This window comes from Protomyctophum bolini, assembly GCF_963924005.1.
Source record: "Protomyctophum bolini genome assembly, chromosome: 22".
Classification (NCBI taxonomy): Eukaryota; Metazoa; Chordata; class Actinopteri; order Myctophiformes; family Myctophidae; genus Protomyctophum; species Protomyctophum bolini.
In genome coordinates this window covers 8,791,815-8,935,993 of record NC_137883.1, presented here as the reverse complement: position 1 = coordinate 8,935,993, position 144,179 = coordinate 8,791,815, and the positions used below count along the sequence as shown (strand labels likewise).

At 41.9% G+C, this 144,179-nt stretch overlaps 6 protein-coding genes across 6 annotated transcripts; 4 read left to right on the top strand and 2 right to left on the bottom strand.

Moving 5' to 3' along the window:
- Positions 1-23,768: 23,768 nt before the first annotated feature.
- Positions 23,769-42,387, top strand: phf24 (PHD finger protein 24; the record flags this gene model as incomplete). Its single annotated transcript, XM_080755802.1, has 8 exons — positions 23,769-24,185; positions 27,196-27,381; positions 31,609-31,687; positions 33,042-33,244; positions 35,029-35,195; positions 40,244-40,276; positions 41,071-41,145; positions 42,260-42,387. 8 exons carry the CDS (start codon positions 23,769-23,771, stop codon positions 42,354-42,356), a joined length of 1,257 nt encoding a protein of 418 aa, XP_080611928.1. The 3' UTR covers positions 42,357-42,387.
- Positions 42,388-50,383: 7,996 nt separating this feature from the next.
- Positions 50,384-63,510, top strand: prkab1a (protein kinase, AMP-activated, beta 1 non-catalytic subunit, a). Its single transcript, XM_080756271.1, has 8 exons — positions 50,384-50,455; positions 52,051-52,242; positions 52,881-53,050; positions 54,378-54,471; positions 54,872-54,986; positions 55,207-55,340; positions 56,049-56,117; positions 59,884-63,510. The coding sequence occupies exons 2-8, from the start codon at positions 52,102-52,104 to the stop codon at positions 59,959-59,961; spliced, it is 801 nt and encodes a 266-aa protein (XP_080612397.1). The 5' UTR covers positions 50,384-50,455; positions 52,051-52,101; the 3' UTR covers positions 59,962-63,510.
- Positions 63,511-64,553: 1,043 nt separating this feature from the next.
- On the bottom strand, positions 64,554-64,937 carry LOC308310319 (NADH dehydrogenase [ubiquinone] 1 beta subcomplex subunit 4-like; the record flags this gene model as incomplete). Its single annotated transcript, XM_080756620.1, has 1 exon — positions 64,554-64,937. One exon carries the CDS (start codon positions 64,935-64,937, stop codon positions 64,554-64,556), a length of 384 nt encoding a protein of 127 aa, XP_080612746.1.
- Positions 64,938-72,754: 7,817 nt separating this feature from the next.
- On the top strand, positions 72,755-75,634 carry LOC308309506 (phospholipase A2, minor isoenzyme-like; the record flags this gene model as incomplete). The annotated part of the gene is made up of 3 exons (XM_080755383.1): positions 72,755-72,882; positions 73,982-74,130; positions 75,516-75,634. The coding sequence occupies exons 1-3, from the start codon at positions 72,776-72,778 to the stop codon at positions 75,632-75,634; spliced, it is 375 nt and encodes a 124-aa protein (XP_080611509.1). The 5' UTR covers positions 72,755-72,775.
- Positions 75,635-80,996: 5,362 nt separating this feature from the next.
- On the bottom strand, positions 80,997-83,403 carry LOC308309510 (protein phosphatase 1 regulatory subunit 3C-B-like). The gene is made up of 3 exons (XM_080755387.1): positions 83,313-83,403; positions 83,019-83,093; positions 80,997-82,520 (listed from the first exon to the last, which is right to left on the bottom strand). The coding sequence occupies exons 2-3, from the start codon at positions 83,030-83,032 to the stop codon at positions 81,497-81,499; spliced, it is 1,038 nt and encodes a 345-aa protein (XP_080611513.1). The 5' UTR covers positions 83,033-83,093; positions 83,313-83,403; the 3' UTR covers positions 80,997-81,496.
- Positions 83,404-95,134: 11,731 nt separating this feature from the next.
- LOC308309581 (ependymin-1-like) lies at positions 95,135-98,649 on the top strand. The gene is made up of 6 exons (XM_080755493.1): positions 95,135-95,267; positions 96,218-96,249; positions 96,408-96,545; positions 96,844-97,033; positions 97,202-97,283; positions 97,867-98,649. The coding sequence occupies exons 1-6, from the start codon at positions 95,195-95,197 to the stop codon at positions 97,991-97,993; spliced, it is 642 nt and encodes a 213-aa protein (XP_080611619.1). The 5' UTR covers positions 95,135-95,194; the 3' UTR covers positions 97,994-98,649.
- Positions 98,650-144,179: the final 45,530 nt, after the last annotated feature.

Genomic DNA, 144,179 nt, shown 5'->3' with positions numbered 1-144,179 from the left:
GGGGAAAAGGCATGTCCCACGGTGCAAGATGGTGCTCTTGGCCATGGGCCACATCGGCATATTAGCAGCATATTGTCTGGGACTTTGCAGAAATTGCCAGCAGCCCCTACACTGCTTAACATACAAAGGGCAGTTGTTCCATCGGGACAAGCATTCCAGCAGCTGCAGAAAGCACACACTTTCCTGCCATATACCTATAGAACCAGGGTTAGTTTGTCGTGTACTGTACACTGACGTCAGTGACAAAGGGCCTATACTATACTAGCACAGTGCTGTCGCAAGAGGACATCACAGTTGTCCTCCATTCTCCATCAGAAAGAGAATGAGAGCCCAAAAGGTGTTGTGGCCCTTAAGAGGATCCGGACCTGGGTCGAGGCCAACCACAGCACAAAATGGTCTGTAATATGGGCCCTGGATAAAGAGAGCAAAACGTGGATCATGTAAGGGCTGACGTCCTGCGTCTCCATCAGCAAACATATGGAAATCACTACATCCTCAAAGCGATAGTCTATATTTCACACCAAGTGGCAACACTGTTTGGCAGGATTCAGGATTTTATCGATTCTGATACTCATTACAATTGTTCTCATCGGTTCTGGTTCTTATCGATTCTCTGTTTTGGTTCATAAAGGTTAAAACAAAAAGAAGAAAAACTAAAATTGTTTGGTTTTGTTTACCTGATTTACGTTTATTTAGGTTCTGCTCTATGTTTAGAATGTTCTGTGTCTGGATTAGATCTGTTTGGCTGTTCTTCCCCAGGTGTTTCTTGTGTGTATCTTATTTTGTAGTATTGTTCCTGTGCTCCCCGTTTGACAGTTTTCTGCACCTTTTCTTTTTAATAATGTTTTTTTTTGCGGCTTTCGCCTTTATTTTATATTTTTTTATAGAGGGACCCGCGGCACACTGCCAGACTTTGGCTACCGGCCATGGTGCCTGGACCGCTGAGCCACGGCCCAGGCCTTCGCTCTCTACTTTTAGACCACAACGGAGGGGCGCCGTCTCAAATTAACTTGAGCCACGAGAGACACCACCGAGCAAGCAAAAGCGAGCGAGTTGCCGTGTCAACTCAGCCCAGTTCGAGTTGCGACCCGATAGTAGAAAACCGGGAACTGCTCATAGATCCGAAGTTCCGTTTGTCCGAACATGCATTAAGGTTGATAGGGATAGTAATTTCGGAACAATTAACGTTCTGACTAATGACACGGCACCGCCTAACCACCCTGATTATTATTGTTATGCCTTGTCACCTGTGTCTTGTTTGTGTTCTAATCTAGCCTAGATCCCAGGCTTTGTTGAATGTCAGTTGATTCAGCTGGCTTCTGTCCACAGTAGTCCATGTGTCTATTTCAGTTGATCTGTTGTCTTGCATAATTGGTTCCAACTCCTCACTCACTATGAATTTAAATTAACCAAACCCTGTAACCTAAATTTACGACTTAAAAAATGTAATGAATAGTAACTGCTTATGTTTATTCCATACAACACAACACAATGCAGGTTTACATTTATAAGAAAATTACTGGATCATTACATTATTTTAGTCCTTCATTTGTATGCCACCTAAGCTACCAATTTGAATTTGATTCCTACTTTGATACCAACCCTAAGTTTAACTCTCCAGTCTCCCCGGTCAGAAGAAATAAAATCCAAAAACATAATTTTAGGGAGATATGTGATGCCGTTCTTGTAATGTCAAGATATACAAACGTAGCTGACGTACCAGAATTAAATTCCTAAAGGCTTCAAACATCCTCTCCATGCAATATAATTCTGAGGTTGTTGATTGGATTATGGATGGATCGATAGGCTTCCACAATAATACTGTATACAGTAGTGTACTGACCTAGAAGGACAGACACAAATACAGTTGCACATGTGAATGGACAGACAGCAGCAAAGTCATGTAATATGGTAGAATAGAGCAAAGTGGAAAGAAATGGAATACGGTCTAGGCCTAATAGCGACGTGGCTTCCTTGTAAAAATGTGAATCTCTGATGACACTTTCTTGCACACACACACACACACACACACACACACACACACACACACACACACACACACACACACACACACACACACACACACACACACACACACACACACACACACACACACACACACACACACACACACACACACACACACACACACACACACACACACACACACACACAGCAGTCACCAATACAAACAAGAGCATACAGTACATATCAATTCAACGCCTCCAGGTCTTTAGTTTACTCAAGTTAACTAATAAGACCTGGTACTTAAGACACGCAAAATACAGCCCTAAATCTCTTCCAGGTATAGGTTACCAAGTCTAAAACCCACATTATTAACTTTGGAGAGTTGAACGGACTGGAGCTAATTCTGATCAGCCAGTGAGCAAATCTGTTGCCTGGCAACAATCTTGGCATCAACAGATGTTTGCAGCATATAGCCTATCAGTCATGCTAAGGATGCTACATTATACATGTTGAAGTACTTACATATTTTGCATAAACCTTAAGTACTGTAGACAAAACAGGATTTAGCCCTCGGTGTGTACAATACCTAGCTGCTATACATACTCATACTGTACATGTTATGAAAGAGACACCATGCAGCCACTGAAACTATGACCAATGGAAATGTGAAATTCAACAAGCCTCTAATCAAGCACTAATGGTGCCAGCACTAGGTAAGATAACCATTCAAGGAGGACTGCCCCGTGGTCCGACCTCCCGTTAGTTCAACCATGAATTAAGGTTGGCGAATATGCATTAAGGTTGGCGAACATGCATGCATTAAGGTTGGCGAACATGCATTATGGTTGGCGAACATGCATTAAGGTTGGCGAACATGCATTAAGGTTGGCGAACATGCATGCATTAAGGTTGGCGAACATGCATTAAGGTTGGCGAACATGCATTAAGGTTGGCGAACATGCATTAAGGTTGACGAACATGCACGCATTAAGGTTGGCAAACATGCATTAAGGTTTTGGCGAACATGCTTGCATTAAGGTTGGCGAACATGCATTAAGGTTTTGGCGAACATGCTTGCATTAAGGTTGGCGAACATGCATGCATTAAGGTTGGCGAACATGCATTAAGGTTGACGAACATGCATTAAGGTTGACGAACATGCATGCATTAAGGTTGGCGAACATGCATTATGGTTGGCGAACATGCATTATGGTTGGCGAACATGCATTATGGTTAGCGAACATGCATGCATTAAGGTTGGCGAACATGCATTAAGGTTGACGAACATGCATGCATTAAGGTTGGCGAACATGCATTAAGGTTGACGAACATGCATGCATTAAGGTTGGCAAACATGCATTAAGGTTTTGGCGAACATGCATGCATTAAGGTTGGTGAACATGCATTAAGGTTGGCGAACATGCGCTGCTCCCGTGCTTGCAGTTATGTTTAGGTTAGGGTTAGAGATAGCATTCAACATAGATCACATCTCCATTTATACTGTACTGTATTTACACAGTACTTTGTCACGGTCCGTGAGTCGTGACTTGTTCTGTGTCCCTTTTGTATTTTTCATGTGTTCCTTGGTTTTTAGTTAGTGTTTTAATTTACTGTTTGATTTCCTGTGATTTTGAAGTACTGTATTTCCTTGTTTCTTAGTTACAGTTAAGAGTTTACTTTACACCTGTGTACTCTTATTTTGTTTTCTGTTTCCTGTCTGCCTTGTTTGCTGTCCCCTGCCTTGTCTCACCTCTATGCAACGGTGGAATCTGTTCTTCTATATGGCAGCGAATGCCCTGCAGAAGTCTCTAGACGGGTGCTACACCAGAATGCTGCGTGCAGTACTTAACATCAGCAAGAGCGTACATGTTACCAATACCCCATGTATGAGGGAATACCAAGGGTGAGCCAGAAAGTAGCAGCCAGGAGAATGAGAGTAGCAGGACACTGCCAAAGACATCAAGGACAGCCAGCCAGCAAAGTAGTGCTGTGGGAACCAACACATCGATCAAGAGGACGTCCCACATTAACATCTGTGGATGTAGCCTACCCAAGAAAGACGCAGGAGCGCAAAGCACCAACGAGCTGGCCAGACGTATGGAAAACGGGATGACTGGAAGCGACGATGGAGCTCGGGCTCGTCTGAAGACGACCTAGAGAGATACCTCCCTGTATTAGTGTAACCCTAGTCACCTGTGTTCTCTTTGCCCGTTAGCCTATGATTGTCTGTTTCACTTCACCTGTGTCTAGTTAGTCTTTGTCTATATACCCCAGTGTGTTCAGAACTTCAGTCCCTTGTCAGTGCCTTGTGTGTATTCCTAGTTATTCCTATAGTTATTTCCAAATATTGTTCCTTGTGATTTCTTTGAGATAAAACCACTTGAATATTCATCCTCTGCCTGTGACTGGTTGCTCAGCATCTGGGTCCAACACCTCCATGTCCACACCGTGACATACTTCACATCTTTAAGATTGACGTTCACAACCTCAAGCCCTCTGCAGTTATTTTAATCATCATGCAACATCACATGTATATAAAGCTTTCATTTATATAGCCTTCACAGTTGGCTAATCATAGTTAAGATCTACAGAACAAAATAAAGCATTTTAGATAGCCAGGCTTACAGAATATCTAAACATGGCCTCCAGGCAATTAAGCGTAATTTGTTTTGGCTGTTTCAAATCAATTATAGGGCATGTTTGAACCCGTTTGGATTTGGTGAGATGAATGAATCAACAAATCAATTACTTGATGATGCAAGACAATAACAAGTCATTCAACAAAACGTTGTAAATGAATAAACATTCACATAATGTAGCTTTCCACTTTCATAATAACGACTAACGACAATATGTGACAGTAAGTTATTCATCATTTTGTCTCCAGTGAAATGTGTCAGCATCATTTATTTGCATTGAGAAATAAACCAGCTTTACACAGAGCTGTCAGCATATCCAAACATACTGTAGTAATAATTCTAATATAGGAACCTACCATTAACCACACAATCTGCACCGGCGTTGATTGTGTTGATTCCTCCTCATTCTAACTTTGCTGTCTGGCTAAATAATGCAAAACTGCCTAATTGGAATATAGACTACTCTCAGTATTGGGAAATGCTATAGCATTTTCATGCACCAGACCTATAGGACATCATTATTCATACTTGAGTTTGCAGAGTCATATCTGGATACTAATATCCATGTAAGCCAGGACTAGGATATGATTTGCTAGGGGCTCCATCCATGGCTCTGCAGATTTCCCCCCCTTTATCTCAGAATGGAATGAACATAAATACAGAAGGTCTCCACTTTATCTTTTCTATGCCATTTGTCTTGTCTATTGCCCTTGATATATTATTGTAAGACATATTGCTTGTGCTAGCTACTACATCTATTCCAAGATTGTCCAAGTCCATGTTTTGTATTGGTGCATGTGCTTTGACCTTGCTACACAACAAACGACAAATATTCAGTCTCCTGTGAAAACAGAGAAACCATACAGTCCTTTTGCCAAACGGATAATGAACAGTGTGTATGTACTGTAAACATGCAAGCAGCCAAGCACCACATTGAGCACAAAAGGTTGCATATTGTGTCATGCTGAGGATGAGGATGTCCATGAGACTAATGGACAGTTTCCTCAAAGCAACATAAGGACACACAATGCACACACAAATAATTCATTCTCCTTGTAGCATGAAGGTGCACAGCAAATTCCATGGCAATCTAGTCAGTAGCTTTCAACATAGACGGATGGACATTATCGAGATTTTGTGCATTTATAGTACGTTATAATGAAGAATTATTGAAATAGCTGGGAAGTGTCTTATCATTTTGATCTGACTGGCTGATTGATTTTGGACGTACCTGAGATGTAAGGCAGGCAAGGCAAGGCATTATTATTATTTATTTTTATAGCACATTTCACCAGTAAGGCAATAATGCTAACAATGACATTTAGGATGCATAAATCCAAAGAAGTAAATATTACAGTGCAGAAGAGAAATAAAATTTAAAAATTTAAGTAACTCAATCAAATTAAGGCAGCGGCAACTATAAAGGTCCTTTTACTGTAGAAAGAAATACGAGTGGCAACAGAGCTGCAGTTTTCTGGGAGTTTGTTCCAGATATGTGAAGCATAAACTCTATAAGGCCCAAAACCATTCAAAGCTTTATAGACCAACAGTATGTTTTAATTCTTTACCATTAGTAAGGACTTGAGCAGCAGCGTTCTGACTCAACTGCAGTCGTCTGATTGATTTTTTTGCAGTATTCTTACAGTATAGTCAAGTCTGTAGGCCTCATGTTATACTACAGATATACAGTATGATAAATGACACTGGTGGCAGTAGTCCAGTGAGCCGTCTGTGGAAATTCCTTTGTCATTGCAACATCCCAAGTGATACAGTATAATGACACTGATCACACAGGCAGGCAGATCAGAAACATAGAGAAATATGAATTTGGCAATCAAGAACAACAAAACAAACGGTTAGTACACATCAGCCACAGTATGACTCCACTTTTATCGCCAAAGCCTCCTGATGCTTCAGAATTAAAATGCAGAAAAGACAAAATAAACAGAATCTGAAGAAACACTGAATATCCAGGTAATGGATCCGTGCAAGGAATTTGCTTTCACACAAGGTGCCGTAAAAAGCTGAAGTAAAAGCATTATGCTATTAATGCCAGACTATACTGACAGCAGACAGAAAACACTCAGAGCTCGGATGAAGAATGCTAATAGGAATGCAGCTGGACTGTATAGACTTTACGATTTGACTTTGTGCTGGCCTCAAAGCACACTAAGTATGATTATTATGAGACGATTCATTGAAGCGGACAGGCTCTTATGAGGGCTCGTCCAGTAGATTTTCCGATTGTTTAAAAAAACATACTGAACAGTCTCATTTGATTTATTTTACTTCTTCCCCCAACCCCCAAGGTCCAGTGACCACCTTCCATCACAACCCAGGAATGCATACTGTAGAAATCTATACTGTAGCTTATTCACGTACAAATGGATGAAGGGGACTTCAGGGGACAGAATGACATGGTGGCGGGTTATGCCGGGGTTGGGTTTCCATGCATCGTAATGTAGAATGCAACTGGCAATTATGCTTAATAATTTATACCTGGTTGCACAATGGTGCGGCGTGCCAGAAATAGCCGGTCGACAAGCTCATAACAAGTGTTGTGAGCTTGTACAACGGTTATTCTCTGTGTGCCACACACCGTCGTACAGCGAAGTATGAATCAGGTTTCACTTCGTCTTCAGCAGAGAAGAGAGGCCGATGCACCCAGAGACCCATGGGTCATTGTGCATTTACCTCTTCATCAATAATGCACAGCCTTCCATTTGAACCAGCAGGCTTTGAATTAACCACATACTGTAGCCATGAATCCATGATGTGTATGGTACAGTATATGTATTTACCATGCAGAGTGTTGATTTAACTCTAAGAACATGGTCAAATGGACCCATTTGTTAACCCCTATCAGACATAAAATAGTATGACAAAACATGATTGGCAATTTCTGCTTGTTACAGACTGTTTTAGTATTTTTTAAATACATTTTGTTAATATTTTTTATACATTTGAGATTTTGCATTTTTTGATTTAAGATTTTAAAAGCTTTTGGTACCAAAAGTAGTTTACAGTTTGGGCAATCTGCTCCAAAATAGTGTTAGTCAGTCAGAACAATATCAAAGGGAACAGGTAAGAGACACGTGAAGGCTAACATTCAAGATCAATCAATGGTTCGAGTGGACGAACCCAGATAAATGACAAATACCGAGAAGTATACTTCACAAAAGCAAAATAAATATAAATATCAAAAAGAATAGAATGAAGGGTCAACATGCAGTTCAGTTCACACATGGGGAATCTGATTGCTAAGTCCTTGCTCACTTTTACAGGAAGGCAGATAACTCATAGTCCTCATTTAGTCCATGCCGAGGGTGTAGGTCCAATATGCCTCCCTTCTTAGGAGGAGGTTATGGATATCTCCACCTCTCCAGGGTAGCTGCACCCTCTCTATGCCCACATATCGGATGCCACGGCATGGCCCATTTTATTTAAGTGTTGGGCTACTGGGCTTTTGGGATTGGTGTTTCTGATGTTGGATCTATGTTCACTAATACGTGTTTTTAGGGCTCTACTGGTTTGTCCCACATATGCCACACGGGCACGTCAACATGTATATAACGTTTGTAGTTGAGCACGTGATTGTTCCTCTGATTTTGATGGCCTTGCCTGTGTGTGGATGGTTAAATGTGTCACATCTGGTGGTGAAGTTACACTGTGCACAGGATCCACATTTGAAATTGCCTGTAAGGACATTTTTGTCCAGGAAGGTACGAGGTGTTTGGGGGTTATAAAGGATTATAAAGGATTTAGAACAGAAGTTGTAATAGACATTAGTTAGTAGCCATACTTGCTCGCTCTGCTTGCGCACAAGAAGGCCATGTATGGCCTACTTATGTATGGCCTACTTGTGTGCAAGACACCTCGACAGAGTGCATTTCTAGTTATCATTATTACATATATTTTTTGATCTGCCCCAAGGAACACCAGGGATAACGCAGTTAAATTAACAATTAAATTAAATTAAATTAAATTAAATTAACACTTCCAATCAGGATCTCAGGGTTGAACTAGATATTTTACTCTCAAACTTGCACCCTACTTATGAGACATTTCACTACAGAAACAGCGAAACCCTTCAATGTAAAAACAAACCTTGTGCCATTTTCATGCTCTCAGTTTCACTAGCGCTCTGAACTTTTCGGTTATTTTATTTGGTTTATTATTCATGTTGGCTCTCCATGTATCTGTCTCCAGAGGTGGGAAGTGACTGTCTCCAATGAATAACTGCCAGCATTCCGTGGCCTCGCTGTGTGACGCTTTGCTAGCCTTAGGTCATGCACTTTGTGCAACACTTCTCTCCTCTGCTTAAAGGTTATGCACCCCAAGGAGAGAAGTGTTGAATTGTGATAATATATTTGATGGACATTTTTTATTTCTTGTTTGTTTCTTACTGTATGCTTCTAGAGAAAGCTATATAAGTATGTGTGCTGGATCACTAGATGGTTGATTTCATAGGCTGGTAGTGTAATTGCAGTCACACACTTACGGTCAGCACTGCAGCTCTCTCCCTCTCTCTCTCTCTCTCTCTCTCTCTCTGAGTGATAGTAGCCTACCCAATCGTGGTGGTGTTTAGCCTTTATATCAACTTTCTGGGGTAAGCACCCCAGCATTCACTCAGTGACCAGCTGGGCTTATTTGGAGTTCAGCTTAATTTGTTGTTGTTCCAATCCAATATTAGAAATCACTTATCATCGTACATCATCCTCGCATAATGCAGTTGAGAGTTGAAAGCCCCCTATCAATGTTTGTGTTTACACTATGGGTAAAATTTTCCATTCATTGTCGATGGGAATTGAATGCTTGTGTAGGACAAAGTTTGTGGACACACACTAAAAGCTGGACATAAAAAAATCACACTCGTGTGAAGTGAGGGGCGCAGCGAGGGCAGCATTTATATCAGCCAAATATTCTACAAATATATAAACTCTCTTTTAAAATAAAGATTTATGGAGCCATGGCTCTCTATTAAGCCGTTTATGAGTTGCAGTATCTCATAATCTTTCCCATAACAGTCACATCACAACACATTTTAATAGAAGAAGAAAAAACGTCTACCCTCTGGGCTCTGGCAGCGTACTAGCCCATCGACGCCCAGGATTCACTGCTGTGACGCGCGCGCACACACACACACACACGCACACGCACACGCACGCACGCGACGGGACAGGCGCTTCCAACATCGATGTATGACGTTTTACATTTCAACGTAAAGTTATTGGTTGTGGAAGAAGTATGTCTGTAAACGTCATTTTTTCCAGAACTGGGCTCTGGCCAATGAAGAGTCAGACGCGACCGTCCAAGATTGAGTAGCGTCTATAGTCGAGCTCACAATTTATTAACCCCAAATGATCACGACTGACTCACGGGGTCTTGCGGGAGGGGGATGTAATTACGGTGATGCCTTCCGTGATCCAAAGTTGTGGTTTGGTCATCTGCAAAGTGTGCGTCAAGGTCCAAGGACGCTAGGCTGTAACTCTAAAACAATACGACGAGCTCTCTCTCCTCAAGGAGAGTGGACGAGAACGGGGGAAAGATTTCAGCACCGGAGCTGTCCAGACCTCTGATTCTAGGAAAGAAACACTATCCGCAGGTTGTAATATTCGTGCAGAACTGTCAGAACTCAGCTAGGGCAAGCGCTTTGAAATAAATATCTGTAGCCTATAGGCCTACCGGTCATCTCCTCGGGGACATCGACACGCGTCGCTACTATAAGGAACCTCTACTTCATTCATTCAAGCAGTCTTGCAATGCTGTACGACCGGGCGTGAAGCGAATAAGAAAAAAAAGGAAAGTCCCAACTCGCTGTTTGTAGACCTGTCTTGGGTAAGTAGGCTATGCCTATAATATGATTTCTAATATCTGAAAGACAATTTGCATGAAACTGTCAAGTAGGGAGGCTAATTGTTCCTTTGATATGTTCAATGGATATGGCAATGGATATGGCAATCATGAGCAGCAGCCCAACCTTAGCCTACCGATGATTAATGGGAATAATGTCACGAAAAATATAGGTCAGTGCATTCGCATCGTTTGTCATTGAAACTAGGAGTTGCATGTGGTTTCTTCTATATGTGCATGCCTCAGCCTGCGTTTAAAAAAGATCAAGTTATTTAACCAAATGGCTATAAGGAAAAAAATATGATCGCTATTAAGTGGAAACATTAGGCTACTTTATTCTCATTTATTAATAATTAGCCTATGTATTGAAGGTTGAAGCTTATAGGAGCTTGTACTGCAAGCATGTGGTCTTCTAAGTTTTGGTTTTGACATAATGGGCTAGTCTATATTAGGATATTCATCCAGTCGCACCTGTCTGGAATCAGTGGAATGACTCGTGCAGTGACAGTGTCATACATGTAAGGTCTCCCCAGCGGGATAGCTAGGCTACACTGAGTTTGCTTTGAGTGTGCTTCACATTTCAGTATTCATTTGCATACAGGTATGCTCAGATCTGTCTATGTCCTATAGCTCCTACCCAAACAGTAACATGTGGTTCTCAATGTGGGGTTTGGGGCCCCCCAGGGGTCGTTGAGTGTATTCCAGGGGGTCACCGGCTAAATTATGCATAGGGTTACCAGGGTAGTTATAATCTTCAGATCTCCACACAGTAGGCCTATATTAGGCCTATCTACCTACTGGTAAATACATATTGTATAGGGCTATATATTGCGCCCTTATCCCTAAACTGGCATCTTTTACTACTTTGAAAAACGTTTTAAAATAGTTCAAATAGCCGATCTACAAGCTCACAACATGCCAATGTAGATCATCTAGTTGGGTGGCGCAAGATATAGGCCCCCTAGACTAGTAGGCCTAGAGAATGCACAATATTAGTTATTTCTTATAAAGGCTTTCACTGTTATCCTACAGTACAATACATTAATTATTTACCAAATTACAGACCATGGAACTAAACTATAAAACAAATCTCATCAGATGGGGGACTATATAGTGCCCAAATCCACAATTGGGGTCGGTAAAAAGGTTGAGAATCACTGGTGTTCTTGTAACAGACAGCACCATCTTTTTTTCCCTTTTTCATCTGTCACGTTTTACAAACCCCAGTGCACTCACTGTAGCCTACCTTCTTACACCCCAATTAGACCACCCACCGGCTGGCCTGGTTTTTGGCTCAGTACTGTCAACCTTGGACTGTGACCGATCCCTGGAGCCCGTGTTGCTTCCCTGCTGCTCGCACACTACTTATTGTCAGTCAGTCCCTCGTGGAGTATTGCCTGGCACAGGCGCTCTCCTTGCAGTGGGCTCAGTGCCAACAACGTGTTTTTCTGTTCTGTTCTGTTCTGTTCTCTCGACGCAAAAAAGATGCATTTAGATTCCATGTTCAGTTTCTGTCACGACAGGCTATACTGTACTTGGTCTTTTGGTATGGAATCTATATACCCTATGCGGTTGTCAGAGTTGGTTTAGGGCAGGCACATGCTGTCAAGAGAAAAAATGTTGAATAGTGTTGTATAGTGACAGCACACCTCACGCAGAAAAAAGAATAATCGATTTTTCACTAGGTCTTTACTTTACTGATGAAATCTGTAATGTGTTTGTACGTGTGTACGCACGCACACACGCACGCACACACACACACACGCGCGCGTGCAGGGTGGCCTATGTTTGCACGTACATCTGTGTTTTGAATGTTTGTTAATGATTCTACTGCTCAACATGGGGCTCTGGGTGAACTCGTTAGTGTAATTAGTTCCAGGTCTTTGCCTCACTGGTCGTGGATGAGAACTTTGGCTAAAAGGGGATTCATTCTCATGAAAAGGAATGCTTTGTAGAGCTCCCATTCATAGTGGGAGCTGTCCCAGTGCCCCCCATCCCCACAATCCCCCCATTCCCAAACCCGCCCCCTGAAATGAGGAATGAAAGAGAGGATTGGTTAGGATTCTATTCACCACATACCATTGACCCATACACAGTCACAGCAAGATTCACTTACTGGTTTTCAACTTTTTGTACACAGCAAAGGGCACACCTGAAGTCCTGACGTCAAACCAATGCTCCCACAGAACAGTTTTTCCCATTTAAAATCACATAAGACATTTTTATCACATTATATAAGAACTGTATTCCAAAAAACACATTACAAAAAGTCTAGCGATTCTGCCAGGGAGGTGGCTTTGTGTTTATGATATTTCGTTAGTTATTATTTGATACCGTCTGTGTTTGGAGAAAATCGAATTCTGCGGTGGTACCCGGGAGTAGCGTTCTATGCAGTAGGTGGGGAATCGAATGATTCACTGTTGTCCACATCGAAGCACGTCATGCGCTCGGTCAAAAATAGGATGCCAGTTTGAAAGTGTTTTTTAGGGTATAGAATTTGCCTTGGGAAATGTGTGCACAAAATTGATAGTGTCAGAATTCATAACCTTTTTGTATAGGTGTTTTAAAAATATGGACAGGAGTGTGCCATTATCATTGTTAAGCCATCATTATCCTCATGGCATGGTGGCAGACTTTCTAGACTTTCTCTGAAAGGATAAAAAGCTGTTGCATGAGTTCCTCTGGGTCCTGATAAAAGTTCTCACAGGGACTTCTGGGCGGCGAGAGACAGAATACTAATATTGAGTCCCATTCACTGCTGTCCATGGCAGCAAATGGATTCTAATTCAAACCAAACATTCATTTCCTGTTTTAGCATACATTATGCTCGGTCCCTGCCAAGACAAAAATAGATCCACCAACATCCAGGGGACTTATGATGTCTCTCTCCTCTCTCTGTCAATTAATTTCTAACCCATTTCTTCTCCATTGTTCCCTCTCTGTAAGAATTAAGCATCACATCTTTAATTAACAAAACCGATGTACAGTCAAATGGAATTGCTCTTTTTCACCAAGGTAAACAAAACAGAGTGGTTGTGTTTCTTGCGCTAACATTCAGGCAGCACTAGACAGTTCTGGTACAAAACCCAAGAGTGGTTTACGCTATTGTGCTCAGTCACGTTCGGGCAGCACAAGACAGTTCTGGGTTTACTTTATTGTGCTCAGTCACGTTCAAGCAGCAGGAGAAAAATCACAGGGCTTTGAGTTGAGCTGGAGATTGCTTCATTCAACCAAATTCTTTTCTCAAGTTGTTTCACTCCAAAAGTTTCAGGTACAATTAAAAAAAATAAGAAGAAAATAGCAAAAATAAAGCTATCGTTGTGGGGTTATAGATATTTTTGGAATAAATAAATAAATACACAAATAAAAATAATTTGGAATCATTGAGTAGAAACTTTTTGTATTTTATATATTTTTAAATTAAATTGTAAATTGATGATGTAAGATATCAAAACATATCCCAACAGTCAACATTTCACAAAAGGAAATGCATGTATTTAATTCAGTCTGACCAGAACCAGGATAACGCGAGCCCCCATGGCGATACAAATGACTGAACAGAGGGGGGGCATCTATAGCAGAGGCATAGATACCCCCACCCCTCCCACCAGCAAATCAAACCCTGTAGCAATGAAGTCTGACGTCAATATCGGTAGAGGGCACAAGTACACAGGTTCATGTACTTTTTATTTGCATTGTAATCCCCATAGGGGGATTTTAGATCGCCTCATATAAGAACTGTGTTTGAAAAATAAACATGTCACCCCGGCCATTTCACTCATATGGATATGAAGAATCAACTGACTGAGAGAAAACGCTAATGTTACTGCTGCTGAATTAGTTACATTTTCGCTAGAAACAGACTGTATCAAATATAAGTGACTGACTGTCATAAACGATACAGAGGCACCTCCCTCCCCAATGCTTATATGAGACGATTTCAAGATGACCCCATATTATTCTCCATAGAGAAATTACTTCCGTGAACAAGGCAGAACCAGGGGATGAGCGAGTGACGACAGGACTTCGGCGCGCTATAGCAGGGGTGCCCAAGTAGATCACATAACATGCCCCTGAAAATATAGAGTTAGAAAAATTGAAAATGGAAAAAATCTTTCAAAAATAGCAGAGCTCGTTTAAATAGCTAAAGCATAACATAATGCTTAAAACACCAAAAGGGGTTCCCGTTCAGAATGGGTTAAGGTGACTTGATTGATTGATTGACATCAAAAAGGGCCTGTCATCTCAAACCTATAATGCATACATTTGAGTGCTGTACACAAATGTATTACAAGGGTACTGTATATACCCCCCCAAAAAAGCCCCTACCAATTCCATTCCCCCTCTATTTTCTCTTTCCAAGTGCGTTTGTCCTATATGTGACACCCTGTCAGGTACATTTTTTATAATAATTTTCAGCAATGTGATATTCTTTTTGGTGGGTATAGATCTTGTTGAGCTAGTCATTTTGAAAGTAGCTCTCAAGGCAAAAACGGATAATTTAATTAAGAGATCTAAATCCAAAAGTATTCACATCTCTAAATTATTCGCAGTGTTTACACTAGCTGGCAGTCCGTTTGAAATGGATGGAGGGATGGCAGATTTATGACTTGCGATGGGCCTTGGTTTAGACGGAATCTAAAGCCACATAAAAGTGCCTGAAATGCATTGTTGAATGGTGCTCTGTCGCACTGCAGCTTTGATATAGTACAATATTCTCTGCCATACATGTCAGGTTCTGCCCCAAGGACTCAAGGAGTGCCCATGTTTTCCATCATCTATTTATTATTTAATCCTGGGGCATTTAAATCATTCAAAAGGGGTCTGGGCTGCAACGTAGAGTGGTAGAGGTAGCTGGCGCTGCTCCAGCAGGGGCCTATACCGAACACTAAGCCTTAGAAAGACGTAACCCGCTAATAAGAACGACGACACATAGGGAGGACTCCGTGGACCTCGCTTCCATTTTTACCTTAAGAATTAATAGATTCCATAGCTCTTGCTGTTAGGTAATACGTGATAAGCGAAGGTTAATACGGTTCAGTGTTCATTCAATATAGCCTATAAGTTCTCTACAGTGTGTAACCAGCAGAGTCCCAGTGTGTCATTAAAGCAAGGTACCAGTCTGAACATGCATAAGAGTACAGGTATATTAAGCTGCACAAATGTGTCTGTCAGTCATGATGAAGTAAGAAGATTCAATAAAATGACAAAGTCAAACACAACCTTGAGCATTTTCATAAGCTGCTCAAGGGGAAAAAATATCTTTAAGAATCTCCGATTTAAGAGACAACAGGGAACAGGCAGACAGGTTACTCCGTTCTCTCTAATAAGCCGAGGTATATCAAAGCAAGGCACTGACCTATTTGTGTCAGATTCATCATGCTTGCCTGCAGAGAGCAAAGAGCAAAGAGCTAAGGATGGGAGGGGGACACAGCCTAATTTAACATTCAGAAGTTAGCATCAAAATGACACGGTCCTCTCCGTGCACGCTTTTCCCTCAACAGCGGGAGGCCTGTTCAATCCCATTCTTTGGAGGATTGTAAGTGCTGAGACGTGTGGATTCTCCAGGAAACATGCCCTTTCAGCCTGTCCTTTTCCTCACGGTGTACTCCCTCTATGAAGAGGGGGACCAAAACATCTATGACCATTTCAACCAATGCATTTGTCGCAGTGTATGACCATGTATGAAACGCTAGAAGCGTGGATCAAATTAAACAGAGTTACGTTCGTAAATTTAAACAAAAATATTGTCCGAAAAATGGTTGCGCTCATGAGCCCGTGATCTGACTCTCCTACTCTCACTATGTTAGTTAACTCTGTAATCAAACTTAAAGGCCTCCCCCTCATGTTGTCAATGTTTTAACTAATGAGAGGACAATATACTTATGGACCCCAAGAGACAGAGTGACAGAGAGAGGGGTGCATGACATGAGCTCCAGCATTTAAGCATTGGCTAGATGCATTTTAATTTTAAATAATACATCCAGGATTCTGTGACAGTTGGCAGCTCAGTCTGGGCAGCTTGTTGGTAGTAACCTGCACATGCCATTTCATCTGGTCTATGGAAACTCCAAAATACTGCTAAAACATAATGTCTACATCCATAATCCCTTCAGTTATGGATGTCCCCATCCACCCCTGTCGTAATATACTATATATGCTGCTTATTACAACTAGGCCTACTTAAAACTAAATTAATAATTCAACGTCAAATATTGATTTTAAATGTATTTTATCATTAGCTTGCAATCTACAAACAGTGGTCTGTTATGTAGAAATAACAGATAATATTATATGACATATGACATAAAACACACACACACACACACACACACACACACACACACACACACACACACACACACACACACACACACACGTCGTAACACTCTACGACCTACGGTTCAAGTGTTAAAACGTGAAGGGCCTGTTATAGCAGTTTCCAAAGAGGAATACATTAGGGAGTAATAGAACATTCTTTTTATCTACTTCCAGATATAAGCACCTCACTATACAACCCTTGGTGCAGGGCATTACATTTTTCATTATAGCCTGGCTTGTCTCACTGGTCAGAAACAGGCTGAGGCACTGATTCACATCTTGTATATAAAAAAGAAAAAAACTCAAACAGTTGCCTGTTATTTTGTGTAGAGTAAAGACTGCACTACAAACCGGGTACGAGATGCAGTTGGGTCAAATCATGATTACCTAGGTCTCTCTCTCTCTCTCTCTGCAGATCTTCTGCTATTTCATCCCATTTCGACACAACAAGGCAATGTATTTGAATTGGTCGAATGTGTCAAATCACACACAGCCTAACCTAGGGACTGCAAGATGGATGACCCAACTCCGCGCTCTCCTGGAACTTGGGCAATCATGACATCCCCAATGTAGTGTACGTAGTAATGAGAGCACCAAGGGATCAGCAGCCTACGTATAAGTACATATATGGTCCCAGAGGCTTTTAGAGTGAGGTGGGAGGCAGAGAGAGGGGGGATGACTCCCATTTCACTCCAGATAAATGTGATTGAATTTCACGCGACCACTTACGTGGAGCTTGGATGGACAGACAAGATTACATTTCAAAGCAAGACACATGTCCCATAAGTACCATGTAATCAACTTGAATCCACAGCAGTGCCTTGTGTTCAGAATTCAAGGCTGTTTCATTCATGTAGAAATGACAACAAACAGAGTTGTTATATCTTGTGTGTAATCTTTAGTGTTTTACTGTCCTTTTCATTTCCATGAGTTTATCTATTTATATTGAGATGACAAGGTCCCACTGTTAAAAAGGCTTGTGATTTTTTTCATCGCATATTGGCTCTGATTTTAAGTGTCTTTTCAAAATAAAATAAAATACATTGATCTGAAAGGGAAGTCAGTTGAGTGCAAGCTCTCTTTTCCAATAACGCCCTGATTACAGTACACATGTATATTTATACAATAAAAACACAAATACATTACAGGATAAGAAACAATTCAGAGTGAACAAGTACAGCTAGATCTCAAATAGATCCTTACAAGTCTTTTAAAACTTTCAAGTGAAATCAAGTTGTTCAGTTTTAAGATGTCGTAACACTCTACGACCTACGGTTCAAGTGTTAAAACGTGAAGGGCCTGTTATAGCAGTTTCCAAAGAGGAATACATTAGGGAGTACATTCTTTTATCTACTTCCAGATATAAGCACCTCACTATACAACCCTTGGTGCAGGGCATTTTTCATTATAGCCTGGCTTGTCTCACTGGTCAGAAACAGGCTGAGGCACTGATTCACATCTTATAAATAAAAACTCAAACAGTTGGCTTTTATTTTGTGTAGAGTAAAAACTGCACTACAAAGCGGGTACACAGTCGCGGGGTCGAGATGCAGTTGGGTCAAATGACTACCTAGGTCATGATTACCTAGGTCTCTCCCGGTCGCTGCCCGCACAGAATACAAAACCCTGATGCTGGCATTCAAAGCAACCAAAGGTATGGCTCCCCCATATCTTGCAAGTATGATCGAACCCTACAAACCCTCCCGCTCACTCAGATCAGCCAACGCAGGGAAGCTGGAAGTACCCTCACTAAAAACGCCGGGACAACGCTCCACACGTCCCAAACTCTTCTCCCTTCTGGCTCCAAAACTGTGGAATGCACTTCCCATTGCAGTCAGAACTGCAGCATCACTCCCAATCTTCCGCCGTAGTCTGAAAACCCACCTTTTCAGACTCCATCATGGCCCATAGCACTTACCCCACCCCCTTAGATAGCAATTCTAGTAGTCATAGCACGTCATAGTACATATGTGTAGCATAGTAGTATAGATGTATAGCTTATATGTATAGTTTCATTATAGATATTCCACTGTTACTTTCTTAGCTACGCATGTTTCATGATAAATGTCTTTATGTGATGTATTCCCATGCTTTTGTTCTTGCTTAATGTAAGTCGCTCTGGATTAAGAGCGTCTGCTAAATGCCTAAATTGTAAATTGTAAATTGTCTCTCTCTCTCTGCAGATTCTCTGCTATTTCATCCCATTTCGACACAAGGTCGAATGTGTCAAATCACACAGAGCCTAAACTAGGGACTGCGTGATTAATGACCCGACTCCGCGTTCTCCTGGATTGATTGTTGATCTCCCAGGGGTCTACAGTATATATGTCACCTCCTTTATTCCCTCTTCAGCTTATATCTTTGCAAAAAATAGCCGATCTACAAACTTACAGCGTGTCACGTTGTGGCTTTGATCTATGTTTTTGCCAAATGATCACCTATTGCAACTTGCAAGATGCCCAGAAAAGGGATGCAAGTTACTTTGTTTAACTTTTTCTCTGCTAACTACAATTATAATCGTAGCCGTATAGGCTAAGGCACTAAACGTGCTAACTACGTACATGTTCGCAGACAACCGTATACTCCATAATTATATGAAAGCGGCGACCGTCAAGTTACCTTTTAGCATTGCTATGGAGAGTCTCTGTCCTCACCAACTATGGGATTTTTAAATCCAGCTCCATTGAGCCTCCATGATAACAGGATTTTCAAAGCCTTGTATCTCTAAAGCTTCGAGCGCTGTCCATGGTGAGCTGCCGCACATCCCGACAATCGTAAATCATTTGTTTCATTTGTGAACATCGCTGCGCACATGTAACTGCTTCTAACGAAAGCTAAGCGGTATGAGTTTACGGCTAACGATCAATGTCCTCAACAACAGCCCCCACCTCACTGAATAACCCGGAAATGAAACAAGGATCGTAGAGTGAGAGCGGACGGGTGCCATGCTTATGCTACCACCTAGCGGGCAATCATGGAGCTCTTATTGACACAAACCCAAGATGCCACAGGGACATATGTGATGTTTACTCCCTTGCACACAACAATGGGATTATCACCTTCCCATTATTATTATCACCAGCTGTTTAGAATATAGTTCAATTTGTAAGTCCGAGACATCAAAGACTCTATCTGCTCAAAGACGATGTTTACAAGTTTCACACCAGAGTGAAATCCAAGCAGGTTACTATCGCTCCGTTTGTTGCTATATTTACGAAAATGTATACCATCCTTATAAGCAATGTTTCCTCCTCTGCTACTTGGGGAGATTGTACATGTGTGGAAAGGGATACAAGAACTCTGATTTGAGACTCCTAGTTAGATGGTGTGTATAGTGTAGCTACTCTGCATTGTAATTAGAATACACAATTGTTTGAGTAAGACAACAAGAACATGTCCACGGGGAAGGCCTGTCATTATCATGTGTCAATTAGTGTTGTACTGTGGGGGGATTTTCTGCCCTCCAGTTTTTTCAGTATAGTAAATTGATTGATTTCAAGTCACTGTTTGTGGAAACTATAGACTAGGCCTATATATAGAGTATACTTTATCGTATTGCACCAGCTTGCCATCCTTTAATTTCTCAAAGTTGCATACATAATTATTTTGAGTTTAGACACACTGACTATGGAACATGCTAGTTTACAGATATTGGCAGCAATCTGACATGTAGAAAATATTTCATGTTGTTTATAGCTGGTGTAATAATACATGCTCTGTACGCTGTAAATCGATGGGTATCTTTATCTTATATACTGCACTCTCCATGTAGCTATTCTTCTATGCAGTTGGTGCAGTAAAAGGTCGCCTTTTCCCAAAATGTGAGCAAAGCACACATAAATGCCTTGTTTAAGCTTCAAAACCAGACCATTCAAATCAATTAACAATGTTGTGACATCCACGTTTACATACTGTACTGTACAGTCAATGTTTCACACAAATGCAACTGCCTGGATATGTATGTACTCACATGATTGCGTCCTGGCACACTTATGAACAACAACATGCAGATGGACACGCATGTGTAGCAGAGCGGCTCAGAGCCTGCATGTGCCTGATGACCAAAAGTCAAATATCTCCTCCGGTTAAGGGGGAATTCCCTTTAAGGTTAGGTTTAGGTTATCTATTGACAGATTATTAATTTATTATAAATGTATTCACACACACACACACACACACACACACACACACACACACACACACACACACACACACACACACACACACACACACACACACACACACACACACACACACACACACACACACACACACACACACACACACACACACACACACACACACAATAACATAACATGTGGAAAAAGTAGCCAACATAATACTAATAATAGTGCTTAGTATAACTATAGCTTATATGAACATAGGTGAAGTAAGGGTTACATGAAAGAGTGCTAGAGTGAGGTGAGTTTTCAGACTGCAACGGACAATGTGGAGTAGAGTGAGCAATCCAGACTACGAGGGGGAGTTTATTCAACAGCCAGGGAGCTAAGAGGGAGAAGAGTTTATGTGTGGAGCGTTGGCCAGGGTGTTTTAGAGAAGGGTCTATGTGAGGAGTGTTGGTTTTAGAGAAGGGAGAAGAGTCTGTGTGTGGCTGTGGAGCGTTGGCCAGGGTGTTTTAGAGAAGGGTCTATGTGTGGAGTGTTGGCCAAGGTTTGTTTTAGAGAATGGAGAAGAGTCTGTGTGTGGCTGTGGAGCGTTGGCCAGGGCGTTTTAGAGCAGGGTCAAACATACATCCTGTGTTAGCTGATCTAAGTGAGTGGTAAGGGGCGTGGGGATGTCCTGGGGATGTACCATATGACCTTGATTGCCTTGAAGGCACCAGTAATTTCGTAGTGGGTGCGGAACCGCAGACGCCACTGAAAGGAATGCAAATGGAGGAGATGACATTGACATGACAACATTCAGAATCAGAATCAGTGATATTGTCTCATTGGCGGGTTTAGAGGTGTAGTTGAAGTGGGTTGAAATTATTTTTCATACAAGCTCCATCGTTTCTCGCTTGTAGTTTTCCAGGAAAAGTGACTGATGCTGATGCCGGAAGGAACACGGCAGAGATACCACCTGCCAGACTCCTAGCCTGGAAGGTGATATCTTTGCCGTGTCCCCCCAGGCAGCCTCCTCTCTCTGATAGAGAGAGAGGAATAGTCCAGACATTTTTGCTACAGTTTGCTGCAGGTAGAGCCATCATTGAAAGTGAGGTTCTGTGTCACTATTACAGGTCAACTACATTTTGCACAGAGAAGGGTAGCAGCTCTCATTGGCACAACCACAGTACAACAAAAATAAAAATAAAAACATGTTTTTTAAAACATAAAGTGTGAAGTAGTCTCATTTGTTTGGTGAAGAACAAAAATATATGTTTGTGTTCATATCACTAACAACTACAATGTTAAAGTAACAACTCCATTATTTTATTTGCAAATATTTAAATATAACAAAGGAATGATAAATGATTACACTGCATCCTTTCACAGTCTCCTCCACATTTTCCTTCAGGCCCACTCAATACATTAGAGGAGGTGTAATCAGATTTTCAGAAATGTAATTATATCCCATATCTACTGAGGTACTAGATTGATAACTGTTCCTGCAACTGGAGATTGTGGAGAAAGCTCTCTGAAGGCTAGATCTTTTCTTTTATGACCCTGGATGCTAGCCAATGCTAGTAGGCTATGTGCTTATTTCGTAAGGGCATGTGGGTGAGGAAAGATGCATGAACAGAGAAACTGCTTTTTAATATTGTTAGGGAGAAGGAATTTGTCCTCATTTAACCAGTTAAACTCATGTTGTCCGGGTCGCCCAGGGGTCTATACATGGTCAACTCCTTTTCCCTGTACACAAAATCTCCTTAGTTGAAATGAACAGATTTGCAATCCCACAATGCATTGAGTTGTAATTTGTGATGCATTGTGAGCTTGTTCCAAATGCTTGCCTATCTTTGCACAACGTTAGTTCACCTATTAGGACAGCTAAGCCCAGCCAGTATAGGGCTGTTGCGGTTCCTATGGTTAATTGCTTGTGGTTGCTAGGAGGAATGGGACAAATAGGGACTGCGCACGTTGGCCTAATGAAAAGTAAAAAGAGTTTCTGATGATTTGTGAAAGCAGCTGACAGGAATTAGGAACCTCTGGATTCTGACCTCGAGTGTACTACACTCAGATGTTGGTCCAGATTCCGTTTCTGGCGGTGGAGAGGAAATAGTGGAGCTTGAGAATGGATGGCATATGATATCGGATGAGATAGATTGGAGGGATCTGGCTGGCTGACCTGGCCTGGAAAGTGAAAGTAATGTGGAAATTGTAATGTAGAGGTGGGACTCTGTCTGGACGCTTGTAAGAAAAGGTCGGACTGAAAAGAGAGGGTTGGAAAATCCAGTTCGTGTAAAATGGCTGTAATCTCTGTAGGTCAGTCAATCTAAGGTTTGACCCAAAAGAAATTGGAATAGTAATCGTTCAAGGTTTTTATCCATAACAAATGAAAAATGAAAGGAAATGAAATAATTAGTGGATTTAGTAGAATACAGGCATAGCCGTCATCACAAATGCGATGAGGTCATTTTATTGCCAAGCATTAATTTTTGCCTATAGCTGTCGCTGTCGGTGCCTTAGCGAGATTTGCGTGCCTTTTCAGTGTGGAGGACATAAGTAGTATTGTGAAGTAGATCTACAGGATGATACTGATGAGTGTGCATCTTTTGAATATAAAGTAGTGTTGATGACAATAGGAGGAGAAGAGTGTGATTCTAGCCATTATGTAGCCTACTATAATGGCTAGAATAGAAAGAGTGCTGTGTGCGGCAGAACGCAGAACTCTGTACTATCTGGAACGCATATTTCTAATCTAGTGTGAGACGAACTTGTACGTGAGGTCACATGATCAGCTTGTGACCTTGACTGTTAAAGTGATGTTGTCTAATCCCCGGTCCTCTCCCTCTGTCTGCCTCTTTCTTCCATGTCTCCTGCAGCCATGGGAGTGCTTATGTCGAAGAAGCAACAGGTGGAGAAGGTGCAGAAATGCAGCGCAGTAGTGTCTGCCTTCCAGCAGACTGTGAAGGAACGTGCCACGGTGGAGGGAACTGCAGAGGAAGGGGAGGGACCTGCGGACGGTTCCACCAATCATCCCAACCAGAAGAACGGCGAGGAGGCGGCGCATAATGAGACAGAAGACGGCGCTGTGCCTTCAACCTCCCAGCAGGCCCCAGCACAAACTACGGAAGAATATAAGGCCAACCAGGAGGCGTGGTCAAGATTAAGGGATGGGAAAGGAGTGGAGCCCGAAGATTTGGAGAAAAGCCATCAACTCACACCCCCTGCCTTTGTGCGTCCTAAGAGGGATGCAGATGACGACCAGCCTGTCGAGGTCGATTTGGGAAAGAGAGAGCAGGTATGGAAAGCAGAGAGGACTCAGGGGCTGCATGGTGCTACTTGTGCAGCCATGGTTGAGTACACATCTCAGACACTTGGTTTCAGTCAGCCTGGAAATCTATTAAACTGGCACAACCAGGCTGCTGAGCCAGCCTGACGGTGTGCCGTGGGCTTGACTCCCGATCCCGACGGCCTTTGCCGCGTGTCTTTGCCCCCCCCATCTCTCTCCCCATTTTCCTGTCAGTCTACTTTCAACCTATCAATAAAGGCAGAAAAAGGCAAAAAAATATATCTTAAAAAAAATGGGGGTAACTTGAAACCCTGATCGTCACTACTGATTAAGTAAAATTGGTAGCTGTCCGACCGTGTGTTGCCGCTGCCAGTAGCCAGCATTTAAAATGAAAAGCTCTCCAACTTTTTATACATGGTCCAGCCATAATTATACTTAGATATTAATACTGAGATTTTGTATTTTACAGTCACGCGGGTGCCTGTTTTGGGCCGAACAAATAACTAGAAAGAAGAAAAAAACATCAGGTTACAACACTTTTTTTTTTGTTGTTTTTCTTTTTTGTAATTATTTGTTTGGTCCAAAATATTGTGTTTGTTGTGATGATTTGTCACGACTCGAGTTGGCTTCGTTTAAAAGGTCTTTAAATAAATACTTTTTGAAATGTCAATGGGGAAAATGCATTGGGAATTATTTCCTGTAGGGCCTGGTGTCGTTATGAAAGAGGGCGGGACTGTGACGCTCTATTTCTTACAGGAATAGCTCAGGGTTGATTTCACCCAACACCATTTTACAGGGACTCATATTAAACAGTCTTGGTGGAGGTGAGGTGGTGAGGTGAGGTGAATTGTTTCCTTTAAAGCCAGGTATTTTTCCACACATAATAAGTAGCAAGTCCTTTTGAGAGTAAGCATTTTGTGGGTGGACTAGTAAAGTTTTTTCATAGAGACGGTCATGTCCAGGTTCACAATGACTAATGGATGAGGTTTCATACTGTAAAGTGGACAGATTTGATGTTAGTCAGTGTGTGGGCTAAAGAGCTCATTCCAATGACATCTTGCTGTCCATCTGTTGATGCATATTAGGCATTTATATAAGTGTTTGCTGTTTGGGACGTGTGAAATCTACGATCTACTGCTCACAATAAGTAGAGCTGTGGACTGGAGTTACATCCTCCCTTTTTCTAAATTCCTTAATGCCACTGGAAACGATAACATCTCGTCATCATTACTTCTTCTATTACATTTCAGTTGTCTTCAATTTATTTTAATCATTTGTTTATGTCTGAGAGAGTTGGTTACAGCAGAGAGGGCATGCAGATATTTAGTTTAATTGGCATACTTACATGGTACCTGCATATCATTCATAATTTAACCATGATAACAAATAACATTGCCCGCAGGCAGAGTCGGACTTACCATTGGGCTAGGGTGGGCTACACCCCGGGCCCCCCCCCCCGACAGGGGGGAAGCCAAGTATCCTCTAGAAAAGTATTGCAATCCAATTCAAGTGAGATTTATGTTTAGTTATTGTACATTTAGTATTATGGATAAAACATTGAGAGCTTCTGCTCAGACAGTGACACTGTGTTGTGGGGTAGCTGTGGAAAACCCTGCCAATGTCGCTGCGCATGGCAGCCTGCATTCAGCGACTAGTCTGTCTGTCTGTCTGCCTGCCTGCCTCTTTTGGGGGGGCTGGGTACCCCGAAATTAGAACAAAATACGGCAACTTTTTTCCGGCCGCGTGGCTTTGCCCCAGGGGGCCCCTGAAATGTTGTCTAGCCCGGGGGCCCTGCCTGCAGGTGTATGAAGGATTATTTAACAATATGAATGTTCTTCCATATACTTCCATAACCAGGCTTATACTATATTTAAATGGCGGAGTTATACGATGATTGATGGAAAAAGCAGCACTAAGCCCAAACTAATAAGAATATACATTATGTAAAACATATATGTTCCAACACCAATTCACAACAATAACTAGTGCCGTTTCTGTATTGTGTGCTACTGCATACCAGATTGTAATGTTTCCATTTTGTACTGCTTTCAAAACTCAATTGAAGAGAGACGACTTCACATAAACAATTATAAGTTAGGGTGGAAATTGATAAGAACACTAATTATTAACATTGTTTTTGCCTGGACTGCAAGACTGGTGCAGACCCTAATAACACGAATGTCTCCGACTGAGTGAGGAAGTTACACCATTGGTCTGCTAATTGGCCTAACAATAAACTAGCTAATTGCAGAGCATCCCTCCAGGGCGGCTGTATTGTATAGTCTACACTCTACAGATTTTTGTTAAATCATTTGCAGGACTCTACATTGAAAATATTTAATTCACATCTGCCCCTAAAAATAGGAATAATGTACACTGTGCTTTAATTTACATTAGTTTATGAGCACAGTGTGGGAGTAAACATTACAACGTATGCACCATAACCTTTATACAGTTATCCGAAGTAAGTATTTGAGTATTTTGTTCTGGGTTTGTAATCAGAATGCTATTATATCCACCCTAATGTATTTTCCTAATTGCAAGCAATCCCACAAAAATAATTCAATTGTTGTTATCAGTTTGGATAGTTGTAATTGCACAGTGCCTCTGGACAGCGTGTTCAGAGAGAGAGAAAGATAGTGCGTGCACACGCGCGTGCATGCGTGTGTGTGCGAGTGAGAGAGAGAGAGAGAAGGGAGAGAGAGATTCAATGCCTTTCCCCTGAGAGGCATTTTGACATTTGCCAGGCCATCGTTGCATGCAAACATTTTGACATGGCTGGCTAAACACAGGTTAAAGAAATTGATTTGGTTATTTTCTTTGCAGATTGACTAGACGTTGTTGTAAAACACTTGGGCTACAGCAGCGTAACTTGTTCACATATGAGATCATACGTTTTGCAAACCATTCTTCATCTCGTGCCGATACGTTCTTTGCAACAAATCGAGCGTCACGTCCAGACTTCTAATGTCACGCCGTGTCCTGTCATGTCTTTCTTATCACACCTCCCCCCATGCAGCCACCCAAAGACGAGATGTGTGAAGTGTGTGAAGTGTGGACGGCCGATGACCTGTACCCCTGCAGGATCTGCACGCGCATGTTCCACGATGGCTGCCTCAGCGAGCTCGGCTACCTTCGGGCTGAAGCACTGCAGGAGATGAGAGACACGGCCCACACCGTTACAGGCTGGAGCTGCTACTACTGTGTGAGTCTCTGCGCTAACCACTGCCAACTGTCCTGTAATGTCCTGTCCTGTCCTACAGTGGTTCTCAAAGTGGGGTCCCAAAGGGTCCTCGAGGGAGGGGGGGTTCCAGGAGTTCCCCAACAAAATGAGGGAACAGTTTAACCACCTCAACCAGTAAAACATTTCAGACATCTTTTTGAATGTCTGGCATATCTCCCTAGTACTGTGATGTACTGTACATTACTGCAGTGATGTTTAACCTTTTTCATTTCGAGGAGCCACAGTTTGATATGCCATTAGGCCACGGACCTCCAAAATGGAACCAATTTGGTCCACAGACCAGGTCTACTGTACTGTACTGTACGCTTGTACAATGACTCACTACAGTATACCGTGTACCCAACTCTACCCCCCCACCCCCCCACCCCCACACATACACCCTCAGCAGCACCTTATTGGAGAGCCATGTGCAAATACATGCCAGAAATATACCTAGTATTGTGCTGCACAATTGCTGTTCACTAATCAAAATACACTATTTCAATCGAGTGCGTTTCGAACCACTGCCAATTCTCTATTTTGTAAAACTACGGCCTGGGTTTTGGAGTCTCACCAGGGATTTGGAGGCTATAATTTAAATGTCAAAATCAATGACTCTTTGCTGATTACATGCTTTGTGCAATCTATTTCATTTCAAGCGTAAACAGCCAAAGAGGGCTCTATGCTGAATAACCCTGGATTGGAGTATGGCTTCTCTCTCGCTCAGCTGTGAGGGTCAGAATAATTTGCCAAGCTCGAGTACATGAGAGGAAGGTTTTTCCACACAGTTTGAGGAGCGTCCCTAAAATGTCTCTCTTTTCACTGTGCTTCTGGCAATATGTTATGGGGAATGAGGTGGAAGGCAAATACACACACACACACACACCCACACCCACACCCACACCCCCACACCCCCACACACACACACACACACACACACACACACACACACACACACACACACACACACACACACACACACACACACACACACACACACACACACACACACACACACACACACACACACACGCACACACACAGTTAGTGAGACTTCATGTAAGGAAATTGAAGGTTTGAAAAGGAAAAGAATACCCTTTGCTCCGTCATTGTGAGTCAATCAGGATAGGGAGAGCTATACAGTATACAGCAAAATCCTCAGTTCCAGGTTTAAAGTAACAGAACCTTTTGCTAATATATATTCTTGTTATATATATATATATAATATATATATTATAGAACTGACGTATCCTCCTATATGATTTAAATTATAGCACCATCATAAAGTACACACACACACACACACACACACACACACACACACACACACACACACACACACACACACACACACACACACACACACACACACACACACACACACACACACACACACACACACACACACACACACACACACACACACTAAAGTTCAGTCAAGCAAGGAACATCTATATATGCTGTTGATCTGCTGTCAAGGCTGATCTGCTGTGAAAAGAATCTGGTCGTAAAGGTTTGACTGCTGGTTAGTGAGACTGCATGTAAGGAAATTGAAAGGTTTGAAATGGAAAAGAGTACCCTTTGCTCTGTCATTGTGAGTCAATCAGGATAGGGAAGAGCCATACAGTACACGGCAAAATCCTCAGTTCCAGGTTTAAATTAACACAACCTATTGCTATTCTTGCTGAAATATAGAACCGACGTATATCCTCCTGTGATTTAAATTATAGCCCCATCATAAAGTATATACGCACGCACGCACAATCCGCCTACTAGCTTCTGTTTTCTGCACAAAGAACCATGAAAAGTGAAAACATTTACAAATTGCATAATTTGGCGTATATTTCCATGACGGATCTTCATCACCTACAGAGGAACTTTTTTCCAACTGACTTGACGTGCAGTGAATAAATCCTTTCCATATTATGGTCACACAGATGATGTGAAATTATGTGGAAAATTATGTAAAGTTTGTTATTATTTAATTTAATTAATGTTCCATGGACCGTGCAGATTGCTTTGCTTAACTTCTCACAGATTTCAAGTTACAGAAGTTGTTCTGGATAGAATAAAGTTTCCTTTTCAGTGATTGATGGTGACGGTTAATCATGGATCTACTTCAACACTCAGCACCTTTCTCCAAGAACATAAAACCAAGGCTTGCATTTTGAAGATAAATTCAGCAGGGTTCTGGTTGACCAACGTAATGATCAAAATTGATGCGGCGCACTCATGCACGCACACACACACTAGCCTATAAGCAGATAAGGCTAAGCTCGCAAACCCCGAATCCAATGCTATCCAGAACTGAATAATAGCATTTCCTATATGGTTCATGCTCATGTTTAATGCAGCTGTTGACAAAAGGCTGATTTAGAACAAGTTTGAATGGAAAGTTATTCATATCCAATCAGATTCTGTAGCCTGTTGGGTACGTGCCACATTTATTTTGATAGAGCAGGAATTGGCAGACAGTAGGGGTGAGCTGGCTTATATTTTTTATGGAAGACAGCGTGTTATAATGCATATTTCCTCTTCTTTCAAATACTAACATCCCATGCCTGACGTTGTTGATGAAGCAACAGTATACTGCAAAGCAGCCTGACCTTGTAGTATTTTGTGAATCTACAGGGCAACCAACTAAGTCAAATTCATTATGTTAAAACATTCTTGGCCAAGAAATGTGGCTATACACATTACACAGCGAGGAGACCCCGGGGCAGACCAAGGCGCAGTTGGAGGAAACATCGACTCACTGGCCTTGGAACGTCCCGGGATCCCCCAGCAGGAGGTCACTAATGTTGCTCTGGAGAGGGGCGTCTGGAACACTCTGGTGGAGCTGTTGCCCCCGCGACCCGACTACGGATAAGCGGTTGAAGATGGATGGATGGATGGATTCTGCTATAGATAATAATACAGGCCTGAAGAAAATGCCAGTCATTATGAGTTATGAACAAACATGAATGAGAATGGTATGGTATCCTGATTGCTGATGGAAATAGTTTTACCTTCTATATGAGCTTATGGCTATATTGCACTTGTAACTCTGAAGTCTGAAGCTCACTCCACATAATTAGAACACTCAATTATTGAACAGTCTGTTATGCACCATCATCCTCTTGGCCTTGAGAGTCCTCTATGGACTACAGGAGAGATTGTGAAAGCCTCCCGTACCTCCCTCTTAACCATTATTGTTGCTGTCGGGAGGAAACCACCTAACTCGGTTTTCGATTTTTGTTGTTGTTGTTATTGCATAAATCAGTGCTATTGAACACCCTTTACATCTGTGTGTTGGTTAAAAAAACGAAACAATGAAAACTTCGGACAAAACCTCTTAACTCCATTTGACCCTCAAACTGTCTGCTAAAGCAGCTAAGTCCATCCCCTTTCATGCAAGTAATTGAGAACCGTTCGCCCCACCGACTTCAAATTCAACACACGCGTTCCACACCCCCACAGGTAGTGCAGTGCCCAGTGTCGAGTCGGTCGGACCCACGGTTGTCCAAAACCGCCACAAAGGGCCCCTGCCCAGGCTCCATACTGTATATGGAGCTGGCCTGTTCTGACATCACAACACTCCATAATTGGGCATGCCTGCATGACACAGAACTCTATATATAGGAATAAAGGGACACAGAGAGACGGATACGGAAATTCCATATATGGGCATAAAAGGGCCACAGACAGATGGCCCGGGTACAACGGGTATTGCATAGCCGGGTGGGGCATGGATCTTCAACTTCCATCGTTACTGACTTGGTGTACAGCCGGGCAGAAATGACAGAGTTACCGTATGGGGGTCCCCAGGGGGCTGTACGGTACTGTCACTCCCAAAATCACGTGACATAATGGCTGCTAAAAACTTCATCATGCACCTGTGCACAGTGAGAAGCTCAACAGTGCCACTTTGTCACCCTAAACAGACATAGGGACACACAGTGGAATGTCTATATATTCTATAGAGTGCTATGTCTACATAAAATGTTCTAGTTACTTTTTAGATTTGGATTATTATTACAAAACACACATTAACCACGTCAAGCCCTATATACATTTCGGCCATTTGAAAATAGCCGACAAGTTCGCGATGCGACGCATTGTGAGCTTGTAGATCTGTTATTTTCAAAAGATTTGTAGACATTTGAAAACTTGAAATGGGACAATACGTTTCCCACCACTGATCCTCATTAATCCTCTGCCTCTCCGCAGGATAATGTGAATCTGCTACTGACGGACGAAGAGATGTACAGCCTAATGGAGACGTTCAAGCAGTGTAAGATCATACCAGGTAAGACTGCTTCACAGCAGCTCTTCAACTTGGAAAAAATACTCAAATGTTTTACTTAAAGATGGATTGCTGTGATTCCCCCCCTAAAACATGATCATCAGGTACTATGATTATACTAGGTTTTTTTCTTAAAAAGAAAGTGTACAGAAAGTGTTCAAATTATGTTTTTATGTGACCACACCCACCAGTTCATTAAGTATACGTGGTTTTCACATTTTCACCGTAGCGCCACACACCTGAACTTAAGCCTCGCTCCCAGGTATGTGTTGTATGATAATAGGGGAGGGGTTAGGGTTATGATGTCACAAAAATAGTGTGTTTTCGATTGGTCCTTTTGACTCAAAGCTTTCAGCTTTCAGGAAGAAACCAATAGTGTACTTGGAAAAAATCTTTGAGAAATGACAGAAATGAGTTACCGTGTGGGGGTGACGGGGGTCCCCGGAATATACACAGGGAAGACATTTAATATTATTACCACATCTGGCGGTCTATTAGAGTAATGGACACATACGTACATGTGTATGTGTCCACAGACAGACGCATACAAAACCGACATCCATCTTTAAGTAAAGGCATAAATACTGCAATGAGTATAAATACTGCAATGAAAGTCTAGCAGGCCTAACCAAAATGTACTTTCCTCGGTTTTCTTAAAATTACTTGAGCAGAAATATGGAAATCAAATCTCCTGAAGTTATGAATCATTGTGACCTGCTGATCAGGGGCAGGAGATGGAAGTTGCTACATTCACATCTCAAATTCAGTTCTTATGCATATAATATATTCTCTCCACCTCTGAGGAATTTTTAGACTTTAGATTGCCGCTGAGTGCATCAATTCACGGCCTAAGTTTTCTATTATCCACAAGGCATCGCAAAGATGCGTGTAGATCTGCAATCTTCTCTACGTGGTTACTTTTTTGCCACCTTATGAATTTTGATTCCTGAAAATGACGCATCTGCTGATGCTACTACTTGGCCTGTGCCACACTAATAGCTATTTTTGCATGCATGGCATTTAGCAGCAAACTGAGGCTGAGCCACTTTGTGACAAATATGCCGATCAGATATTAATCGACCTCCCAGAAAATCTTCCGCAGACCCCCATTACAAGGGTTATAAAGAGGCTTTCTTTTTTATTTTGTGGGCTCTTTCAGTCGAGGCTAATCCATCATTTGGCCCGGCTCGGCATGCTTCTTATGTGCGTTATGATTTTGCTGTGGTTCAGAGGGAAGGCAATCAATGGGGAAATGCTACTGGTTTTGTAAGAAACAACCTCTAAGCTAATTATATCTGGAGAGCTGGCTGGTGGCTAATTATGCCCCAACATGATGAATTGCTGCTTGCCACTCCAGAGTCATGCCTGGTGTCAGATGAGCTGCTGCAGTACCGACACTTTGTGTCCAAGCAGCTGTTTGAGAAGGATCTGACGGACGAGCAGGAGGAGGAGGTACTGGCCCAGTTCGCGGCGCTTGATCCCGAGAAGAAGGGTCAGATCGAGTGGTCCGACTTCCTCTACTTTGAGTCCCTGGCGGTGCTGAAGAAGTTACGCACAGAGGTACTTTACACTAACACACATGACTGTGTTCCCCGCTTACCAAACCCTATAACTCTACTCTAACCTAATAAACCCTAAGGGTGTGATTAGTCCAATGTCCCAATAATCTGACTTTACTAACTAACTCTAACCCTAACCATAACCGCACGAGGAAGCCACGGGTGAGTGTTATAACCTAGCCTCGCATAGCCAGCCTTCATCTGCCTTTGCAATGCATATTGCCCCACTCTAAGTCTGACCCCTCTCAATAGTGGGAGGACTTCACGGCCGAAGTGGTGACGAGCCAACCAGATTCGTCTGGAACCAGGCTATACCAACCAGGGCCCAGTATGCAAATATGGGGAGGGACATTTCAGAAAAATCTAATACTGAGAGGGACAAGACTAACATCCCTATATCACTATAGTGATATTAGTATCGCTAAGCGAGGCTATTCTTAACCGGCCACGTATGTTGAACTAACGGAGACGCCGGACTAACGCGTGACCCCCCAGGTCCTAAAGCTAAGTTAAGTGGGGAACCATCCGAACCCAGGGAACATAGAAGCTTCTGAACATATAGGGATGACTCTGCAGAGCGGGGACATAAAAAAAAATCCTACAAGGTCCAACGTAATAGCCAACTAATACATGGAAGAGTCCTTGCACCTTGAACTTTGCACAACTAAATTAATTGATGGTTATAATCAGATTTAGGTCCAAATTCAACCTCTGAGTATATACCTAATTTAATTTCCGCAAGTTGTCTTTGAGGGCATCCAGAGGCCAGGCAAAATTCCGTCATTCATACAACTGGAGGGCTGGACTATCCAAAACATAGCTTAAGTTAATTCATATGCAAACAATGGCCCAAACTAGTACATCAAGTAGATAATAGTTTAATTGAATGACCATGCAGGCAAATCTCACTTAAACTCCAAACGTGCATCCAGTTAATATTTTAACTTTTGTGAACTTTTTCATATTCACTGGGTAATCACATTATGGTTGTGATTTACCTGCTTTAGGTTTCTGGCTTAAGTGCCCCTTGTGGAGTCAGTTTGATTATACAGGCACTAGCTGCCACTGACGCCACTATTGGATTTGCAATTTATGGACTGTACTGTGGGATAGTTAAGCTACCAACCAATGGGACAACAGCTGTGCTTGCAGATTATGTCGATTTACTGCTGCAACTGCAGAGAATGTTCCAAGCTGAATAAAGGATACAGATGAGCCACAATCCTTATAGCTAAATCATTTGAAATCACAGACATCCATGCTCCATTAAAATATGAATTAAGTAAAACAGTGCTAGCTGTTAAACAGTTCAGTTCAGTTCAGTTCTATTTTCGGAATGGTGGACATACAGTTCATGCATAGCACACATTTTTTCTTCTACTTCTTTGGAGTGTTTTGAGTGTTTGTGTCCTGTCCAAATATCCGAAAAAGGGCAGCCATAGGCTTCTCCCTAGCCCAACTTGCATGCACACATAACATTCTTGTGGAAACATTATTTTGCACACATAGTCGCTGCGTACTGTTCCTCAAGACCTTTTTGTGTAGTGACACTCAAATGTGTCAAATGTCACATGGATCAGATGTCAGATATATTTTAACCCAATATAATTATTTCTGAATTCCACATTTCTTGTTTATTTTGTTTGTCATTGTGGTTTTCTTGAGCAGTTTTCTAAGCAAAACGCTGTAGTCGGACAAAAGGGGGTACTTGAATTCTGAATGAAGAAAAGGACGTTCCAGAGTTCCAGAACCACTTGCTCAGTGAGTCGACCCTTGTGCTTTCAGAACTCATTGGTGCATCTTCTGACTGCCAAGGAGAGAGACACTGCACGGTCAGTCTTCCAGGGCCTGGACCTGGACAAAGATGGCCAAATCACAGGAGCGGAGAGCCGTCTGGCCCAGCAGTCCTGGTTCCACAAGCTTAGCAAAGAGACCCAGTCCTGCAATGTGAGGTGAGTGCAACACTCGGAACAGTGGATCCAATTTCCCAAAGAGTTGGAAAATCGTACCAGACCAGCAAAGGTCAAATGCGTGACTTAGCTTTAGTTTTTATTTAACTTTGGTGCCAGAGGGACGTACCATAGTTTAGATAGTTTAGAAGTATATTGACAGTCACAGTACCCTATAAGTAAATAGAGAAGTCAACCTTAATGAGATGGTTAGTATTATAAATATAATTGGGCCCGAGCCGGGCTAACGGTCCAGGCACCTAGGCTGCTAATCTGTGCATAAGTGTGGTGCAAGTCAGAGAATGCCAATTGGCAGAGAATGTTGTATGGAGAGGAGAGGCCTGTTCTATCAGAGGATGGTCGCAATCTAAACTATTTGATCAAATATTGTGTACGGCTCACTAAACCTAACCAAAGTTGGTAACGGACCAGTTGCTGGTCTGTTTTGTGTTTTAGTTATTTGAATTGTTGTTATGTTTACTTGCCAAACAGAAAAGGATGTGTTTAGCCTGAAGTACGGATGGGGAAAGGTATCCTATACTCAATGCAGGGTATCTGCATTGGCAATCAATGACCAATATCGATTTCTATTTTGTAGGCCATCTTGCTGTGATTCTCTAAGTTGTGGAAAGGGAAGATAAGGAAGCAGGAAATGTATTTTATTATGGAAACTGTCCAAGGCCACTCAGTATAGCCTTTCCCAGTCTGTAAGCCCACAGGATGGACGATGATGATCAGTTAGTTACTACAGTAATAATAATAATGATACAGAGTCATCATGCTGCCTGCTCCCTCCATCTGCTTCGATCCCATTATAAAGCAATCTATAGCCAGAACAGCTGGCCTTCCCTGGTGATTTAAAAACAAAGTGATTGAGTGAGGTCAATCAGGACTGGAGTTATCTATTCTTTTTTATTCATACAATGTTTATGCATGCAAAAAACATGCAATCACAAATCCTATTTCATCTCATCCCATTCATTGTGTGATTTAAGTGTGCAAATACAGTACAGTAGATTTGAAATAAGATAGAAAGGACAGTGCAATGGCAACTGATTCAAGATTCATTAAGTTTTGTTCGTCACATGCAGCAGTATTTTAGTGAAATGCAATGCTTTATATTTTAAAGATCATCAAAACAGAGACCAGGCTTTCCTCCGAGGTGGTGGAAATCCTGGTGAGGCGAGGTTACATGCTGGATAGTCTGCCGCGAGGTTTTCTTTTTGCAGATAAGTAAGCATGGGATGGGACCGAGGACAGGCAAGACGGGCAGTGTCGGTAGGCCAATCAGAGGCAGGCGGGGCGTTACCATGTCTATGCTCGGACGTAGAAAGAAATCACGCGTTTCCAGTGGCTTTGAGACTGCGAAAACGCTTTCCATGCGGCAGCATCTCAAACAGTCTGCGGTTGGGTTGGCTTGGGTCTTTCATAATTCCACGAGCTTTGCTGAGACAACGATCGTCATACAGGGCTTCGATGGGGGGAGATCACATCCGCTGATGCGTTCGCACAACCCTCTGCATTGCTATGCGGTTCAGGTCGGTGCAGCTGCCATACCAGGCCGTGAAGCAGCCAGTCAGAAACTCAGAATGCTCTCTGTGGTGCCACTGTAGAAAGCTTTTAGGACTTTGGGGCCCATGCCAGCTTTCTTGAGTCTGTGCTTTCTTCACCACCCGCTCCGTCTGTACCTCACCTGGGCAAGGTGAGGTCTTCAGTAATGTATACGCCCAAGAATTTGAACTCTGACCCTTTCCACTGCAGCACCCCCGATCTGGATGGGAGAGTGGTGTCTGGAAGGTCTGCTGTAGTCGAAGATCAGCTCTTTTGCCTTGTCGCCGTTGAGAGCCTGGTTGTTCAACTGGCACCATTGTGCCAGGTTCTCCACTTCTCTCAAGTTTGGGTGGCAATTTGTTGTTCATCATTCCTCTGTCGAGTTTCTCAAAGCATTTGCTCACTATGGGTGTATTAAGTGCTACGGGCCTAGAGGCCGTTTAATCCAGTTACTTTGGCCTTTTTTGGGACTGGAACAATGGTTGCTGTTTTGAAGCATGGTGGGACTTTGCACTCACGGAGAGATTGATTGTCTCTGCTCCTCAAATCTGTAGTAGAATCTGTTTAATTCGTCAGGAAGTGAGGGGGATAAATCATTGTCTTTGGTGGAGGGAGTAGGTTTAAACTAAGTCAGTGAGGGTTCTCAAACCCAGCTCCCATAGGTTTTTGCTGCTGTTGGTGATGAAATGGGCTTTAACACCTTTGGTTATATAATGATAGTACTGAATCATTCTAATGTTGCCCAGATCGAAGTATCAAAGGAGCACATACACATTCCAATAATTCAACCTCGCGTCCTGCACTCGTGCCTTAGCCCTTCCCCCCGAGCGAGGATTAGATGTGAGGACAGAGGAATCAATCCGGTTCGACTGAATTGCCAAATCCCAATACTCAACTCAAATTTCGGTCTGAAGCCTCGATCGCCTCCTCTGTGCCATGTTGTATGCTGTATACTTCTCTAATATGCTTAGGAATTCACCACTTGTTAGCCATCTGATTGGTCCCTGACTGACTAACCAGCAGGCTCTTTCTGCCTTGTTCCGCCCTGGTTCCGCCTTGTTTATGTTGAATTTGCTAAAATATCTGTTTTGGAAAAAACTAAAAACTAATGATATGCCCAGTCACCATGCTGCACCTACACCCACAACAAACTGCAGGATTGATTGTGTGAATTAAGATCATGAAACAATTATTGATTCATTTAATTTGTACACTGTAAGTGCATATCACATTCTCAAATGTTATGAAAAAGAACATAGTTAGAGATATGGATCGAGTACAAACAAACTACAAACCAATAATAGTCTGTAGGACAGACACTTACAACTGACTCCAATCAAAATGAATTGCTTCCGAGAGTAATTGGCCTATCTCTTCCAGTTTGATCAAATGTCAACTTAACTCTCAGACTACACACACACACACACACACACACACACACACACACACACACACACACACACACACACACACACACACACACACACACACACACACACACACACACACACACACGTGTTATCATTAGGATTCAAGCACATCAAACGTTTCATCTGCTCTAAATCATCCTTTTGAAGTTCGCACTAAACTAAAGCATGTCTTTTGGATCCAATAGCCTGAGGAGGCGGTCCGCTCTCTCCACTGCATAACAAAACAGATCACTTAACACGTCCACGAAGGAACCATGAAAGTCGCTGAAGGACACACTTGATATCCTCGCTGATCATCCCTCCAATCTCTCCTCCAAAAGAAAAAATATAATTAGACAAAACGATATCCAGGTCAAACTGGAGGACAGAGTGTGGAGGAGGCGATCGAGGAGGCAGAAATTGAGGTATTGGAATTTTCTACGGCACATGCAAATCCACACACCCATTATTAATTTGATTAAGCTGTGTCGCTTACATTTGACTGAAACAGGAACAGCTGATTAGACTCTAATGAGCTGTGCATGATTAGGCTCAGCTGGAGCGGTGAGCTGCTGTGCGTGATCACGTAATCTCGCATCACCAGATTTTCCACCTCGGAGGACTTTCCACCTCGGAGGAAAGTCTGCTATTCGTTCTAAAACCAGTGTGTGATCTGGTTTAGTGAAAAAAAAAGGGGGGGAAAGAATTGTGGTGCTGGTGGTTGGTTCCAGTTGGCGTCGCATTGTAAACTAAACACGTTTTAAACTAGGGGAATCATTATGGAGATGCACGGTGCCGGTGGTTCCGGTCGTATAGTTCTGCACGGTCACGTGATGATCTATAGTTATTTCCACTCTGACCGGATGAGAAACACGAAAATGGTATTGAACCCAGGCTAGTTATATTTTTTTATTTCCAGGGAGAAAAAAAGGTCTGGGGCAGAGTCCACTTCAATTCGGCATACAGTAGCGCAAACGTCACACACACACACACACACACACACACACACACACTGCTCTGTCTCTCTGTCGCTCTAATTAATTGGTCTCATGTCCAGCAGCTGCGCCTAGTTTCTCCCGGCGGATCCTGCCGGGAGCTGCCTATGCCATAATGCCATAAAAAGCATAGGTGAGTTCCAGTCTAGTTATCATGTGACCTCATGTACTGTCTCAGTCAAACCAGAAAAATATGTCAGAGAGCAGAGCATGTGAGCAGAGCAGAGTGGGGTGCGGAGCGATGAGATTTTGAATTGAGCACCAAGCGGGTTTGAAAATGCCCGCCTCCGCTCCAAGGCGGAGGGCACGGTGCACGGTCAGGGCCGTGCACCACATCTTTGAGCATGTCCGTTTGCACGGACAGACACAGAGACATGTGCTGCATGTTTCGGACATGCAGCAAAGTACTTTAATGTTTTTATTAAAATAGTTTTTGCTACTGAGCGGACGGCTCTGAGTGGAGCGCGGAGCACAACTTAAGGTGAGTGGGCGGGAGCGGAGAGGGGGAATCAACATGAGCGAATGAGCGAGCGTCATAACAGCCTTCTGGAGCGAGGAGCGGCTTTCCGCCACTCCACTCCACTCACATGTGTAAAGAGTGCCACCTTGAGCATTTTACTAATTGGAAAACATCCTCCTCTAATGTGTGTGTGTGTGTGTGTGTGTGTGTGTGTGTGTGTGTGTGTGTGTGTGTGTGTGTGGAGAACTTAAGTCCTGACGTCACACACCTCCCCATGGTCACGGGAAGTGTTTTCCCCCATTCAAAATCCCTTCAATGTTTTTTAAATCATATACTGTATCACATCATAAAAAGGAGTCTGGCGATTCTGTCAGGGAGCTCTGTGTCATTTATATATTTAGTTATTGATGACATCTGTGCTTGGAGAAAACTGATTTATTTCTGTGGTGGTACAGACACCCAAACAAACACGGTCAAATGTTGGAGCTGTTAAAAAGAAGTCTATGGGTTAACCCAGGGGCATGGTTTTTGATGTCAGACTATCAGCACTCTATTTCATGTTACCTGTTTTGCTTGTTAAATGTTTTATCATACCATTACATTACTCAACTTTCCATGCGGCATTCCACACCCCAGACTCATGGGACTGTGCTCTCCTATGTATTTTGGGTGAGTGTGACTCAGCATCGCATGTAAACTGTTTTTGACTTACCTCACTTTGATTACCTGCAAGCACTCGTGCAACCCTTCTGCAGCATTTGTCCGACTACAATGACCATTTCCGTTTTCCTGTCGCTGGAAAAGACAAAGAGAGCATGCATAAATGAACCAATTTTAATTAGCAGAAAGCAATGTTTACACTGAGAGCCCATCATAATGATTATTGTTTTGTTTATTTATTTTTGAGCCTTGAATCAGGTACAGTCTGACCTCTTATTAGATTGATCAAAAGAAAGGCTTTTGTTCTCCTTGGAGACTCTGTTCTGAGCCAAGTGAGGCCAAGTGGGTGCAAGGGCGTTTCAGGGGCCCCTTGCCCTGGCAGAGTACTGTGCATCCTAATCTACTAATTAAAGATGGAAATAGAGTGAGGGAAAACTTCTCCCTTTGGTTCCCCTGGTTTTACAGCTCTTTCATAGAGTTTTTTTTATCACCCTGCCAACTTAACACTGGTCAGTGTGTGACAAGAATGACAAGGATCTTTCTTTTCAAAGACTTGTCATTCTCAGAGTCTGTACCGAATGCCCTAACTTCGTAGTGCGTAATGAAATATTTATGGCCTGCATGCAGTCTGAAAGACAACCATTAGAGACAGAGTTTTTTGTTTTGTTGCTCCATGTCTGCATCCGATCTCCCAGTGCTGTCATGAATCACATTTCAGAGCAATGGAGGCGCCCTGTCTTTCATTTACGCTTGCAGTTAATAACAGTGTGTGTGTCTTTGCCTGTCTCTATCTCTTCATGTAGCATCAGTCATGTGGGTCCCATCTCTGACTGCAGCCCAGCCAGCTCTGGCAGTGAACGGAGCAAGTCTGATGACAGGTTTGTTTACGTCTCGTTATTTTGTTCTTGTGGATGTGCATGCCCTCTTGCGTCTTTCTGGTCCATTATTAAGATGGTGCCGACTGTGCTGACTGGTGCTTCACTTTCTGCCCAAACTCGACCCGGGCCGACGTTTTAGGGCCGGGTCGGGCCTAAAATCTATGCCAATTAGTCGGGCTGGGCCACGGGCCTGATCAGTTTAGGGCCTGGGCCTTAATTCTCTCTAGCGAGTGCATGTCTATCAAGGAGAGGGGACATTCTTGGGTGGTTCTGGTCTGGTCTCCTTGAAGGAAAGGTTTTCATGAATGAAAAATATATTCTTTAGAGCCAACGTTACAATTAGTAAAAGATCCAGGTTGGAGTCAGCCTTAGGATTACTGTGTGTTCCAAGATCCAAACATCACACCGTTCATGATGAGACTTTCACTTTGTAAACCTACAGGTTGTGGAGTTATAGCTTTGATATTGTTTGTACAATATTGTTATGCATATTTTCACAGATACAATTTTTACCGTTTCATCTGTGTTTCTTTTAACCTTGAGCTCTCTAAAGGCGCTATACAGATAAACACATTGTGTTTATGATAAAGAGTTTATCTGTATGCGTGTGCAGTCACTGCACACTGCCACTGTACCTGCATATGTTCAAATGTGGTTGTCTGTATGCCTCCACATTATGCAGATACCGGTAATAATTTTCACCTAAACGTTGAGTGAGACATTGACCATTAATCAGAGCTGGAGGTTACGCCTTACCCATATGCATATAGTTTTAGGTCAAAACTAGGCATTTTTCACTGTTGTGTTCTCTCTTCTGTTTTAGTAATGTTTATATGTTGCTTGTTTTCTGTATCGGGGACTATGGATGGAAATTATATCTTTCTTGCTAAATCTGGTGTATTTACATATAATTGCATGTGTGGTGTTCATGAATATGCGCTGTATATAAACGTATAAATAAATAAATGCCCTGAGCCTAGCCATATTTAAAGCCAAAACAAATACATTCCTTTCTTTTCTTTGAACCGTTTTTACTATCTTAGGACATTGTTCAAGGTTGTCTTGTCATTGTCATCGCAACCCAAAACATTTGACCCTCTCGTGTGTCAATCAGGTCGGTGAGCTGGCCTGAATTTGTGAAGGAGAGTGCCATCTACATTGTGGCTGCCCGCCCCAACAGTTTTGCCCTGCACATCCGCCTACCGCTATAGTCCCTAAGGATGTCCCCTGGATCCCAGGAGAGAGAGAGAGAGAGAGAGAGAGAGAGAGAGAGAGGGAGAGAGAGGGGAGAGAGAGGTAGTAAGAAAGAAAAGGAATGAGGTAAGCCACACTTGTATTCTGTGGAAGAGAGCGAATGAGGGAGGAAATGGATAGTATGTAAGAGAAGGAACTAAGCGGAAATGGATAGTATGTACTGTAAGAGAAGGAACTAAGCGGACTGGGTGGAGCACGTGCGCAGCCACAAGACCACAGCAGATCAAGCCATCGACAGACTCTCTCCTCGTCTGCGTCATTTTGACACCGCACACTGATGAAAACGCCCCACCAGACTGACACCTCGACTGACAACATTATGACAATTTCCATCTGGGGAAAATAGCATGAGGGATTCACGATGACGGCACGTATTCGTATTGGACAAGGAAGACAACCGTCCCCTCCCACTCGCTGCTGTTTGATGATGTCTTTGAAGGCTTTGAGTATACACAGATCATGCACACACAGTATCCATCATCCTAAGAGCCTAGGATTTATCACACAAAACGTCATGCTCTGTTTCTTGTACACAAATGCACCTTCCCATGGATGATGCAATGATTTCATTATGTGTGACAGGATGTTGCTCTTTCGCCGAGCATTCATTGGCTCATTCTAATGGGATTGCATCATTTGCCAGTGAAATTGTTAATCATACAAAAAAATTATCATTGTTTGTACTGTTTGATGAGTCAATTGATTTATGGGCAGAGATCAGCCCTGGAACTGCCATTGTCAGCACATATACCAAACGGGAATGAAAGCTATCTGCGTACATAATATTATATAAGACCTGCTATACATACAAATATAATAAATTATAAATTATTATGCATTAAAAAAGACTGTATTTATTCCTCTACTCTCTATCCTGTTTTAGCCCATTTGTCACTGAAGAAACGATTAGCTATGCTCTTATGAAGCATTAACTGTGACAACGGACATGAAATGTTAAAAGCTGTGTACTGTATGTAAGCCGTTTAATACATTTTCTCTCTGTATTGTGCTCTCCTTGAACTGCATTTTGACAAAGCAGAATCACCTGCATTCTGCCTCTGTTCTAGTGCCATTATTTGCACGGGAATGACACATGGTCAGGCCGTGAGAAGTAAGTGCCAGAAATAATTACACTGGAAGAGAATAGGATAATTCGGTCCTCCACACATTTGGCCTCCGGGAGCATTTCATACAAGTAAATTGATCACACATGGAAATGTCCCCTTTCGTAAAATCAATGGAAGCTTTGATTTAGGGAGCTCAGTCTCATGTAATGTGTTATGCCATTGAATGAAGGTTCTTACACAGTATGCTGGGTCCGGTTACTTGAATGAAGTATGACTTGAATCATGATAGTCTGAGGAATGCAACAGTGATTAAATAAATGCATGGCATTTACTTCTCGTTTGTGCGTCTTTCATATGCAGGGGGGGGGGGGGGGGGGCTTTTGTATCGTATATTATAATTAAAATGTTGTATGATAATGCCTAATTATGTAACAAGTGCAACATCCAAATAGGACTTGGCTGTAGCTTAAGAATGAGATGGGAAGGACTCTTCTGATTACGCCTCTAACAAATGTTTATCAAAATCATTAATAACCAGTTATTGACTAAAGTGAGCAAAGATGCTCTTTTACAAAAACACATTCACAACTGGGGATTGTTCAGTACAGCTCAAACTCAACTTTAGACATCATCACAAGGTTACACCTATTGTGAGCCGTGAGCGGGTGAAATGATCTTGTGACAGAGAGAGAGAGAGAGAGAGAGAGAGGAGGGGGGGATGGAGATAGTTTGGATTAATTTGGATCAAGGTTATATAACAGATTCCATGCTGAAGTATATCTACACAACCAGACACCCGGGGAACCATGATGAATTAGCTCAGTCTCTCTCTCACAAACACAGTGCGCGCTTGCACACACACACACACACACGCGTGCACACACAAAACTGTTAAATGTCAAACACAGTGCGCGCACACACACACACACACACACACACACACACACACACACACACACACACACACACACACACACACACACACACACACACACACACACACACACACACACACACACACACACACACACACACACACACACCTTGTTAAATCAGTTGGAAAGCTTTTTTTCCCTTTTCCCCCATCACAACTTTGTAATTGTCAATTTCGCCAATCTGTGTCACTATACCGACTCCCACATTAGACCTTAAGGAGGGTGTAGACTACCACATGGTGCCTCTCTACAGTCTCCATCAGCCTCTTAATTTCACCTGACAGAGAGGAGTTACAACAGGAGTGTGATGTGCAGTTCAACGCCATCAATCATACTCATCTCTCCCTGCTGAACAGTGCCTAGCAGACGTGCACCGGGAAAGACCTTCAGCCCTGGACTCAGCTGGGTTTGATTTGCTGGGTGGCGATTGGTTTGGGCATGCATCCGTGCCTGTTTTTGATATCACATTGCTGGTGTTTTAGCAATGCTTATCGCCAGACTGAATTAAGTACAGGCATTTCCTTTTGGGAAAAATAGACTGTCTGACATCATCAAACTCATTGTGATCTCAACTACACACATGTACAGTTTTGTGACTGCATCTTGCATGGTTGTGACCCGGCCAGTTTTCAACTCAATGGGGGGGATCAATGGTGGTGTATATAACTATATTTAAGGAATTTTCCAAACTTCCCACGTTAGTAGTCTAGAGTAGACTAAGGAATTATAATGACATACAGTACAGCAAGCTTTGGTCCCATGTACCTGTAAGTCTGCATTATTCTTTTTTTTTGTATTGTATTGTATTTTTTCTGTATAGTTTGGTACTGGTACTTACTGTACTGTACTGTATTGAATTTACTTTTTGTCTTGTTTTGTTTAATGTGTTGTCAATTTGCATGTCTGGTTCTTTTATTTTACATTTTTCGGGCATCTCCTTTTTTCTGTGTATAATTTGAAAAAAGGAATAAACATTGAGTCATAAAACTACTAAAGTGGGAAACTTCCTTTAAATATGGTTCTAACAGCTTAGTGAATCGGACCCAAGGTGAAAACCATATAGACAGTACACTGCCATGGCTGTTAAAGATCTTAGACCTTTCAAATGTAATTTATCAGTCAGGGCTTATGGTGATGCTCCAAACAATTTATTCACCATTTTACAGCCGCAACACAGCAATCAACTGAGTAGCTAGGCAAAGGAGCCCATGCCATGACTTAAACACAAGTTAATCTCTCAGTCAAGACAGATTCAGAGCTCAGCTGAATCTGTCGGCAGCTCCTTTTACAACGTGTAGATTTAGATTTGTAGTTAGTAGGAATGTAATCAAAGACGCACCCCCGGAAGAGTGCTGAGGGCGGATCAAATGGGCCAACATCGTGTTATTGAAGACAAATTCATTGATCGTGCACAAGTTGAACTGAAGGGATAAATCTTCCCAAAGCTACTGGAGTGTGAGCCCGGCTTCATAACTTTGTTGCGATTAGAACATGCGAACAGATCTCTCCCTTGTTCACCTCAAATGACGGGCACACAAAGGTGGGGTAAAGACACAGACAGGCCTGGACAACAAACGTTATCGATCATGGTACACTGGCCCACCTTTCAGAGGCCCACCAGGATTTGTCCTAATGCGCCAGATGGCCAGTACGAAACTAGTCGCTAGTTCGAGACACACAAAGGTCACACAAGGACAGAATCTCCATCATATACCCATCACTATTTGCTTTTGTTTCATCACCCAGCCATGTCAGGGCCCAATGTTTTACCTCTACACCAGCGGGCCCCAGATTTAATCTGTTATTTTTATTCTTGTTTCTAAATGAATAAAGTATTCACCTGAGTTTGCCTGCATCTCCACCAATACAGGGGTGCAGTTTTACCCATTATAATAAAAACAAAAGAACAACCGAATGACACCAGCAGGGTCATCACTGAATAATGTCTAGTCAAGTCATGGTTATTTATAAAGTGAAGGGAACAGATTTGTCACGGAGACAGTTTTGTTGCAAGACAAAAACAAAAGCAAGCAAACAAGCAAACACACCACGCATCTTAATCTGATCAACTCGTGTGTGCGCACGTGTTGCATATGCATGCACGACATTGCACGTCTGAGTGGATACAAGCACACTAGGTTGGAGCAGGGTACAGCGTGAGTTTGTGTGTCATTGTCCTTGTCCCCATGGGTGATTAAATGAAGCTCAATGAAGGTCATCTGTCTGGTTTGTCCCACTGAAAATATGTCAAGGCCAGCTGATTGCCGATGAGAGCTCAGTGTCCTGGTACTAGGGAGGAGAGCTGCAGTGTGATGTATACAAGCTACAAAGTGCTGGTAACCAGTAGTGGTGATGGCAGGGCTGGTTAAGGGAAGTGGACTGCAGTGGCATGTGCCTGAATGGCTGGCTGTCTAACAGAGTGATGATGAATTGTCAGCACATCAACCAACAAGTCTTTACCAGGAGAAGCCAGCTGGGAGATAACACCTGTGCCCGTGTATATTTTTGTGCTCAATCTGGGTAAATAGTTGCGGCTATTTGGGTAAATGCGTGACCAATCTGCAAAATCCATGTTCGCCCTTCGCAAGCCAAGATGACCAATTGACTTCACGTCTTGTGGGTGCGAAGATGACTGATGACTGAGGCCGGTCCAATGTCCTATTGCAGTGGAGGGCATGTGAGAGGGAGGAACTGGCTCTGGTCTTTCGGAGCTGACGCTTCAGTATATAGAATAGCTTTCTTCCCAAATGTGTTGATAAAGGTGTCTACTATCACCCCTCAATTTGTTCCAACCCAACACAGTACACACCCTTGGCTAACTTTGTGACAGCTGCTGAAAGTTCAGGTACCATTAACAACCTATATACAGGCAAATTTTACTAGGGTGTTTTCATGATATCATGATCATGATCCATTGCAAGCATTTGTTTTGCACGAAAAACACTCATTGGGCTAAAAACGTAGCCGTCATCACAAATGTGATATGAGGACATTACATTTGGAAACGTTGCTACATAAGGCAGTTTCTAGCCCAAGGAGTGTTTTTCACATATAAAATACATAAGTTTAGCCTTTGCATACACCTGCAATTGTAATAGTTTACAATGATTGTTAAAAGGATAACACAAAATGGACGGACAGACGGATAGATAGATAGATAAATAGCTTACATTTATATAGTGCCTTTTCAGAGGCGCTAAAAAGAGAAGAACGCTTTACATAGAGATAGAAAAACGAAATAAAGGCTAAATGAAAGTTTTTATGTATCCATTATTCTGTCTCCTGCTTTCAAGGACACCGCAATAAACTCCCAGCAACCCCCACCTGCAAGCTCCATCTCTCCTATAAAAATCAACTGCAACACCCACCCACACAAATGAAACAACATCCCATCTCTGAGGACCTGGCCACCTTCTCTTGGAGCCCACACAGTCGCCGGCATAAGCCAAAGACAGCCATCTGGCTCCAGGGCAATCGTCTAACATCACTTGCTCTTGCTCTATTTTTATTTCCAGGACTCATTTGATGAAACATGGAAGTGCTCTGGCAAATACACACATTTTAAATTCTCTTCCACAATACATAAAATAAACAGGTGGTGTATATACACAGAAAAGAAAAACTGATTGCACATTTTCTCAAATGCTATTAAACAGCATAAAGGTCAGAGGTGAAAACATCCACAACACATTATTAACTATAATTGGGGGTGGGGGGGGTGGGGGGGCATGCATTATAAAGCTCAGTATGAGGCTACAGTCAACTGTGAGGATGATGACCATTATTGAGGTCTGTCACGGTAGGTGAAATCCTGATAATGATGGACTCGCGGAAAAGAAATGTCAAATTGTTAAGCAGTTCGGGGACAAATCGCCCCCATCTGTTCACAAGAACCCCACCACCCATGTGTGTCTTGAGTGTGAAGCTTTCATCTAGGTACATCATTATGTGTCACAGACTCATGCAGTTCCATGATATGTGTGTCTTCTCTGTCTCTTTTGTTCGTGTGTGGGGTTGGTGTCTTTAGGCTGGTTGTACTGTACGAGTCTGCCTGGGGGAGGATGACAATTGATGTTCGCCTTTGGCAGCGAGAGCTCGTACAATAACCAAACTGAGTTTAGTGCTGCTAGATACTATAGCCTCGGTAGTAGGTACCCAGGCTTTTGTTTCCGTTTCGTTTTATTGTCGAGAGTCTAATTATACTGTACATTCCCCGGACCCGGAAAGTCTAAGGACTTTAATGTTTGATTACGGTAAATGATGTAATTTGTGCTAGCCAAGTGGCAAGAAGGGTGACCTTCACTTCATATGAGTGTGATTTTTAAGTAAACGTAGCAATACCACAAAATAAAATAGGGCACTGTTACAAGTTAAAGTTGTCTATTCAAAGTTTGACTTGAGTAAAAGTACAAAAGCACTGGTAACAAAATATATTTGAATTATTATATATATCAATCAATATAATATTGATTTGAGGGGATCTAGCCCCTCCTATGCCCAGCTTTGTGTGTCTCTGTTCCACGGAAATGATTTGATTGGCTGAGCATTTTCATGTCACCTACAATTCTCATAGGAGGACCATGAAATGATGTAAAGCGGAACATTAGACAGCATAAAGGGCAGAGGTGAAAATATTGTTAACAAATTGCACAGTGCACATACCATGTGCAGGGGGGGAAAATACAGTATAAAGCTTAGTATGAGGCTGCAGTCAACTGTGAGGATGATGACCATTTTACTGAGGTCTGCCACTGTAGGTGAAATCTTGATAATGATGAACTCGCAGAAATTGTTACATTTTTAAGCAGTTCTGGGACAAATACTCTCCCTTCTGTTCACAAGAACCCCACCACCCATGTGTGTCTTCTTCTGTGGCAAGTTCTCCTGAACTACATAAGTATGTTTCGCAGCCTTGTGTCGTGGAAATACTACAGTATAGTAAAAGTACCTCAGAATTGTAGGCCTACTTAAGTACAGTACCTTGAGTATATGTACTCAGTTACTTAATTTCCACCATTGGATAAAGAATCTGTATCTGTAAGCCTTCTCAGGAAGGACAGGATACATCCAGGGCTGGGACAGTGTTTACAATGAAACAAGCAGAACCTGCACAGCAGTATAAGTAGACTCAGGCCTCACAGCCCCCACTGTGTTAATATGTAAACACTCCACTGAAGTAACAACATAATAGTGAATTTAATAACAGTAATGCTCATTTAAATGTAAACCAACCATTAATTAACCCAATTTACAACTTTAGTTATCTTGAATTGCAGTGTGAGCAGGCATTGTGGGACTTTGAGTTGTTTAGTAAAGCTCTGACATTCCAGATCAAATGTATTGTGAAAGCTGGGTTTTCTTGAACGAACTGAAGCATGAGAGGGGGACACAAGAAGAGAACATGGCAGAAGGGGTGAAATGTTAGAATATATGAATCAATAATTATGTGTATCAGTGTAGGATATTGTGTATAAAAACAAAAATCTATAATAACATTGTAGATTTGTGGGGGTTGTGCTGTGATGTACCCATTCTGCAAACTGTTAATACATTTTTCAATCAACCAATCAATGGTATAATCTCTCTAAACCTGATTCCCTACAAATAGTTATTTTCCCAAACTACAAATTCTCTTCTTGGCCCACAGTCCCATCTAGTGTTCAAAATATGATCCTACATCAAAGTTTACAGATTGGGTAGGTTAACCGTTAATGACACTCTATTTATTGTTTGTTTAATTTTATTACATTTGATTTTATCAAACGGGTATGAATGGTTTCTTTTACGTCTAACCATCCAATAAAAAATAAAAAAAATAATCTCGCGTCAGCACGCAGGCTTTCCATCTCGGAAATAATAAAAGCCAGATAATAAAAGCCAAATAATCATTATAAAGTCCCGGCCAGTACGCATGCGCCAGTGTCAGTCAAAGGGGGGTGGTTATATTGGTTAATTACAGTACAGTACAGTAGGCAATGTTTTGTTTTCTGGACGGGATGGAAATGACAAGCCAAAGCTGTTAACGCACGACGCAGAGAAACAATCTCCTCTCAGGTAAAAACAAACATACACAGACAGGACTCGATATTATATTTCATGATGTCAGAGAGCTCCGCTGCAAGGAAGCAGCACTAGTGATCTCTTGATTCACCGAGGATGCGCGTATCCAGCCTGACTGAGCAGCCTCCACCATTCATCACTCACTGGCTGACTATTATTAACCACACACAGCAGGTCAAACATTACGGTAACATGGACAAAAAATGACGCATTTTCAACTCGAGAAAAGTGTAGTGCGATCACCGATCATATAGTCTGAGTGCGACACCGTCGACACGTACTTTTTCCACAGTGGAAAATAATGTGAAAATGAAAATGGGTCAGCTGTCGTCTGTTGCAAAACAAATGCTGTTTGAACTAGCTGCATACGCTATGATTATCTGTCTGTAGTCTCTAATGCTACCCAGTATTTAACTGTCTTACTTTTTAAGAAGAAGTACTATTACATGATGATAATCGACGCGTATTATACTCCAACGTACGACGGTGTCGCTCGCCCAAAAATAGCAAATCGCCCAGTCTGGGAACAATTTCTGAGAGATGAGTGTAGGCTAAATCAGGCTGACTGACTGGCTGCACTTTTAAGGCCCAATTACCGTTCATGAAAAAGTAAACAGATCTATGGCAATTATTTCTTACCACAAAATAAACAAAATATGAGACATTTATTTGATGAGCTCAGCTCTTGATACAACGAAGTTATAACAGTTTGTATTTCTACTGCGTTTTGGGTATGTAATAGATTTATACATTGAGAAAAATGGACAATCTTGCTTTCTGATGCAGTATAGAATGTTCCAAATGGCTATTTTCTAGCTAGCTAATCAAGTATTTAATCTAAATGCATATCAGTTCTATCATGGCTCTTGAGCACACTTTGAGTAGGTATTTATTACAGTGGCAAAAAGCTTATAAATCATCATGTCAACAGCACAAATTCATCTGACCTTGAGAAACAGGTGAGTCGACATTTCTCACCCGTTTCTCATAACCAATTTTGTCTTCCATCTTGATTGTGGGGCTACAACAGATTCAGATCTAAATATGACACAATGGGATTTCTATTAGAAGTAGGGCACCACCAGGTCAGAAAGCACTTGACCAAGCATCACTAGTGTTTGAGGAGTTGGGATGTTAATGTTTGGCTAGCATTTAATTTCAAGTTCAACAGACAGACATACTGTCAACACTCAAAACTTAGCAGTATTGAGGAATGGTTAATATGAATTTCTCAGTCTGCCCTCCATTGGTAACAGTTTAACATAACAGTTAATGTATAACTTAGTCTCTCAAGACAGATTCAGAGCTCTGCATGAAAAAACTAAAATATTTATTTTTGCAGATGGGTTCCCAGAATGATTGTGTATAACTTAAGCCACATAAGTGATGGCATGGCAGTAACATATGTTTTCTCTCTCCACCATGTAAAGCGTTGTGTATCTGTTTATAGCTTAAAATATAATTACACTGCAAGCACTATCACTTCTCACTCACTGTCACCGTCTTATTGCATAAGACGGCATATCAAATGATTGATTTGACTGACACTCACTTGTGAAATTATCTCATCAGATGCCCTTTTCATTCAGTCTCTGATATAGGATCTAAATCTGTGTCCTGGCGCACGACAAAAGGAGGCCATGGGGAACACAAGCAGTGAGAGAGCTGCCATGGGCCACGGGGAGAAGGCACACAGAGGAGCCAAGGAGGGAGAGAGGCCCAAGATTTTAATGGACAGCCCTGAAGATGCAGATATCTTTCATCATGGTGAAGACTTGAAAGTAAGTAGCGGCGTAGAGGAGAGTAACAACAACATATGCAGATTATGCACATGCGTATGGCCGTATGCACACATGCGTATCAGACCCGTCACCCTAGCAACAACATATTAGATCCCCTCCACTCACTCACACACACTAAATAATATATCATGGATCTCATGAGAACTGGTAAGAGCAGAGAAGAGTAGTACTAGTGGTGAATGCTGCTTTCTTTGCGTGGTGACATTTCAGTCCCTCTGAGAAACATACCATACTGAGCGAATTGCTCCTGTACCCCCTGTGTGTGTGTATGTGTGTGTGTGTGTGTGTGTGTGTGTGTGTGTGTGTGTGTGTGTGTGTGTGTGTGTGCATGAATTATTCAACTAGTTTTCTAGCATCCCTATTCTGGAGCAGACATTGGCAGGAAAATAGTTTCTCTACAAGCCAGTGAAAGCAGTGATCAACATGTGAGCTTGTAGATCAGCTGTTTTCAGAGATTTTGGTTTAAAGAGGGAGTAAGGGGCCTAGTATTATAGGCCTGTAACGGACCCTGGCGAACTATTGTTTAAGTGGTTCATAACTTAACTTTCAATTTCAGTTTGAAAGTTGAACTTTTATAATATACTATATATTGCTATAAACTCGTTTTATGATCATAGACACCTTCAGAGAGGGACGAGTTGCTCGCATGGCAGCAGGACATGGAAGCACGGGGAAAGGACCTAACCTTAGACCGACCGACCGTGTTTCGCTGGATGGGAGATGGCAAGGAGGTGTTGCTGTCAGGATCCTTCAACAACTGGACCAATAAGATCCCGCTTATCAGAAGGTGGGTGACCATCTTGGCTGGTGTTGGTCTCGCCTCGCCTAGCCAGATGATTAAAGACCTCTGTCACATTTATTACATAATCGCCTGATCACGTTATTTGAAATAATTGCAATTATTTCTGCATAATCGTCAGAATCGTTTCCATATATTATATCTGTTTGAAATGGGCAGATCTACCAGCTCACAGAGCTTGTTTATTGGCTTTTTCTTGTATTAAACACATTTTGAAAGTGTGATATGAGCCTAGTTTGGCCATAACAAACCTGCTGCTTTGCACCCGGTCACCATTCTAATATGAAGGACCGTTTTAAAGTCTTACCATTGCTTCCGCTGTGTAGTTGTTTTTGTCATCTCCAAATTGTTCCCACACAGTTCTGAATTTAGATGTCTTCAGACATTTCAGTAGGCAGAACTCTCTGATCGTCTGGCTACGTGAGACTAGGCTGAGCCTAGGGACGAAGATGACAAAACATTTCTACTCTACGACTACGAGGGAACATTCACTCTAGTTATATTGAAGCTCATCAGTACTACAGTACAGAGCCTAGCAATCATCATTGCTTTAATAAGGGATACATCATTTGTGGACAAAAATAAAACAAAGGCTTCCCAAAATGTCGCAATACCCGTTTAATTTGAGTGAGAAAAGTGTGTGTCTGATTTCAGAGCATACCTATTTACACGCACCTCGACAGTGGCCAATAAAGCAATTATGGAAGGAGGTAGGGCCCGCACAACATTCTTTTGGTAAAGAATTACTTTATTGAATTAACAAACGACAACGTTTCGATCTTGATAGATCTTCGTCTGGTCAGTATTGATCTGATCTAATCCGACACCTGATTTCCCATCTATATCATTATAGGACGACTGAAATAATTAATATGTGCAGACATTTACAGTACCTGACACTACAGTTTACACTTCTCCCTCTCTACATTTCCCAGTACTCCATTATGACAAGGAATCCTATGAACCAATAACCTTGGTAAGCAAGTAACGTGGTAGTCGTGTAAGAATGGGGACGAGCATTTTGTAAATTGTAATACATCAAAGAGTAATGCCAGACTGATGGAGACTTGATGCCATTCAGCTACTATTATTCTAGGCACAATATCCCTGCAATCTGTTGAAATAAATTGTGTTACACATGTGTAACCACATACTTCGATCCAAAACCTTTCTTGCATGGGAAACCAAACATCTAGCACTCGGCTAAAGGGATATCCTCCCTTGCCAAGGGAGATATTAGGCTTCTGGTACTCTGTTACACATGCATGGTTGTATCCAAGGCCTTAATGGTTACTCGTCTTTTTTTTTGTCAAAGCCAGAACAACTTTGTGGCTATTGTGGATCTGCCTGAAGGAGAGCATCAATACAAGTTCTATGTTGATGGCCAGTGGACACATGACCCAGCTGAGGTTAGAAAGCATTCTTAATTATAGCAATGTACTGGCATTTGTGTTTATTTTTCATATGGACCCACTGAGCAACTCACCCTTGCGCACAGGATCCCGATTCCTATGAACCCTAATCCAGTTCAATTTAGCACCCCACATATACTAACTCTTTTGAAAGGCTAGTGGACCTATTCAAAGTAGTGATAATAATAATATGGCAATGAAATGCATACTAGTTTTGTAGCTGCGCCATTCAAAGTTCATCACACAGCTTTTTTGTGTTCCAACAGTAATGTCAACAGTAATGCATCATCATATTACAAAAGTAATTGTGGTAAATGGCATGCTGTAGTGCCTATTGAGTTTGTAGTTTTCATTCTTCAATAAACATTTATTTATTTCATGATTCCATTCCACACAGCCAATAATAACCAACCAGCTCGGCACCGTTAACAACGTCATCCAGGTGAAGAAAACGGACTTTGAGGTGTTTGATGCTCTAATGGTGGACTCTCAGAAATGCTCCGATATGTCAGGTGAGTGTACTTAGTGTGCCGACCAAGGTCTTGAAGTTTGTTTGAAATAATAGCCTTGAGAAGTGTGACCGCAAAACAAACCCACGGCAAAATCAAACATTAACTCAAATGTAAATTGTTAGTTACTTGGCTCACTGATCCACATTTTCTCGTCTCTTTTTTCCTTGTTACATATTAACATATGCACTGCCTCATGCCACCCCTACCTGACCTGAGGTAGACTTCTCTAGTTCACCTCCTGGACCATACCATCAGGACGCCTATATCCCCAAACAGGAGGAGAAGTTAAAGTCTCCGCCCATCCTACCACCTCATCTGCTCCAGGTGATCCTCAACAGAGACACTGGGATTTCTGTAAGTATACCGTCTCTCCTCCTCCTCCTCCTCCTCCTCCTCCGACCACCACCCCCACCCCCACCACCACACACTCTGACATTTTTAACCACTTGAACCCTTGTGTCCAAATTCTGGGGGGGATTAGTTTTTATATTATTATTATTATTATTATTATTATTATTAATTTATTTGTGCGTGTGTATTGTGTCTAATATTTTATTAATTCCTTCAGTTTTTGAATATGTATATTTGTATGTGCCTTTTATTTCAATGTATCCCTTATCGGTACAACTTAAGATACCGGGGTTGTGGCTCTTCAGAGCGGGAACTCTGGGGGGAGGGAAGGGTAAAAAGCTCAATCATTTTTGTATGCTATTTTTGACTCATATGTGACTTGAAAATTTTATAAAGACACTGATCAAATTCTGGGGGGAACATTAGCCGATAGCAGATCTACAAGCTCACAACGCATTGTGAGCTTGTAGATCGGCCATTTTTGGCGAAGAGATTTGGTGTAGACGGATAAAGTGCTCAAAGAACAGTTGTAACTCCAGTCCAGTTCTCTAAGACGACAGGGGTTTAAGTGGTTAAGATCTCACTCATTTTGGTCACACAACTACTCATCCTCCATGCTCCAATATCCATCATATCTGGTGAAGCTGTGCTGTTTTTGTACCTGAAGCCAGAACCTCCGCTCTTTTCCTTCCCTCTTATTTCCTGAACTAGTGTGATCCTGCGTTACTTCCGGAGCCCAACCATGTAATGCTCAACCACCTCTATGCCCTCTCCATAAAGGTAAGGCCACAAAGACGTTCATTTACAAGTAAAATATAAACTAGAATAGAGAAGCTAAATGGGGGATGATGTGATCTTATTTTTGAGTGGTGCAACCACTCCAAGGAACAGCAATGTCCGTGTCCGCCTATGTGTCCGCCTATGCATGTGTTAACACATTTTGTACATAATACGTCCTGAAACGTCATAAGGATTGGAACCGAGAGGTGCCTTAGACGTCTGTGGACGTCCTAGCGACGTCCAAACGACGCGGGGCGAGATAATAATATTCAGAATAATTACTTTTTTTTTTTTTGGCATTTCGCTTTTCGCTTGCCGTATGCTAACGCTCTGTGAAACTATTAGCTTGTCATTGACTCCCATGTTAGCGCGGCGGAAAGAATGACTCGTATCTCCTCATCCAGGGCGCTCTCCGTGGTGATGAATGGATCGATATGCTGGCGCTGCGTTTCTGCTCCTCATCCGTCTCTCCCGCAAAATATGAACTCTTTTTGTAGCATATATAAATATATTAAGATGATCGGAGATTGTGATGGCACTTTGTCAGTCAACTTTTTTAAGAAAGTATTTCCGGTTCATGGCTTTCAAAATGGAAGCGATCACTACTCTGGCGATTACTCTGGCGCAAGCAGCGCCTTTATTTTGATGCAGTTCCGGTACTAAATGTGTTAATGAGCACGAGCATGACTATTAGTACCAGTAGGGGCGCTGTTTGCGCTGTACTGTTGCCTGCTAATGAGAGAGAGAGAGAGAGGAGGAGGGGGGGGGGGTGAGAGAGAGAGAGAGAGGGGAGTTGCACCACTCCTGTTTCTCCTTTCAACTTGTATAACTTCCTCACGGACTATGATAGATAAAACAACCTTGAGTTTAGACATTTCTAGCTTCTACATTTTTACAGATTGCAATTTGTCAGGCATGTAGTAGTGCTTAACACCATTAAAGAATTGACTGACTGTCCCCCATACTCCTGGTGTATATGCCTAATAAACTCTGCCTTAGTATTCTCCTGATTTAATGGGCCCATACAGTAGATTGTTGTATCAGCTGGGTAAGAGTGAAAATTAATATCATGGTCACAAATTCTATCACCAAGTAGCACTGTAGGACAATATGGAGTCTAAAAAGTCATATCTTCAGATTCTACCTCACCCCCTAGCTAGCACTCTGTCCTTGTATCACTACTTATTGCTTTATAAAAAAAAAGCCTATTGCTTTATAGATGCTATGCAATGTTGTGAACAATGCATAGATAGACATACAGTACAGTGGTTGCTTGTCCACAAAGCCTGGTATCCTAGTTACTTAACATCCAATTGATTATTTTTGCACTATATTCACTTGAACATACAACAAGTATATTTTGAGGACACAATTATGGCACTAATATAGTATATTTCGGCACCAATTAGCCCTTCGCTAAATCCCACCCCAAAAAGCAATTGTCCAATGCCAATCCAAATAGTTTAGCAACTGTTGCTATGCAGGTCAAGCTTTCGCCACCTCATAGCTGTCAATGTTATTTTGCACGGCTGTGTTGTTGTGTACATGGCTTAACGTCGAGAAAGTTACACGACTGACCCACCCAGGTGATGGCAATAATAATAATGACCGTAGTCTTACCGTGCAACATGAAAACTCCTGTCAGGTGGTCGTTATAAGTTGATTTCTCTTTGCCTTTGCGGGGAGCCATCGTCTGTGGATCAGACAGAGGAGAGCAGTTATTTTACCATTGCACACTCAGTGTCACTCCAAACCTTAACCAAAATACCTAAAGTAGACTAATCTTAAATTGTAGATGTAGATTGTCTAAGTGTTAAAAGGATAGTCACATGGTTGTTTTCCCACAGAACACTGCCACATGAGTGACATTAAATCATGACTAGATGTGACTAAACATTTAGACAAGATACATTTATTCTGATGTCACAAACTACTGAGACGTACAATCACAAATTAAGGCTGTAATTGTAAACCCAATCCCTGTATAATGGAAAGCTTTTGCTAAAGGCTCCATGGAACAGATGAGAAAAACCAAGCAATACACAGGACAGATAACAGAAGACTAATATTTATATATTTGGTGTATATCAAAATAATCATTAAGGGAAGTTGACAAGGAAGTATCCCCACATTTAAAAGCAAACACTGAATGCCACATGGGGTTAAGATGAGGGGTTGAGTGTGTCATGTGTCATTTCCTCGTATTTCTAGTTTATTTAAATAATGTCATGCAAATTCGTCCAGTGCATAGCCTACTGCAGGCCTGGTTGACTAGATTTAGAAGACATTTTGATGCTCTTGCTACTGAAATGATCGATTATTTATATGGAGAAATCCCGTCATTTAACATGAATCTTTGGGGGGGGGGGGGGGGGGAGGACGGCTTGGACTGTCTCCTCGCTGCTAACGTGCCTTAGTTATATTAGTTAGATAGCGGGCTAAAATGTTACCTTGTGGGGTATGAGAATTAAGAGCACTTCTATTGGAACAGGTGGAAGCTCACACAAAAGATACAATTCCATTATCAAGGTTGGATTTAGTCTGATAGTCCCAGTCCCATTTTCCAAGTGAAGTACTATGGCAGAAGAATGTGGCCAGCTGCGTCAAATGCTGTGCAAAAGGATCAAAACAGCTGTCATTGTCAGCGTCAAGAAGTACAGTACAGTAGGCCAGCTGTAACCTCTGACTCTCTTCTTCTTTTCCTTTCGGCTTTTCCCTTCAGGGGTCGCCACAGCGAATGATCTGCCTCCATCTCACCCTGTTCTCTGCCTCCTCTTCTCTCACTCCAACTAACTTCATGTCCTCTTTCACTACATCCATAAATCTTTTGACTCTGATCTATGGAATGTTCCAAAGTCATAATATGATATTAACTGAGTGGACACTACCTTTTTGTATTCATATTGGACACGCACACACACACACACACACACACACACACACACACACACACACACACACACACACACACACACACACACACACACACACACACACACACACACACACACACACACACACACACACACACACACACACACACACACACACACACACACACACACACACACACACACACACACACACACTTTATACTTTGATTAATTGATTAATTTTAGTCCTACGAAAAGGAATAGACATGCAACACTCCAAAAAGGCTGGTACTGGAGTTGTACTGCAGCTAACACAGATAATGCTGCACACTGTTTCTATGCTCCCAAATGTATTGCATTACCGTATGTTACACCTAACACCACAGGTTTCCATAAGTGGATTTCCAATAGTTCTATTGTAATCACAAGGCACTTGTCACAGCGTGGGGATTGGGAACCTCCTTTACTTCAGTTGGCCCCAAAGACAGACTGTTAGTTAGGATTGCCAATGTTCCGACTTGAAACCACTGCGTCTTTCAAACTAATGATTGTGCTCGCTGCTTTCCATCTCAGGAATGTTATAACAATGCTAAGAAGCCGTTACTAGGATGGCTGAAGGATAAATACTGAAGGTTTTCCATGATGTGTCAAATGCCTGGTGAAGAAAAATGAAAGATTACCAGTAGATCTGGGAGGATCACTAGTCGGTCTCCTTTTTATTGCCAGATGAATACGGATGATCAGAAGAGACAAGAGGACAGAATACCGGGGATTTGACATGTTGCCCAGTCCAGAGACAGGGGTCTTACTCACTACATTATTTCTTGGCATGGGGGTTGTGATATAATATAATTTGGTTCATTTGACCTCCATTGTGTCTTTATTCTTCTCAGGATGGTGTGATGGTTCTCAGTGCAACACACCGCTACAAGAAGAAGTATGTCACCACCTTACTGTACAAGCCCATCTGACAGCTACAGTAGCATACCCGAATTTCCCGTCGATCCCATCCCACTTTGTCCATGGTACACTTGAGTTTGCAGAGTATATTAGGTACACCTGCTTTAAGGCTGACAAGGTGAGTCCAGTAGATGAAGATGGTTAACGCGCAATAAAAACTAAATATCCTTCATAAGGGGCCGTGTCCACAGAAAGCATCTTATGAGCCGAGGGGCACTTTGGAGGCCACTTTGTCCTCTGGGGTTAGGGGTAAAAAGAGGTGATATATTTTGTACAATCCGTGTATAGACTACACAGTGTATTAGTCCACATGCACATCCCTTTAGATTATTATCGCTACTCTAGTCACTGTAGTCCTTATGCCGTCAGTAGTTTCCTAGATCTTGGCCTGGCTAAATAGACACAGAGATGCTGTAATGATGAGGTACTGTAGTAGCCTCCGTGTCTGCGTTCATGCCTGCCAGATGCAACTTCACTAATGTGATGACTGAGCTTTGACGGTAGTGAGGAATTTTTTCACTTCAAAGACCCACTTTAGTTAATGGGTTTTTGAAGCTTAACCATGAACACCCTGGTAGTTTCTGGCACTCTGCATATCTCAGCTTTTTTTTTTTTTACAACCAAAACCTGCATGGTTTTCTGATGAGCACTGAAAAGTGGTTTGACTCTGGGCACACTAACGGAAGGTGTCTGGCTGCGTGGGTGTGATCAATCAAAGATAAGTACAATATTATACCGGTACAGTATGTGGCTGGCCAACATTGATCTGTTGTCCAATCAGAGGTTGAGTAATATGCATGCAGGTTTTCATGCTGGTCTTTGAGACGTTGATTGTGACATCACAACTCGCAAACGCCCTCTCTTAGTGTGCCCTGCGTGAAACCAGTTTCCTGTGAGTGCTGAAAACCAGATTCTGCTTAAAATAATAATAATACAAATAAAATAAACATAATTTCTTTAAGGACAGGCAGAGTGGAAGAAACCACCACGCTTTTCATGGTAGCGACAATCAGAACAAAAAGGTACAGCTTGTCACAGGCTTCCGAGATGATTGCACTCTAGCTGGCAATGTGAATTCACTCAATTGAGACGAGGTGGGCACAAACGCATGAATACTTTGAAATGTGATGTCATGATTTAATCATAGACTGAAAGATTGTGTGTGTTGAATTTTAACATTTCTTTTGATGTTACTTAATCGGTAGAAATGCTGATAACGCACAGTAGCACAGTTTTATTTATCAACTCAATTGTGTAGTGTTATTATAACCTTGTGTTGTGTCAAAGTCATATGTTAAGCATCGAGGGTAGTGTTTTGTATTACTTAATATACAGTTATTAGAGAAATAGCTGATGTACAAGCTCACAATCTTGAGCTTGGATAGCAGGTCTAGCTATCTTTGAATGCAAAAAATAAATTGAGAATCTTTGAAAAATAAAATGGAAACCTTTTCAAACATATGCCCAAATAGGGACGCCATGGTCAATGTGGATTAACAAAATATTCTTAAATTGTGATATTATCAAACGTAAGTACACAAAACATATCAGACATTTCCCAAAAATTAGTTCATTTAATTCAGTCTGACCAAAAGCAGGGATAATAATGATATCCCCACGACCCCACTGGGCTGGTCATAAAAGTGAATGACCAGAGGAGCAATATAAGCAGATGCATGGATTTGCCCCCTTCCTTCCTTCCTCAAATCGAAACCCGCCAGTGAGACAAGAACTGTTCCTGCTGAGAAGAATATCAGAATCAGGACTAAAAACAACAAAAAAAATCTATTGAATGCAAGTTTTCAAATTGCTGTGTTTTTCTACAATCACATACATTTATCTTTTAGTGGGGAATGGACCCATGGAGTCCATCACAATAAGTAAAGCTACAATCCTTAAGATTTACATCCATGGTTTCCCTATCACGCATCACAATGGAGAGAGGTACTAATTGCAAATGCTCAAACTGCAATAAAGATGGCAGCGCAGAATTGCAGTGTGCCCGTGTGCCGTATGCTTCAAATGTTATTATTGACATTGCCAGTAGGTGTCCTACCCGATAAGGTCTAAATGTCTCTGTGCAGGAACACTTAACCACTGTAGATGTGATAGATGTGTTGTATTACACATACTCTAGTCTACAGTATACTGCCTAGTTAAAATAATATTTGACTCATAGAAAAGTCCCAGTTTGTAGCTTTAAAGTGCAACAGTGAAAGAGTGAAGAGAACATGCTGTTTATCATACAATCAATTAATTATATTCATTCAAAATTGCTGAATTTAATGATTATTATTTTATATTTTCCTATTTTATATAATATTATAATATTTCATATTTTATTTCATACAATCACAAATATGTAAAAGTAACATTACGGTATGAATTCATGAAATGCTGCAGCCAGGTTTGTCTAGGATACATTTGTGACTTAGGATTTACATACAGTACCCAACATTTAATTAATACAAAGTAAAAAATTACAAAGTCCACAATGTTTTGTTTTTAGTCTTGTAAGCTCTCTGAGCGTATCAGGACATGGCATTGGGTATCCATTGTATTGTGGCTTTTGGAAGTTTTGGACTGGCAGAGTGGTTTAAATATACTGCTTGATCCCAGCAAATACATTTGAGTGTTATAGAAATGTGCCTAACTAGTAAAGCACCTACAAAAATCACCTCGTCAAGCTGCTAAAACGTCCTCATACATGGGGAAAGTCTCCTTCTCAAATCTTGTATCTTAAAAGTATCTTAAAATATGTAGGCCCTCATTGGCGAGGAAAGTTGTTTTATAGACTGGAACAAGTTCTGAAAGGAAGTGACAGACTGGTACTGTTATTGAGAATTCTTGTTTGGGTAATCTGTACAATTGGACAAATGTGTTAAAGGAATTGATGTTTGTCAGTGATCCTCAAATCATGCTTTTGTGTACACTGTCATTATGTGTGAGATTTCTATTAAATATTAATTTATGAATATATTTTCTAGATTGACTTTTACATTTAACTTTTGTAAATAAAATAAAAACGTATTTTATATAACAATTACGATCTGTTGCAATGAAGTTAAATATAATTAAATGTAGGTGCACTTCTAATATTCATTTTAAAATGAATTTTCTGCACTCATCACATCATTGTTAAAGATGGAGTGCCACGATTTTTTCCACCCTAAAACATCATCAGGTATTATTATAATATAAGGAGGAAGAACTCATTAAGTTGCATTAGTGTGGTTTACCTTAAAAAAAACGTTTTGACCCAACGCGACCCTTTGGTGTGGTTTGGGCTTCAGGCTCCTTAGCCACATGCTGAATCTACTAGGCTTGTTGGAGTCTTTGAGAAACACTTATGCCAGACTTTATGGTGCTAAAACAATTTTCCAATATGATTTATAATACATAGAAAGTTAAAAAGAAAACTTTAACAAATTCCATTTCCTGTGCCCAGGTGTGTGTGTGTGTGTGTGTGTGTGTGTGTGTGTGTGTGTGTGTGTGTGTGTGTGTGCGTGTGTGAGTGTATAGCACAAAATGTGACGATTGGCCGAGCACGGAATGTGATGATGTATGATAAGAGTGCCTCTCACTTCACATGAGTGTGATATTTTAACCAGGTGTTTGACTCGTCCTATATTATATGCAGCTGCCCGGCTCTGCCACTGGAAAACAAGTTTATGAGTATGATTCAATTTTGTTTTAGCCGAGCCCTATCTCTCACCTAATGTAAATGTAATGACAGTAATAAAATATACAAGCTCAGAGCATGTCGTCTTTATTAATGCCCGCTGTGAGCTGGTACTATGATGTCTGACCGCCAGGTCAGTTTTCGTAATGTTTTACCCGTTTTCTCCACAATTTAGCCAATGTTAGCATTTATGTGTGTTGTCACTGCTGTTGTGCATGTCCTACTGGCTCACCTGCTAGCCCATTCTGGGCGGGAACCCCTTTTGGTGTTAGCGTTATGTTATGCTTTAGGTCTGCTATTTTTGAAAAATCGAAGAATCAGACAGGATGTAGAAGACATTTTTAGTAAAAATGGGCTAGTAGGAGGACGTAGAGCCTTCATACTACTCCTCTCGCCCCACACTTCCCACTGACAGGTGCCACCACAACCCGGAAGAGTATGCAGTGACACATATCACCTTCCCGCCTGTACTCGGGCCAATTGTTTAACATTCTCTCATCTCACAAGGAGAAAACTACAGCTTATATTAAAAGCATCTATACTTTACGCTTCTGTTGCTTCTCCGGCGCAAGCTGTATTTTTCAATCACACTGGTTTCATGCCCGGAAAATGTAAACAGATCTGCAACGCATCAACGTTTAAATCCATTGGGCGCTACTTCCGGTTAGACACTCGGTAGCAAGTCTCGCTCGGCATGCTCTGACTTGTAGAACACACAGGCCGTCTACAGAGACGGAATGGGGCTCAGTAGGACAGCTCTGACTTGTAGAACACACAGGCCGTCTACAGAGACGGAATGGGGCTCAGTAGGACAGCTCTGACTTGTAGAACACACAGGCCGTCTACAGAGACGGAATGGGGCTCAGTAGGACAGCTCTGACTTGTAGAACACACAGGCCGTCTACAGAGACGGAATGGGGCTCAGTAGGACAGCTTGAATTTGCGATCGAGGGTCCCGGCTTTGATCTGCTCTTCTCTGTTGTCCCTGTCCGTCTTGAAGGTGTAATAGAGAACAACAAGCGGCACGACGCCAAAGAGCATGCCCAGCAGAGACGTCTTCGGCGTGGCTCTGAAGTGCGGGTAGGGGTTGGTACGTGCGTAAACCCAGCGGGTCAGGGCGGGGTCTTCGATGAGCTCTTTCCTGTGCGGGTTGTTGAGCTGCAGCTGGTATTGACGCTTCAGGTTTGCCCGTATAGCTGCTCTCTCCTCTTCGGCACGTCGCAGGTCTGGTGACAGGTTAAAATACTCGTCTGGATCTAGTGTTCTGGGCCGGGTGGCCAGGGGCGCTTCGCGGTAGTCCGCCATGATTCAGATTACTTAGTGCAGTACCCGTTATTGGAGTACTTGGAGGCTAATCTATAGCATCAGTACTATGACATCATGATGACGATCTCCATATTTGGGCATAAAAGGGACCCAGAGACAGATGTACGCCGGCACACACAGTGACACACACAGATTCTTGGCTTGATAGATTTCCGGAGTATCGATGACATCATATTGATGATGTCAGTCACCTCCAAGTCTGGGCATGGTTGCAGCCAGATCCGAGTCACTTTTACTTACATTATCCCTCCATCTATAATTTTCGAGATGTCTATGTCATAACCCATAAAATAACAGATCTACAAGCTCACAACGCGCCGGCATGTGTGTTAGTTTGGCTGCCCCTTGTGTTTCTTGCTACCGGTGCCCTGCTGTGATTTAATAATCTGTTTAATAAGTCTCAAAGTGTCTATATGGTCCCATGTCAAAAAAAGGTTTTGTAAACAACAATGCAGATTAGCAAACTGGTTGCATAGTCTTTACATACAGCAGTGCATACACTACAGTGCAATCTCTATCTGAAATGGACGGTCTGCTTTATCTCCCAGAGTAAATCCAATTGTGTGTTATCTACAGACAAACAGATTAAGTGGGCTGAGCATTCGCGAACTCTTTCTTTGTCCCATCGGCCAGCAACACTGCAGCTCTGATAAACTTGTGGGAGATTTGGCTAAAATTCACGCTTACCATAGGATCGTTTCTGAATTACAGAATGTGGTTGACCTCTCAAAGCTCACGAGAGAATGAAAAGAGTGTAGATCAACTGTAGTAGCTGACATTTTAACCACTTGAACTTGATCCATCCGGATCGGCCCTTTGTCCGCTGTGGGAGTAGGAGTACACACCCCAGGCACCTAAGGACAGCATGAGCCGAGTCCCCTGCCCGGGGAAGAGTGCCACCTGGCGGCCATGGGGAGGCGCTGCGGCCCCTGGCCGCCCTCTTGACACTGAACCGTCCACCTTATCTACGTCATCGGTTTTTCGGCCGCAGCTTGCCCGGGGAGCGACCCACAGTTCCGGAATTAGAGGCCTGAAATAGAATGGAATTTTGAAATTCCAAATGTGTAATAGCCTGTACGGTCATCCTTTGTCTTCATCATTGTTGACTCAACAACCAGCTGATTCCCACCCGAGGACCTCAGGCTGTGCATGTTAAAACACCATTGCAAGAGTCAGGAAGGGCAAATGAGAATGGTAGGGTGAAGATTTTGTAGAAAGCTGAAAACAACAACATAAACCAAACTCAAGTCGATATGCTCCCAAAGACTGAGCTGGACATGCTGACCATCTGCCTGCAGCTAAGCCTGGATCGTGCACACAGCCATATATTAGTGTCGTGAAGGAAGGACGCAGGATAGACAACTAACCAGAGGTTGCTATATGAGCACATTGTGTACAGCGTCTATGTTTCAGAATCCCTGGAGTAGAATAGAGAGTCCTTTACAAACAAACAAACAGAGTTTTTTTGGGCTCCTACTATATCTCATGTTCTGAGAACACTGCCCATTGCTTCAGGTTCTGAATGAATCGTCCGAGTTTGTTCCAGTATAAGTTCAGTAAGCCATAACATCAGGAGAGATGTTGAGACTGCACCCAGATCTGCCTAGCTGTAGGGCAATATTTGTTTTTGCCAGTAGATGGCAGCTTTGGCACACTAGTGGCTGGTGGTGGTGTGATCCTTGGAAGTCATAACAGAGGGCTGCAGCAATAGAAGCTCAAATAAATTCAAGACTGTATTTTGTTGTGGTCAGGAGACGTGCACAGGTGTCATATACAGTTCTGTATTCTAATTTGTAACCTGACCATATAATTGCATTGTTCTCAAGTACAGATGCTGTGTTCAGTGGCTGATACTGTATGTAAGCAGTATTTTTCTAGTGAACAGGCTGCACATTTCATATTGTGTTAGTGATACATGTAATGTAACGTCATTACATACTGTAGCAGCAAAGGAAGCCACTATATATATATTTTATATATAGTATATTATTATTATATAGAGCCAATATATATCCAAGTTTACAGTATAATAAAGTCACCTGGCACCTGAGTAGAAATTGTCCCAGTGTTCAATGTGTAATGAGCTTACAACTTTATATTGTAATTCAACAGACTTGTCTTGACAACTTATCGCCATGCAATTATCTGGCCCAATATGCAGATGTGGCAGCCATGCAGTACAGTCGCTTGAAACCAACATGGTTGAACTGTCGCACTGATGAGCTGAAAGAATTGAAAAAGTGCGGCTTTTCCTCTGGATTGGCATTATCAATGTGTAAATGAGTATTCTGCTGTCAATTCCACCAAACTGGTGCAAAACGGCATTGGAAGAATATGTAAGTAGCCTTGCCGAGCCATGAGGCCCAGTTCCTATAAAACATTCATAATTTAAAACAAAATATTTGATTGTATTAAACTTGGGCAGATACAGGCTTTATGAATAACATTAAAAAAAAACACAGCTACTCAGTCAGGCCAGGGTATATAAACTGAATGTTGGATGATTATTTAATCAGCTCAGTCCTTATTTATGGGATTACAGTCACATACTGAGGAGGAGTTTGTTCAGCCTCTTCTTAAAGGCATGAACTCTACTTGATGCAAAGTACATTCCTACAGTACGTACCGCTGATATCTGAAAATAATATTTCCTTCAGAAACTGACTGCATGACTGAATGATTGATTTGTTTGTGGGGGACAATTTTCAACCAACCCCCCTTAGGTCATAATATGACCTAAGGGGGGTTGGTTGATAGTTGGTAGAAGCCCAATTAAATCCAGCGATACCGTCCATAATTTCCATAGCTCTGTAGAAGCAGCAGGCTTACCGAGTGGCCCGTCCTGTTCACCCGAGTCAACTTCTTCCTCTCTGCCAAAGTCAGAAGCTCCGGTAATTGAAAGGAATGTATTATAGTGAAAACACCCCATGGAGTTAGTTGTTACAGTATATAAGAATATGCAACACCGCAGGAATGCAGAGTGGTGGAAATTCGTATTAGAAACAATATGGCAATTTTATTTCCCTGTAATGCAAATTTGCAGTTTGTGGCAGCAGAAGGAGGTTAAGCAATTAGGGGTGTAACGATACATTTTAACAGCGATACGATACGTATCACGATACATGGTTGACAATACGATACATGGACGATATTGGTTCATTATGGCGATACGATCTGATACGGTTCAATGATTTGAAATCGATACAGTAACTATTTAAAATACATTGCAATTATTTTAAACTAAGTAATTAAACCCCTCTTTTTCCTTTTTCTAAAAATTGCTAAATACCACGCACAAAAATGTAGTATTAATACAATCGATTATCTGAATAGCAAAACGATTCGAAACCGATTATTTGCATTGCAAAACGATACGATACTGAAGTCAATGTTGCCGTTTTCATTTCGATATACTTCGATTCTTGAAATTAAAATGGATTTTTCGATGGAGTTACTATATCGTTACACCCCTATAAGCAATGGAACTGGTTGAATAATATAACACTACAAAGAATAGTGAATGAAGTAGCTCTGATAGATGAAGCTTATCTGAGAGCTTTGCTTTTGCACTATAGGAGAATAGCCACATTATTGTTACATCTTGTGTAAGAGTGAAATTATTTTGTTCTGGGTCAAAGCTTTATAGCCTATTGTGGCAGAAAAATAAATACACACAATCATATAAATAAATAAAAAAAACATGAACTTGGTGAACTTCCTCCTCCACTAGGCATTGCAGTGCAAGTTGTGTCTTGGGATATGTGGGGAGGGGTGAAAAAGCTACTCGTTTCAAGTGCATCTTTTTATTTAAGCTTTTATAGTGAATAATCATTGAGGCTTCTACACAGACTCAGAAATCTGATTATAATAACATGTCAATTGTTAAGCCACTCTTGAATAAGGCTGTCAATTAAATGTGCAAACATCTAAACAGAATGAAGTGAGTAGGTTGCAGTGGCTCATTGGGTGAGAACGAGCGCGACACTGACAACCCCTTTGAGTTTTATTGCCGAGTTGGCGTGAAACACCATCATCTCCCAGAATGTTCTGCATGTCCTATAGTTACCCAAGCCATGCTACTCATGCGCTGGGTTGGCGCCTTGGCAGTGCCAGGGATCAAACTCAGAGCTTTGCTATTTAAAGACAGTGAAAGTGCTCTACACTGAGCTACCGGGTAGCTACCCTGACACAAACAGAATAATATAACATACTGTATAGAATGTTTGTGTTGACATGTTACTGCAGACATGTTTCCAGTACATGCTGATACGGCTGACAGCTGACAATGATATCGTACAGGGCAGAAGGATAGTGCAAGGCGTACTATTGACAGCAGACTAGTTACTGTAATTACCGGTTATCAACTAAAGCTCTTTTAAAAAAATATATTTATAACGCACATTTCACATTTCTCACACCCTGTGCTACAGGATATATGAAAACCCTGGTGAATCAAGAATGATTACATTTCACTTTTTTAAATTAAAAGTGGTAGGTGGGTACAAGAATACCTTCACTTTTCCTTTCCCCTACTGAAGCATTATTGAGCAATTCACCAAGCCTCCAACCCACTTAAACTGAGCACTATATCCCCCGCCAAAGTGTAGGATTTTCTATGTATTTATCCATGTGGTGATGGCATGTCTTGGCATACGTTTATCTAATGTCATGGCTCGGTCAACCACATGACAGATCACAGTGACGTATCACCTTTTGCCTTTTGTAGCCGTTTCCTGATCCTATCAGAAGAAACAAACAGCATTTCATAGATTGGTTGATAGTGTAACGGCAATTGTTCACCTTCCAATGTCTATTTGCACGTTACTTCACAGGTGGTGGGAGTGATCCTACGCAGTACACACAGAAAACAGCTACAGATGGATGTCCAGTCGTAGAGCTCAGCTTGCTTGTGGCGTATTTATTGCAAATTGTGCAGTTGAAATGAACATACCACATTGATTCATAATAACGAGTCTCCTAGCTGTTCTTTGTATTCCTGTCTGTCTGCTGCTGCTAAGAAATGATGTTCTCCCCTTCCCTGTGTCCTAGTCCTGTGTCCTTGTTCTATGACCCTCTAAATTCACACCCAGTGCTGTCAATCTAAAGCCCTCCCCCAAGTGTTCCAAAATAATATGCCAACCTAACAATCAATAAGTCACCAGAGGGAGTGCAACGAACCATGTACAGCCCAGATTCGGCACAAACAAGGGACTAAATTATTTTCGCTCCTATGCCACCAAAATGTGGAACGCCCTACCAAAGTCATTAAGACATGCGAATCCCTTGACTCCTTCAAAACCGCTCTCAAAGGGCACCTATATACGGACGGCTGCAATTCGAAACTGGCCCCTGAATCCTCCCCCAGCCCCCCTTTCCCCCCACTGTATACGTTTCATTTCCCTTTTTACCTCCTTTATGATGAATTCCTGTTCTGTTCTTTGTCTAGTAGTGTATTTGTACGTCTCTAAATGTTTTGATGAATTGAACATGGTGGACCCTCTTGTAAACCAGTGTAATGCTTAATTGGGTCGTCCACTCACAGTTAACAGTCTTTGTATTGAGTTTGTGCTTGAAATGTACTGTAATTCTGCAAACTGTTAATAAATATTTCAATCAATCAATCAATCAATCACCATCCTAATGGCTCCTACAGATAGATTGATTGTTCGTTTGGCATTGTCCACTGTTCAACATGGAAGAAAAGCTTTATAGAAAATAGCATGCATACTGTGTGCGTCCGCACATGCGTATATTAGCCTGATTGATGTTCACTCAGATGGAGTGAAACACAGTGTTCCCGTGTGTAGACAGAACATTAAATACAGGAAGTGCAACACGTTCACTGGGATCAGACCGTGGGATTTTTCGTCCGATTATACACATGCTCCTCTTTTCCACAGGCTTCCCTGTGTGACCTGAGTGACCTCTGTATGTACACAGTAGTACATTCCATAGTATACTATTCCATGTATCCATGACCATGTGTACACTCTCAGAGTCAGTGGTAGAAAGTAACATTTACCAAATCAAGTACTTAAAAAACACTACACCGTAGACCTAGTTCCTCAGATTCCCAAGGTCTCTATACTGCAGCTCTGTACCTGCTGTTAAAACTAAAAGCTAAAGCAAAAATAGGCAATCTACAAGATCCCAAGCTCTACAAGCTTGTAGATCTGCTATATTCACCAAATTAAAACACTATATAGGGTTCATGTGGTAAACATTTTAGGTACTTTTATTTTACTTGAGTATTTCAAAATGTTTCACACTTTTACTACAGACAATATTTACTCTTTGTAGTGGAGTAGAAGTATACTATTAAGTATCAAACATTGTACTTTTTACTCCACCACAGCTATGTCATAAATATACCGTAACTGATACAATGATTTAAGCAACCCAGCATCACATTAATCAGCCCCACCTTTAGCAGCTAACAGTATCCCTTCCACTGCTGCGTGAGTTAAAACAACACTCAGGAGTTTACGGTGTAGTGGGCAGGTACTGGTGAGTGGTGACCGAGACGTCACACACACCTGACCTATAAAGAGTTCCCCTTCCCAAGCTTAGACGTGCTCCAACATCAGACTGACCCTCTGCATACTCAACATGAAGACCTTCCAGACCCTGTTTCTTGTGGCTTTAGGCCTCTCCATTGGTGAGTAGCATCTATGTAAATCAATTTGTCCAAAACTGTCACTTTTCAGAAAATGGAAAATAATAACCTGTGTTCTAATACAGGCGTTCTCAACCTGTTTTTTAGTTCAGTTTAATTCTTTTTTTGCAACTGAATGGCTGGAAAAGTGAGAGTTTAAGAGTTATTTATGCCCCAAAATCTATAAATCTCACACTATTATAGTACTAAGACAACGGCCGGTTCCACGTGCTGCACAAGGTGCCTTCTTTTCCACTTGGGCACCTGCCCTCTAAATGTCTATGGATTACCAGTCGGGTGCCCAGACGGTTACGCCACTGCCTGGGCCAGTTGTCACACTTTTGCTTTCGCTTCAGTCTATTGTGCACAAAATGTAAAGTCATTAGATTTGCACTGCTGGGGCGCCCGCTGTGCTGGCTTAGCAGCCCAGGCACATAGCCAGGTGCATGCCTGACAGCGTGTCTCAGGTTCGAGTCCCGATCCAGACGACCTTTGCTACATGTCATTCCCAGTCACTCTCCCTGTTTTCTGATCTACACTATGTCCTATCAATAAAGGCAGAAAAGTCCCCCAACCCCATCCATGTGCATCCATCACACACGTTTTTTTAAATGAGGCATTTCACTCGCATTATCAGAGAATAATTGATGTGTACATGTAATAGTAAAACTGGGGCACATTGTCACATGTGACGACTTGCCCCGAAAGCTCTGAGATAACTTGACCCAGATTGATGTGCTATTGCTAGTAGCTATAGCATAGCACAGGACTTTAGTTTAGGTATCCACATATACCTTTCCCCCCTTGTATTTAGTGCAACAATGACATGCATACTGTATATACATTCATACAGTTTCATTACATAAATAGTGCCGTTTATTTTCTCTTTGTTATTTTGTATTTCTTTTGTACGGTTGAGAAAATAGTTCAATGACATACTGCATGTCGAGCTAAAATGAGAGCTGCATGCACTGCTAGATTGTTTTACATAATTCCCTCTGGTTTGGGAGATATATAGTGTGTGTGTGTGTGTGTGTGTGTGTGTGTGTGTGTGTGTGTGTGTGTGTCTCCTGCCTATCTGTTGATGTGTATTTGTGCATGCATGTGCTCGTATGTTCCAGCCCAGGCAACCCATGACAAGGGCCTGACCCAGTTTAGAGACATGATCCTGTGTGTGATGCCGGATAGTTGGCCCATCATGGACTATGCTGACTATGGCTGCTACTGTGGCAAGGGAGGGTCTGGCACCCCTGTTGATGAACTGGACAGGTCAGAGCAATGCTTCTTTGAGGAGACTTGAACCAGTGACTGCAGAAAGATGTATTTCTGAGTATTAATCTTTCAAAGATGTTTGAAACATTGGTGTGAAGTGTGATACAGTCGGTGGTAGACCGTAGACACAGAGTAGTTTGTCTCAACCCCAGTGCTTGACTGTTTATTTTATTTTATTTACCAACCCCATTACAGTACTGTAGCTGATGCATAACATGAGCTAATCGTCCTGGGGTCAACACAACAACATAAAAACATGACGTAAATAGTCTTAATAGTCTTAGTCTTAATGCAATGTTAATTTTGCCAGAAAAGATTTAGTCTTAGTCTTTTGAATAACACACCAGTTAGTCTTAGTCTTAATGGAATGTTAATTTTGCCAGAAAATATTTAGTTTTAGTCACATTTAGTCTTCTGAAATCGTTTAGTCTTAGTCGACTAAATATCAAAAACCTTAGTCTTTTAGTCTTAGTCAACAAAATGAACACTGTCGAGTACTGGAGTAGGCTATTTGCTTTAAAAAGTATTCAAAAGTATAAATGACAAAGTACATTTTCTTTTCATATCAATGCATTGCTGCATTGAAATTTTCCCTAAAACATTTTTTAAGTCAGAAGTTTTCACAAAATAGTGTAAATAGCTTATTTAAGAGACCTAATGATGAACACTACACTCTGAGTCCAAGTGTCTGCTTTCAATAGTGAAGAAGATCACATACTGTATTAGTTCAAACAACTTACAGTATTACAGTAGTAGTATAGGTGTCACATAAATGTTAACTTTAACTTTTTTGCTTTTATTTGCATTACAGCTTGAACCTTTTGAAAGCTTCCAAGAAAATGCATTTAAACATAAATATATAAAAAATACCCTTAGCCGATATTTCAAGTAAATCTTGTCCACTACTGATATAATGAAGGGTACAGTATATCATGCATCCCTAATGTGATGCAAAAGCGTGTAGACAACCATATGCATCCTCTGATACACATGGCATCACCAGCTGTTTCTTTTCATCTGACAATTTATCATCATTTATCCGTCTCATGAAACTGATTCAGATTCCGATACCAACTGCACATCTCTTTTTTGCCAGATGCTGTGAGGTGCATGACCGTTGTTACAGTGAGGCTATGCAGCACCCTGACTGCTGGTTCCTAGTCGACAACCCTTACACCGAGCTTTACAGCTACAAGTGTGACCAGAGCAACAGTGTCGGGGGAGAGGGGAAAGTGACTTGTAAAAGTAAGCACACTTGAACTGTTCCCTAACTGTTCCCTCTAATCTATTAATCAGAAGTTCACTGGTTCAGAACCCCCATTCCCCAAAGGATGTGTTCCTGAGCAAGGCACTTAACCACTAAAATTCTACCCGGGTGCTATATTAAAGGACAACTTTAGTTTTTTTCAACCAAGGTTCATGTTTTAGGTTGTTATTAGAGAAACTAAAAGGTGAGTGTTCATTTTCTTTAATTTGCTGCTTTCGTTCGTTTTAGGGATTTTAGCAGTTTTTGACAGGGGGGCGGGGGCATTCGAGCATGGGGCTAAATATGTATTTTTTAACACAATTTTATGGTGATTTATTTTTTTATGGTTTACTATAGTCCTAATAAACGCCAGGAAATGATATCTGGCCACAAAAGATCACAGGATCTATTGAATGTGACAAACTTACATATTGAGCCTATACACACAGTATAAGCCTTCCCCCAGTAGGCTACCTTCACATTCAGTAGATCCTGTGATCTTCTGTGGCCAGATGTAATTTCCTGACGTTTATTAGGACTATAGTAAACCATAAAAAAAGAAATCACCATAAAATTGTGTTAAAAAATACATATTTAGACCCATGCTCGAATGCCCCCGCCCCCCTGTCAAAAACAGCTAAATTCCCTAAAACGAAAGAAAGCAGCAAATGAAAAAAGATTAACACTCATCTTTTACTTTATCTAATAACAAACTAAAACATGAACCTTGGTTGAAAAAAACTAAAGTTGTCCTTTAATGGCACCTCCTCACTGCATCCTAGTAGTTAGAATGTGTTGCCAGAATATGAATATGAATAGCTATCTGGTTTATCAAAACAAAACTTCAAAAAAGTATTAAAGAAACAATAAACCAAATAGCAAATGACTAACAATACGTTAAAAAATATTTCTTTTTATAGTGTACTTGGAAAGTACGTACAATAGGCTACATACTGTATGTACTACACATTACTCAAATAAAGTGTTGCCATGGACAGTGGCTAGACGATAGCCTCAGTGACATGCTGCACTTTTGAAAATCCATAGCCTCTGTCCATGCTTCTCCAAGCATACCGGTATACAGTTTGTTTACCATTCCTTATCTGTGATAAACTGCCTTCCTGGAGGGTAAACCAACCTCTGTTTACTTTACAGCCTACTGTGAAGTGCAGTCTGTTTGAGCTAGTGTTTGTGTTATTTATGATTAAACATCTATTATTATTATTATTATTATTATTATTACTTCTTATATTATATTTTCTTTAGAGACAACAGCAAATGTGAGTGAGAGAAACAAATCTCAGTGCTAATTTTGAGTGTCAAACGGTTTATATATAGGCTTCTCTCGTAGTTATCACTGAGAATTCTACTTATTCACCCTCAGGCAACAACAACGCGTGTGAAATGTTCATCTGTGAGTGTGACAGGAAGGCTGCAGAGTGCTTCGGCGTGAGTCCTTGGCTCCCTGAGCATGAACACCTGCCCAGCAACCAATGCAAATGAAGACAACAGAGGACAGTTTGGAGTTGCTTCCAATTGAAATATCCACTGTTTGTGTGACACCTTGTCTTACGAACTGATAGAGCTGTCATGTAAATAAAATCAATTCTGGAAACAAACAAAAACTAGTACATGATGATTTATTACAATATTACTGTAAGTACATGACCCTTTTCCTACAAACTCTGTGAGATTGGGAGAGTGGGAGTTTTTTTTCTTTATAATAAACCAATATGAAGGAGAGCGCACACATTACTTCTATGAATAGGAACTTGTGCTGCCATAAGCTAGACTAGAGTTCCCTTCCCAGTCCAGTAACTTATGGCCTAATGGGGTACAGGCAAAATTATATTCTTCCTTACCAATAGAGGGCGTAAAAGTGTCTTTCTTTTCTTATGTGTTTCCCTTGTGTTTGCTCTGAATGTGAGTTACCTGAACACTATGCCATATCTCTGCTGTCGGGAGGAAACCACCTAACTCCAAAAACTTTCATTTTTCAGGAAAATGAAAAATATATTTCTTTTCAGGAAATTAAGAAAACCTTATATTTTTAAAACAAAACAATACTGCCTCATCAAAGTTGGTGTTGTGATATTGTCAATTACTTCCATGAGAGGGAGAGAGGTGGTGGAGTTAGCTGCTTTAGCAGACAGTTTGAGGGTCTAATGGAGTTAAGAGGTTTTGTCCAAAGCACTTTTTACTACTTTACATTGGTTCAATATTTTCGAAACAACACACAGACGTAAAGGGTGTTTAATAGCACTGATTTATGCAAAAAAAATCAAAAAGCTCAAAAATGGAGTTATGAGGTTTCCTCCTGACAGCAACGATTTAATCAGCTGCTCATAAGAAAGCTCATACTTTACTGAACCGAAGTGTCACGTTAATTGGCTTGTTGCCTATACTGTAGCACAGTATGCTTCAAAACCTACCAGCTCATGATGTGTGTAACAGTGATGATTAAGAAGACATGGTTAGGACTATCCTTTCTGACATAACTGACTTGACAAAAATATACATTGTGCAATCTGTTCTTAAAAAAAGAAAAGAAAAATACATTAGCTAAGGACTAATTACTGCATGATGCATAATACGTTATAGCAAATGAGATAAATTGTGGTGCTGCTGTTTACGCTTTTCTGTGAGGAGAAACAGACAGTGGAAAGCAAAAAAGGAGTTCTGTTCCCACAGCAACAGATACTGTCTACTTATTGTGTTCTTCATTGCTGTGAGCAGAAATACCTTTCTGAGGGCTCTCGGCAGACTCTACAATAACATCCCAGGCTACATGAGGACTGATGCAAAATGAAAAAGTATTTTTGATCTGAATTTGAAGAAGTTTGACTCTTGCTTCTTAGGCATTGGCATGATTTTACATCATACGCCACCATGACCTTTACATCATCAGTCTAGCCAAAAGCCAATTCACAACAAATAGTCCTACTGTTAAAAACACTTAGAAATGCCCATCAGTGGGCAGCAATATGGCTCAGGAGGTAGATTGGCCATTCGTGGTTTCATCCCCAGCTCCTACTATAGTCCGGCAGTCCGTGTTGTGGAGTGGGAAATGTGTAGTCTTTTTTTATTGGCCTAAAGTATTGTCTATATACATACACTCATGAATCCACTCATGAATGTACGTATATAGACAATATTTTAGGCCAATTAAAAAAGAATATATACGTATACCAAATGTTGTACTTTAAACAAAAGCCTGTCGGCTGCCGGACTATACTAGTTTATTTTGCCAAAGTGTCATTTAGCAATCAATTAACACATAACTCCCAACTGTTCAACGGCGTTAGGCCTGTTCAATAGTTGCTCACTGCACCTAATAGTTAGGATACGGTATAGATTAAATGCAGAGGGCATTCCATGTGCAAATCTTTATTGGCCATAATACTCCAACAACATCTGAGAACACATTGTCTCAGCCAGGCGATAGCATGGCAATTCTATATTGCTATTTTTCCATATTCCATCCTAATTGGTTTTGGATTGGCACGTGGAATTTTACATGCACATTCCTATTAGTCAGAGGAATAAATCCCACCCTTTTCAGAATTGGCCTGCTGAGCAATGTTTTATTTTATTATAATTTTCTTTTGCAAATTTTAACAAAATGTCTTAAATCAAGCCCAAACAGACGATCAATACCAGATACAAGTTACTACAATACAAATGGTTGATGCGAACGTATATTACTCCTCTACTTAATCATTTTGATCCTAATATACCAGACCAATGTGTAAAGTGCAAGGTGGAGAAGGGTACATTATTTCACGGTTTATGGCAATGCCCAGAGATCATGAAGTTTTGGAAAGAAGTACTTGGTATATTATCCCAGATAATCTCAGAGGATATTCCTATTTGTCCACAACTGTGTATCTTGGGTATATTTCCTAATAACTTCAAAATGAATAGTAAAAAGAACAGTATGATTACTTACTCTCTTCTACAAGCTAAACATACAATTGCACTCTTTTGGAAAAACCCAGACAAACCAGACATTAAGCAATGGTACAAAGAACTGTCAAATTGTCTTGCACTAGAGCAATTGACTTTAGCAGGGAAATATGGAGACAGATCATGTGTTTTATGAAAAGCAATCCATTAGGACCTGTATTAGATAATCCACAGTAATGTGGGGAGGAAAATTAAATTTGTGTATCTGTTATATGTTTGTGTTTGACATTTTATTAACAAGAGAGCTATAACTAATGTTTTATATAATTGAAAAAGAATGTCAATAAATATTGTTTAAAAAAATTTTCTTAAATCATTAACGTCCAATTGCTGTTCATACTCTGTTCTCCACTCTGCACCAAATGGAACAACAAACGAATCTGGATCCAAATGATTTTACACCATTATTACATTATGACAGCCATTATGTAAATGTCCAACCACCATCTCACAAAGTCAGCCTGGCTTTCAGAGCAGCTCAAACTCAGTCTTGCCTGTGTAGATATTAATGTATATGCATACCCCACTGTCTGATATTCAAGCAGTGACATGTTCTGTAGTCTTTGACCTAAATCCATATCAAATTGGGATCCTGGATATTACAGTATGCACAGTACTGAATGTTCCGAGTACATATAGGCCTAGGGGTGTATTTAAACATGGCATTTGAAAGCAACATGGCAGATTATAGGCAAACCAGTGATTCTGGTAGGGAACAGCATGCATACATAATTATAACTTGAACAGGTTGGCACTGCCCAATCCATCTGATTGGTCTGATGATTGTTCCAACTCTGCTCATAATAACCATACGGCAGAGTCAGTGTCTTGCCGACTTTAAGCAACCTGTGATTCAGGCAAGCTGATGAAACGGGTGGCAAATTATGTAAATCGAATATGCATATATTGTGAATGTGATTGCACGACTCCCTGTGTTTTGTATTAGCGTATTGGCTACCGAAAGCCACTATACCAGGTTAGGAAGCAGTCGTTTCCTACCATATTGTTGTGTTGGAACACAATAGTGTGTGATAGATGTAATGTTACTGTGAGAAACTTCAGTTAATAAAAGTGTCCACAGCAGATTATTAGAGGGGACAGCCAGCTGCTTCCATGAAATGGTTACAAAGAAGAAACTTTAACACAATAGATTGAAAAGAAATGATATGTGAAACCCCCATGAAAACTACATGTGAGCGTCGTAAACATTTACCATGTGAGGCTGACTTCATTCAGTGAGGCGGAACTGGCTCACAAAAGCTATGATCTTGGGAGAGGGATCTTTTGCCCGAGAGACAACAGAGTGCATGTGAGGAGACAAGACCGACTGCTGGCGAGTTAGGAGGAGGAACCAGAGAACAGAGAGAATCAGGAATTGAGAGTTTCTCACCGCAGGGTTTTTACAATACTGATAATGACTCCACCCTTGCATGTAAACACAGGCCCAACAGAGTCCCTAGACTGTGAAGCAGGGCCTTACAGCTGCCATGGTTACCAGCTATGTGCCGCTCAGCACCTGCTGTCCTTGTGAGTCACGTTGCCTGGAGTTAAATTCAACTTTACACAACAGAGAAAAACAGGTAGAGGACTGTCTTCCTCTGGCTCCTCTAGAGACACCCACCGCCTGTATGCACGAGTGTGTGTTTGTATGCACGAGTGTGTGTGTGTGTGTGTGTGTGTGTGTGTGTGTGTGTGTATGTGTGTGTGTGTGTGTGTGTGTGTGTGTGTGTGGTGTGTGTGTCTGTGTGTGTGCGTATGTGCGTGCGTGCGTCAGGACCGCCTAGATATTCTCATTTCACTTACTTTCTGTCTGGTATGCATGACATACACAGTAAATGGAAATCTGAGCCTACGGGAATTGTTGGAGATAAGAGTGTTTAAAAAAAGAGAAGGGAATAAGATTTCTGCATACCTGACCCACATCCTAAGACTAAGGTGTCGCCTTGCCCGTCTTGAATTCTGAGAATATTTGAACTATCTTAAATAAAAGAAGGGATTGTTTGCCCGATTCTTTTCAGTATGTGTGACGTTTTGTTTGTTGTTCCAAGCACCTTTCCAAGCACGTTTCCAAGCACGTTTTTGCAAAACAATACGGATTTATGATCGTAACCTTTCCGTCAGGGACCACTGTGTCTTCATTTGAGGCTATACTGTACACTGGCCACCATAGATAATTTGTGACATTTAGCCACAGTATGTTTATTTAATACTAAAACCGTGCAATGTGCTGGATAATTGTAATATTTATGAAGCAGGCTTTTATTTTGATTAAAAATCATTATTTCATCATTGATCAGGGGTGGGCAACTTTGATGATGGAGAGGGCCACTATATTTCCACATACACTCCAGAGGGCTGCATTGCATATACTGTCGGGCAGAAACCACTTATCTCGTATTTAAAAAAAAATTAATAAATTAATGTACTACTTCATCATTCTATCATGTCACGGAAAAGTAGCAAAAATAGCCGATCTGTAAGTTCAAAACACGTGATGATGCGATGCGTTTGGAGCTTGTGGCTATATTTGCTACATTTGAATTGAAATCCTGAATACTTTTCTATTTTTTAATAGTAATATTTTCAAATGCATTTAGTTATACTTATGTTCACTTTATGAACTTATACATTTACATTTGGCATAAAAAAAAAAGTAAAAGACAACATAATTAAGTAAAGCAGGTCATGTTTGCACGTTTGGAATTGTAACAGCTGAAATCAATAATGTATCAGTATTCTGAAATTAACCTGCTGGGTGCTGCATTAAGTGAAGGTGGGGCCGCATGTGGCCCCCGGGCCGCCAGTTCCCCAATCAGATAGTTTAATCTATGATTCTATGATACAAATAAACACAAATATACAAAATGGTCTGCAAGTTTTATTATAAATAATAGTCCATCCATCTTCTACCACTAGTGCAATTAACAGTTATTTCACATTTACAGTATTATTTCACATAATAGTTGAACACTGAAAGTTTCTACCGTGTATTATGTGCCACACAATGAGCACTAAATATTTGATAGCAAAATTCCCTGTACAAGACGTTCATCTCAAATTATTAATTAGTATAAAATAGACATCGCACATGAACATTACACAGTGAAATGACAGAAGTCCACAGTGGAATGCTAATATTAGCCACTTTGACCATATATAATTTACTGATCCCCAGGGCTCTGTAGTCCGTACCCTCCTTTTCTTTCACCACTACACCAAAAACAGCTATGTGCAAGCTTTGCTATTTTCATTGAAATGTTATACCCAGAATACAGAATAGGGATTCAATAGGTTTCAAGTGGTTAAACAGTGGAACATTGAACCATGTGAACTTTAAGAGGCCTTCGTCAATTCAGAAACCTGGGAAATGTCGTAACATGCACACTCGTTGTGGTCAGCCTAGCGAGAAGAATAGTGGGTCTCTGGCTGCTTGATAAACCTCCCCGAGTGCAAATCAGCATAGTTCTTCATATTGACGGTTGCACATAACGGATATGAGGGCGGTCGCTGGAGTGCAGGCCGTGCAAGATTACGTCGGGTTACTAGGGACTGATATGGGCCTTGGCTCGTATCCGTCCCCACCGGTTCCACACACACCCTGTAGTTCTGACCTCGGTTGTTATCCCAGCGCAGTGCGGCACCTGTGCCGGGCCTGAAGGACACGCAGAACTCAAGGCGTTCGCTCGGGTCCAGGTTATGGGGAAAGGCCACACTGTAGGCAAAGACATCCATGTCCGAACCCCCGTAACGTTGGTGCTGGAAGGTGCAGGGAATGTCCTGGTGTGTCCGCCAAGAATCAAAAGTGACTCGCACATGCGCAGACTTCTCCGAGCTAACGTTACAGGCACGTACGGTGCCACTCATGGCGTGCTCTGTCAAGTAGCAGCTCTCCAGCTGTACCAGTGTCTCTTTCAGGCGAACGATGAAGGCTTTTAGGTCTAGGGTCGGCTGTGGGAAGCCCAGTCTCACCTTGTAGCGCTGCACTTTGAACGAGGGCTGCTGGTGGCCCTGCAGGAGCTTGGTTGGAGAGGGGTACGTCACTGATGAAACCGGAAGGGACAAAGGCTCGGAGAAGAAGAAATGCACATCGGTGAGGGCCAGGCCCTTGGCGTCCGCAAACACCACACGCTTTTTGCTCTGGCTGCCGCGGCCTCTGCGGAAACAACTCCGAAGCGGTGATGAGGGCTCAGGGGAAGAGGAAGGTGAGGAGGAGGTCATTGAGGAGGAGGAGTAGTGCTGTCGAGACTGATGGTCGTTCCTTGTTGTTGGACAGTCTATGGGCTGACTAAGAGGCTCCGTTGGTTTCACCAGAGGCATGCCTAGGAGATGACGCAACGGCTGGTTCTGGCTCAGGCACAGATGCATGGCTAGTTCAACAGGCAGCATAGACTGCTGTGGGTGGCTGCTGAAGGCGTGGAGCACTCTGAAAGGGAATTGACAAGGTTTAGGTTAGGTTCATACAGTCAAAGTTAAAGCAAAGTGCTTGAAATGGTTTAGGTCTGCAATTGATTATTTATTTTATTAGTGTTTATGAAATATTATTATAATGAATTATGTAATGTAAACATGCTGTAAATGCATAAATTATGTAATGTAAAACATGCTGTAATTGCAACTGTGAAATGGTGTCTTATAAACCCATGAGGGTTGTGCACAAGGTGTGCATGACACAAAAATAAATAAACAATCAATCAAAATATTCCATCGATTACTTTTTCCATTAATCAATGAGGATTATTCTGATTAGGCCTTATTTGATACTTTGTCATACAATGGTATGACAAAGTATAAAATGGGTCAATCGTTAATAGCTCAATGCACCCCTAAAATGTTTTTTTTTTTTTATGTTGCGTTTATGGTGATCACATGAACACACTGTAGTAAGGGATTATTGGACACATAGATTTGCACATTAACCTACTTTGCACAATGCATTTTCTGCTCGTGGAAATCCTTGGCCCTCTGGCAATGGACAGCTCAGAAAAACAAGAATAACCTGAAGAAAGGAAAATGTGTTTAGAGAAATGTGAATTCCACACAATTTCACACAAGTGTGCAGAAAGAGGACTCAAATAGGTCACACACTATCTAGTTCACTGTAGAAAAGCAGCACTTTTTTTACACATTGTTGTAAGTCAAGTTGGTTAAAATCATCAGATTATGATATGACATTGATTATGTGACATTGGAAAAAAATTATAATGATTGCACATACCGAATGTAACGCTCCTCTCTATCCATCAGCAAATCAACATCTTCCAGGAGTCATTTTTCGCCAGCGTCTCACAAAAAAGGAGAAATGTCCCACTGATCTGTCTAAGCTCAGCTCACCTGAGACTATAAGAATGTGGAAAAGGGGGTGGAACCTTTACTGCCCACAGCATTTGTGTGGGTAGTACTTAACCAATGGGATGATGCTTCTGTGTCTATGTTCCGCCTCCAAAAGAACAGTTACACACAACACAAGTCTGTTCTCTCCTCAGATACTGACCCCACCTCCCTGTGAGTGAGCAGCAGAGAGTTGATTGAACACACACCAGTATTCAGTCAACTCATCCAGGCTTGGCTCTTGGCTGTTAAAATGCCATGGGGAAAATAAGAGGGCAGACAGGGCCAGTGGGCCACGTCATCTTAGACGCAAGCTCACGCAACTAGTTGTTTGTGATGATTTCTACTCGCAAGAGAAGTTGTTTAGGTGTTAAGTACAGTGGTGGAAAGTAACTAAGCACATTTAATGTCGTAGTACTGTACTTTACTTGAGTATTTCCAATTCCCAATACTTTACTTCTACTTCATTTCTACTACTACATTTTGGATCCAAATATTGTACTTTTACTCGACTACATTTATTTGAAAACATTTGTTATAGTATACTTAACTTTGTAGATTATTATTACAAAACACACATTTAACCACTTCAGCCCTACTGTATATACAATTCCACACTATTTTTTATTTTTAACGTGACATCCAGGGCTATTTTAAGCACGTCATTAAGTCTGGTTAAGTCTAGAATTGATTTTAAGTTTAAGTTATTTTATTTGTTTTTAAAACACGACATGACCTCTCACCGTCCTACCTCTCTGACTTAATTGTGCCCTACGCTCTACGGTCTGCGGACCAGCTGCCTTTGCGGCTGCGGGCCCCATGCAGGCTCTGGAACGCACTGCCCTTCACCATCAGATCTGCCCAGTCCATCGGTGTTTTTTAAATCCCTACTCAAAACCCATCTGTTCTCCCTTGCTTTTAATTGCACTTGAGTTCCCTTGTCTATTTTTATTGTTGCTCTTTGTCAACGCATGTACGTAAATATGTTATCGTTTCTATTTTCTTGCCTTCAATGTCATGTTGTATTTCTTCTTGTTCAGCACTTTGGTCGGCCTTGGCTGTTGGAAATGTGCTATATAAATAAAGTTTGATTGATTGATTATAGGAAAAAAAAAAAAGGTTAGAAAAAATAGCACATCCACAAGCTCACAACACATTGCCCTCAGAGGTGTATTTGAAAACTGTTGAATAGGATTCAAGTGGCTGAATACAAATTATTTGTTACTAGAGCTGTACGTGCCCGTCGGCTACCGGCCTACTTGAGAATGATGCAACTTGGGAACTTAATAATACCCGTTGTCAAGTGGACTGGTTAAGTAGGCTAATCAATTGTCAGGTGTGGGGTTGCCATGGCAATCAATTGGCTGAGGCTGGAAATTGCACAGGTGAGTGGATTCCCACTGGCAGAGGCTATAGCCTGAGCAGAGCCTTTTGTGGTGGTTCTGGAGAACCGTGGGTCCGCCCGACTCGATACCAGGCACTGCACTGCCTGTGGGGGCAAACGGTTCTCGAGTTACGTGCATTACAACCGTACACACACGCAGACATGCACGCACGCAGAGACGTGGCGCATTTATAGTAGGATTTCTATTTGTACGTTTTTCAAATTGATTAGGACATGGTTGATTTACATTTACATATTTTTTACACACACACACACACACACACACACACACACACACACACACACACACACACACACACACACACACACACACACACACACACACACACACACACACACACACACACACACACACACACACACACACACACTATTGTGAGAGTCAATCAGAAAATGGTGTCTATGATTCTGCCTCGTCTTCCCTCACTTTGAATGATACTCAGTTTTGCAAGACTTGTGGATGGTAAGCAGCATTCTGTCTATACTGTAGGTCTCACACAAGAAATTGTATTATGCAGAAAACACCCTTTTTTCCCAGTATTCTCAATGGCAGTTACTGCAAGTTCAGACAGGGATGTAGTTATACTATAGTACACTCAGGGGGGCAGTCAGACGGATATTTTGTGAAGCCACTAAGGAAATGAAAGTTCATATAATGGCCTGTTGTGGCGCTGTCATTGGGCTCAAAAAAACCCATAGCCCCATAGAAGTCCATGTATTTTGGCCCAACTTCACCTAGACTGTATTACCTTAATAAACATGGTCATGAATACTTTCTGCTTCCAGTCACTAGTTTAAAGTCTCATTTCTAATGTCATAATATTCTTTTTGGAAAATTATGGTCCCATTTATTAAAAACATGACCATAAAGTTGCGCATGTTCTGAGGGGCGTGGCTACCGTTACAGTCTATGAACGGGATCCCCCACCCACTCGAGTCAAAATAAAAACCAACGAAGAAGAAGGGGGAAGTCCCGCCTCGTTGTCTGGGCCAGCCAATGGGCCAGCTGGCCTGAACTGGGCCAAAACGGATCTAGAAAGATGGCGACTTCCATTGCAAGGACTGACAGGCTTCATTTTACGTTCACGTTAGACCCGTGGAACGCTTTGTCCATATTTTTTACAGTCTATGAGTACACTATAGGAGCACGGGGTAACTTTGAGATGATTATCTGGATTGGATACAACCTTCAAACAAATACTGTAGTTAAAACTGATTAAAGTTTGTTATGACTGTCTGTGTGTGTGTGTGTGTGTGTGTGTGTGTGTGTGTGTGTGTGTGTGTGTGTGTGTGTGTGTGTGTGTGAGTGAGAAAGAGAGTAAAATGCAGTTCTCAAAGTTGTCAAAATTGGGCATGTCTGATTCTGCCCTGGGAATTCGCTCTACATTACGTTTGATTTATATGTCTATATGTCTTAACTCGTGAAAAAGGTTTGGGGTGAAAGGTACAATTAACATGATAACGCTTTCAAGAAACCTTGTGACCTACAAACCTACTTAGAGTCATAACTATATGCTTATACAGTATCTACAAATGGTTGAACAACAAGTTTATTTCTCTAGGTCGAACACCAATTCTACTGGCTGGCAGTTCTTGGTCTTCTTCCTGCTATAGTATATATGTATAGCTATGCCAGATCTGCCATATTCTGCTAAAGTTTCCCCCAAAATACGGACGCTAGAGACCGGGTTCAAGTGGTTAAGACTGAGAGAGTCTCAAAATGGACGGATGAGTGCACCAGTACTTGGAATTATATGGTAGGCACTAGGCAGTATATAATGTCATAAGAAAATGTCTATTTTCGTTATAGAATAAATCGATACATTATTACTTTCTTTTGGCCTATACACTCCTAGACAATCCTTCAGTCTGAGTCCTTGGTGAATGTCATGAAGTCATCCCTGATGGATGCATCACAGCTGTCTATTCCAGGCAGACCTTCAGTAACACGGTGAGTAAGCAGGCTGCACGTCTCTCTGTTCATTCAGTATGTCTGTCTGTCAGTGCAGCTGTCATAAAATATAACTTCTGTCTGTCTGTCTGTCTGTCTGTCTGTCTGTCTGTCATGGCAGTCTCTCCCACGTTGCTCTTGCATGAACACCGTCTGTCCCGAGGCCAAGCTGATGTCATGTCAATATGAATGACAGACAGGGAACCATATATGGTTGTGTGTGTGTGTGTGTGTGTGTGTGTGTGTGTGTGAGCGCGCCAATCTTGTCCTGCTGTGCCAATCTCATAAACCAAATTTATTTCGCACACAGGCAGTATTTTATGTGAAGGACCCCCAAGTAAACCCGTATCTGAAAATATTGTTTGCCATGGACCCCCATACATGATTGTGTTATTAAAACGGCAGATCTACAAGCTCACAATGCTTGTAGATACGCTATTTGCAGATAGCTGATATAGGGTTGAAGTGCTTAAACTGATTTTGATATTTAATATATTTACAAATTTAGCTGGGTACAACTGGAACGGAACCGCCTCAAGAACCCCCGGGGGTCCCACGACCACAGTTTGAGAACCTCCAGTCGGCTAACTAAATGTAACTATAGGTATAACTCAAATAAATCCACATTTCTGTCATGTTTTATACCGTACTTTATAATGGAAGTCACTGGGACTCGTTGACCAAATTTGGGCACCGATGATCTGCCTTGATGATCCAGTTATAACTGTGCAGGCATACATGCACACTAGCTGTTTGTGCGTGTGTTCATGTGTGTGCACACTGTATGTAGGCCTATGTCATATGAGGTATATGAAGCGGGGATTGAACCCCGGGGCTCCCACTCGCCAGACCAACGCGCAACCTCCCGTGCCAATAGGGCTGAGCCCGATTGGCAGGGCTGGGTCTTGGGGGATACACCTACAAAGGGATTCATTACTAGAGCATGCAGCAGGAGATCACCGATGAGCTCATATACTGTGAATCTGTGATGCTATGATTCATGCAGTACATGGTGAATGCCTCTCTCCTTCTCTCACTGTCTGTCTTGTGTGTCTGACATGAGTCTTCATACCCTCTTGTGAAAGTTCAACTTTCACACTCCAGATTCGCCTGACTAAAGGCCAACTTATGCTGTGAACGACAAGTGTCGACTGACACGTGACATCACAGTACGTGTCTCACAACATTCTTAGTTTTGAGCATTCATGCTCTCTGCGACGCGCCGACACATTGCCGTTGCCAAAACACGTTGCCAAAACAACGAAGTGGATGTAGTCTTGTGCATCTTCCCAAACAATCAGTTCGTGGCATGTTATGAAGCATGCCTTAAAATGTTCCCACGCTAGGCCACACACACTGATACTTTGAGTGCCTATAACCGGAAGTATGGAAGCCCATCGCTACAGACATGCTTCTGCATTTAGGTTGTTACCAGGCTTTTCTCCTCAGAGATGGGGAAAGTCTGGGAACGAGGCAAACATTTTTGGCTCGTCAGAGCTCCTCTGTGACAATTTTTTATGTTGACGTCACTTTGGGCACATTGCAGGCACGTTGCAGGTGAGTCAGTAGGATACAACAGCAGTGACAACACAGAAATGTGTGTGGGAAGGAATTAATTGGCATAAGGGACTCAATTGGGGAGAAAAAGGGGGTAATAAAATACCCTCCCCCTATACCCAACCCAGGAATGGAATGGTACAATATTTGTATCAATCACAACACGAAATCAAAATACAAAACAGATGTTGAAAACAAGATGTGTGAATATTCCACAATTAGTTGACACAATAATCAGTAGTCTAGTCCTCCCTGCCATATTCAATTAATTGGATTCAGAGCGTCCATTAATGAGCCCCAAATTCAGTAGGAAACATTGCCCCTACCACCTCAGAACACAAGGTCAGAATACTCCGCTGACAAAACATCAGGAAGGCAGCAGGGCCCGACGGTGTTGTGCCAGCCACAATGAGACATTGCTGCCGACAACTTACCCTTGTCCTCACACCCATGTTTAATTGGTCACTCACATCATCAGCCGTGCCTGCTTGTCTGAGGTCAGCTGAGCCCGTTGCGGTGCCAAATTAACACAACATTACCTGTCTTAATCACTTAACCACTGATATACTTTGTTATACAATGATTTGAATAGCCCAGACTGAAAGGGATATTTCACTTTATAAAACAACTTGTAGTCATTTCATCGTCTACTCAGGCTTATGTGAACAGACAGACAGATATTTCAGAGACAGATATTTGATATTCATTTTAGCTGCCCCGCCCCCCACTATACAAACCCATTGTAACTACAAACTCCATTTTAACCATGATAAATTCATTGAAAACACCAGTTGTTTTTCTTCTGGTGACCGATACTGTCCTTATAATACGTGAGGGGGTCATGATTTTTCATTTACCGTTTTAATTTATTTTGTACAGTATATATATTTTTATTCTTTAGTGTCCTCCGTCCTCCAGGAGTCCTCATTCTCTTCCACAGGTCTGTCTAACAGAAGTGTGGATAATGCAGAGTCCTCTTTCTTCTCCAGCACCTTGAATACAAGTTCACATAATCCCGAGTTCTCTTCATTGATTTTTGTTCTGCGTTCAACAACTTCAACACCATTGTTCCTGTCAGTCTGCACTCTCTACAGGCATTGGGTGTTGTTATGCAGCGCTGTTTCAGTGGATCTTGTACTTTCTGTTCGGACAGGAAACACATTAAGATTGGTAATCATGTCTCACTGCCGAGGCCTTTACCATTAGCACCCCCAGGGGTGTCTTGTCTAAGTTGTCTGCATGCTCTATTTACACAAACAACTGTACTGTAGCTCTCATTCTGAGCCTGTTATGATGTACAGTATACGTTTGCTGATGACACTACTGTGGTAGTCATATTACTGTAGTCATATTTGAATCAATCTACCAGCTACCGCAGTAAAGTGGATGAGCCGGTGAGTTGGTTTAAAGCCAACAAGCGCGTACTCAACACTTCTAAAACTAAAGAACTGATTGTTGGCCAAAAGGTCCACCGTTGTACCATGCAGTATACCCAAGCGTACGAATAAGTCATGCTACAATGACTGGAGGGAGACTGTTGCCTTAACACCAATTGTCAACAACTGTTTTGAGAGACATGGTGAGAGATTACAGTCCTGCCCGCGCTATGCTGGATCTATGTGAGTTTGCATACCGGAAAAATAGATGTGTCAGCACTGCAGTCTAATGTATCCATTTCATTAACTTTTTTGTTTTTTTAATAGTCTCTCAAACAGCACCAGCCCTTGTACATTCCCTTGGAGGTTATGACTTTATTACCTCATTATTTGGGCTGAGATGCTAAAGTAAAACCTAAAAAAGGGAGACACACCGTGGCCATGGTTCTCCACACCGCGCCCTCACTCACTTGGACAAGAGAGGGAGCAACAACAGGTATGTGTGGATGCTGTTTGTATTGAAGCTCGGCCTTCAATACAATTGTCCCTGCAAGACAGGACATGAAGCTCAGAGACCTTGGCCTGCACCCAACCATGTGCAGGTGGATACTGAACTTCTTGTTGAACCGTGCTCAGGTGGTGCGGATGGGGAACATAACATCCGACCCAATGACCCTCAACACCGGTGCACCCCAGGGCTGTGTGCTCTTCCCCCTCTTGTACTCGTTGTACACACATGTCTGTGTGACCATGCACGGCTGCAAAATACCATCGTTAAGTATGCCGATGACACCAGACTCATGGGGACGATCACCATCGCCAGTGAGACGGCCTATAGTGACGAGGTCAATAAACTGCCGCTATGGTGTGGGGAGAACAACTTAACTCTCAACGCTGGAAAGACCAGGAGCTAATTGTGGATTCCAGGTGACAGAGGAGCGAGCACACGCCAATCTACACCGATGGAGTTGCAGTGGAGCGCGTCACACACATTGATGACGACCTTAAGTGGGCCACTCACACCACTCATCTGGTTAAAAAGGCTGATGTGCACCATCCCAGTCGCAGCCTGTTTGAGCCATCGAAGCGGCCTCGGCCAGGCAACCGGTTTCTCAGCCTTGCCAGCCGCACACAAAGACTATGTTGTACATAATTTTTTCCCCACCATTAGACTTATGAATACACATTGAACACTACATGGTCTGGACCATATATAGCCATATGTCTGTGGCTAATATATTGGCATTTTGCACTTGAGCTCTTGCACTTTAGGTAGTTTTAGAGATTATAGTAATTTAAGCGACTTAGTTTTTAACATAGATTACTCTCGAGTAACTAGAGTGTAGCCGTTTACTTTTCACACAATGAATTTCACGTGCCTTTCACTTGTAATTGGTATTGTTGACAGAAAAGTTGAACCTTGAACCTTGGAGAGGTACCATAACGGTACCACTACCCACAAATCCTTATAACGAGACCTAATCACCCTGGTCATCCTAATCACCAGCCTCACAGTCGATAAAGCCCACGGGTGACACCATTTCCTTTGACACATGAAGGTTTGGGGTCAGCCAGAAAGCTGCGATTCATTTTCATATAGATCTGCTATCAAGATTGTGATCACTTTTTTCAATTCTCATCTGGTACAGTGACTCAACCACACAGGACATATAAATCAGCTTGAATATGTGGTACGTATAGTCCAGCCACTAAAAACAATTGGCTGTAGTCTACCCTCTCTGGCATCGCTCTATTCTATTAGACCACCAGCAAGGCCAGAAGCATCACTGACTAATGCTACTCTTCACTCCCAGAGGCATATCATGCGGTGGCTAAAGCCCTGCAGGGCCTACTAGATTACCTGTTCAATATCCTCCCTGCAGTTGGGAGATACAGGAGTATTATTATTATTAAAGCAGAACGTAATATCTCAAAACCACACTCAAAACACATCTCGTCAGGACAGCCTTTCCCAGTAGGGAGTCTAGCCTAGTCAGGCTGTCTTGCTTAAACTTCATCATTTTTTAATCTAGCACTTTTCTTTCGTCTTTCTTCCACTAAAAAGGTTTGTTCCTTCCTTTCCCTATGTAAAGTGACTTTGGGTAGCCCACTTATAAAAGCGCTATATAAATGTCGCTCCAATCACAATGGACTCATATCAACCGACAATGCATGAACCATGGTATAGGGGCCGTCCAAGGCCAGGGGCCCATGGGATCATACTAATTTTGCCCTGGCTTCTAAATCATATCAAGAGACAAGCACTTGCATACCGGTAGTTCACATTTTACTGTTTTTTTCTCTCCCAATTTAGTCATGCTAATTCCAAATTCCCCCATGTACTGTAGTACCCGTCATTGTACTGTACTACATGTACTGTAGTACCCGTCATTGCTGATCGTAGTGTTTGGTACCGGGGAGGATATAGAGACAACCATTTGTCAACTCTGATCCAGCTTTTCACCTGGCAGTGAGGAGATTCACTGTGAGGGGGTAACAACATGCTACCCCTCCCAGTTCTGCAGTACGCTAACAGCCAATTTTGTTTGTTGGAACGTCCAGCAAAGCCACATGCAGAGGATTCAAACTCAGTTCACAGGGAATCCACTGAAACGCACTAATCACAGCAAATAGTCGTTATGTAATGTTGAATTCTGTCTTTCTTTTCCCTTTGGCAAACGGGTTCTGTGAGTTATACTTTTTTCGTCGTGATGTGACATAAATGATGAGCGAGTGCTCAAGGATATGCATGCTTCGATGTGCATTTCAAGGGCTTACATTACTGTTGCTTGCATAACAGCACACTGAACCTCTGAAACCATTCACACTGGTAGTGAGTTTGCCACAATTTTGACAATACTTGATTGAATCAAATTTACATGTATACTTTATGTTGGCTTATAGTATGGTTTCCTGCAGCATTCTTATAGCCCAGTGTACTGCCTTAACTAGATCTGGATGACATCATCCTGCATAGACAAACTGGCCATGAGGAGTATAGTGACAATCTACACAACAGTATAGTATATATCTCCAAATGGAAAGTGTTCTTTAAAAACACTAAACTTATAGCACATACTGTAGCTAGCTACATGAAAAGGTTATTCACTAGAACAATGTTGTTGTGAAATTAATTTGGTGCGCGTGTGTGTGCGTGTGTGTGTGTGTGTGTGTGTGTGTGTGTGTGTGTGCGTGTGTGCGCGCGTGCATGCATGTGCGTGTCTCCCTTTTTTAGGTTTTACTTTTGCATCTCAGCCCAAATAATGAGGTAATAAAGTCATAACCTCCATGGGAATGTACAAGGGCTGGTGCTGTTTGAGAGACTATTAAAAAAACTAAAACTAAAAAGTTAATGAGATGGATACATTAGACTGCAGTGCTGACACATTTTCAGTTTGCATTGCTTCTCAATTGATTAACATTACAGAGGGATCATTTAATTATGGTTATTATCAAAAAATATTACTTATTTCGGCTTTAAGTTTGAGACAGACTTGCCATTGGCCATCCTAGACATTCAGCTCTTCATTTGTCTCCTATTACCTTATATAAGCATCTCAAGTTCATGATTGCCATAAAGGTTTCATTCAGCAGGTTCTCTATACTGGCACTCAGGGGCCCAGATCTGCCTTGATTTTGGGCCTCATGAGAAGGTATCACATTTGACATTTGTCCCTACTAGGCCACAGCCAATCCTACACAATCGGTGCAACCACACCTGCCCAAACCTATTAAATGAGCCTTTGCACAACTTTATATAACAGTTATGTAACTTTCATATGAATAGCGTGTTGTGTTTGGTATACAGAACAAAACGGTGCGTGATTATTTTGATAGTCAGGAGGGTACTTAATGTTACAAAGTCATCAATGAGCACAAAATGCACACACACACACACCCCCCCCCCCCCCCCCCCCCATCAGTATAGGCCTATTTGTACAGGTGCTTGGTAGTTGCGTCAGAGAGTCTGGATTCGGGGACCTGTTGCACAAATATCTACTGTGCACTCTTCAATCTTATAAGGGGGTGTTGTGTCCAGGGATACAATGGGAACCTCATGGTGAAGGACTGAGAGACTCAGATAGTTTAGCAACGTTCATAGGAATACATGTTTATTACAAAAAGTGGATAATATAGAGGAAGGGGAGAGGAGAGGACATGGGTACAGGGAGACAAAAAGGTCCCTTGTCTTCACATGTTATTATTGGGAAATGCATGGGTATCTTTGTGCATGCTCATCTGTTGGTTTTGTGTCTTCAGTATGAGTGTGTGTGGGTCAGGCTGTGTTATGTTATCCAATGGTCAGTCTGTGAAAATTCACATAAGCCCAGAACACAGTGGACTGTGCATGAGAGTGCATAAGCCAACTAGCCTACTGTGAGGCAGAGGGGGCATAGGGCCGTCACAGTCATGTGTTTACAGTAATGCGTTTACAGTACATAAGTCCAGAAGTCCAGTGTGTGTGTGTGTGTGTGTGTGTGTGCGTGCTTGTGTGCGTGTGTGCGTGTGTGCATGTGTGCATGTGTGCGTGTGTGTGTGTGTGTGTGTGTGTGTGTGTATTCAGCTGTTGTCTTGCTGTAGCTGACAGGCTCAGCAGTTCTGTTCCCTTTCTCCAGAGGGTAAGTTGTGGTTGTGCACTCACTGTAAACAGTGGTGATTTTATTTGATGGTTTTGCTATTAGGAATATACCGGTAGCTCATTTTTAACTAGAAACACACAATGCATAATGATTTTACTACATTAGCTCATGATGTTGGTGGGTGGTGACAATCTAATTGCAAAAGATTATGGACATTCAGTGCTTTGTTTATCTTTGTCATACAGTATGACCCAGTAGGCTGCTTTGTGGGGAAATTAAATTAATGTACTTAATGTACTAATTTTTGTTTTGCACACAGAGCGTATAGCAAATGTGTATTGCATGTTCTGGCTGGGTCTTTTATTTAATTAAGTATTGCATTTTGGTTTATGAAGAACATTTGTTGTTTTTTATTAAGAAGAAAGGAGGCACTGGAGCAACTCAGATTAAAGTGCAAAGTACAACTACAGAACGAGACATTTCAAGTGTCAGGAAGTACAAAATGGGCTAAATTATATATTGACGCTATCAGTGTTGTTTTCATCGACTAAAACTATGACGAAAAATGTTCGTCGACTACCTTTTTCCACTGACGAAAACAAAACGGAAACTAAATTAAAACTAAACTACGACGACTAAAACTAAGACAAATTATACTGACAATTTTGGAACCATGTCAAGGACCCCTGGGGATCCTCGGACCTCACTTTGAGAATTATACTGCTACTGTATGTTGAGAAGTTCTGTTCCTGTTCTACTGAGGAGGGTTTGAAGATATGCAATGGCAATTCAGAGACAAAACGTTGTACGTATATTTGTCTTCTACAGAAAGAAAACAAAACTGTCCTCATCACTACCCTGACCGATTGGCCTCCATTACTCTCTCTTTGGGCAAGAACAATGTTTGCAGCTTTCACACTCCTTTTCATGTGTTTGAGTGTCACTGCACTTGCAGACCATCACCAACCATGCCGTAAGTATATTTGGTTTGATATAGCCTATTTATCCAGTATTATCTATTATTAAATAATCCTCTTAAACGCATTTCATGCCAAGGTTGCGCTTAATTCATATCGGTTAACTGCCGAGGTATATACAACCGGATGTTTTATTTTGAAGACCCCGAAAACAAAGCCAACTCGGATGGTGACAAACACATTTTCTTGGGCCAAACAAATAATTAGAAAGAAGGAAAACAAAAAAGGGTTGTACTCTGCCCTTTTTTTCTTCTAATTATTAGTTCGGCCCAAAAAATTGTTTATTGTCATGAGTTGTCACCATCCGAGTTGGCTTTGTCCGAGGCTTACAGGGCTTTAAATACATACTTTCTGAAACATCTATGGGAAAAATGTATGGGAAATTCTCTTGCGGGACACTCGTCGGGGGCAGGACTGCTATATTTATATATAAAGACCATAGAACGTACATTTACATCTACTCTATGGCATGATGAAAGTGTTGGATTTGATAGGTCGTAAATATACAGTACGTCTGATGGCTCGAAATGTGTTCAAAATATTCCTATTTGAGACGACAACTTACAGCTCTGAAATAGCTGTCTGTGTTTAAAGATCTTGGCAAGGCTTTAAAACAATGGTTCCCAAACCTTTTAGCTCAAGACCCTAAAGAGAAATGATACAGTTTGCCTGGGACCCTAACTAGTGAAAATCTACAAGCTCATAACACGTCACTGTTTTCACTACTTCTTAAACTTTTTTCCCTTTAAAAAAAAAAAGGAAATAATTAGACCTATATTTTTTAATATTTAGAAAATGTTGGAATTGTTTTTGACTTTTTTTTAATCTTTTGAAATGTATGTATATATTTCTTATGTTGGAAACAAAAAAAAGGGATACTCGTGACCAGTACCCACTGTTTGGGAAACCGTGCTCTAAAACATGCTCTGCTATTGCTTTCTTTTAGAGTCACCCAGTATAGCAGGGGACCTGTCAGTGGTAAGTTTACCGACTTTTGTAATACAAAACCAATGCTCGACTATAGCACTTTTCTATAGATTAAGAACTTTTTCCTCTTATTTAATCAAAAATAAAGTGCTTTGTGCAGACAAACACGAATAATGAACTCTGTACTTTGTGTTTCTCAATTAAACCAGACAAACACGAAAACGGGTGCATACACTGTGGTTGGATACGTGTATGATAGTGGGGCCAAGAGAATGCGGTTCAAAGTTAATGTGAATGAGTCTATCAACTCTAACACTGTTGAGGATGTACTGATGTTCTTCGAAGAGGTAACTGAGATAGCAGAATATAAAGAGTGAGAGTGTGTGTGTGTGTGTGTGTGTGTGTGTGTGTGTGTTTTATATCTATATATTGGTTCATCATTTTAAAAGGGAAATAAACAGGCTTTCAAGAATCAAGATATATAAACATTATTGCCAAGAAGCATTGATACAACAGAGAAATAATCTATCTTCTGAACATATTGTCTTATGTTTAAGTATACTTTACACTTACACTTTATTTGTGTTTATATAGCCTATACTGTGTATACCATATTTGTTTTTTACACACAACTGTGTCCGTCAGGGTGTGTTCTATGACATTGATACCAAAACCCAGAGCTGCAAGAAGAAATCAATGGTGCAGCCGGCCTTGAATCCTCTGCAACTTCCCTCCAGTGCTACGTTCGTAACCAAGATGCAACTTGGACGTGCGTCCGTTCAAGAGGAAGGTCTGCTCTTCAACGTATGGCAGGCGACGGCCCCGGCATTGAAAGGCAAGACCAGCCGGGAAAACAAACCACAGGGAATTTAAATCTTAAATAGATATACTGTACAAGTATGATTGTGGATTAGCATGTAATGAGTCCCTTTGGTAATTGGAGGTCCCACACAATGTAATAAATGAATACCGGTAATCAACATTTCCTCTCATGTCATTTCAGCACCGTATTATCCATCAGTAACCATGGGATGTTTGCCTCTGAGCATGATGTACACCTCGGATTCTACTACACTCCTAATCAGGTGTGTGCTTTTGTCTAATCTGCAGTGGCGTAAACTAAGTATAGGCCTACCGTAACTTAAGTGCATTTATTCAAGTAAGTACTGATAGTCAAGGTATTTTTTACTTTACTGGAGTATTTCCAATGTTCAGTACTTCTACTTCTACTCCACTTCATCCACTAACCATATTTACCCACTTCAGTCCTACATACACATTACGGCCATTTGGAACTCAATAAGCGATCTACAAGCTCACAATGCGTCACATTTTGTATATCTGCTATTTTCAAACGATTTGTATACATTTTATTTTTTAAACTTGTGAAATGGAACATTCTACTTGATAAGTAATTTATACTTTTGGTAATTTAAGTACATTTTGATAATAACACCTTTGTACATTTAAGTACATTTTTAATTCCAGACTTTTACTTGTAACCTTTCTGCACTGCAGTATTGATACTTTTACTACCAAGTACTTTTTTCCACCACTGCTAATCCGTTAGGAAAGGTTTATAGGCCTATATAAAATAGCAATTTTTGAACTTAGGCTACTTGTAAAGGGCAATGTGTGTATGTAATATTTGTGTCGCTCTTCCCACAGCAACACCAACGTGGAGGTTGAGATTAAGGACCCTGGTCGCCTGACCCTGCCTCCATTTTGTGAGGGTGCGACTTTAGAAGAGACACCTGAAGCGACGACCAAGAGTTTCTTCCACTTTTTCTTGTAGAAGAGGGGTGTCAAACTGGCAGCCTGTCGACCAAATGCGGCCCGAGAAGGTGTCCTCATTAGTTGATTTGGGGAAGAAGTGATTCATAACCACGTATTAGCCTATTGTGTATCTGTACAACAGCTCATTCCTGTTCTCTCGCTGCTGTCTCCATTGCCGCGGTCCAGCAGGCTGCTTTGTCGTGGGTAGGCTAGTAGTCTACTGGAAGTTCCATGAACCCAGAAATGGTGATTAATGTAAACTTTTATGATAGAAATGTTATCTATAGGCCTAATGGATGGAATTCAGCTTGGTTGTTAAAAGTTGCACGTTGAGCAATTTGAGTAATAGCATACTATGTGATAGCATACTATGTGACCATAACATTAACATCCTATATAAGGCAAATAATTCAAAATGTCATCATTCTTTAAGTAGCATGTGAAACTAGGGTGTTTTCATAATTCTGAATCGCTAGGCCCTACATATATACAGTTTTAATTTTTGTTTTTCAACGATGCTTGTTTAAGAAAACGCCATAGACTATAAAGAGAAATGTAATGTTTGTGTTGAGGACTAAAACAAACATTAGCACCCGTTGCATAAACAAAAATGATGTTGTAATTGATGTTGTAAGATGATAAGAGCACCCCTCTCTTCACACGGGTGTGATTTTAATATACTAGACCAGTGCCTGGCTGTAGAGCATCGAGTCGGTAACAATGGAAGTTGGAGATGGAGATCCATGCCCCACCCCGATGTGCAATAAATATGTACCCATTCCACTCACCTGTCTGTGTCCCTTTTATGCCCAAATTTGGAGATTTCTGTATCTGTACACAATCCCTGATTGGCCGAGCGACAACACAGACATATGTGGATGGCGTAACCAACTTGAGACGATCAGTCCCATTAGGACTGATCGTGGGTAGCTATACTGGGACGTAAGTCTGGACTTGATCACCCCAGCTGGGTCACCTGAGTGAGGGGTTTGATGTTGCGAGACCAGAAACCCCTTGGGACCCATCACTGAGGATACGTCCCAGGTGCATCCATACAATGTTTTTCATTCATAGCTGCTCTTGATTGAACAATGTAATGTAACCTACAGCTTGAGGCAGAATTCTGCCTTTAAAGGGCCACTTCACCCCTTTTGCAACCAGATCTTAATTTAATGATGTTTGGGAGACAAGAAACACTTTACTGGGGTTTTTACATGGGTAATATGTGTTTTTAGATATTTTAGTATGTCAAAGTAAAGTGTCCCTGGGCTCCATGATGTCATGGACACAGGGCTCACTTCCTTCCTGGACTACAATTCCCGGGCCATAATGCTTTGGTACATTGCTCCTCCTTGTGGATAGGGGGAGGGCTGTCTTACTGAGACAACATGTAGTCCAGGAAATAAGTGAGCCATCAGTGTCCATGACATCATGGAGGCCATGGACACTTTGAAATACTGAAATATCTAAAAACACAAATTACCCACATAAAAACCCCAGGAAAGTGTTTCTTGTCTCCCAAACATCATTAAAATAAGATCTGGTTGCAAAAGGGGTGAAGTGGCCTTTTAAGGCAGAGCCCACCCAAACGTGTGTCCTGTTCACCCAATCAAAATTTAGGGGAATATATATATTTTTAGTCAATACCACAGTGTTGGGGTTGGGTGGGCAGCATTTTATGAGAAATGTAGACCCACCTGAACACAGTTTGCCATCAGTGCTGTTAACAGACAGGGTGCTGATTGCAAGGTTTGTTCTGAAAGCAGTCACTTATTGTTTTTGTGTCAACATTTGTGGTGGCTACTGAGCGGAAATATAATTCGTACTGAGAAGATAGTTACAAGCTGCATTACACTTCCAACCTGTGGGAGGATAGAGCGGTGGGCTCTGAGGCAAAATATGTCCCAAACCACAAATACAACAATTCATTATCCTGAACAATTAAAGGTACACGATTCAAAGGCTAGAGGTATGTTAGATTTTTTGGCTAAAATGGGACAGGTAGTCTGCTAGAACATAGCTGCAACATAGAGACCGAGAATAACAGAAATATGAAGACAGAAATGATAACAGGCAAGTAGACGGATACAATAATACCAAACTCTAGCTTCCCCTTTAAGGTGTTTATTATGAGATTTATCATTGGAAAGCCTGATTAGTCGCCTTTATTCGTGGAATGAGAAACACAGCTAACAGTGTAACACATTTGCCAAAATCCAGTTGGTATTCAAACAATCAGCACCACAGTGGGTGTGCTGCGCCGTCATACCTATTTGTGCATTGACGTCACTGGGTACGTCGATAAGCTATTGAGCTCTCCATATAAGAACGAGTGTGTTTATTTCCTCAACGTCAGTCAAGATCAAAATTATTGCATTAGATATATAGTTGAACAGGGAGTGAACTTATTCCGTTTTGGATCATGGATAGCATGATATTTGACGATGAAACACAGTTCGACCGCGGACCGGAGAAGAAAGATCACAGGCCTTACAGGCACGCAAAAAGGATGTTTAAACACCGTGTACAGCATCTTAAAACAACTTACGGGCAGAGTCTCGACCACCTGGGGGAACAGTGTCCACCCTCCAGTGACGAGCTTGGCGAGGAGCAGATCTTAACTGACCAGACAGAAACGGTTGGAGAGTTTGAGAGTGAGACTCTGACAGAGGAGGAGCTGAACTGGGTTCGCCAAACTGCAGCCGACGGACAACAGCCGTTGGTCCAGAGTGAGAGTGAGATGGCTGACATGGTCCCTGCAGTCGGTCCGTACTCAGAAGGAGTTGGACAGTACTCAACAGGATATGGACAGGACCCAGAAGCAGTCGTAGACTGTCCAGCAGGACTTGAACGTTACTTAGCTGCACTTGGGCGGTATCAGAGCCAATACCTCAACAGTGAGACTCCGGAGAGTGTGGATAAGGAGCAGCTCGGGGAGGACATCGTCGCACATCAGCAGACATTGCCACAGATTAGGCCAGTAGTCTTGCCAGTAGTCTTGCCAAAGCCCAAACTAGAGTTGCCTGAGCTGATCGCAGAAAAGGAGACGTTGTCCCAGGAGCTAACGGAAGTTCGCCAGGGGGCAGAGCAGATTAACCAGATCATCTTGAAGAACCACCAAATGAAAGCGGAGAAACAGGATATGCAAGACGTAAGTGATACACTGAACACGACAATGGCTATGTTCACCGAAATTAAACAGTCACTCATCTTAAACCACAAGGACTTTGAAATAAAATGCAGCGAAGTTGGCACAGACACTAAGGAAGAGAAAGAGAATTTCCGCCAGCAAATTGGTACCGTCCAGGAAATGATAAGCGCCATAGTTTTTGAGCAAAAGCTCTGCGTGAACGATTTCCAGGATCACTTCAGCGGGGTGACAAATAAGTTCCAGTACATAAAGAACAAGATGGAAGTGAACAACAAGCTGATAAAGGAGAAACAGGAAGAGTCTAGAGAATATCAGGCGTTGGTGCAGAGGTGTAATACTGTAGTTCAGAAGGGCAAAGACATGGAGGAAAAGCTGAATGCTATAATGCACAGGTTCGAACATGTCCAACTCTCCCTCATCTCCAACCAAAAGGCCTTGGCGGACACTACAGAGGCGAAAATCAAACTGGAGCTTGAACTGGTCAGCATGAAGAAAGATTGGATCAGCCTTGAGCAACTTTGGGCAGTTGAGAAAAAAGCCATGGATGTGGCCTTCAAAAACGAGATGATTATGAGAGACAGGACCTGGATGAGGGAGAGAGACGAACTGTTTGCAGAACAGAACGAGATCAGCCAAAATCGTTGCAAAATGAAGACTTGGGGCGACAACTTGGAGTGTGAGCTGGCCACTTCAAGGACCGAGATGCAGGGACAGCGAAAGGTACTCAGGGAAATTAAATTTACTTTGGAGAAATCTACAGCCGAGAATAAGAAGCTGAGCAATAATGTATTCGAAAAGGACAAGGCATTAGTCAACATGAGAAAATCAGCGGATAAGAGAGATACCGATATCAATCGGCTTCAAAGGGAGGTAAAAAGACTTAATGGCCTGCTGGACAACCTGCTGGGCAGGGAGAGGAAGAGGTTCACTTTGAAGGGACTTGTAAAGGACCATTTAAAGAAAAAGGTTGATCATCTCATCAACCTTGAAGCACCACCAGTCTAGGGTCTGATTCACCCTCCACGCCATTGCCGTAGATCAATGGCAATATTGCGCTTTTATAGATCTTATATAGATTTTATCGATCAAGCCATAATGCTACTTAGGGACTCCTCCAGAGCCCCGGCATAGATTCATCTTGTAAACAACAGTCGTCCAGGCCCTGTTCAACTTCCGAGTTTAAGCTCACTTCCGGAAGTCTTTTTCAAAATAAGAGCTCAACTGGGAAAAATGCTGGCGTGAATTAGATCCTAATTTTTCAATAAATGCTAGTGGGCTAAGTGTTAATTAAAACACACTCTTAGAAAAGCAGTTCCTGCAGAAACTGCATGGGCTCGCTAAAAACCTGCAATGTAGTCGAAAATTCCCAAATGAGGTTTGAACTAGATTTCTAGCACAGTATGTGGAAGTAGTTAGATGCCAAAGAAAGTGGCCTGTAGAGAACTATTGTGTGCTTGCTGGCCTTGGGGTGAGTCCACAATTATGTTTCTTACAATTCAAGACAAGAGGACACTCTATTAAAAAACAACAAAAAAAACTAATCATCAACCATCAAAACACAACAATAAAATTCTATTACTCCTGGTAAAGATTGTATGCTCTCGGGAGGAACGACATCTGGTGCCTTTTCGTGTGTCCTCTCGTTCCTTAGACTGTAGCTACTTATATTTGTAGACAGGATCATTGGACTGGTCCCTTCTCTCAGTAGTCCATTGAATTATCTTAGAGTGTCCTCCCCTCTAATGGCCTCCAGAGTGGGAAAGGAATTAGTTGGTATCCCAATGATACGGCAGCACCTTCTCTGCAGAGCAGACATTCCAGTTTTGTTTTAAAAAACGTGTCACCTATGCCTCAAATCATGAATGCAGCATCTGCTTGTCGTGAAAGGCGTAAACACAAACATTGAAGACAAAAGTGTGTAAACGCAAACATTGAAGACAAAAGTGAGAATGCAAATTGTGATTGGCCAGTATGAGATGTATGAACATAAGAGCACCCCTCACTTCACACAGGTGCAATTTTATTTTCTCCTTTTTTATTATTATTATTTTGTTTTTGCAGAATTGAACTCCCTCTTTCTGGTTATATGTTTATATTCATGTAGAAAATGTAAAGAAATAAACGCAATTCTAAATCTGGCAACTTTAAAATTTGCAAAGAATTATGAAAACAGTGCAAAGTATATGCAAACAGTATATAACAGTATATAAAGTAAATTAAATAGCACCAAAATAAATAATGTAAAATAAACTAAGTAAATTAAAAACAGGCCCATTTGTATACGAACTGCCCTCCTCCAGAGCCACGCTGTAAAATTGTAAACAAGATTAGTTTTTGGAAAACTTCACTGGATTTCTTTAAAAGGTCAGTGGCATTTAAACACCAGATGTGCTTCAATTTGCAGGACAATTTTGCACAGCTGTTGATGCTGCAACTCACATTTACTACAGGAGCAATTAACAGCTGGTAAGAGATTGTGTGTGTGTGTGTGTGTGTGTGTGTGTGTGTGTGTGTGTGTGTGTGTGTGTGTGTGTGTGTGTGTGTGTGTGTGTGTGTGTGTGTGTGTGTGTCACAATATACTGTTTGATAGGTTTCATTTGACCAAATAGAATATTCTCTGTTGATCTTTACCAGATGTAGACAATAAATCATGGAACTATACTCAATGAGCCTGAAATTCCATTATTGGATTACACTGATGAGGGGAGTGCTAGGTTAGTAAAGTTACATTTGTTTCTATTTTAGGCTAGTGGTTCTCGGTTCTCAACCTCTGGCCACATGATTTTATATAATACCTAAAGAAAAAGAACATTACTGCATCAGAAGTAATCGACAACAAACTATACTATAAAACTTGGTCAATCATCATTAAGTAAATAGTAGAAGAAGTAGGTCGGGAGTGGCTTATTGTCGGTATCAGCCGGTAACATGCAGGAGTCTATCCCCGTTATCCCATTCGCTGAGTTGGCGGTGCCCGGGATCGAACCCATGAACTGGTGGTTCAAAGGCGAGAGCTCTACCGACTGAGCAGAGCTACCCGGATGCAAATAGTAGGCCAAAAGCTCACAATGCCTCGCAACCATTTTCACAATATGTATCTGTGGAACCGAACTAAACTAAATAAACGTACACTTGCATTACTGATGTCAGCCCCTGAACAACTTCGTACATCCACATCAATAGTGAACGCAGCACCTTCTGGCACACACATATCCCAAGAAACCTAAAGTAATAAACAGTACGTGTCAGTGATGCCAAAGCCATCAAAACAGAGGTCCCATTATGACACAATAAAGTGAGTAAAGGAGGGGACATGACCTAAGAGGAACGATTATTTAATTATTCTCTCTAAATGTTTTTCTCTCTCCAATACTTCCAAGGCAATGGTGCATCAAATTATATAAAAGTGTGATGATTTGGAGGTGGTGAGACAGGGACTCAAGGCACTTTTGAAGAGATGCTGGAGAAAAGGTTTGCTGGTTCTGTCATGCAAAGATGTTTTCACCTACCTCGCATTTGCAATTTAAACTGCAAGTATATTCCCCAAACTCTTGTATCATACAACATAAGGGCACTTCATTCATGTGTTTGATGGCTTTTTATTAAAAGTATTCTCTAAAGTAATATTACCGTACCTTTGCTGTCAGGGGCCCCTCACACAAAAACAAGGAGCGCAGCAATGTGTTTACATTGAGCTGGTAACATTATGCTGGGTCAGCACAGCTGTCTTAGGGCAGTGTATTAAGCAGGGGAAGTTGAACAGGATTAGATAAAGAAGGAAGGGACTGTCCTATGCTATGCTGAAACGGTACAGACAAAGTGTGGTAGTACAACAGGAACCACCAGAGCAAAAAAGGTAATATCTGCATGGACATGAAACAATTTCTAAATGATTAGATACATTAATGCCGAGTGAAAAAACATCTCGCATCTTAGCACTGGTTGATGTGTCCCATTGGTTGTGTGGTGGTTCTGATCCAGGCCTACAGTAAATGAGGGACTCAATTCACATGAGTAATTACAGATAAGAGCTCTCTGTGTGTGAATTAGGAGATAAAAAGAAACATTTTCAACACCCCATGATTCCATTGACACTGATTAACTGACTCGAGTGTGCTTCCAATGCATCTAACAATTGACTTAATCTGGAAAGCGCAATTTTGACTGGGTAATATATTTAATTCTCCTTGTTTGATCTCCGCCCAGGAATGTGGTTATGTTCTCTTTCTTTCAGTCAGACCTGGAATTACTCTTGCATGCTTTTTTCTTGCAGCACCACTTGATGGCAGTGGCGTACCAATGTAGTAACGGCTCTCTCAGCAATAGACTTTCCCCCACTATTCCATTGGATTCACTTACACAATATTACTGTAACCTCTCTAAAAAGCTCTGAAATGGGAAACTAAATAAATAAATAAAACAAACAACCACATTGGCCTGCCGCCTACAGGTATGTGTGTTTCTGGGTCTGGCATTGGATCAGTCAGTCTGATGGAACCTAGCTCTTGAATATATACTTTTCCCACGAACGCAAGCACTTTTGTAACTACCAGCCAATGATGTACTGTATGTGGCCAAGTGCTGAAAAAAAACATGTTTTTGTTGAGCTCTATGGGCAGAGAAACGGCAGCAAACCCTATATGTCATCGTACGACTACGATAATGTCACTTGCCAAAAATACATTTCACTTGAAAGTTAATTAGTTATTTTGGGTGAGTGCTGTGGTAATATGGTGCAGTATGAATGAAACTAGATTGGTTTACGACGTAAACCAATCTTTCCAGGTGACGTGGTTCTGCCATGCAGATTGCGGACACAATTACTTTTCAGACATTCAGTAGGCCTACATCAAGTGATAGAAATGTACTTGTTGATTGTCTCTGGATAGCTTGCCTTGCATGTCCACTGTCCAGATAATCAAGGGATGCTAATTTGATGATCACTTGTTTCTTGATCAAAATCTGACTTTCAGTCATATCATATTAATAATCTTTGCCAAGCACATTGGATTTTCAAGAATTTGACTTGGCATTCCTGATGCAATGACAGGAACACGTTATAAAGCTTCACATGACATCCTGCCAGTTACAGTTCAGTTCAAAGATTATACTTGTCACTCATATTATAATTGCTTGCTATAATAAATGCCTGTCCGTCCGCCCGCCCACACACACGCACGCACACACACCCACCCACACATGTACTTTATTGCGACCACAGGTCGCATTTACTATGACATATTGTGCATTTCCCGTCAGTCAGTTGATTGGTTGGTGACCTGATGAAGGCTCTCTTGAGTTGAAATAACATTTGCCAACCAAGACATGAAACAATTATGAAGTATTATATTATAACAAGTTGTCTCAAGACACTTTACAACCAACAAAGATCCACCCAGAGCAAGCAATATTCCTCTCAGTGGTTCTCAAAGTGGGGTCTTAGGGACCCTCAGGGTTCCTTGAGGAGGTCCAGTGCGGCCTCAAATTAACAAAGTTATGCCAGGGGTTCTTCAAATTCAAAAAGTTTGCAAACCACTACTCTGGTACTGTATATGGAAGACAATTTCTGACCACTAAATCAAATGAAACACCTGAATTGTGATAGTCTTATTTCTCAGAATTTAGTTAATTTGTTTGCCTGAACCCTGACCTTTTGTTCTTGGGATTGCCTGCATCACATTTATGAGAAACAAATGGAATTCTGAGACCTACAGTATATATGCCTACTACTGCAAGAAAGGAAAGTATACAAGAATGATATCTTTTGTTTTGTTTTGTGTTTTCACACTGAGCTCACGCTACCGTTCAATTAACTGCTTCTCATTTGATGTTAGGAAAAGAACAATCACTCAAGTGCTACTTCCTATTATAGATTACGCAGATGTCGTGTACAAGAACACCAGACTCTCATCTTAAGCCTCTCAATGTCTTATATAACTCCTGTGCAGGTTTGGCAGGTTGGACGAGGTTGGACAAAGGTCTTTCTGTTATAAAGCCCCATTTGATTGGAATAATCTTCCTCTATCTCTTAGATCAATTTCATCTTTCAGTTGCTTTAGGACTTCCCTTCATTTACACCTTAGTGGGTGGGAGTGGTTGAGCAAGCTGTCTGTGCATTTATGTATGTATTTGTAAATTGTTTTTATCTGGTTACTGTACGTCTTATGTATCTTGTCTGTATATGATTTGTAGTAGAGACCAAACAACATCTCATATCTGAGGTGCATGTGCATGATAAAGGTCAGTCAGGCAGGTCAGTCAGTCTCTCTCTCTCTCTCTGATAAAATGAGACTTCATGTTAAATGTATAATGTCGATTCGATACTAAGGAAAATCAATCAAGATATAACATCTATGGGGCCGACCCACCATATTTTAATCATCAACAATGCACCATAGAAACATGTGCTCTTATACTAATTAAACTATGAAACACAGCCTACAGTGCAATAGTATAACAGTAGTCTAGCTGCTCTAGCACATTATCATGTACACATAATGTGCTACTCACTGCATAAACGGTACCATGTGGGTGCGCATATGTCCTGCATGGAAGAAAGATCCCCACGTGCCACATCATTATCACACTTGTGAATAATGGATCCTTATCTAACATTTGCAAATGCCATTGCTTAACTCAACCCACTAGATGTCACAGTGCGTTGACCTTGGCAATGGGAAATTAGGGTAGCTTATTTTCTATAATGCATATGCCATGGTCCCAAAGTGATTGCATGTTGTTGTGTCTCATGCCTCTCGCCTCTATTATTGAACAGGCTTACATCACCGGCTGCAGGCTGAAGGAAAGTGAAGTGCTGTGTTAATTAAACACCAGTGGTGCTTGGCTGTACTCTTTGTCCAAGTACACAGAGGATGCACGTGTGCACACACACTATTCTGGATAATAGCCTATAGGCCTCACCTCAAGACCCTTATTAAAGGGCCTATTAGTCGTCCACCAGACCTCAAGAGGTTCAACAGATTTGCACTCTGTCCGTCATTGCTTCGGTCCATTCGAGATCTCGTCCAGACCCTCCAGAAAAAACTATTCAGGGTTTTTATGTGATTTTATGCGGTAAGTTGTGAGATATCCCAAAAGTCGCAAAATACGCAGAAAGTTGCACAAAAGGCCTAGACAATTAGATTGCTTTTAGTGTAGCCTACACATTTTAAATGCACAATTATCTAGCATAAATAAATTAACTTTGATAGACTATTTGGAAACATAATTTAGCAGGAGGCCTTGGTACTATCTGCACCTGAGGTCTTGTTTGCCATTGGACTTGGCCCTTTGTGCTACAAAAGTAACATCAGGGCCCCAAACATTGCTAGTCTACCTTCACACATGAAACCTATGGAGGACAAAAACTGAAAATACAAAAAAAAAAAAAATGGATGAAATATATATATATAAAAAAAAATGTATTTATGTATGTGACAATTTACAAATGTATTTATTTCTGCATTTAACTGTGTGCGCGCGCGTGTGTGTGTGTTCTATTGTAGAATGTAATGCACATTTTAAAGCACTTTGGATGAAGGTGCTATATACTGTAAATACAGTTACACCACCAGTTTTCAATTGTCACTGGTCAAACTGGTGCAAATTATAGAAAGTAAATGTTTCATTATAGGATAATAATTTTCAATAGGCTATTCTTATTTCTTGATAACATTGATATTCTCAGTCTGATGAGTAACAGTTGATCTTCTGTGTTTTTTCTTACTTTTCACTATAGCCAGTTGAGTAGTCTTTGTGAATGAAGCACCTGCCACCTACCGGTGTGCGTAAATCAGGCATTAATTGTGATGCCATCACAGCCTGTGTTTTCCCCCATGGTGACTCCTCATCAGTACCCATACCCTAGGTGGGGTTGGCAAAAGGGCCTTTCTGTGTGGAGTTTGCATGTTCTCCCTGTGTCCCCTAGAGTAGATATGTAGGTACCCTAAAAAAAACATGCAGTAATCCTGGTATGTAAAATGCCTCCCCCTGGCCAGCCAGGGCGCCTGATGGAGGGAAAAGGAACTGGTTGGAATAACTTGTCCCTTCCACCCACTACGCCCAACCGGAGAAACGCCCCCGTCAGGTGAAAAGAAGCAACTTGGACTCCTCATGCACTGAAGGAAGTATGAGGTCAGTCCGTTGCTCTCCCCAGGTTGGCAGAGGGAGTGTAGTGCCCAGGATTACATAGACAATTCACACTAGGTGAATAAATGGATTACAAAATAGCAGATAACAATTATATTAAAAAAAATACTTTCTTGTTGCAATGAACAGTACTGATTTCCAAATGGACGTGCGGACACGATTAAAAACACAATTACTAGATCAAGACATGGCATAGAATGACAAAAGGACAAGCTGACAAAGGGTAACAATCAAACTGGGCGGGAGAAATCCAAAGTAGTTGCTCCATTGGTTAGAAAATAATCATTCAAAATGTGATCTTCACCAACACGATGTTGCTGCAATAAATTAAAATTAGTCTTTATTGAACTATAGCGGCATGATGTGATTAATTGTAAGCCCAGTTCCCTCCCACCCCAACTTTACACCAGAAAAAAGTGACCATTTATTGATACGTACCAAAAAGTGACCTTTCAAATGTCCAAGTCCGGATTCTTTTGAGGACTCTTACACTATTAATAGGACATTGCCGTCTGCTCTGCAGCATACCATATGCCTACTTAAGTATAACTAAAAGTGCCTTAAAGGACTGTGCCGTGATCGAGTGATGGTGTTCTTAGAGACCGGCTAGAGGCCGGATTTGCCAGAGGCCTACAGTATGTCTGCACAGTGCATACACACACACACACAGACACGCGCGCGCGCGCGCACACACACGCGCACGCACGCAACAGAACACAATCTTTAACCAAATCAGCACACATACACCACAATCAGCATCCAACACCAACAGCATACACCACAAGCAGAATCCAAAACCAACAGCATACCTGCGCAAAAAGCTTGGAATACGGATGTGTATATTACAGGAAACTCCCGAATTGTACCATCAGACCTGTATATTACGGTATATTACTGTATATGCCCGCTAAACGTGAGGTTTACGGGCAAAATACAGTGCCCATAATTGCCCGTTAACTCTTGTTTTCACGCTATAGGCTACGCCACAAGCAGCATCCAACAACTGCAGCATTAACATTAAATTATTGAAAAATGCAAGTTACATATTTGTCATATCTGCCGTTCTGCCCCCTCTGTTTCATTCGTAATGTGAGCACGAAGCAATTCAATTATTAATTGCAATTATTTGAGCCACAATTAAATCGCCAGCTAAACGTCATAATCGTAATCATAATAAAAGGGGTTCCTACTTTGAGCCGCAGGAGTCGAAACTCAGGTCTCTTCGCTCTGTAGTGGACACATCCTCTTCGCTCTGTAGTGGACACATCCTCTTTGGTCTGTAGTGGACACATCCTCTTTGGTCTGTAGTGGACACATCCTCTTTGGTCTGTAGTGGACACATCCTCTTTGGTCTGTAGTGGACACATCCTCTTTGGTCTGTAGTGGACACATCCTCTTTGGTCTGTAGTGGACACATCCTCTTCGCTCTGTAGTGGACACATCCTCTTCGCTCTGTAATGGACACATCCTCTTCGCTCTGTAGTGGACACATCCTCTTCGCTCTGTAGTGGACACATCCTCTTCGCTCTGTAGTGGACACATCCTCTTCGCTCTGTAGTGGACACATCCTCTTCGCTCTGTAGTGGACACATCCTCTTCGCTCTGTAGTGGACACATCCTCTTCGCTCTGTAGTGGACACATCCTCTTCGCTCTGTAGTGGACACATCCTCTTCGCTCTGTAGTGGACACATCCTCTTCGCTCTGTAGTGGACACATCCTCTTCGCTCTGTAGTGGACACATCCTCTTCGCTCTGTAGTGGACACATCCTCTTCGCTCTGTAGTGGACACATCCTCTTCGCCCTGTAGTGGACACATCCTCTTTGGTCTTGACGTGGCTGGTTCCTGCTGCTGTATCTGAGGCGCCACTTGTACGTAGCACCGTATAGTCATCATCAAAGTCACCGCCGGACTCTGGACATTGCATTCATAGCACAAGAACCCCAGCACAGTCTGTCTCCACTCTGGGAAAGAAAGAAACAAACAGATACATTTACTTATAAGTACTGTAGTTAAGTACAATTTTGATGTATGTTTGAGGGGCGCTAGCCCCTTCTATGCCCAGCTTTGTGTGATGCATGATTATAAGAGCACCCCTCACTTTACACGAGTGATTTTTTTCTCTCTTTTTTTACTTAATAATTAGTAATTTCAATTTCCAAAACTTTTACTTACTCCACTACATCTCGGATCCAAATATTGTACTTTTACGCCACTACATTTATTTGAAAACGTTAGTTACTAGTTACTTTGTAGATTGATTATTATCGCAAAACATACATTAACCACTTCATTCATTTTTAAGCTGCCCTGCCCCCTTACAAACTCATTGTAACAAGGAGTGACACAACTCTGCAGTCTACCCAGTACGCCTTTGAACTTCAAAGGGATCAATTAAGAGCTCCAGGTTTTGGTGCTCCAGGCTAGTTTTAGTCAGTCTTTTGAAGAAAATTCTATTTAGTTAAGTCATATTTTAGTAATCATAAATGTTTTAGTCTAGTTTGTCTACAAAAAGGACTTGGTGGCATCATAATGATTGATATTACACTGGTTGCATGCTGAAAATAGCTGATCTACATTGTGAGCTTGTAGAGCACAACCAAACATAAAATGACTTGTCTTTTAGTTCTACTGGGTCTTCTAGTCCACTAGTCCCTCCCTAACAATTTAGTCTAGTTTGTATTAATTGTTGAAGAAATTGTCAATATATTTAGTATACTTAGTTTTAGTCATCATAGCTTAGTTTTTATTTAGTTTTCCCAAGTGAAAAAAGGTAGTCACCGAATATTTTTCATCATAGTTATAGTCGACAAAATCAACACTACTAAACAAATATAAAACTAGAGCAACAACATTTGCTACTAGGGATTGGAATTATCGATTAATTCATTATGATATAATCGATAATTTTGATAACCTTATCGATCGATTAACCGGTTAGTCGATAAGCTGCGTTTTTGTAAAATAATAATGATCATTTTAATTTCCCTCAATATCTAACATATGCTGATATACAGAAAGAATACAAAAGCATATTATATTCCAAATATTTATTTGACCATTTACGACCGGGCCAGGCATTGGCATGAAATGAAAAGGGCGCGGTCTTGTCTCACAAGAGTAGAGAAGAAAACCACCCAATATAGAACGCAGAATTTAATTAAGTTTTGGACAAACTATATGACTAAAACTAAGACTAAATAATAGCCTACTGTATATTGCCAATTTCATAAAAAAATAAAAACTAGTCTAAAACCTTAGGGAAGGACTGGTGGAGAAGAGATTCAGTAGAAGTTTGGCTGCGTTCGGGTGTTGCGCTCTTAAAATAGCAGACCTACAATCCCACAACGAGCTTGTAGATCGGCTATTTTCAGCATAGAACCAAGTGTAAAATCAAATTCTTTGACAAGAAAGTAAACTGTAGATTTATTTGACTAAAATCTTATGATATTTACTATTTAGTCGACTAAAACTAGGCTAAACGTAATTCACTTACCATTCCAATTACTTCAAAAGACTGTCTAAAACTACATCAAAATTTGCTGTCAAAATCAACACAGATTCCCTTCACCTGTAGCAGGTGAAGCACACAGATTCCCTTCACCTGTAGCAGGTGAAGCAAATATCCCAATCAGTAATTGGTAACTCAATGAGCTCATACTGTATGGCCAACTGAGGCCTGTGCGTTAATTATCTTTTACTTTCAATTACTTTCAATCATAAAATGAATTTCCAAACTGGCTATACTCTTGGGCTGTCCACCTCTGAACAGCGCTCAGTGGGTCAATGGAGACCCAATTGGTCTCCGGTTCCAACTCCGATGTTGCGGATTTACCCCCTTTACCCCCCTGGGGTTTAAGAGGTTGGCCCAAATTCATTCACAAATTATATAAAAAAAGACAAAACATCATACAAATGTGAACGCTTCCCAAATCAACAGACCAGTACAGCAGAGGAGAGACAGCTAGGGGACCCACAAATAATGTAACTACCTATATGCAAATCTCCAAAGTAACTAGTACCGTAACTAAAGTTTTCAAATAATGTAGGCTATGTGTCTCTGAGATGTAGTGGAGTAGAGTCAAAGTATTGAAAATACTCCAGTAAAATAAAAGCTCCTAAAACATTGCATTCAAGTACAGTACTTGAGTACATATACTTAGTGACTTTACACCACTGACTAGGCCTGATAGCCTGTGTCAGTGTCACAAACAAAACCCAGCTCAATAAAACATAGATTCACTTCATGCATCCTGACTAGTTGTTGACTAGTAGCCTATAGTTGCTATTTACCAAGTAAAATAAAGACAAATGATTACACAATTCCATCAATTCCTTAATGCCAAGCAGTTAAGTAGCTAAGCTAACACACCTGCAGAGTTTGGTGTGGAGAGAAAATTAACTTTGTCTTTGTCTCACGTTGTCTTTTCGCAGCTTCTTTCACCACCCTGGTAAACTCCACTCCTCCACGTTCAGGTGGAGTAATGTTACTTTATGGAGATGTTCATTTCACTTTTGTGCTTCCAAACAAAACAGAACTGGTAACAGTGTGCCACCTGTTTGCTGATGTGTGTGTAATAGGGGGCGGCCCGAAAATGGATTGAATACTTTATTAGCAGTTTGCAAAAAAACAAAACACAAAAGAAAAGAAAACTCAGGAAAGCACAGTTCAATACAAGTTCTGCTAAGAGAGTATTTTAAATCCAAAAACCGTATGTACCCAATTCATCATCGAAAAGAAAACATATGTACAGTAAACAGTTTCTTTTTTTTGGGGCGGGGGGGGGGCGGGGGTAGTGAATCAAGAAATAAAAATAGCCTGTTGAAAACTACATTACAGTTCTCGTTGGGTTTCAGGCCATGAACAGCTAATTAAAAAGATGAATGCAAGTTTAAGTGAAGAGGAGGGGGTCCACCTTTATCCTATAATGAAACGTTTACTTTCTATCATTTTGGCCAGTTTGACCAGTGACATGATGATGATGTTGATGACAATGCTGCAATATTGTAGACTTTATAGACAGCATTGATTGGACACAAATTGAATGTAATTAACAGTGCATTTTAAATGTTTTTTTGTTTATTTTATATTTTTTTATGGAGGGACAGACAGTAGGCTGTAGGGAGAGAGATGGGGGGGTGATATGCCGTAAGGGCCGTCGGGATCGGGGGTCGAACCCCTTGGCACACTGCCAGACTGGATTACCAGCCAAGGTGCCTGGACCGCTGAGCCACGGCCCAGGCCAACAGTGGCCAACAATTTAAATAATTATTATCCTCACAAATGATTGATGTGACATGAGTGGTTTCCCCTTTCGTTGGCTTGTATAATGCTACAGCGAATGACTGGAAGAGCAGTGTTAAGGTGTGCACGCGCTCCCGTGAGGTAGATGGATGCCTTTCCCGGCGGGCATGCAGTATTGGGCACAACACCTGTTTAGGGCCTACATTTTATAGGGCCGCGCATATCTCCAGTGTAGGAACATGTGGGACATTGGTGTGTGCAGGCATAAATATACACTCAATATTACCCATGACCATGTGCAGGATTATACTGCACTGCACTACTATAAACTAAACTATATCTCCGCTGTTCTTTCAAGGTTATTGTAAATGGGACATGATGTTTAATTACCTCACTCCATGAACTCCAGTATCCTGAATATTAATGGCATACTTGTGTGCATGTAAAAATGCACTCGATAAAACAATAATTAATTTATTACCGTAACTATAAAGCCACTTATGAAACCCATTTGATCAAAACAACAAAACCCCATAGTAAACTTGAATGGTCTCTGGCTCTAAATAGACACTAAATACACCATGGCAGAATATTTGACCATGGTGACATTGGTGAGTGACTAATAAACGCAGTAAAATCAGACCCGCCTGAAGTGAACCGAGTGGAATGAAATGCGTCGGACCATCGTTTGGTGTTCTCCTAGGCACCTGTCGTTTTTGTAGGAGTGCAAGAGACTTGCTTTTTATGGAATCAAATAATTGCCGTCTAAAAAAACAACTATTTTTGTAGGCTGTCACCATGTACTGCGAGTTTGTTCAGCTTGCAGGTACAGTAGCACATCCTGTAGTGAGCACTTCTCTCCTGCACCAAATGAGAGTGTGAGAGGACAAATATAATCCAGGTGTGACTACTCTACAAGTATCTGTGCATGTGCATGCCTGTGCGTGTGTGTGTGTGTGTGGCTGCGCAACAGTGACATTTGGTGGCCAACAATCGCTATTTCTGTACTTACTCGGACAGACGGACGGACGGACACACACACACACACACACACACACACACACACACACACACACACACACACACACACACACACACACACACACACACACACACACACACACAGAGCCATGTATACAAGTAGAAACCTTTGCACTGTATTATCAGCTTGCCAGGCGTTGCCAGGATTATTGTTGGAATTATTATTATCACGTGTGCAGGTTCTGGTACCCTCCCTCGCATTCTCCCTCCTCCTTCTCTCCCTCATAAGATCCATTCAAACTACGTATTCCACCAGGCATAGTTGTGCATCCTCCTCAGGCCTGTTTTTTGTCAGGTGAAACCTGACTAGTGTTCAGTTTTCAATTTCGAATAGAGTTGTATCATTATTTGCGACAGAGAAACATACACGTTACTAAAACTATGTAATGATTCCTTGTTTTTTTCTCAGGACCCATAAATCCCTTCCAATTAAATGAGAAAACCCCTCCCAATTAACATTTGGCACGTTCCATGGAGGGGTCATCTGAAGTTCACACCCCACATCTGGGACCTTTTGGGCTATCACTACCCGAGTCTGACACAGATATGTGGACACTGGACAGACACTTTTTTTACGGACAGACGCTTTTTTGTGGACAGAGATTGGTGTCTTAAAGCATGATACGAGTTTATGCAGACTAGTTTGAGTGGTCTCAATGTAGTGACACTATCGAGAGCGGCCCTTTCCTCTGGGTCTGGTGACTTGAAGAGATGTAGACTACTGTATACTGTACGGTACCTCCTGCAGCATAGCACGTATTCCTTCACATCGTTCTCCAGTCCATGCCAATAGAAACGTCGCCTTGTAGGGGTAGAATGTCCGCTATTGCCCATTGGTAGCCATGCCTCATCATGAACCCCATTTCTCCCATCAAAGCGGCAGGGACAACATACTCAAAGAACTTTCTCTTTGACACGCAGACTCATTTTGATGGACAGTTTCTCCCAGTGTCTAAGGAGGAAAGTGAGTGACACATGAACATTTCATCCAACAAGGGGGAACAGGGAATCCAATATTCATTCCGCATCCGTGCTGTGTCAGAGTCTAATCAGTCCTTCAGTAAATCTATATGTCAGTGTGACAGGTCATGCATCCAGGCCATGTCTCGACTCACGCTCTGAGATGTTTCTTTGTAATTATGTGCCTATGCAATACTTACTGTAGCATGACTTTTTTTTTTCTTTTTACACATTGGACAATGTGTATAGCATGGTATTTTCTTTATGGAGTTTACATTGGACAGTGTGGTATGGCATTTTTTTAATCATTTTTGCATTGGATGACATAGTATAGCATGCCATGTTTTTTATTGGACAACTTTGTGTAGCAATTTAAGGTATCTTTTAGTGCCCCGTTTCTATTTATTATTGTTGTTGATTATGTTCTTCGTCAGTAGATACTATCAATGATAAGGGCTACCAACTACACCCTAGGAGCTTCCCCTATTGTGTAGTTGGTAGCCCTGTAGTCCTGCTAAATACCTAACCGACACTGACTTCGCTGATGACATCGCGCTTATCAGTCAATCATTGGAATACGCTCAGGCTCTCCTTCAGTCTCTTGAGCAGGCCTCCAACTGTGTTGGTCTTTATCTCAACGAGACCAAAACTGAATACGTAAACATACAGTATGCAAATCCAACAATAACCACATTATAATTATAAAAACACTTAACAACACTCCTCTGAAACGGGTTGATGACTACAATCATTTGGGTTCATATATATCTTCTTCCCAAAAGGACTTTCAAACTAGGAAGGGTATGGCCTGGTCAGCCTGCAATGACATGCATAAGATCTGGTCATCCCAGCTTAATAAGATGTTAAAAGTAAAAATATTGGACGACATAGAGTAGACTGGCATTAAAAATATATTAGACGACAATGGACATACCGGTAGTGTAGAATAGCATAAAAAGATACATTGGACAACACACTGTAGTGTCGCATGGGATTTATTTAATGGTTTCAACACTGAACGACATAGTGTCAGAGTTTTCTTTCTGGGATGCTGCCCAGTAGCCAGTTTTAATATAGGATATGCTATTTACAAGGAATGGATATCCGCCAAAGGATCAGCCCACTTGAGGATAAAATATGTTGCCTCTATACGATGAGTAAGGGAAGTAGCTTAACTTTATCTCTTCCACCATGGAAACCCGCCATCACAACATTTATTGATTGATCATTAAAATAAACTCTGAAAATGCTGAATGCTGTCATGTTAAGTGGGAACAAGAAAAAGTTTGACTGTAAATAGGTATAGGTCACAACTGTACCGTAGGTCGCCGTTTACTATGAAAACCTGCATCTCGCGTCTGTCTGTGAATATAATGGAGATCTAAGGGTATGTTCTGACCATATATGGAGCGTGTCTTGAGTGTACAGGGTTTGATGAGGTCAGATCAACATATGGAATGAATTCTGTGTTGGCCATATATGGAGCGTGTCACAAGTCGTGATGTTGATCTGACCTCATCAAACCCTGCTCCATTTAGGTCGCTTCTCGCCCTCAGGGCGTCTTACTGGTATAGTAGATAAAATGTCATACTATCTATGAAAAAATAACACAATCATCTCAACCAAAATTTAAGATAATGTCACATACACACAATTGGATGTGGCCAATACACGTTAAGATTTTCTGAATACCTTTCTCCTGGTACTCACCCTGCATTATTGCATTATATTATTATTATTATAAGTAGTGCAATCATTTAGAAATTCTTTCTGTCCAGCATATTGCCGTAAGTTAATTTTATGCCTCTTGCATTTCTCCAACTGAATTCCATTGTGTCTACCTAATCAGCCAGAAGCAGAAATGATCTGCTAACATTTCATTTCTCCATGAATATTTGATTGTCAAAAATTGCCCTAAGGGAATGCTGGGCCCAAGGTTCCGTTTTGATTTGCGATTAAACTATCAAGAAATCAATTTCATCTGCATTGAATAATTCAGGGTTTAATGGAATGAGAAATGGCAAGAGGGGCATGGGTTACGAGATGGTTTGAAAGGGTGTGTGTGTGTGTGTGTGTGTGTGTGTGTGTGTGTGTGTGTGTGTGTGTGTGTGTGTGTGTGTGTGCGGGGGGGGGGGGGGGGGGTGGCGGGGTCTAGAGATGCCACTCAAAACAGAGGCAGAGCCAGTGCACTGGGGCTCAGAGTGGATAGGGAGCTATTGTCGCACCCTTGAGCAGAGCTCAGTTACAGAGTGTTACGGTTGTTATACTGCGGCTGATTTATAGCCTTGTCTTTGGGGAAATTTAATAAATTATGTGCGATACGCTACGGCAACGTTCTGTTAAATTTAGCCAGTAATTGCTCTCTGAAAAGCTTTCAACGTGCAACAGGCCGCCAACCTTTGAGAACTTTTAGATCACTCTGATGAGTCAAACTATTAAGTATGATACTATTAGTATGAGTTAAGTAAGGTTCCACAATAAGGGTGGGAGAAAGAAAGAAAGAAAGAAAGAAAGAAAGAAAGAAAGAAAGAAAGAAAGAAAGAAACTCTAAACAAATAAATAGCTAATTTTGTTATTCTGCACAATCATGGGAAATAAATACGAAAGCAACCATTTAGAATTATTAACATTTAATTTAATTGATTAATAATTTAATATTTTGTGTTGGGTGACATGACATGTCTTTGACTGACTGACTGACTGACGGACTGACTGACTAAAGCTCACTCATGAAGTTACACTGCTGGTTGGCTGCTCTCTGTCCTCCTCGTACGGAGTTGGGGCTATTAAAGTTGGCCTAATAACCAAGAAATCTATCCTCAATCTGGTCACTTATAAACACTCCCACTGACTATCTCTCTAACACATTTCCCACTATTTCACACATAATGTTTATAAATTATTTTATGTTTGATGCCTACTAATTACTTTGTGGCATACTTGTCACTTGTCACAGCACTTTTGTTTGTTGACAAGGGTTCATGCACACTCCCATATTTCACAGTAAATCACCCCGTATTTAAATGCTTGTAGATGTACTATGTCATGTTTGCTATACACTATCCATTTCGGTGTAACTTCCAGCGTCTGGTGAACACAATATGTATGTATGTATTGATAATTGAGATAAAATATTATGTCATAATATTGTTTGTAAAGTACTGTAACTTTCATTCCAAGGTTGGTAAAGATAGTGTCAACACAACGTGTCTTGTGTTTAAAACATTGGAAAGTGGCCATGGTATAGTATAAGCGGGGAAATCCACTCCAAGCAGTGCAGTAATCGAAAAACAACGCACTCCATGGAATGGAATCAAGCCTGCAGTGAATTATGTCTCGATAACTGCACTGCTAATCGTGGGTTATCCCTTAAATATACACAGTATATTAGCATCAGCCAGAATACTATGAGTATTGTAAACACACCATGCCCCAGCTTCCCTAGCTCATTTCCCCTGCTCTATGGAATCTATTTTGCTCTATGACAGCTGCACTATCTCTTTTAGCTTGTTTCAATCCCCCCACTATAACACCACTATATGACGCTAAATGCTTTGTCCTGGTTTTCAAAAGTATTAACTCCTCACCATTGCAAATAATGGTAGTAATGTACATTTTAGTAGTCCATTTTGGGGCTGCAGAGGGTGCATAACTATAGCCCCATTGTCTCATCTGAATTCCCAGTTTCGTAATATTCCAAAAGTAATCTTTTGACCTCTTTTCAACAGTTTCCTTGGTCTGGATTATGATGAATAAAGCTGAAGAGAGGGAGAGCAAGCTTTTATGATAATGCATTGCACTGTATGAATACAAAATAAGGTGGAGGGGAAAAGAAGTGAAAAATAATGTTGCAACTCAAGAACACTTTGGGAAATAAGACTGACAGGGAGTGTTGACACATCATCAAACTGAGACTGATTGCTTGAATAATTGGTTTGTTGCTAATTATATTAGAGTGCCCTCTTGGGTGCGAGTATGATTGTGTGGGTAGCGTTTCCGGCATGTGTCTCTTCAGTGCCTTAGCATTGGGATAAGGGGTAGGGGGAGAAATGGAGGAGGATGGGTGGTGTGTGAGTGCGTCCGTTGAGTTTTTTTCCCAGCAAACGCAATGACGGGGGTGTGGGGTGTCAGGGCGAGAGGGAGGGTTCGATCAAATTCACGGCGCAATTCTCCAGAACCACAATTTAATTTGAAAAGTTTACAATTACGTTAGGGGGGGCTGTAGAGAAAGGGAGAGAAGCGCTGGAAGGGCAACCTGGTGTTTTTGTTCCAAGACTCTGATAAGAAGGCAGCCTCTAAGTGAGTTAAATGAGAAATAGCGGCGGCACAGCTGTTGTTCCATTAAGGGCCCCCCAGAGGAGGCTTTAGAGGGGGTCTCTGAGAGGAGCAGATATGGGCCGCGTGCCAACAGACCTCACCGCATCTGCTACAGCATCCCACCTTTCATTTGGTGATGGAGACTCTCTCATCCAGCGTTGACCGGCAAGCTATTTATCATCCACTTATACGAATCTGCACTTTTTTTGTGTTGTTGTGTTACAGTGCATATAAGAGGTTTATGTGTCCTTTTATGTATGACATAAAATCCCACAGTTCCCCACAGTTCCTGAGAGTCATCGCTTGCATGCATGTTGCTGACATTCTTTGTTTTACCTACTGTACAGTAGGTTCTGTCATTTCTTTGTTTTACCTACTGTACAGTATAGGTTCTGTCATTTCTTTGTTTTACCTACTGTACAGTATAGGTTCTGACATTTCTTTGTTTTACCTACTGTACAGTATAGGTTCTGTCATTTCTTTGTTTTACCTACTGTACAGTATAGGTTCTGTCATTTCTTTGTTTTACCTACTGTACAGTATAGGTTCTGTCATTTCTTTGTTTTACCTACTGTACAGTACTATAGAGGTTCTGACATTTCTTTGTTTTACCTACTGTACAGTACTAGAGGTCCTGTCATTTCCTTGGTGGCTCAAATTTCACAAGAGAGAAGATTCAGTTTTCAAAAATGGTGCTCTCCCAACTGTTGCTATGGAAACTTTGACACTATTGAAAGTCAGTGGCCGACAGACGAGTGTGTGTGTGTGTGTGTGTGTGTGTGTGTGTGTGTGTGTGTGTGTGTGTGTGTGTGTGCGTGTGTGTGTGTGGGGGGGGGGGGTCACTATTGGGTGTTGTTGCAGTGTTTCATATATATGTTTCTAAGCAGGTGTTTCATTAATGTTGTCATTATAAAGCATACGGTCATTCTTGCACAGCAAAATCTTTCTTTTTTTTTGTTATTAAAGTACAAACTATGCTGTAGAGCAGTGGCTTTTCAACCCTTTTCATACCAAGGCCCATTATGTATTTGGCATTTGAGCCACGGACCACCATGTGATGACCGTGTGGACCCGCGTACGGGTTCATTTGGTTTCATAATCAGTTTACACTCAAGAGTCAAAGATCTATAAGGGTCCATTTGGTTACCAACTCTCCATCATTTAGCCTGGGGGACCACCTGAAACCCCCTCAAGGACCACCGGTTGAAAACCACTGCTATAGGGCATTTGTAGAGTGCATATATTCAGTATACAATGTGGGTGGTGTGCAGTGACATATAAGAACGCATCACCTGCGAGGCCCAAATGAGCATCACACTGACCTGTATTCCCTTCCCCTTATACACTGACCAATTAAATTGCATCTAGGTCAAATCTATAATCCCTTACAGACCCTCTCCTGAACTTCCATAGTTTATCATGGGCCAACAAATCTGTCCATGGACGTGGTGGCACAACGTCCACGGACAGAAATATTGCACCATGGTGGTGCAATGTTTCTGTTCAGGACTTTGGTCTGACGCCGTCGACACAATCGTTCCTAGAACTGCTGCAGTCCAAGCTCTCATATAGTTCAACGTGCCTGCCTACACCTGCCAATGGAATGCCAACTTCCTGACAGTCAAAAGGCGGCAGGTGCTGCAGTGCGGCTGACAATCTGTACCGGTTGGTGCCCCCCAGGGATGCGTGGTGGTGCTCTCGCCACTGCTCCTCTCCCTAAGTTTACATGGACGACTGCACCTCTAAGTGTCAAACACCACCAGACATGGGCTCTGACTCGCAGCCCTCAAGGGGAGAGGAAAAGGGGCCAGCCAAAAGCCATCTGGCGGCAATAAGGGCTCTCCAGGCAGACATTAAGAGACTGGAATACACCTGGTCTCAGATGGAAAAGTACGGCCGTGACAAAGAACTCTGGACTCAGGTCCTACATATATGCCCCAGGAGGGTTGTCAGGCATAAGTAAGTAAGCACCTCCTGTAGTTTGCAAGTATTGGTCTCATCCAACATGGCACTGAATCTTCATACAGACTGGAAGTCAAACAGCCTGTCTTCAACCTGGATAAATAAAATGGTGGCATGGTGATACTAACAACAGGAGTACAACGCCCTACCCAAAACCCAACCCTACCCTAACCTCACAGGAAGCCACAGGTTAGTTTTAACCTGCCGCGCATGTCGGGAGAGTTATAACCGGCCACGGGTTAGTTGGAACCGGCCGCGTATCTCAGGAGCGACGGTGTTCTTGTCGGTCTCTGGCCTGTCAGACTGTTAGTATGTCTAACAAAGGTATGCCCCCTGAGAACTGCACTGATTATAATAATTATCATATTAACCATACAACTTCCTTTGCTAATGCTAGCAATAAGGCACTATCCTAGTTAATCACTCCCCTTTGAAATCACATTATCCAGGCTAATAATGCACCCCAAAGGGCACAAATTATACAAAATGTCAGCATAAAACAAACATATTTTAACCTGTTGCATTGAAAATTCCCCATTAGCTCAAGACTTATCCAATTTTATTTTTTGCCTTTTCTTGTCTTCATTGATATTGATAGCATAGAGAGAGACAGGAAACGGGGGAGTGCATGGTCTGGGAGTAGTCTTGCGTTACCAGACTGTTAGCCTCGGAAACCCAGACGTTTATATTTCCAGGGAGAAAAAAAAAGTCTGGGGCAGAGTCCACTTCAATTCGGAATACAGTAGCGCAAACGTTGCTCACTCTCTGCTGCTGATTTCTGATCATCTGCACCTTTGTTAAATTGAGCACACATACAACGTACACACACACACACACTCCTCTCTCTCTCTCTCTCTGTCGCTCTAATTAATTAGTATCATGCCACGCAGATGCGTCTAGTTTCTCCTGGCGGATCCTGCCGGGAGCTGCCTATGCCATAGAAAGTGGTGGGTTCCAGTCTACTAGACTGTTGCCTCTCGCAATTTCCAAATACTTCCATCATACAGTCTGGAGCAACGGAAGAGCTGTCATGAGTAAAATATAACGCACAAGTGGAGACTCCTCCCCACTTCCGTTTCGTCTTTACAGTCGCGCAGATTTATCTTAATATAAATAGAAATCATCTAAGCATATATATCTTGCTGCTTAGCAGAAAACGAATAAAAAAAATAAGCTCTAAAGATGAACGGAAATGGCAGCTTCCTTTACTCGGATTTCGGGAGGTGTAGTTCCAGACTATATAGCATTCGGAAATTGTGGAATAGTTGTCTGGCTACACGCGAGACTAGTCGGGGCGTGACATGCAGCAAAGGTCCTCCCAGCCCAGGGATCACACCAGGTACACCAATTAAAGTTGTAATCAACATCACCTATAGCTACCCCCTCCCCATCTTAAGTACTTCTGAGCAGAAGACCTTCCCAGGCAGTTGCCCGTCTAGTCGTCTAACTGGAATCAAGGTTAATTGGCCCACACGGTGAGGACATGCAAATGAGCAATAGAAAATCGATTACGCAAATGTCACCGTTCAGAAATCCAGGGGTTGAAATTGTGGTACCGCCTTCGGGATAGCGCCCTAGGCATCTGCCTAAATCGCCTATAGGAAGATACAGCCCTGCAGATATATATTCAAACACCAGAACAGTTTCTTCCCACATGCCATTTACACTCATGAATGGCTCCTCATATGCCATGACTTTGTCACCAATGTGCTCATGGTGTGTGTGTGTGTGTGTGTGTGTGTGTGTGTGTGTGTGTGTGTGTGTGTGTGTGTGTGTGTGTGTGTGTGTTTATTTTTCATTCATTCAAGTGTTCTCAAATATAATCTTTAATCAAATCTTGGTTTTACAAATTGATTAGAAAATGTTGCATTTTCCGACAACATATTGGTCAAAACCGACCGCAATCCTGGGACTCTCCAAAATTGGGTTCGCCAAAAAAGCTGCCATCAGCCCGGCTCTATATTTCAGTGTCCTGTTTCGAAAAGCTTCGGCTGGATGCCTTGCCAAGCAATGGAGATGGGAATCTAAAACGATCTGTTATGCACTCAAAATCACTAGGCTACACCCTGCCAACCCAGAGTGCTACACAGCAGCAGCTGGCATTTATAACAACCAACCAGTTAAGTAAGTAATACAGCTTGCCATGGTGCACATTTCCAACGATCCTTTGTTATGCCGCTTGTCGTTTCTTTTACCGTAGTTTCTTTTTTTCTCTCTGAAGAATAAATTAGGCATCAGTGAATGAATGCCACCATCATGCAAGACTGGAATCAATGTATTGTCAAGAGACCATCATAATACAAGAGATGACATAATCAGTTATTACATCTGATGACGATGCACATAAATGCATCGTCAAAATGATATCTTTCTTGAAACTGCAGTGAGGGAGCATGTTCAACAAAGAGTTTCACCCGGTCTTTACACCTGTAAACCTGTGTTGTGACATATGAAGCTGGGTTGAGTTGAGTTATTATTATTAAGATGTGACAGAATTCTGTCTGTGAGTTTTTACGATGTGGCTCATTAGGAGGTGAGGACGTGTGCGTGCGTGCGTACCGTACTGTACATGAAGTGAATATTGAGCTGAAATCATGCAAGTCTGGAGTCATACATCGTTGATGCATCATAGACGACAGCTCGATATGATCTACTTATTTCTTTTAACCGCTGGGTGACCTACTGTAACGTGGTCACAAGGGTGTGATGTTTTTTTTACACATTGGTCCTATAGTATTCCCCCTGGTTACATGGGCATGAATCATTGAGAGATATCTACAGTATGACAAAACAATTGTGAAGTTACTGTATGTGTCGATCCAAAATTGGCTAATAATGGGAGGGCCGGCGGGGGGGCGGACCACAGCCAGGTCACTATGAGTCAGAGACGTATGGCCATTATGGTCAGGCAGGCACATGCATGGAACCAACCGACTTCAAACTCGGAGTGCTATATAATATATCCGAGTTTGAAGTCGCACTCCCTTGAGTCCTTGCTAATATTATTAGCAAGGACTCAAGGGAGTGCAGTGCCCGCTCTCAAGTCGTTCGGATAGGCGGTATATGTGTATATACCTCCGATCCAGATCGTAAACCACCGATCCAGGTCTTGCACCGATCCAACCGATATGCCCATATGTGGGTATACCAATATATGGGCATATATATAGCCTACTGCTGACAGGGACAAGGACTAACAGATACCGTGATCTCCATATACCTGTATGGGCATGAAAAGTACACCGACCGACATATAGGTACAATGGGTACTCTGACAAAGCCCCCGACACTATGACTCAGACATATCAGTCGGATCGGTGGTGTGATGTACTGTAGCTGTATGAGAGCCTGAACTGTAATTTCGAGGGCATGTAGTGGCCCGAACCTTCAATAAAAGATAGCTGGATATAACCGAAAGGGGACGAAATACTCATGAGTCATCTCTTTGTGGGTCAGAGGTGGACCACTTATCTCCATTTTCTCAGGGCATTGGGCTTCAGTATAGGACACTATTTCTGGCTTTGCAGTCAGAACGTATTGTATCAACAAAAAAAAACAATGTCTTTGCCCCTTTGCTCTACGCTCGCATTTAATTATTCCAATTTCTGATCTCATTATGGCGCCATATGTATCAAAAATAAATAAATAATGGCCCTCTGTAGACTTGACTGCAATCATAATGCGTTTTCCATTGGCCGGCATTTCCACACGGGGCACGTTCTCATTATAAAGTTATTGTTGTCCGTAGTTGTCTTATCACTGTCACACATGTTTAGCCACAGTGTCACGTGTGGCATCACCGCTGCTTTCCCAGTATATCATTATATGCCGCAGTAAAACGAGAAAAGAGAGCTTGTCCGTGTCAGGACTAGGAGTTTGTAATTTGCAATCAAGGTGGCAGACGAAGAACAAGAGAAGGGGACACAAAGGCGTGTATATTTGAGAATTTGACACACACACACACACACACACACACACACACACACACACAGAGTACACACACACAGAGTGCGCACGCATGCGCATGCACCCGCTGTGCGAGCTCAGTGGTGGAGGAATTACTCAGCCTACCCATAATGCCTCCCAGAGCGAGGAGCATAGAGCGAGCACCGCTGGGGATTAGCGTCTGTAATGGGGTTTTGAGGATTTCAGATCTGGAGTGATATTGTGCCAGGGGTAAACACCTGACAGGGTACTAGGGGATTGAGGCATCCACGTGGGCCTAGCATGACTGTATTATTTTACAGTGGACACACCCACGGTTTCCCACGGTCATTCATTCAAGCACCTCAGGCTAGGGATATTGTGGATATCCTTGTTTCTGTTTGGCAGAAACCTCGTATCTCAATATTTAAACTCGCAAAGTAGTGAAAATAGCAGACCTATACAAGGTCACAACGCGCCGCACCACGATGCGCTGTGGGCTTGCAGATCGTGTATTGTGGATATGGGACAGGGAAAGGGAGTGATTCATGGGGAGCTTCTGTCGTCATGTGGGACTTGCTCCTGGCCAGGAACCATCATGACCTTTTTTCTTTTCTTTTTTGAAGAGCATTATTGCCTGTTACTTGTATTTATATCTCCACATTTTCATCTACGTTTTGCTTGTTCATGCAAGGGATAATGTATAACGCAGCGGTAGAGTTGTTGGAAAATATTGACCGACACGATGTTTAAATACTGAGACGAAGTCGAGGTGTTTAATCATCCTGAAGGGCTACCGCCGCGTCATACATTATCCCGCTTATTATACACAGCTACTTTATTAATAAATGAATGAATTGACCCAAAAGCAACAACAAAACGCTTACGGTAATGATTTGAAAGTATTCCATAAGTGTCACACTAGCCGTCTGCCCAGCACAGCACAGTTGCCTGACTCGCCTCGGAAAACAAAACAAGGAGGTCATGTTGTCATGTTGGACACAGCATAAAATCCAAGCAGCGGAGGCTGCGCGGCAGGTGTTCTGAGGCTTTGATTAGACAGCGGTCTGTTATAGAGCGGAGCGGACATTGTCAAGAAATAACACGCCGCTGAATTCAGCGATTGACCAATCAGAATCAAGCATTCATCCAAGACGCGTAATAAGCATTAATAATGCCCTATTTTATAGTTTGTTGTATGACGGTGTCAAGCTAAAAACGAATTGCAAAAGATTGCAGATCTACAGGAGATGCATGCTTTGTGAGTTAGATCAGCTATTGTCACTATTTTTTTTAAAGAAAATATATATGTTTTAGAAAATGATGGCCCGCGCCAAGTTAAAAGAGGGTATGTCTATTGGTTTTATAAATATTGAAAACTAACGGCTTTGGACATACAAGGTTACTTTCCACCTAATATCACGTAGGAGTTTCAGCCGATTAAATTGTCAGAACTTTAAGTGCTCCCACCTGAAAGTGAAAGTAAAGGCAAATATGAACACGCCACTTTAGTTGTCCCTGTCGAAGCAACACTCCTCCTCGCCCTTGAGGATCCGATGCCGCTGCATGCGTCATCCATCCGCTGACTGACTGGAGATCACTAATTCTCCCTCTTAACGGTGTTTATGATACAACGGCTGATACCAACGCTCGCCAAGCAGGCACGTTTGGAGCCAGATGGAGCCAGAGAGCGTGTCAGGACTATCTGAGATGAGCTTTGCGTTCCTGCCACATGCAGGAATATACACGTACTCAGACGTTCTGGCATTACACACTGGAGAGGAGGGAGATATAATAGTAGACTATCTACCAGTAAGACGCCTGAGGGCGAGAATCCGCCTATAGGTGACAGCAGACTGCTGGGCGAGCGCTGGCGCTTTGGCATGGGGGCGGGGGTCAGATCAACCTATGGAATGAATTCTGTACTGGCCATATTTGGAGTGTGGCTGAGTGTACAGGGTTTGATGGGGTCAGATCAACATATGGAATGTCAGAACAGGTCAGCTCCATATATGGAGATCTAAGGGTAGGGCGAGGTCACGTGCACGGATCCGCCTAGGTGACACCGTGACAGCAGACTGCTGGGCGAGCGCTGGCGCTTTGGCATGGGGGGGGGGGGTCAGATCAAACTATGGAATGAATTCTGTACTGGCCATATATGGAGCGTGTCTTCAGTGTACAGGTGTGGTCAGATCAACATATGGAATGTCAGAACAGGTCAGCTCCATATATGGAGATATAAGGGTGGCAGCAGGGGCAGTGTCTTGAGTGTACAGGGTTTGATGAGAGTTCACAACACGTTGAGATGAGATGCAATCGGAAACTGTCGGCACATGACCCTGGCACGCGACGAAGTGCAAATCAGGCTTTAGTGGTTGTGCGGTCGAACTAATTTGTGCAGCGGAAGTGATATGCCTGTACCAGGTCACAGACCAGATGTGATACCTGTGCTGCTATGGAGCCAGCCATGCCGCTCCTGTTCACATCCATTAATCTGACAGCTTGCCCCCGCACATGCATCATCATCATCATTTTTCGACCGCGGTCGAGATCATGGATTTCACAATGCCACGCCAGACCTTCCGGTCCTTCATTGCCATCCCCAGTTCCTGCTTACTGATGCATGCGTTTTCCAGATTCCAGAGAAGAAGGGAAGATATAACCTCATTGTCAGCCCTGTAGCTCTTGCATTTCATTAGGCTGCATAATGATGAGAAGATTTATTATATGTGGAATATAGTATAGTACCATTATTGACACAACCCAGTTACAGTAAAGAAATCTCCTCAATTTCTCTCAATATCCCATAATATATCTGCAGGTGGTTGCGTTGACAAGGAAAGTCAATAAGTCATCATTCATTACCTTCTTGGTTCAGGAAAGCTACAGAATGTTGCAGTATGTTACAAATGCATTGACCAATAATGTAAAAACTAAACAAGAAAATATAGGCAACAATAATATATGTCACTTTGTCACACTACAATTTGGCTGTCAACTGAAATATGTAATACAATACATTCACCCCAGAAATATAATCAAAACCTTTATTTGAATGCATAATGTAGACTCAAACAGTGGAGTATGGGCTCAATGACACTGCTTTAGTTAGTGTGTGGGCTGCACATAATAATGAGAGAATGCACTAATGCTCGCAGAGAATTCTGAAACGGCTTGCTGGGAAATGATCTGCCGACTGCCGGAGGAAGAAAGGAAGGCAGGAGGAGGAGAGACCTCAAACCACTTGTTGAAGAACAGACGACCTGGAACCCAGTGGAAAAGAACAATACAATAGAGTAGCTAGCTAATAGAATAGATGGAGGCAGAAGGCTGTCATGGCAACAACCGGATCAGAGGACACAAGAACGGAGAAGACAGAGGATTTTTGTTGATGGCCTATTTCATTAAATGCCTGAGTAAGTACTGTTATAGTGGCAGACTATCTGCATGTGATGAGGAATGCATTGCATCTAATGCACAGCAGAGTGCAGGGTATTGATTGCAGTGCAGCATCGTTTCCATTAAATTGAGATTTTCTAAACCAAATAATCACACCTTGGGCCCTATCTTGCACCGCCCCTTACCCCTTAACCCCTTAACCTCCGCCATTCTTTTTTACTATTTTGAACATCTTAAAATAGTTCAAATAGCCAATCTGCAAGCTCACAATGTTATATAGATCAGCTATAGTTGAACTATTTTAAAATGTTAGTTTTTTAATATAAATAAATCAAATAAAATATGGCCAATACAGATAAGGGTTAAGGTGGCGCACAAGATAGGGCCCCTTTGTGTCTGCCATCGTGGTTACCCTTCCATAACGCTGGCGCTGCATACACTTACTGTATAGCTATTTAATAGGATTGTATGTTTTAAAAATCATGTAAATCATGTAAATTATTTCTGTCAGCATAATACACTCATTAAACTAAAATGTCAACACTGAAATGTAATGATGCCCCTTATCGACTTTTATAGAGTCAAGGGAGTGAAGAATAGAGGACATGGCCATATCTACCGTATTTTATATTCCTGTTATGTGTGACTGTGACTGCTGTTAAAATAACTGGCATTATGCACTGCTCAGCATTCTGTGTGACTTCATTCTATTGTGTGATTTCATTCTCTTGTAAAGGCCCAGACATTGTATTGTGTCAAATATTTTTCTTTCTTTTTGTTGTATAGTTAGCATCTACAGATGTGATTTCAGCGATACATTTATATTAATATTATTATTTACTATTTATTTATTACATTTCACTCGACCAGACCAGACCTTTTTTTTTTTACTGTGTCAAATGCTACCATTTTCAGTTTTTTGCAATTGCAGTCATGGATGCTCAACACAGGAACAGGCAAACCCAAAACAATGGGGATTGTGAGCAGCACATAAATGCAATGCAATTATTAAAATATTGCTACACAGTCAGCTAGCTTATTAGCATTTTTAATGTATCCAAGCTGGAGATTGCATAATGGTGCTACGGTCTGCTACCTGCACCTTTATGCAATCAAATTAACCATAACCCTTTACCGGAACTAACTGTGTTTTGCTGAGTGCATCACATTGCTTTACAATGTAAAAGTATCAACACTGCAATGTAAAAAATATTCAAGTGTAAAAGTACTGGTAAGTACTGCAAGTATTGGTGTCAAAATGATTTTCAACCATTGTCATTTCAAGGGGCCCCCGGTTTGACCTGAATTAGGCTACGGTACCCCATTTAATGGCATTTCTATGAATCTCTGGGACCCCCATGTATACGGGTCCATTTGGTTGTGCATCTGAACTGAACTGCACCGAGATGCATATCCGAGTGCCACACAAAACCACGCGAGTCAAATTAGAAGAATGAGCAAGCTGCGCAGCCGTCCATGAAATCCCCAAACTCCCTAACGAATCTAGTCTGTAGATGCCAACCCCTGGACGGCTGCCTTCATTTATTGGATCTGAGCAGCCAGGACTGCCGTGGCCAATTAACCCATTCTGACCTGAGATCAGATTCATACGAGGTTTCCACTGGACACACATTGGTCTGATTATAACCCATTCTGACCTGAGATCAGATTCTAAATATGTCAGTCGTTCTTCGAATTTTTCAAAAATAGCAGACCTACAAGCTCGTATCGCGCCACTCGGTGGCGCGATATGAGCTTGTAGATCTGCTATTTTTCAATAGCTAAAGCATAACATGATGCCAACACCAAAATGGGTGCCCGGTCAGAATGGGTTAACAGCCACATTAACGGTCTCTAGACCAAACGTTTGATGCACTAACCTCTGCTTAGTGCAGACCTCCAGTTCACTGAGCCATAGAGCACCATCAAGCCTCATAAGGACTGAAGGAGCTACATCAGGACAACAGTCTAGTATGACCCTTCACCCCACATGTCCACAGACAGAACCCCTTTAATTGCCCAGGCTTTCTCTCCCTCATACTGTGTTCCCCATTCCAATTACCACACAGTCCTCCGCAGACAACCAGGGGGAGGCAGAGAGGGAGATATGGGCTACACATGGAGGAATTGAATGAAGGCAGAAAGCAGCAGGGTTCACAATACGTTGTGCCATACAGCATCTGTCCCAACAAAAACTGGCATGAGGGAGAAACAAAGTGAGAGAGAGAGAGAGAGAGAGAGAGAGAGAGAGAGAGAGAGAGAGAGAGAGAAGAGCAAGTGAGACAAAGATAGAGAGATAAATGAGAGGATGAAACAGCAGGAGAAAGACAGAGACCAAGTGATTTAGCAAGAGATAGATAAATGAGAGAGAGGGGGAGAGAGAGGGAGGGAGGGAGAGAGAGAGAGAGAGAGAGAGAGAGAGAGAGAGAGAGAGAGAGAGAGAGAGGCGGGGGGGGGGAACCGAGAGAGAGGAAACAAGATAGCAAATAAGAAAAAGAGGAAGCAAGCACGGGTAAGATAAAAGGGGAAATGAATAAGTGTGGGCAGTCAGTGAGTCATCTGATCAGATGGACGTCTCCTATCACACACACATGCCATCGGTGCAGCAACAGGACAGGCCTGATGGATATGTATGCATGATAGACGAGTGAATGCATGAAGTCGTGGCCCCAGCTGCTGGGCTTAATGAAATGTGTCCCACTACAAGATGGAGCGCTCTGATTTAAACACATGCCTGCCATGCTATTCCTCTTCCCGCTAATACAGCTAGAAAAGAGCCCTTGCAACACCATCGGGGGCCCCAGTGTGCATGTTTGTCTTCTCATTTGAATGTCAGCCTTTCATTTGGAACCCATCCACTACAGCCGTTGTCTTTCGCCTCGCGCCGAAATGAATAGCGGTATATACCCCACATTGTCTGCACCTGTAGATCATTGACAAGTCAAGCCCAATCAGTTTTGTGGATTATTCTATCTTCGTTGTTGTTTTTTTCTTTTTGTTTGTTTATAACCCTCCCGTCCAACACATTATTTTTCCACCCACACCATCCCCTTCTCATGAATATTGCAATCCTTCCAAGGGAATTCCTCTCCAGCAGATGGCTTGCTCAGATGAGCACTCAGTGGGGAGCTGCTGGTGTTTTGCTCATGGGCACTTGGACATGCACATATAGGTGAGTTAAAGGTTGAACCTTCCGATTACCAGATGTGCTTCTCTACACACTCAGCTACTGTACGGCTATCCTGAACGAGCCCTATATATATATGCTTTTCTGGGCATAGAGGGGCGGAACAAACTAGCGCTGCATGGAAACCGACACAGACTTCCTATTGGTTCACCAACCTATGAGTCCGCCTGCCCTCCCCCCACTCCCCCTCCTCCTCCTCCCCTCCGCTCCCCAGTAGAACGCAGCGGAGAACACTGACGTCACCAAATTTGGAGCGACGCCCCTCTTACAGCACACTGTAATTGAAAATTTGAAAACAAAACGCCTGCGGTGCCCAAGGCTATACCGCACCGCTGTGCAAATAGATCAGACATCTTTATCATATCAACATGTTATCAAACTATGTCGATGAATTCTGACTTACTATGTAGGGTAACTATGTATAGTATATAATGGAGAGGAAGAGAGAGTCAGTGAGATTTAGAGAGAGAGATTTCTGGTTTAGTGGTCTTGTTTCCTTCCCGCAGAGCATCCATCTTTAGCTGTTGCCTCGTCCCTGTCCCTCCTCATGTCCCTCTCCGTCTCCCTGAGCACATAGTCGCACGTATACTCTCTCCCCCTACCCTATACCTCCCGAGTCCCTATATGTATCCCTCCTGTCCCCTGGGGCTCCGTTGGGCTGTCTTTTGTGTGTGATCTTTTTGTTTTGTTTTGCAGGAGTTTGGGCCAGGGCACAAGGCCAAGGATAGTCCTCGTCAAGCCAAGTGTTTACAAAGCTTTCTGTCATGTCAACAAGGACAAACTGCTTCTCTGTCTCCTGCCTCTCAAATCCTAATTCCAACATTGTTGTTCACCTTTTACCTTGAGGGCCAGTCAGCTTCTGTAAATTCGTGTCTGTCCTTCACGGGTCACATTCTGTGTGTGTGTGCATGTGTGTCTGTTTGTATAAATGTGTAAATGTGTAAATTCGTCTGTCCGTGTGTGTGTGTGTGTGTATCTGCATGTGTGTGTGCGTGCACACAAGTATGTGTGGTGTGCTTGTATGCGAGAGTGCATATGGGCTTGCCAAAAGCGCCACTTCCTCCCTGGAATAATTGATTTAACAAATTGCCGGCCGTGTTTCATTCCGAGGACGTGACAGCGGCAACGCAAGGGAGATGGAGCCAGGAGATTAATTAGGAAACAAAGTCATCTTTATGGAAATTAAATGCATCCTCTGATGATAGCCTTCCCGTCCCATCACTCTAGCGAGGTCTCGTCCCCGGTGCGTGATAAAGGACTGGGAGAACCTCCAGAACATCGCGGTGATATGACTGCTCTCATAGCCTCAGTTGGAGCCTGGCGCCCACACTGCTGTACCCTTTAGCGACGCATGCCAACACTATAGCTTCCACTTTCACGGGTGGTGTGTTTTAGGCTACATCATCAGAAAGCACTGAACCCAGAAAAAGCGGCTGCGTCTTTAAAACAATAGTCGCTTCGCAGTGGGTAAAGGAAAGTGGTGGTGGTGTTTGCGGGGGGGGGGGGGGGGAATAAATAAATAAATATGCATAGATAAATAAATGCGGCAAAAAGAACACAGGCCACAGACCTGCATAAAGAGCAGGCCTGTCAACTTGGCGTCACTATTGTGTGTACTAAAGTTCAAGTCCAAGTTTATTTGAAAACATCACTGGCACTGCAGATATATATGATGTTTCTTTAACATAAGAGGACCACTCTATTAAAAAACAACAAAAAACTAATCATCAACTATCAAAACACAACAAATGACTTCTGCTAAAGCTTGTACGCTCTCGGGAGGAACCAGTCGAACGACATCTGGTGCCTTTTCGTGTGACTCACAGGTTTGTGTGAGTCACAGTCTCTTAGAGTGTAGCGAGTTGGGTTTCTGAGACATCGGCTATTTTTGTTATTTGTCGTAGGGACAAAGTCTAAAGGGATTAGGTGGTTTAAGCCTGATTTACACATCGCAGTATGTCACGTCAGTGTTGCTTGCCACAGATCTACAAGCTCGCAATGCACAACGACGGAGCATACAGCATACTAATGTAAATTAAGCATCATGCAGCCTGTCCGTGCACACTGTATATCTCCATGGCTCTTCATAGAGTACTTTGCATAAGAAGGTCCCCAGAGAGAGGGCCTCAATTGGATGAGTGAGCATGGTAAAACTGGTATCCATTAAGTACGATGCATACTTCCACACGACACCATGCCCCGATGATTGTAAGTGTGGGATTAACTGCTTTCAACAAGCAGCATTTGAATAAGTAGTCCCCCCTGTTCGCCCACAGCTGTCCATCTAGCTGTGAATGTTTGCGTATGCCTACGTGGTTCAGAGATTTGTGAATATGCTGACTGTAACCGACTGCACAGAGCGACTGTGACACTGCAAGAGGGATTGCAGACGGATCTGAATTAATTAGTTAGAAATAGAGACACAGACAACATCGTCAACCAGCTGAGAGGCCAGAAGTCCAATATGTCGGCCCTATCTGTTTGATATACTGTTCTATACTGTTCGCTGTGCTATTGTTCTTTTTTCTTTTTGTTATTTCTGTGGAATGATTTGATAACAGCAGTCATCCGTCTCCTCTCAGCCCTGATTTTAAAATGGATGATTGGCTGGTGCGCCATCACTGGAGACAAAGTCAATGAACAATGAAATGGATTCAGACGTCGTCTCAAGTGTCTCATCAAGCCATTTTTGATAGCTAGACGCCTCCAATAAACTGTGAGTGGGTGACTCAGATACAACATCTATAGCGGCATTCTGTTCAACAAGGGAAGCAACGACAAAGAGTGCTGCATAAATACACTCATACTTAAACACATGCACAGACACTAACTGTGCATGTGCGAAAAAATAACTTGCACACATACGACTGTACGTGCAATACATGCACGGTATACATGCACTGGCATATACTGCACAGCACAGTGCACACACAGTCACACACGCACACACTTTCTTATTGTTGGCAACTAGCATTTGACACATCAGCCAATTACTGTTTATTTTAACGCCTTACTTACATTTGCCTGGGCTCATGAGAAAAGTGACATTCACCTCATTTGAGTGTTAAAAACAGAATTAGTGACTAGCAATATAGTACCATTAACATTAATTGCAGAGGGTCTGGACTGTGAATGTGCTCGTTAACATCAGCAAGTAATATTATGTGACACGAGGTAAATGACCAAACTCATTCAATCATGAGAGTTAATTCCTTTTGAATAGAATTGTGTATCTGCATTCTGCAGAACCTATTTTAATTAATATTATATATAAAAATGTTAAAAGTAATATAAATCATTGCTGTGGTAAAGTATTCACCAGGTTAAGGCGAAAATTGAAAGGTGTTTCAGAATACAATTTTAACATACTTTAACAATTTTCTCTTGCATCAGCATATAGGATTCTCACCAATGCGCACTAGCTGGAGAAAACCACTCGCATGACTGATCATGTCAGGATGACGTTGTTAGCAGCCCGTTAAAATATTACAACCTCTAAACCCCACACCGTGCCCCGTAATGATGCCACCCACAGAGGCATTATGACTTTTTTTTAATTATTTGTCATTATAATGAGTTTTTTTCTGTATACTGTAAATTGCATCCAAGCACATAATAATGGTATTGGACTATAATCACTGCCTGTTGATAAACATGCTGCCCACCGTAAATGGATGAGTCCATTTACAGTGGAAGAATTGCATGGCAAATGGGACATTTTGCAATTAAATTACGCATTTTGTCAACCTTAATCCTATGATTACTGGTCACTGATCAAGGGATATTTCATGTTTGGGGTCATTTTGTCGTCTACTCAGGCTTATGTGAACACCCCAAACAGTTTTTGACGGAATTGAATCAATTCAAAATGCTGAATCAAGCATTAACCCTAGAACACTAAACCCAACTTTTATCAAACCATCACTAAACCTGGGTATATTTTACCCGAATATATTCCATAAAAAATATTTCTCATCAAAATATATAGGCCTACAGTACAGCAATACTTTTCTTTAATACTTCAACATGACTTGGTTGGACTGTTCTTAAGATATGCAGACCGACACATGGACAGACACACCTCATAAAGTAGCCTAATAAAGACAATAAAAGCATAATGTAACGCAATAAAATGTAAAATATAAACATTTAAAACACAGGTAACCATCTGCTTTATAACAAGGCTGAATTAGCTTTTATATTTTGGTACAGTATCTGTACAGACAGAAGGTTTGCTAACTAAGTTAAAACTGAAATTAACAGCCAATTATTGCAGCAGTCTCTTGACTCGATCCATTTTCATATCAGTATTTCATTGGTTTCTGGCCCCAAGGACAGGAGAACCTGTAGTAACCTTCACAGTGAAATCCCCAGGGTTAATTTAACTCAACATGGGTCAATCCTTATCCTTACACTAAGAATTAAATTAGCTTGGAGGATTTCACTCTATGTATAAACCAGATTCGATCTGTCCATGTAGAAAGGGCCTTTGTGTGCCTGTATCTGTGTTGTATACGTGTTAATTTCCGGAGCTTTATAGTGATAGTGTGAAACTATAAGGAAACAAATTAAGCCCTACTAGAATAACCGTCATTATTTCCTAATCATCTGGGGTTGCACACCGAGAAATGAAAATTAGAAGGGTGCTGAGATTGGCCACCCCCCTGGGGGACTTGAGTGTCTCTGCCTGCCAAGCTGTTTTCACATCTCAACTTCACATGACTTCTCTCTCTCCCTCTCTCTCTCTCTCGCTCTCTCTCTCTCTCCCTGCCTGCCAGCCAATGCCTAGCTGCTTATCCATTTTTGTCTCTCCTTATTTTGTCTCCCCGTCCTTCTTGTACCTCTCTCTCTCTCTCTCTCTCTCTCTCTCTCTCTCTCTCTCTCTCTCTCTCTCTCTCTCTCTCTCTCTCTCTCTCTCTCTCTCTCTCTCTCTCTCTCTCTCTCTCTCTCTCTCTCTCTCTCTCTCTCTCTCTCTCTCTAGCGACCAACTTTGAGGCATGCTTATTCCTCAGTAAATAGGTGTTGTGATAGGAGAGCATGCATGTGTGTGTGCATGTGACAGAGAAAGGGAGGGTGGGTGTGCATGCATGCATGCGTGTGTGCATGAGACAGAGAAAGGGAGGGTGGGCCAGTCGCCCCTTGGAATGGCACTATAGCTAAATTCCAATACACAAAATCTCTGCCACTCGATCACTCCAGCATGGCGGTGTTGCGGTGAAATTAGTGCCGAAATTTGTGACCATCTTGTGGACTTCACACAACTTACATGGAGGCCTTTAAAGCCTGACTACTGCTAGGTTGAACTCTGCTAATAAACAAACTGCAACGATTTACATTTGGACACTGAGGGCTGTATTTTGCGTGTCTTAAGTACCAGGTCTTATTCCCTAACTTGAGTAAACTAAAGACCTGGAGGCGTGATCAATGCCATTTGGCTATTCTGAATGACCAAAGAGCATTGATCACGCCACTCAAGTTAGGGAATAAGACCTGGTACTTAAGACACGCAAAATACAGCCCTGATTGTCTACACGATTGTCACATATTTCAGCAGGTCACCAATTTCACCGTAACACCATGCTGGAGTGACCGAGTGTGAGAGGGCGAGTGGCCGAGATTTGGGGTATTGGAATTTGGCTAAAGCTTCGGGTGCAAGCTTAGTCTACTGTACATATTTCACACAGACTTATGATTCTGATTTTAATGTAACCATTGGGTCAATTGGCTATGATTGCTTCCCAAAGTTTGGGAATCACACATTGACGGGCCACTAAACAATGCAGTGATTTCTCTCACACATAATGAGACACATACAGTGAGAGGACGGAAATTGTGCCATCTTATAATGAGCATCAGTGAGGACCAGTTGCTGTATGTTGAGTGCTCTAAGGTCTTGAAACTGCTAGGAGTCTATACTTTTCCTTTTGAAAAGTGAAAGAAATATAGAAATCTTGCTATTTTCAAAAGAGAACTGGATGGAATCACTTCATTGCAAGCACAGCATGAGGTTCACTTGCACTAGCTTGTACAAAGTATACGTACTTTCTGTCTGAAAAGTTTCTAACTTTAATCATAGACTGTGATGCGACTCTGATTTGTGTGTACTCTAGACCCCCTGAGTGTCTGGAATACACTTTGAATTCAATAACCGAACTAAGCCCAGCTACTGTCATTCAACTGCTTTACAGCTAACACCAGCAATACTGAGATAAAAAGTTAGGAAAAAAGAAAATACTGTGGCAGTTGCAAATGTTTTCTAGGAACCATCTCGCTTTTCTATATGTGCTCTCTCCTGTCTTCTTTTGTTGGGTTAAAATAAAGGCTAAAGGGGCACTTGATCAGAGTCTATGTGGACAATAGAAGGCCGAGGCATTAAGTCAAACCACTTGACGTAAAGATTGCTTCTTTGTTTTGTTTTTCCTCTGTAAGAAAGAACCTCTCACCTAAAGCCCACAGCAGGAGAGGCAAACAGATTACATATGCATCAGTGCCCCTACTCAAACTCTCTCTCTCACACACACAAGTGACAAGAGGGAATGTAATGGACTAATAGTGAACTAAAGTAGCAGCACAAAAACATCGTGCTAGTCTATGGTATCAAGGGCAAAGATCTGATTTGCAAGATTTAGGTTATCTTAATTGTGATTTAAACTATATAAGACAAGTGAAGAGCAGAGTGGAATTATCTTACATCATATAAGACAATCGGAATCTGACAAAGTAAGGTGATAAGATATTGCAAACTTTTTTACCTACTCTATGTAAAAAATGTATAGTGACAACAACAAAAAAACAACTAAAGGGGACAAAATTATTATCATCATCATTATTAAGTTTTACTTTTATGTAACTTTAGTACTGCAGAAAATATGAACTCCAGGGTAATCAGTCAATGGAAAGTGTGTGAAAGTGCACCACTATCCTCTTTCTGCTAAGAAGCCTAAAGCCATTCTGTGAAATCATTGGTGACCAACTGCTGTCTTTACAACCCAAAAAACAGCATCCTTTTCACAATACGGTTTCCGGTCTCCTGATGATTACATGGATATCGCTGATAATGTTCTCCAAGTATTACATCGAAAATCATCAAATGTAACCTTTAACAACTTCAGTGCAGTTTTATATTTCATCTCTTTTGTCGTTCGACTATTACTTTGTACTGCAGTACACTTACAGTATATTCACGGGCATTATAATTTAACTTTTACTCCTTTGCATTTGGGACAAATATAAACGAGTAAAAGTAACATTTTTCAAATCATTTGTCTACATTATACTACTTTATGTAGTTTTGTCACTACATACTTTCTTACTCTTACTCAAGTAGATATTCGGATGATAACTTTTGAGATTACTTTTAGTTCCACATGAGTCATATTGTTATTTTAAAGTAACAAAACTTTTACAAGCTAAATCGACCCACCTCTACATATTCCAGATCAGGTCCGGAAATAATGTCAACCAGTTTCTGGAGGTGGTGACGAGCTTTGTAGCAACGCAGGTGGATGATGTTGTATGCTTAAGGTTAAGGTGACGTGTGTTCCTATTCCTAACCTGAAACCGTGGGACGACAGATACAGTACATCCGTGCTGCGCTCAGTACTCTGAACACACTCTGCAGGTGGAATGCGAGACCAGTGGATTCCAAAGTGGGTCTTGAGGGAGTTCCAGGGGTCCTTGAAGGAATTCCAGGGGGTCCCTCATGCAGCTAAATAATAGTTTGGAACCAAATGTACGGGTCTGTAACTCTGAGAGTGTACAAAATGAGAATGAGAATCACTGCTAGAGCCGTACAAATCTTCTCTTATGGGGGTCCCTGGCATATCTTTTCAAAGGGGGGGTCCGCGGGCCAATTACTGTCAATTTGGGGGTCCTTGGCATGAAAACGTTTGGGAACCACTGTGCTAGACAGTGTGGGTATGGGGAGGAATTCAACAGGAGTTGATAGGGCTCCATTGATTAACCTCATGGTGATGAGCACAACATCAATAGTGGCTGCATGGCTGTCGAGACTCCATGCAGGACAGTGCAGCATACTCAGCAGTGGCGTATACAAGGGCAAGTGAGGAGTGGTGAAGTTCTATCCAGTGCCAGCAAATCTCTTTAGCATGTTTACGTGGGTGGCGGTCCTGGTAGCAGCTTGTTTGATGTGTAAGTTGAAGGTCAAGTAGGATACCAAAATTGTGGATCGGGATCATGCCTGCTTGAGGCTGGTGGCGGAGTCACGTGTCACCATGGCCACAGGAAGAGGTTTACAGTAAGAGGTGCTGAAAGATGCACGAGCATTTTCATGCAGAAAAGTGGCTTTTACTTGCCCTCTCCACACGCATGAGCAAACTGACACAAGCAATTAACCAGGATAAGGCGCTAAAGTTCTAAAACTCTACCCGAACCCGACCTGGTCCGACCGGTACCGACCTGACATTTTTGGGCCGAGCCGGGCCTCGGGCTCAGTCTTTTATTTTATTTTTGGAATGGTATTATAATAAAAATATCAATTCTGTTATTTGTGTAATGTGTATAGCCTAGTATTTATTTTGAAGAGGGCTGCGCTAGGCGATTCACTGGTGACAGGAGGAGGAGTGGATGCGGGGGGGGCGCATTGCACTGGCATTTCAGCAGCACAGCAGAGAGAAGTGAACGGTGTGAGACTTTATACCGCTGGCAGTCGCTGAGGCCTCTGGTTTGCGCACTAAATGTTTACATGTTTTATAAGATCAATCGGATTATCACACGATAGCTGAAGCGTCAGGTTTTCGTCATGTTGCACTGAGCTCTCTCGTTAACCCAGCTGGCTGCGATGAATAACCTAATCAACGTCAGTCAATCAACCAGTCACCAAACGATCCATATAAGTGATATAACTCTGTAAACGCTACACGTAAGTGTATGATGACCACGCAATGTTACAGTCGTCAATAGGCTACAGGCTATTTGATTTCCAAAATGCTTATAGTATTATCGTTACCGGTATATGTGCCCAAATAACAGATACCGGTATGTAAATCGAGTCACGCCATGAGCGGTGCGTGGATGGTTTGTAAACTTTGTAGACTATGTTTGTTCTTTTGAATTTGGACACCGAACGGGGACAATACTTAGACATAACTGCTTCACAGAGGAAACTAAAGGGATCAGCTGCTATTCATGTTTTAGGCTACTCACCATCACTGGAAATGGAATCCATTAGAATGATGGGGGCGGCGGGGGGGCTTTTTCGGGCAGCACCCCTACTTCCCTCAGCCATGCATGTCACACAAATGGAGGCGTTCAGTCAAGCTCCTAAGTTGCCTATAAATGACAGAGAAAACAAAGTCAGATTTGTATCTAAAACAAGTCACTGCCATCATGTTGCTGAAAGAGTATCATCGCTTACTGCCCTAGAAGAAGGTCAACCAAGCAAAGACTGACAACAACAGCAAACACTATCCATACTGCAGTCAAACTTGATCAGAAGCAACTCAGCGCAGCTGTCTGCAGCTTGTCAGTCAAAGCGCAGGTGTCATCCTATTAAGCTGATTGATTATAGAAATTGGCTCCCTTCAATGAGCTGGCCTAGGAGGCTCTGGCCAAGGTGCTGAACTCTGTGCATACACTTACTTGATCAGTGGTTAAAGAGAAAGACTCCAACACACACACACACACACACACACACACACACACACACACACACGCACGCATGTAGTAGTGCGAGTAGTATGAGAGTGACAAATCTGAATCACGAATATTACTGTAAAATGCATCATGAATACTTTATAAAGCTTTGTAAATTAGCTTTTGATGCATTATGCATACTGTACAGTATATTCACAGGACAAGTTAATAACAGTACAGGTCTTAACAGTCTTTTGACACTCGTAATGTCTTATAAAATATTAAGACTGAGACCATTTTGAAGCTTATAGTATGCTTACACTATACAATATTAATTTCAAGATTCTGTTTGCTTCAGTTGAGACAAGTGCAAGATAATTACACCCAATTATAAACTAATTGTGTCTCATAGGCCTATAGGTTTTAATTGTTGTTTTAATTTTAAGAATTAAGTTACCACTACAATCGGACGATTTATTTTCCGTCCACAGCAAATCTTTTCGCCGGAAATAGCACATATAGCTACAACTCGATGTGAGCTTGTAGATCTGCTGGTTTTGCCCAGTGTCCGCACCAGAACTGGCATAACGAGAGGTTCAAGTGGTTAAAGTATAGGATAGTGGTCCAGGATGTCGTCCAGGCTATTCTCGGCCCCCGACAATGTCTTAAGCTCAAGGATGTGTACAGAAGAGAGTTGAACACAGACAATGTGTGGTGGGGTAAGTGCAAGAAGGAAATGTGTGAGCCATACCAGCCCACTCATCTCACCCTCCACCCCACCCTCCACCCCCTCATTCTCAGCTGTAGTGTCAGACACTAATGCCCCCAGATAGAAGCTGTACTCCAGGGTATTAACTCAAACATGGAGGCCTAATGCCACGGGATAAAGCGTTCAGCCTCACTTACACAGGGGCACACAGGCACTCCCAGTGGATAACAAGTGTTTGGGAGGCGAGCGTTAAATTACCACAGACTTGTGGGTTTTTTTTGCATGCACCAAACGATGGACTGGAGGCACAATTGCACCATGCATTATCAATCCCCAGCATCCATTCCTGCACAGCCTTAAGATTTATTTATTTATTTATCAAATTAAGGGCAGCATGCCAACACAAATATCTCGGGAGTGTGTGTGTGTGTGTGTGTGTGTGTGTGTGTGTGTGTGTGTGTGTGTGTGCGTGCATGCGTGTGTGTGTGTGTGTGCACTCGTGCGCGCGCTCGACACAGACACACAGGAGGAACACAACCATGAGTGCCAGTAGGCTACCACTACCACCA

Excerpts from the sequence above, each read along its gene's own strand:
- prkab1a (XM_080756271.1), top strand. The coding sequence starts at position 52,102 with ATGGGGAACACAAGCAGTGAGAGAGCTGCCATGGGCCACGGGGAGAAG. Across the intron at positions 52,243-52,880 it reads ATCATGGTGAAGACTTGAAA|ACACCTTCAGAGAGGGACGA; the intron begins GTAAGTAGCGGC and ends TTATGATCATAG. Across the intron at positions 54,987-55,206 it reads GAAATGCTCCGATATGTCAG|ACTTCTCTAGTTCACCTCCT; the intron begins GTGAGTGTACTT and ends GACCTGAGGTAG.
- LOC308309581 (XM_080755493.1), top strand. The coding sequence starts at position 95,195 with ATGTTTGCAGCTTTCACACTCCTTTTCATGTGTTTGAGTGTCACTGCA. Across the intron at positions 96,250-96,407 it reads TAGCAGGGGACCTGTCAGTG|ACAAACACGAAAACGGGTGC; the intron begins GTAAGTTTACCG and ends CAATTAAACCAG. Across the intron at positions 97,284-97,866 it reads TCTACTACACTCCTAATCAG|CAACACCAACGTGGAGGTTG; the intron begins GTGTGTGCTTTT and ends CTCTTCCCACAG.